Below are 137693 nucleotides of genomic sequence, written 5' to 3' on the forward strand. Positions count from 1 at the left end.
AAATTAGGGTATATCCGATCACTCTTTCCATGCCTTTACATCACATATGCATGTGGCAATAGGTTAGTGTATATAAACTGAGAGCAAAAAAATGGAGGAACATTTGAAAATCCCTAAAATACCCTCACTTCATACACAAAAGCAATGAATAACTGTCTAAAAAAACAAGGTTAAAACGTAATAACGTAATAATGTGGTTTAACCGTGACCGCACAAAATAGAAGAGCATAGGAAGGGCACCATTTTAGGAGGGCAGACAATCTGCCTCCTTTGACTGCAACCCCTTTTTTCCTTTTATCCATTTCCCCCTTTTTCCACTTTTACCCCCTTTTTTCCACAAAATAGAAGGGCATGGGAAGGACACCATTTCAATATTTCAATGCAGTGTCGATGGGGATAATACTGCAGCAGAAGAGACAGAAACGCATACTCAATTTACAAATGCTGACATGATCTTGCAGAAAGGTTTACGAACTTGCTTAAGAAACGAAAACAATTATTTGTGCATTCTAACTTATAACTCACGCCTCCTCCCATTCAAGTGGCTCAATTTTCTGCTTGTATTTTGCTTTGTCAGCTATGTTTCTGCTTCTTTCTATGTCCTTGATCGTAAGCGTAAATCCTTCAACTTTTGTGATGCACCTAACATTTTTGGTCGAGTAGGAGAAGAAATGCTGACATGATCTTGCAGAAAGGTTTACGAACTTGCTTAAGAAACGAAAACAATTATTTGTGCATTCTAACTTATAACTCACGCCTCCTCCGATTCAAGTGGCTCAATTTTCTGCTTGTATTTTGCTTTGTCTGCTATGTTTCTGCTTCTTTCTATGTCCTTGATCGTAAGCGTAAATCCTTCAACTTTTGTGATGCACCTAACATTTTTGGTCGAGTAGGAGAAGAACCTTCTGATTGATACCCAATCTTGGAGAAGTTCTTCTCCATAAAAATCACCTTTCTGAAAGCACTCATCACCAACAGTATTACCAGTGCTTGAAGAACCCCTTCCATCATCACTTGTAGTTGTGTAGGTCCTCACTGTCCCTTGCGTGATGAATAACATCTTATAAAATGGCTCCCCCTCTCGAACAATAAAGGTATCCGCCTTATAAATCACGGGCTTAAGATACTTGCAGAATACTTCAAACTCTTTCTCACTCACATTTTGAAGCATCGAAACCTAGAGGAAGACGCGTATCCATATGAGAAATATAAAGAGCAAGTCCAACAAAAATGTATTGCCTAGATACAAATGCTTACTTTTTTTAATACAAAAGCTTACTTTGTTTAGTGTATTTAGGCAGAGATGGCGCTTGATATCCATTAAATCTTTCCGGGGAAGAATATTGTGGATATTTATGATATCGATATCTTCATCCGCGTTCAATTTGTGTAATGCACATGTCATGATCTTCTCCTTCCAATCCAACGGGAGGTCATTCTCATCGAACCACGATGCTATCTGTGGACTTCTCTTCTTCATTTCCCTCAACTTTCTGTTCTCCTTTGATAATGCAGCTGTCAACTGGACATACATCTGTTCCACAGCATGTAGGCTTTAGTACACTAAAATTAATAAATTAACTATCTTTGCCAACTTCAAAGATTCTGTTCAATTTGAATGCTTAACAAAGTAGACTGGCAAACGGATCGGGTTTATTGGATTTAAATCGGGTTTGACCCGACCCATTAGGCTAACACATTTAAAAGTACCCAAATGCAAAGTTTACAAGTCTTGCAATTGGCCGTATATATATAATAAACCTTACCAGAGAGTAATCAATAGAAATTATCATTTCATGTGCATTGCATCTGATTCACCTGTATAACGCTTTCTGCATAGCATACTACTACGGTTAAGCCTAATCTTTCTAAACCTGTTTAAAACCTGTTATGGATTCTCTTAATAAAAACATTAATAATTTTGCATACGGAAAAAAATATAGGGAGTCGCTAATGTGGAACAAATATTCAAGGGGGACTGGCATAATATAGGCTCAATTGTTGACCCAAAATGACCCGTTAATTAACGAGTGATTAACAGGTTCACCCGTTACCACCCAAACCGTTAAACATTCATCCAAATACTAATTTTAACGGGTGGGTCGGGTCGGGCTTAAAATGCCAGGTCTAATAGTCACTACCAACCTGCAAAATCGCATTGAGATATATCAGAACTAATAGCAGGCCTGTAACAGAAACAAAAACCGCAAAGAGGTTTTCCCATATATAGTTGCTAGTCTGGAGATTTTGCCCAAAAGAACTGCAGAAAAAGAAACAGAAAACCCTAAATTCAATGAGCTCAAGCAAATCTTATCACTTCTCTTTAGATAATAATAATAGCAATAATGAAGAATGAACCTTATATTTCGTAAGCCCCACCAAAAACAGTGCAAGAATTTCTGTGGAAAATCTGTTGAGCTCAAGATACCAGATCGAATGGCATCAAGAAATATACCGAAATCAAAAAACGTTGCAGCAGGTGGATTTGCGGTTGCAGGGCGGCATAGATTATTCAGAAGCGTGACATTTCTGAATGTATCCTTGTCCCTGCAATTAAAACCTTCAAGTTCACAAGCATTTTCACTTCGACAAGCATATTGCCAGCAATCTATCTCCCGTTGAAGCGAAAAAAAGTACCAAAAAGCTCCGAAAACCTAAAGGGATATTGACGTTAGAAGTTACATGAAAAATTACAAACGTTCTACCATATTTTTGGCAGAAAATGACGTTAATAAACTTATGGAATGATTAAAATAAACTAATTAAGGAATAAGGAATAAGACTTACTTGACTAGCAAGGATGCAGGTAAAGAAGGTGAAAGAAGTTCTAATCCAGAAATTGAAAACACCGTCAATCCATATTTTGGGAGTGTGTTTGGTTATATTCTTCTCGAGAATCTTCCTAAAATCATTAAAGCGTACGACCTGGGTCATGTAATGCAGCACAAGAAGAAAGTTGAGAAACATCCTTGTAGACCTCGAGCCCCTTATTATTTCTGCGTAAAAGAGAATAACCACCTGCACTCAAGCAATAGCAGATTCTCAAACCAACAATTAAATGACGACGATGAATCGATTAGGAACATTTGTCCTAGTTTGTAGTAATTGATATAGCTCGGAAGGGGAAAGGTTGATCTCTTACGTATGGAATAGGAGAAATAGCCAAAATACTAATTAAATTGCATCGCCCCAGAGTTTCCTTAGCTGATCCCCTCCTCCCCACCGCGATACCAACCTCAGGTGTCCCAACCTTATGTACAGGTACAAGCCCACCGATAATGGCAGAAAGGTAACACATGTCAGCGAGCAATCGAAAAGTAAAAGCCACTGCTGCCAATTTTTTGTCCACTGTAACACACATCATGTCTTTATTCACTACAGGAGTGTATAAGAATAAAGGATCCACTAAGACAGCAAACGCCCACACTAGTACAATCACAGAATTCCGAACTTGAAGAAATTCCGCATTCGGACCAAAGATTTCGCAAAATAACAGTGGGAGCTTTTTAGTCGGTCTATTTCTTCCATAATCGATATTGGCACAACTCTCCCCTGTAGTTGCTGCAGGATTCAGAATTGGACTACGGAAGAGAACAAAAGAAATAACAATTGCACCAATCAGGAACAAAAACACATTAAAACTTCACTAATCAACCAGAGCAGTAAGCATAATATATTTCAATATGCCGCAGTTCGATCTATTTGCGTCTCTGGTTTGCCAAACTAACCTCGGAATTCCAGTTCTCTCTTCCTCGCTGGGATTCATGATGTATAAGTTATAACCCAAAGGAGCTTTCTCGACCTATACCTCAAATTTCTGCTGATACAGTCAGTACCTGCAAGTATGGAACAGAATATTTCATGAAAAATTACCGACAACTTCCTGAAGCCCGGCACCGAAGCCTTCAACATCAGTAGTAATACCTCAAATCTGCGCCGCCTCAGATTGGGAAGGGTGGAAATTTGCAAGGAAGAGTCCCGTTTTAGAGAACGCAAAGTAGAGAGAGAGTTTCGCCGAAATTTCCAGCGCCTAAAGTAAGGTTCGGCGAAAACTGATGCGTATGGTGAATTCCCGTTTTGCCCCTTTCTCATTTCTCTTCCGTTCGTGTTTACTCCTAAGGTGCGGTTTGTGGAATTTTTTAAGATCTAGTTTGGTATTACTCTGCTTTGAAAAAAAATTATTTTTATTGTGCTGTGAGAGTAAATATATGTGAAATAAAGTAACAAAATATTTGGTAAATTTTTTTGTAAAAGTGCTTTTGAAAAAAAAAACAGTATTATAATGTTTGGTAAACTTTTATATAAAACTGATGTGAAAAGAAATCGATTTTTCAAAGCTGGGTTTTGCAATTTCTTGTTTTTAGCTTTTTTTCACCCAAAATTGTGAAAAAAAATTAAAGCTGAATGTTTACCAAACACAAAAAAGCTCTCAGCTTTTTTTTTTATGCCAGTTTTTTTTTTTCAGAATCACCTCAGTACCAAATAGGGATTGTCACATCCCGGCCCAGGACGGATCACTTCCCGGGCCGACTCCACCATCGTAGCACGATATTGTCCGCTTTGGGCTTACCATTCCCTCACGGTTTTGTTTTTGGGAACTCACGAGCAACTTCCCAATGGGTCACCCATCATGGGATTGCTCTAACCCCCTTCTCGCTTTACTTCGGAATTCCTACGGAACCCGAAGCCAATGAGCTCCCAAAAGGCATCGTGCTAGGTAGGGATGAGAATATACATTTAAGGATCACTCCTCTGGGCGATGTGGGATATTACAATCCACCCCTCTTAGGGGCCCGACGTCCTCGTCGGCACACACGCGACCATGGTTAGGCTCTGATACCAAATTGTCACATCCCGGCCCGGGGGGACCACTTCCCGGGCCCGCTCCACCACCGTAGCACGATATTGTCCGCTTTGGGCCCCGACCACATCCTCACGGTTTTGTTTCTAGGAACTCACACGAGAACTTCCCGATGGGTCACCCATCCTGGGAATGCTCTCGCGCGCTACTCGCTTAACTTCGGAGTTCCCATGGAACCCGAAGCCAATGAGCTCCCAAAAGGCCTCGTGCTAGGTAAGGATGGGAATATACATTTAAGGATCACTCCCCTGGGCGATGTGGGATGTTACAGGGATGGGCAAAATACCCGCAATTATGGGTAACCGTTTAGATAAATAAACGGTTTTGGGTATAACCGTTTATTCATGAAATTTAAATGGGTGGTTATGGGTATTAACCGCGGTTATAAACGGATAACCGTTTATCCATTTATTTTATATATGTAATGTTGAATATTTTAAAAATAAAATTATATATATATATATGCGGCTGTTTGACAGGGGATGAGAAGTTGTGTTATTAACCCAATAATCACATCTCTTCAATTTGAATGTTACATCTTTTGATTGTTGCTGAAAAGACATGATTCACGGTCAACAAGTGTATTTCTTCTTCTAACCATATTCTCTATCGGCAAAACTTAAATCAATGCTATTGACTATGGTGCATGGTTTATATAACTAATTATAATACAATGTAGCTGATTATATATATATATGTTAATACTTTATATTATGGGTGAAATAATCCAAGAATACCATATTCTAAATAGTTTTCTTAACCAAATAATGCTTGGCAAATATTATATTACCTTCATTAGTAATAGTTAAAAATATCGCCCGTGAACTATTATTTCAATTATTGGAATAGTATAAGGACTTAAAAAATTAAAATACAGAAATGTATGATAAATGTTACTTATAACAGTGTTTAATTGTCAAAAAAAAGAAAATTATGACAATTTTTTTAAAATTTTTAAGTTGTTAAAAACATGTAGACGGATGAAAAAGGGTTAATGGTAAAAAAAAAATATAAACGGGTTAAAAAGGGTAAACGGGGTAAACGGTTATTAAACGGTTACGGTTACGGGTATGGTTAACCGTTTATAAACGGTTATGGGTATGAGTATAATCGTTTAGGCAATTACCCAACGGCTAAACGATTATGCGAGTATGAGCATAAACAGTTATGGGTAACTAACCGCGGTTACCCGCCCACCATAACCATTACCTATCCCTAGTACGAAAACCAGGCATGCTCTTTCCAATTACATTAATCCAGTTTATTATTATTATTTCAACCTGGCAACTATTTCCTAGAAATCACGCAATCTCCCACTTTTGAATTAAAATTTAAAATCGAAAAAATTTAGGTTTTAATCCATAAACTATTTTTTGCTCTAACATTCAATTTTTAGCTCGAAATTAATTGTACCAACATTTTAACATAAAAATATTTTGATTTCGATAAATATTGAAAAATCATTAAACCAACACAATGAAAATTGCTGAACACTATAAAAGAATATAAAACACATGAAATAATATTTTTTTAATTATTTTAGTCGTTGGATTTAAATTTTGACTGTTAGATCTGATCTGATTAGATCTTAACCGTTGAATTCAATAAATTTATAAATACAAAACTAATAAATAATACATATATATGGTGGGCTAGCACATTAACGCATGATTAATTATGAGTTAAATTTGCCCCAAAAAATAAATTTTGAGTTAAAACTCATATTTAGCTTGTCATAGACCAAGTAGTATAAAAATAATAAAGCTTTTGATGCTGTCATGCACTAAATCACTGACTAAATTGTCTTTGAAATTCAAAATATTTTTTAATCATTTTTTTTCTTTCCCCGTTTTTTTTTTCTTTCTTGCTTTTTCTTTCTTTTTCTTTTTCTTTTTCTTTCGACACGTCATCCTCTCCTTTCCCCCACCCCCTTTTTTTTTTCTTTTGTTTTTTTCAGTAATGGATACCCACACCCTTTAACTACTCCACGCCTTACCCACACCCTAGCCACTTGGCTAGCCCCAGTGGCTTACCTTTCCACCTCACCTTCCATTTTCTTCTCTTTTTCCTTTTTTTCTTTTCCTTTCATTTTCTTCACTGTTGTGACTCCAAATTATTTGGACAGTTGAATCGGACGAATTGAAGAAGATCAATGGACAAAAATTAATAAAGATGTTCGAGAAGGATAACCACTGTGTAGCGCCTAGGTGCCACCTAAGCAGCCGCCTAGGCCAATTTTTAAAACACTGTTTATAGTTCACATCACTGTTGCTCGCAAGATGAACATCTTTCTGGTAGATTTATCATACGTGAAAACACCGTTTTCCCATAATTCTTTTAGCTCATTGACCAACGGCTGCAAATAAACATCAATAAATGTATCCGGATCTTCGGTTATCAACATAGTCATCATGATATATTTTTTTCTAAGTGAATTTGAGGCAGTAAAATATACGGAATTGTGAAGATTGGCCAAGTGCTGTGATTTTAGTTTAGAACCCTGAACAGATTAAACCTATCTGACACAACTCCCAATCTGATGTTCCGTGGCTCTCGCGCAAAATCATGGTACATCTTATCAGACTATTTCCATGCCTTTACATCACATATGCGTGTGACAATAGGTTAGTATATATAAACTGAGAGCAAAAAAAATGGTGGAACATTTCAAAATCCCTAAAATACCCTCACTTTATACACAAAAGCAATGAATAACTGTCTAAGAAAACAGGGTTAAAACATAATAATGTGAACAACTGCTGTATCACATTCATTCCATCTATCGAACATTTAGATGAATGAAAAAATAGTTATTTTGCCTCGTGCAATTGAACTTGAAGTGAGTGAATTATCTCCTCTTTATATCAAGTGTTAGACGCCATTTAATATTACAATCTAATTGTATTCCTCTTCATTTGTAAATGAGAGGTTATAGAACCACATTATTGCTAGCCCATTGTGAGAGGTTAGCCCACTTTCATAACCCTTAATGTAGATAATATCATTTGTTAAAAAAAATAAAAATTCAAGTATTAAGCTCAGTCGAGTCAAGTAAATCCACAATTAGTAACATCAAACAAGCTCTTTTGCCCTTGATTTGAGCGATTACCAAGTATCCATCTCCCGTTGTTCCCATTTACCCTTGGTTCTTTACTCCTTTATCGTTCATCCTCCCTCTTTCGTTGTCCATGGCCCAGTGCCCTGTTTGCCCCTTTCCTCCTAACCCCTCTACGTATGCTTTCTTTGACGGAGGTAGATTGTTTGCCCTCTTATTATGTGTCTTCTCCATCCCCTCTTATTTGTACGGTTACGGTTAAGCAACGTCAATATTTTATATTCTTATTACTTTTTGTCTTATTATCTCTCTAAAAAAATTTAATATAAAATGTTGACGTAGCTTAACCGTGACCACACAAAATAAAAGGGCATAGGAAAGGCATTATTTTAGGAGGGCAGACATTCTACATCCTTCTTTGACTGCAACCCCTTTTTCCTTTTTATCCATTTCCCCCTTCTTCCACTTTTACCCCATTTTTCCTTCCTTCCACCTTTCCCTTTGTTTCCATCCTCCTCTTCACTTTTTTCTGGTTTCCCCTTTCTTACCAACAAACTTCAACAAAAACATAATCTTTATACAAAAAAGGACGCCTTGCGTGAAGGATGAGAAGCAACCGGAGTCTTACGTTTTTCGGGAGACAGCGAGGGCACTGCTTCACTTCTCCGGAGGATATGTGCGTTTCGTGGTCTAATCTGGATATTCCTTTTCTCCGCACACAGTAAAGCAGCATCTACAACTGATTACAAGAAAATAGCATACTTGAGAAATGCCATGGTTTATTATTGCTACCTTAGACCAACTCCAACAATGGCTTATAACCTAAAATTCCTCTTCCCCCAAAACCCACTCCAACCCATGTGCTAGACAAAACGTAAAACCCAAAGCTCAAAAGAAGGCCAGATACCGGCCCTTTTTTAGGCCAAAAGTCATTATGGGCCCTACCTGTTGTGAGTGAAACACGGGCTGTGAAGCCCAGATGCTTGAGCCACTCGCCCAACGCGCAGCAACGCGCCAGCCAGATTCCCACGGGGACCCCACCCACGTGGGCGTGTCTCCTGCTGTCAGTAGCCTACCGGCTACTTTTTTTGATCGAACGACCATATTTAAATGGGACGTTGGTTAATCCAACGGTCCAGGTTCAAATTATTATTTCTTTTAGTTTTATATTTATATATTTATGGAATCCAACGGCTTAGATCAAATATAATGAAATTTAATGGTAAAAAAAAAAAAAAAATCTAACGGTCCAAATTTAAATCCAACAGCTAAAATAATTTTTAAAAATTATTTAACTTAAAATTCAATCAAAATCAGAAAGGTTTTACGAATTTGCTTAAGAATTGAAAACAATTTGTACTTTCAATTCTCTCCCATTTCTCCTATGCCTTTTTTCATGTCCTCGATCGTAAGCGTAAATCCTTCAACTTTTGTGCTGCACCAAACATTTTTGGTCGAGTGAGAGATGGTCCTTCCAGTTGATTCACAAGCTTGGAGAAGTTCTTGTCCACAAAAATCACCTTTCTGAAAGTCATCACCAAGAGTATTGCCAGTGCTTGAAGAACCCCGTCCATCAGCAACTGAAGTTGTGTAGGTCCTCACTTCTCCTTGCGTGATGAATAAAATCTTATCAAATTGTTCCCCCTCTCGAGTAATAAAGGTGCTCGCCTTATAAATCACCGGCTTAAGATACTCGCAGAATACTTCAAATTGTGCCTCACTCACATTTTGAAGCATCGGAACCTAGAGGAAGACGCATATATATGAGAAATATATAAAGAGCAAGACCACGAGTTAATTTTATTTTATTTTATTTTAATACGAAAGCTTACTTTGTTTAGTGTATTTAGGCAGAGACGGCGCTTGATATCCATTAAATCTTTCCGGGGTAGAATGTTGTGGATATTTATGATATTGATAACTTCATCCGCTCTCAATTTGTTGCCTAATGCAGATGTCACGATCTTCTCTTTCAAAGCCAAAGGGAGGTCATTCTCCTTTAACCAATCTTCTATCAGTGGACTTATCTTCTTCTTCATTTCGGTCAACTTTCCATTCTTCCTTGATAATTCAATTATCCCCTGGATATACATCAGTTCCACAGCATGTAGGTTTTAGTATACTAAAATAATAAATTAGCTTTCTTTGCCAACTTGAAAGATTTTGTTTAGTTGGAATTTTTATTCGAAAACTTGGTAGTCAGTACCAACCTGCGCAACAGTAAAGATATATAGAGAAGCTAATACCCAGCCGAGAAGACAAACAGAAAGAGCAAAGAGGGTTTCCCATGCATTACTGCTAGTCTGGAGATTAGTCCCCTTAGAACTGCAAAAAAGAAACAGAAAACCCTAAATTAAATGAGCTCAAGCATATCTTATTTCTCTTCAGATAATAACAATAGCAGTAATGAAAAACGAACCTTAGATTTTGTAAGCCCCACAAAAAACAGTGCAAGAATTTCCGTGGAAAATCTGTTGAGCTCAAAATACCAGATTGAATGGCATCAAGAAATATACCGAAATTAAACGACGTTTCAGTTGGTGGATTTGCAGGGCGGCATATATTATTCAGAAGCGTGACATTTCCGAAAGTATCCTCGTCCTTACAATTAAAACCTCCAAGTTCACAACCATTTTCACTTCGACAAGCATATTGCCAGCAAACTGTTTCCAGTTGAATTGCAAAAAAGTACCAAAAAGCTCCGAATACCTAAAGGGATTTTGACGGTAGAAGTTACATGAAAAATTACAAACGTTCTACAATACTTTTGGCAAAAAATGACGTTAATAAACTTATGGAATGGTTAAAATAAACTAATTAAGGAATAAGGAATAAGACTTACCACACAAGCATGGAAGGACTTAAACAATATGAAAGCACTTCTAACCCCGAGTTTGAAAACAGTTTGAGTCCATATTTCAGGAGCGTCTTTGGTTATATCCTTCTCGAGTTTCTGACTAAACCAATTAAATTGTATAAACCGGACTATGTATTGCGGCACAACAAGAAAGTTCAGAAACATCTTTGAGTGCCTTAGCATTTTTGCGAAAAAGGGAATAACGACCTGCAAAAACCAACAATTAAATGACGATTTTGAATCAATTAGGAATATATGTCCCAGTTTGTAGTAATTGATATAGTTCGGAAGGGGAAAGGTTGATCACTTACGTATGGAATAGGAGCAACAGCGAAAATATTAACAATTAAATTGCATCGCCCCAGAGTTTCCTTAGCCGATCCCCTCCTCCCCACATTTGGACCGGCCTGAGGTGTCGCAACCTCACGTGTAGGTACCAGCTGAACGATAATGGCAGAAAGGAGATAGAAGTCTGTGAGGAATCGCAAACTAAGAGCCACTACCGCCAACTTGTCAATCTTGATACACTTCATGTCTTTGTCGACTGTAGGAGTGAATAAGAATAAGGGTTCCGCTGAGACAGCAAAACACAACAGTAGTACAAACACAGCATTCCTAACTCCATTCGGACCAAAGATTTCGCGACATGACACTGGTCTATTTCTTCCATAATCGATATTGGCAGAACCCACCTGCAGACTACCGAACAGAACACAAGAAACTTGAATTATAACACTTCCTTCACAATTGGCAGAACTATAGTAAGAACAAGAAATAAGAAAACAGATAAGAGTTTCATGATTACATTGGGTTTGAAAACCCTAGATACAAAAGGATTACAACCAGAAAAATAAGAAAACAGATTACAACTGGGTTTCAAAAAAAAAAAAAAAAAAAAAGAAAACAGATTACAACCATACGTTCAAAAATACAACAGAAGAACAAATACTAAACAGCCCTAAAAACAAGGAACATCTGGAACGATAAGAGTTTGAACGAAGTCAAACTCCATAAGTTTCGGCAATAAGCTTAGCATGCTGATCTTGTCTAACAATACCTACTTCTCAATCCTATTTTTTCGCCTGCAATCATGTATAAGTGCCTAGATTTACGAAACAAACCTCGAATTTCCAACTCTCTCTACCTCAGGGCGATTCATGTGTAACCGGAAAGGAGATTTCCCGAAGTATTTCATGAACAATTACCAACTACTGCGTTGGGGTCCATTAATATAGAACAGAGGCGGTTCGTAAAATCACACGCGGGCCAGGAAGGTTCGTAGAAATACCAGAAAAATGGTTTGAAAGGTCCACGGATATTTGTTGAGACATTTCAAGTTTAATATTCTTATTTACTTCTGCAATTAAATGGGTTTAAAAAATGTCAAGAATTCATCCTAAAACATACATAATTTTACGGAAATACTATTACGTGACAATATTTTCTCTGTTAAGTTTTCATGCATGAAGAAGTGGCTTGTGATTTTGGGGAATAAGAAGAAACGACTTAATTCCTTAATTTTTTACTATTAAATGATTTTCTCTCTCCTGATTAATTGATAAGTAATTATTAATTGTTAATCGTTAACCATGATTCTCTTATGGGACACGTGTCAATCTTTAGAAATGGTGGTAAGCATATCTTAGAGTTTACCGTGGTGAGCATACCTTAGAGTGTAGGATGGTGAGTAAAAATGCTTATGAATTATTTCTGGATTAACTTTAAAGACTAAACTGAATTAGCTTGATATGAACTAAATAGTATAAGAATAATACAATACTTAATGCAGTGTTGAACTGATTCCACACGTCCCTTTCTTCTTCTCTCTACCAGTCCCGTCTACCTGACCTTTTTCTTTCTTTTTAATAATAAATTGTTTTTTCGGTTTAGAGTAAGGTTTAGTAGTCCCTTACCTTCCATTTTGCTTCCTTTCCTTTTCTTTTCACACTTTCTCCTCTCTAAAAAACAGTGTTTTTGATGATATAATAGGAATTCTTAAGACTCGAATTATCTGTAATAACTCTTTGAGCTAATTTTTTAGGTGATCCCACCCCTTATTTTGCCAAGAAAAAAACTTTCATTACCCTTTTTTTCTCTTTTTTTTCCTTTTTACTTTTCTTTACTGCTGTGACTCCCCTAAATTATAAAAAATTTGACAAAAATGGCCCATTTTTGTCTTAATTGTACCAATATATGCCATTTTAAAATAGGAAAGTTTATGAAAAGTTTTTTAAAAAAAATTATTTTAATGAAAAATGAAAAATACAAGTGTAATAAATAGTATCAAAAAAAATATAAAAAATAATTTTTCGTTAAAGGTAAACAGTACATTCTTTTAAAATCGCATATATTTGATGTAAAGGTTGTTTTAAGCATTGGGAGTGTTGACGATCTTTGCAGATGACTAGCGTCACTTTGACCATATTTCTGATGCAGGTTCTCAGCTAGACCTGTATCTTGAAGTAAATTTCTGCTGATAGAGTTGGTACCTGCAAGGATGGAACCAAATATTTCATGAAAAATTACCGACTCCATTCCTCAAGGCCCGCACCGAAGCGTTCAACAACAGTAATACCTCAAATCTGCAGCGTGGAAATTTACAAAGGAAGACGCTTTTTAGAGAACGCAAAGTAAGAGAAGCTTCGCCGAAATTTCCTCCGCCGAAAGTAAGCCTTGGCGAAATTATTTTAATCATATTTTTTTTTCTTTTCCCGTTTTCATTTTTCTTTCTTTTTCTTTTTCTTTCCACAAGTCATCCTCTCATTTCCCCCACCCCCTTTTTTCTTTTTCTTTTCTTTTTTTGAGTAATGGATAGCCACACCCTCAACTACAAGAGATTTTTCGGTGGACGGAAACACGAAGCGGTACACCACTTGTTATTATACAAATGGTGAGATATATGTGTTAAAAATTTAATAACTTCAAAAAATACAATTTTTTACCTGAGAGTGATCAATAGAAATTATCATTTCATGTGCATTGCATCTGATTCACCTGTATAACGCTTTCTGCATACTACTACGGTTAAGCCTAATCTTTCTAAACTTGCTTAAAACCTGTTATGGTTTCTCTTAATAAAAACATTAATAATTTTGCATACGGAAAAAAATATAGGGAGTCGCTAATGGGGAACAAATATTCAAGGGGTACTGGCATAATATAGGCTCAATTGTCGACCCAAATGATCCGTTAATTAACGAGTGATTAACGGGTTCACCAATTACCACCCAAACTGTTAAACATTCACCCAAATACTAATTTTAATGGGTGGGTCGGGTCGGGCTTAAAATGCCAGGTTTAATATTACAAAGACCCAGTAGTCACTACCAACAGCTGCAAATAAACATCAATAAACGTATCCGGATCTTCAGTTATCAACATAGTCATCATGATATATTTTTTTCTAAGTGAATTTAAGGCAGCAAATTATATGGAACTGTGAAGATTGGCCAAGTGCTGTGATTTTAGTTTAGAACCCTTAACAGATTAAACATGTATGACACAACTCCCAATCTGATATTCAGAGGCTCTCGTGCAAAATCAGAGTACATCCGATCAGACTATTTACATGCCTTTACATCACATATGTGTGTGGTATTCTAGTATATATAAACTGAGAGCAAAAAAAATGGTGGAACATTTGAAAATCCCTAAAATACCCTCACTTCATACACAAAAGCAATGAATTACTGTCTAAGAAAACAGGGTTAAAATGTAATAATGTGAACAACTGCTGTATCACATTCACTCCATCTATCAAACATTTAGATGAATTAAAAAATAGATATTTTGCCTCGTGCAATTGAACTTGAAGCGAGTGGATTTTCTCCTCTTTATATCAAGTGTTAGGCGTCATTTAATATTATAGTCTAATAGTATTCCTCTTCATTTGTAAGTGAGAGGTTATAGAACCATATTATTGCTAGCCCATTCTGAGGGGCTAGCCCACTTTCATAACCCTTAATGTAGATAATATCATTTGTTCAAAAAAAAAAAATCAAGTATTAAGCTCAGTCGTGTCAAGTAAATCCATAATTAGTAACGTCAAACAAGCTCTTTTGCCCTTGATTTGAGTGATTCCCAAGTATCCATCTCCCGTTCTTCCCATTTACCCTTGGTTCTTTACTCCTTCATCCTTCATCCTCCCTCTTTCGTTTTCCACAGCCCAGTGGTCTGTTTGCCCCTTTCCTCCTAACCCCTCTGCATATGCTTTCTTTGACAGAGGCAGATTGTCTGCCCTCCTGTTATGTGCCCTCCCCATCCTCTCATATTTGTGCAGTTATGGTTAAGCAAGGTCAATATTTTATATTCTTATTACTTTTTGTCTTATTATCTCTATAAAAAAAATTAATATAAAATGTTGACGTGATTTAACCGTGATTGTATAAAATAGAAGAGTATAGGAAGGGCATCATTTTAGGAAGGCAGACAATTTGCCTCCTTTGACTGCAACCCTTTTTCCTTTTTATCCATTTCCCCCTTCTTCCACTTTTACCCCCTCTTTCCTTCCTTTCACCTTTCCCCCTGTTTCCATCCTCCTCTACCCCCTTTTTCGCTTTCCCCTTCCTGAGATCATCTCCAATGGTTGGGTTAAAAGTCAAAATTTTTAGCCCAGAAAATTTAGCTTTTAGCCCAAGAACAGTTTTTCTGCTCCAACCGTTCTAGTATAAAATTTTAGCTCGAGATTATTAAAGAATGAACTTAGGCTATTTTTTTTGTTAAATTAATTTTTTTAAAATAAATATGCAGATTATCGTAAATTAATTTTATGAACATTTTAATCTAAAAAAATTTAAATTCCAATAAATATTGGGTGAAGTCCACTTCGATTTATGGGCTAAATTTTAGGAGGAATTTGACATTAATTTAGCATTTTACCCAAAATTTCCCCTTGGGTTGGAGTGGGTTTGGAGGAAAATTTTGAAGGATAATTTAACTTTTAACCCACCATTGAAATTGGTCTTACACCTCCACGTTCCTCAATCCGGACTGGCTTCATCCTTCATCGACTTCGCAATCAGCTCCCACTTATCTTCGCCTCAATTTATGTAATTATGTTGTGTTAGTAATTAATAAAGTAACCTTTGTCAAAAAAAAAAAAAAATTCAAACCATTTTGTTTTTGGTTTTCACATTGTTTGGTTGTGTTTATTTTGATTCCCTGGGGCAAGAGCCAATAACTTGAACGATTTTACCAACTTCAACAAAAACATAATCTTTATACAAAAAAAGGACGCCTTGCGTGAAAGATGAGACGCAGTACTTTCGTGTTACAACATCCAGCACAAAGAGCAAACTATGTGTCCTATTCGTGTAAAAAATGGAAAGTTATCTTCGTATGTTCATTGGTCCATTCGGTTCATATATTGATCACAGGCTTCACCAGCCAAGAACCCTCATGATTAGTGACAAAGAAAAACGACGAATAAAAAGCAGATAACCTACAAAGACAAAGTCGACACCCCAATTTCAATTCTTCTGTGAAATTTACCCTCTTTGTGTAAAGGACAGCGATTTTCATACTCTCGTTTTCTCCTCCTGCATTTTTGTTTCTATGCATTGGTTCTTCTTTACTCATTCAATCCAACGGCTTGAGTAAAAAAAAAGGAAGGTGTGCAGGCGGAGAAAGAGGAGTGCGGAAATCACACGAATCCCTATGCAAATCAGTTTAAAGTTCTACAAAACTCAATGATCATAGTAAAGCTCCAGAAAAACAAAAATTCAAATCTTATTTTCTCAACAGATAAAAATCAAAGAAGACTAAGTGAACAATAAATATTGTGGAAACCTCACCTGAAAAGCCTTGGAAATTATATCATCGTGAAGGGAAACATGGTTTCTGCAATTACAACAGCTGTACAAACTAGGCCCTACCAAATCCGCCATTAACAAATAAATCCACAGCTCCAACCTCTAAACACCTCCCACTGCTCGGCAACCAGAGAAATGCAAAAGAAACAGAGAAAACTTTCACACAGGAGAGAAAAAATCTGTTAAAATTAAAACACGAAAATATGGATTAAGAGAAAGATTATCAATTTAATTACCTACAACAACATCAACAGTGACCCAGAAGCCTGCAAGCAAAGATAGATTATCAACCGAATTAGCGTGCAAGATCCAAAAGTAAAATATTAAATTTAAAAATTTGAATAATTGGGTTTTGAAAGAGACAGGATTTGCAATTAAGGGTAAGCAAAAAGAACATTTAGAAGAATAAGATTAACAAACCCAGATTAAAAAATGATTAAACAAGTGATTAGGAAAGGGAAAGTTGGAGTCTTTGAAGTGAAATTCATGGGGTACGACATAATTTAAAAAACATAGACCCATTAATTAATTCGGAATTAAAATCGGAAGGGATGAGGATCTGACCTGTTTAGCCAGTCACTAATTGTGATTAAAAAATGATTAAAATTTTTTATGAGAGCAGAGAGAGTTGGGAAATTGCTTTGTTCTTTACTTTTAGAAATTAATCAATTGATTGCTAGCAGTTAGCAGTACAATCAAAGTCGGGAAATTGATAGAGAAATTGCATTAAATTAAAAGAAAAAGAAAAGCACTAAACTTTTAACAGCGGACTGAGACTTGAGAGCACTCCCACCGTAGCATATTGCTCGGGGGACCGGCTCCAGAACAAAGGCCCGAGGGCCGGTGGAAGGCGTCCAGCGTGACGCAGGCCGGGGGGCGGGGGAGGCCCGAGGGCCAGGCCCGTGAGGAATTGACAGGCCTTGAGCCCGGGGTGGGAGTGACGCCATGCTGACGCCAGGGTGGCGTCAGCGTATTATTTAATTTTTTTTGTGTCAGGCGCGTGCACCCCACCCGCGCGTGGGGGCGCGTCCTGACACTTTAATCAGAAAAAAAAAAGTTTTGTCTGTTACCGTTGGGAAGCCACGTGGCTTCCCACGGTACGTTAGATCCTAACGGTCACTTAATGTGGACCGTTAGATCTCAACGGTAAAAAAATATAAAACTGTCAGATTTAATATCCACCGTTCGATCTGAGATCAACGGTGGATATTAAAATGCTTTATAAATTAAAAAATAAATGAAAAAATAGTTTAAAAAATATGAAAAGTTACCGTTGTGACACGTGGCACAATCTGGAGCGTTGGAATTCAAATTTTTTTATATCCAACGGCAGAGATTAATTAATTGAATAAAAATTCAAAAAAAAGTGTAAAAAATTCAAAAAAATATCTGAAAAATCTGAAAAAAATTGTAAAAAAAATTGTTTTTACTTTTCTATAAATACCTTCTCATTATCATCTACCTTCACAACAATTTCATATTTTCTCAACTACTTTCAATCACATTCCTTTCTTTGTCTCAAAGTTTGAATCCATTTTTTTCAACAAAATGACCACTGGTGCAGGTACGAATTGGTCGCTTATTGAAGATGTTGCGTTGTGTACTAGCTGGGTTGAAGTTACTCATAGTTCGCTTACGGGTAATGAGATGCAGTTGCGAGAAATGTGGAGTCTTATTCATACCAATTATCTTGAGAAAATTGGTGGGAAAAGAACCAAAGAATCGATGTCGTCCAGTCGTTGGAAATTACTTAGCCAATCGTTTAGTACGTGGAGAGACGCTTTGGCACAAGCTAGTAATAATATTCGAAGTGGGGAAAATTACTCGGATATGGTAACAAGATATTATTATTTATTGTTTGTATTCTTTATTTGTTACGTACAAAATTTATTATTTATTGTTACTTATTTGTTACATTATAATTATGTTGTTTGTTACATTATAATTATGTTATTGTTACTTATTTGTTACATTTATTTGTTACATTATAATTATGTTGTTTGTATTATTTATTTGTTACTTATTTTCATTAAAATTAATGTATATATATATATATTTGTTAATTATTTTCATTATTTACTAAACTTGAAGCCTTCTTACTTATTTTCATTATCTTTGTTACTTATATATATATATATATGTATATATTTGCTAGTTACTTATTTTCATTATAATTATTTATTTGTATTATTTATTTGTTACTTATTTTTATTGTGTAGGAACTTCAAGCACAAGCTTGGTATGCTGCCAAAACCAAAAGCAAAAATAAATCATTCAACCGGTGGGAATGTTGGAATATTGTCAAAGATTGTCCTAAATTTAGAGTTGTGCCAGTTGGTCCAGAAGTGCACATGAACAGCACCCCTCTACACTCTACACCCGATCATGTTCATGAAGATGATGCAGAAGAAGTGCCCGAAACGCCCCTCCCTGAACAAGCGTCGGGTTCGACCCGTTTTCCAATTAGGCCTCAAGGTAAGAAGGCTACAAAGAGAAAAGGGAGTGCTTCCAAGAACGATTATGCAAAGTTCATGGAAGAACTTACTCGCCAAGGTGAATTGACTTTGGTGAGGGAACTGGCGAAAGATGAGGCTGATAAGGCTGATAAGGCATCAAAAGCAGCAGCTGTTGAGAGAGAATTTTATGCTAATGAGAGAGAAAGAGAGCTACTTAGGCAAGAAAGGGAACATGTTAGAGAAGAAAGACGAGCTCAACAAGATCGTGAGATTATGAACATGTCTTTAGAAGGGAAGTCTCCAAATTCTAAATTTTTTTGGAAGTTAGAGAAAGCGGACGTGGTGCGAAGGAGGTGTGCAAGAGAAACAATAGCAAGCCAAGGTGGTTCTAGCACCGCAAGAGAAGATCATCCTAGCAGCACAAATTGGTTAAGTGATGATGAATAGAGTACTTTTTGTAATCGGAGCCCATAATTTTCCAATCACTTTGGGTTGTAATTTATTATTTATTGTTTGTATTATTTATGTTGTTTCCATGTTCATGAATATTTATTCAAATTAATTTGGTAAGTTATTTATGTTGTTAAAAGTCCATTAAAAGTCCATCGTTCTAATTAAAAGTCCTTTACATAGATTACATATACTAAGAATTACATAAACATACTAAGAATTACATATACTAAGAATTACATAAACATAAACATAAAAAAATTACATAAACATACCAAATAATAAAACACACCAAATAAAATAACATAAACATACCAAATTCAAAATAACACACTAAAATGAACTTAATTATCTTCAGCTTGTTTCAATGCCCACTGGTGCTCTATCAAGTCAATTTGTCGGGCATTGTGGATGTCTGGCATTTGAAATGCAGTATATCGTTGAATGAGCCTTTCATTGTAACGTCCATCCCTTTGTAATGGCTCATGTTGCACGGGGTCATCGGTGGCGTCATGAGCACAATATATACGTGTTCTTGAATTGTTCATCGGGTCTGGCTCATATTCATCAACAGCTTCATAATCGTACTCATCTTCCACAATCATGTTGTGAAGAATGATGCACGTCATCATGATGGATCGAAGCGACTCTACATCAAACAATCTGGCAGCACCCCTGACGATCGCCCAGCGAGCTTGGAGGATACCAAAACAACGCTCCACATCCTTCCTGCACCCCTCTTGACAGCTTGCAAAGTGTTTTTCCTTCGCACTCCGCGGACGTGGCACTGTTTTGACAAATGTTGACCAGCGCGGGTAGATGCCGTCAGCTAGGTAGTATAGCCCGTCGTACATACGTCCGTTGACCTCATATGTAACTTTTGGTGCCTTTCCTTGCAGGACATCGTTGAACACTGGGGATTGGGCAAGGACGTTGATGTCATTTTGAGCTCCTGGGACCCCGAAAAAGGCGTGCCAAATCCATGTATCAAAAGATGCCACCGCCTCCAGAATGATACTTTTTGCCCCTTTTCTGTCCCCGTAAGCGCCTTGCCATGCACTTGGACAGTTTTTCCACGTCCAGTGCATACAATCAATGCTTCCAATCATCCTAGGAAAGCCACGCATATCTGCCTTCTTCAACAGCCGCTCCAAGTCCATGTGTGTGGGTTTGCGGAGGTACTCAGCGGTGTAGATAGATTCGATTGCTCCGCAAAACCTCATCAGGGACTCAAGAATGGTTGATTGCCCCATCCTCGTTATCTCATCCACTTGGTCTGCAGATGCTCCATATGCAAGCATCCGCAAGGCAGCAGTAATTTTTTGCTCCGGCAGTAGACCCATAGCACCAAAAGCATCTTTTTTTTGCACAAAATAAGAATCATGGTTGCAAACAGCAATCATGATTTTGTTGAACAAATGTCGTTCCATTCTAAAACGACGTCTAAAGTACATATCAGGGAATGCACTATTAGGAACAAAATAATCATCCAAGAGTTCCATACCTCGTCGTTGCCTGCTTCTATCAAGGTTTCCGGAACGCCTGGGCCTGCAGATCTGAGCCGCAGCTTGGATGACTCGACGGGAATGTGAGGCTCTGCCCCTTCTTACGTCGTCATCTCTCATTTGACGCTCCTCATCTTCTTCCCTCTCATTTCTTACCCCCTGGTGATTGAACATTGATTCTGATTGGTTAAACAAGTCTTCCTCTTCCTGATTCAATTCCCACATCATCCTTGAGGAAGAAGAAGAAGACATTGAAAGAAAGAAACAGAAACTATGAATATTGAAACTGATTTTTGTGAATAAGGAAGCAGAAATTATGAATAATGATAGAGATCTTGAGAATTTTGGTGTGAGATTTGTGAAGATGGATGGTGGATTATATAGAGGATTCAGAAAGGATTAGGTTCTGCATAATGCCACGTGGCATGCCGTCATTCGTTAAAAATTTGAAGGAAATCTATCATCCAAGATTGTTAACAGATTATGACACGTGGCATGCCGTCATTCGTTTAAAATCTGATGGAAATCTATCCTCAAAGATTGTGAACCGATTATGACACGTGGCGCGACGTGATTGGTTAATAATCTTATCAGAAATCCATATTATAATTATTTATTTTGTATTATTTAATAATACTTAGGATAATGACACGTGGCGCACCGACAACGATTAAAAATCTTATCCGATATTACATTTAAAATTATTTTGTATTAATTTTATAAATAAAAAAAATACTAATATTTTATTGCCTATTGCCAGGGCTATAGAAGTGTAACGGTGGAGATGCAAAATCTATTGCCAGGGCTACTTACTGTTCATTAAGGGCAATTACTGTTCATTAGGTGGATTGAATAGTGTATTGCCAGGGGGGAGGGCTCCAACGCTGGAGTTGCTCTGAGGGTTGAGGCTCATGTAAAAACTCTATGAGAGAGAGACATAGAGAGAGGGAGAGAAAGTTTTCTGCAATATTTTGAGTAGGATGGACTTGGTTCAATCACAGGGAGCAGAGTTACGCGCGCTCCGACAGAGTGGCTTAACACGCGCAAGCTTAGCGGTGTTGTGCTACTGTTAACATAGTAGGACAAGGACGTCACAAGGTAGCCCCTAGTTGGATTTGGATGCTTGCCGATCCCTCCCTCTCTTGGGATTCTAAATCGTACGGTTATAATTTTTTTTTTTTTATATTTTCCATGCAAAATAGTGATGTTTTATTTTTAAAAACACAAAAAATATTTAATTAAGACCGAACGATCCATATTAGTTGATCTCTAAGATCCTCATGGGATTCGGCAAGGATCCAAATCTCCCCTAGTTTATCCCAATGGACAACGATTGTCTACCCTCCACTTCCGGTGTCATTCTCGTGCCCTCCTATTTTTGTGGTCACGATTAAACCATGTCACCATTTTATATTACTATTCATTTTTATCTTATTATCTTTATAAAAAAATAATATAAAATGTTGACGTGGTTTAACCGTGACCACACAAAACAGGAGGGCACCGGAAGTGAAGAACGGACAATCCTTGTCCTATCCCAAGTGTGTCAACTGCTATTCCAGGGGCGGGAGAATTATATAAAATAAGTGGTGCTATCTACACATCTGTTTTTAACTTCTAGTTAACTTTTTTATTAATTTTAATTTATTTAATTGGACGGCCAATAATTAAAAGCAATCTAGAAATGATAAAATATGATGTATGAATAGTATTATGATGTGAAAGATGAACATTAAGACGATAATGTCTCAAATTACAAAAATTGTATTGTGTCTGGGAATTTATGTTTGATCGAGAACTTAATGGAAAAAAAAAATAAATAAAGTAGTTTTTTAATGTTTGGAGTATTACTATCCTGACATTTCCGTCTATATTATTCTTTTTGTGTGTCAATAATTTAACCATTGTTTTAACTAGTCAACAATATAACACAGTACATTTTGCAGGAAATGTTGAAAATACATTTTGATGGTAACAAGACAAATTGATATAAAAAACTACCGTTTGTTACATAGTTGCACTACTCCAAAGATGTTTTTTTTTAAGAGAGGATCCTCGCATGAATCTGTTTGCGAGGGTTCTGAAAATCTTTTAATCATATTCATTTATCGTATATCGTGCAACTAATTTTTTTAGATATTATTTATATTTAATTTTAAATAAAAAAATTTATAATAATTTATGACTGCATGATATACTGTGAAAGTATGTGATCAGAGGATTCCCGATATTCTCACACAAATAATCGGACAATAATGCCCCTGGGTTTTTTTTAGCCTTGTATCTAGAGACGTTCGCGGAAAGCAAAGCATAAAAATAGATTATTATCATCAAGTGGAGTTTTGAATTCGGTATGCACGGGTCAAAACTCAATTACCCACATGCGGGAAGCAAATAAGAGAAGTTGGAAAGCAAGGAACTCTAATAACGAATGGGGGATTTCATTAAAAAAAAACTAACGGAAAAATATTTGAAAATTTTAAGTTTAAGTAAAAGGATAAAAAAGTATTATAAGTAAATAGTACCATTAGTGACTTTTTAGAGTACTAAAAATGTCATTTTCATTAAACTAAAAATGTCATTTTCATTAAAATGGAACAGCACCCATGTTTCGTTAAAACTCTTTTTCATTAACCGAAGTCCATATATTACCAGAAAATCTCCCCTTTCCAACTTTAAGATTTTCCTTTTCCTTTTGATGCATTCTTTATCATTTCTCTTATTTTACAGATATAAAACATCACCTTATTCTTATTGATAAATCATCCACTGCATAAAGCATATGAAATATAACACACATTAGTTTCTGCGCAACATATGCAGAGAACCAACAAGAAGAAGCACATATTATCCACAAATGATCGTAGACCTTCGAAAATCGAATTATTGTCGGTAGTAGGTAATGCGCTGTGATGGGGGTGACACAGCGGAAGTTATAGAGCAAAGGGATCACGACCCCGATCTTGTCATGCATCGTGGTGGATTATTAGTACTGCTTAGAAATCTTTGCCCTCTCGATTATGAACATCCCTTGCTTGTACATCTGTGTCGGCTCATAAGCTCGAAGGTACTTCCAACCTAAGACCTCACCGCAGTTGCTGCAATAGATGTCAGCAACTGAGAAAACACCAGATATGAGCTTCCTGTCCTCCTTTTGTCCCACAATGATGTTCATTGCATGAGAGAACAAATATGCCGGCCCAGTTTTCCCCTAAACAACGAAATCCGAAAATCGAATTGTAAGTTCTTCTAGGCCATAAAAGTGCTTCATGGAGAAGCACCATCACGAAGCACTCCCAACTGCTTATTTCAAGAAGCACTGGAATTATAGATAAATTAAGCAAGATCCTAATAGGCCCGGAGAGAAAACAACATAGATCAAGCACCATTTCATAACATTGCTGATTTTAATTAGTTCTCAAACCTAAATATTAATGAAAATAAGAGAATATAATATATTTTTCGTGTTTCAGTTTTCACCACAAATTTCTTGGAGATGAGGTCGTCACGAAGAGCAAGAGGATTACGGCAACTTCTGCAGCTGAAGAAGGGGTTGCCGCCCGATTCCGCCATTAAACTGAAAGATTTCAACACCAAGTAAATAACAATCAGATCCTGTTGAAGTGTATAGATATATACATATACAGATGGAGGATAAAAATGGAAAAAAGAAGAATTGAAATCTTCATACATGGAGGAGAGTCAAGAAACTATGCTCCCAAGATTGAAGAATCACAAGGAGAGAGGGAGGCATTTTTGTAGAGTTTGGAGAGTTGACTGGAAATAGTATTGGAGACTTGGAGTCTGGAAAATGCGGATGAGGTTGATGAAAAGTCAAAGGCTAGTAATGATGAAAAGTACTCAAAATAATATGATTCGGTGGAATAATGGAAATCATATCATCTACGTCGAGACGGAAAGTACTTGACAAGTTGGTAACAAAGAATTGTTAGACAAGTAGGTAAGAAATAATTGTTAGAAAAGTGGTTAACCAAGTCAATAATATCAATATTATGCTGAAAATGTATAGATAACACGTTAAAATTTTTTGAGTATGATGGCAACAACAATACTAGTGAGAGACGTAATGACGCGTAATTATACATTACAAGCAATTACTTTGATACATAGCAAATGTTCTTCCAACCACCGATTGTTTTCGTCACCATAAGAGTTCGTTTGATGGTTTGAATGAGAATGAGCCTAAAGAATAAGATTTGATTGTCAAAAACATGTAAGACATAACTTGTAACCCATGTATAATGATAGATTAGATAATCTACCATATTGGAGATTCATAACCTATCATGTTCAGTCTTCTCTATTCCATATTTTGACATAACAACGAAGAAATAAGCTCAAACTCATTTTACATTTTAATTTGTCACAACCTATTTCAACTAGTCTACCACACAGCCGTAAAAGACACAACCAATTAATAACTTAGCAGGCACTACATGGACTCCTCTACTTTCCTTCATATAGTTAATAGCAACAATACTTACCTCTACTTTACTTTACTTCATGGCTAATAGCAACAATACTTGTGTTGGTATTAAGTCCTAATAATTGAGACAAAAGCAACACCAAAATATACAAAGAACTAGCATACAATACCACCTACTTTGACAGAATATCACTTGCGTAAATCATGAGAGAATATTTCACTTACGCGACTCATCAAATAAGATTTGTTTAGTCATTGATTGTACCATTGGTTTTAACATTTTTAAGAATATATAAAATAAAATAAAAGGAACCAGACAAGGGGGAATCGAGGAGTGGAGGGGTTCGAAGATCCTCAGTTAACTAAGAGCTCGTTTAGATGTAATTTTAAAATGATTGAAAACGTTTTTGTTAAAAATATTTTTAGAACTAATTCTGAGTAGATCCTAAAAATGCACTTAAAGTGTTTCATGAGAGAAGTACAAACAGGTACTTCTTGCAGAAAGCACTTCAAGTACTTTTAAAACTTAAAAACATTTCCTCTGTAAACATTTTCATTAATTTTCTCTATAAGCACTTCAAGCTATAATTTATTATCTAATCTAACAAATCAATAATTTGAGGAAAAAATAAAAAAAAATTGTCCGCACTCCGGTCTCCTATCATCTCACTCTTGCTCTCATTCTCTACTGAGAAAAACCAGAAGCGTTCATCTTCCTCTGCTCTTCCTTTCTCTCCACTCTTCATATCTCTCGCCGTGGAGCCCACAAACCAAGCAGCTAGTGACGGTCGACAAGCCTCAAACATGGCGGACGCGTATTGGAGGTACAGCGATGGTCGACAACCGCCGGCCTCGGCGATGAATTCAGTCGTCGGAAAGCGTCCTCGCTCCGAATACGGTATGTTAAATTCCTCCAATTTCCGTTCTTTTTTGGGTTTCCTCTCTCCTTTTTGCGTTTGTTTGGGGCTTGATGAAATTAGGGTTCTTGGGATTTTAGTTTGACTACACCCCACCTTAGTCTCTTACTGGCTGCTCTGAAAGCAGAATTGTTCAAGTACAAATACAAAATGCAAAATCTACGATAAGAAATGTGAATAAAAAATGGGAATTTCAATTTTCAGCTGACTTCCAAGTAGTCGAACTAGGTTTTCACTGGGCCGAGGGATTGAAATTTGGGATCTTTTGCTCTATAATGTATGTGGTTTAATCATTATTTGATGTAGTACGTGGTTAAGTTATTAAGGCATTTTTATGATTTTCGGATATGTATAATTGTTGCTTCTACTGGTTATTTCTGAGATATAATTGCCTAGATTATATGATAAATTTGCATTCTTGTTAGATTTCTGTGCTCTATTTGGTGTTATTTACTGCGATTTTTAGTGTAAACCTTGTCCAAAGCATTCATATGAGAGTTAAAATGAGTATTACTAATCTCGTTATGCACATTTTTTTGAAGATTTTTTGATCTGTTTTACTGCATTTATGAGGAGTGGTAGTCTATATATTTTGGACACCCGCTTGTTGGTAATATCAGCAAGCTACGTGCTGGCTGGTCCCGGCTCCTAGATCATATTCGTTAGCAGTTTATGTTAAAAGTGTCAACATCCCTGGAGGCTGTTAATAATTATTTCATCTCTAATAAATGCCCAGTTTGATTCAAGGATCAGCCTTTTATGCCGAGTTCTGTAAGCCTTGATAGGTGTACAGATTGTATTATACATGAGTTTTTTAATTGAAATTATTTGAAGATATGCTACTATGTAGGATCACTACAGTTACTATATAAACTACTAAGGTGCTAGGATTAAATGCGAAAGGAAAATTCAAGTGGTCATGTTAGCATATGCAATATATTGAGATGTCGTTTGGTTGTCAGCAGTTTAACTTATTATTCTCTTGTTTATAATTATATGCCTTCAAATATTGTTTCTTTATTCTCCTTTGGTATCCTTAAGTACATCCTTAATCTTTTAGATGCCCAGGGTGGTCACGACCTCCCTAACTATTATCCCCAAGAAGATGATAGAGGTTCTATCCGAGGAATTAGAGATACCGACTCCATAAATGCGTCGTATGATCGTTACCTGCGCAGTGCGGTACCTACTTTTCTCTTTCCGGAACTCTCACAATTTTTTACCATATGTTTTAAGTTTTGTGGGCTAATGTTACAAGTAATGTTTCAGCAAATTTCATCATATAGCGGAGGGCAGTCTGCTAGAAACATGAGTGGGGGACCACCTGGTCGTGCTGTTGATGATCCACGCATGATGGGAATTGGGAGTGTTGACCCAGGGGAACCTGTTAAAGATAGGGTCTTAGGAATGGGAAGTGGACGGCCTGACGCTCCCCTTCCTCCTGGTGCTACCAGTACGCTATTTGTGGAGGGATTGCCTCCCAACTGTACTAGACGTGAAGTAGCTCGTATCCTTTAATTTTTTTAGGGGTTGCAGTTGTATTTCCCTTTTTATCATTATTTGCACTTTACCTTTTTAGAATTTTCCCTTCACTTGGTTTCATAGATATCTTTCGCCCTTTCGTTGGCTACAAGGAAGTGAGACTTGTGAGCAAGGAATCAAGACATGTAAGTTTATCTTTCGCAAGGGATAGATTTAATTGTTAGTGATTGATGGATTCACAAATAATTAACCTGTGCAGCCTGGAGGAGATCCGCTGATACTTTGTTTTGTTGATTTTTTGAGTCCGGCCCATGCAGCGACTGCTATGGATGCATTGCAAGGTAAGCTTAATTTTTTATTAATTTGTTGAAATTATAGCACCATAGTTTTGTTGCTTTTTCTTATGCCATTATTGGAGGAGATGCATTTCCTAAAAAAAAATTCTCCACTTCACAAGAAGATGGATTGGCAAATGATAAAAAGGATTTGCATCAATAGTTTGGATTGATGTTTGGCAGTTCTATGTAATTAACCAAAAGAAATAAAGGAAAGGCCAATACGTTACCAAATTTTACAAATGTATAGTAGAATAGAATGGGCAGACAAGATTGCTTTGCTTCAATTCATATGGAAACTTTGTATACAGGATTTGTGACTTTAAACCCCTTTTAACTTCCAAAGCTACTTTCAACCACTTCAAAGATTCCCAAACCCTTAGTTTTGTGGCATTTATTTCTGTTTAAAGTGAGATAATTCACTATTCAAGGTGTGGGACTTCGTTTTTTAAAGATGACAGTGATTTTTGGGCCACTTCTATGGATTTACGAGGTGAGCACAGATTACCTGCTGCCCATAGGTCTTGGTTTCACCCGTGACTTTAAGTTAGAAGTTGTATGGTCAGCAAAGTCATCCAGTACCAGTATACCACAAACCAAACTTGTTAAATTGTTCCAAACACTGGAAGGGATGGCCTTCATGGTTCATTTGTTATCTTCCAAGATTCTATGAATGCCTTGAATCTGGTTGGTTTCTCGGGACTGTGATTTTTCCCTCAATTAGTCAAGTAAGACAGCGAGACTGGTGAGAATTTTTGTTTGGTCACACTCGTAATTCCAGTCTTTGAGTAGTGCTGGGGACAATGGTGCTCTCAGTATGGTTATGTCATGTTTTAGCCTACACTATCGTCTTTTGTTCTGTTAGTGAAATCTCCTTATAAGGTTTCCCTAGCGGTATTGTATACTTTATGTCAAGAGAGGAAGCGCATGACCTTCATTTTTGGAATGAGGGGAGACCCATTTTTACCATTCTGTCAATCTAGGGAGTGTGGCGAACCCAGGTTTGCAACTTAGGTGTGTTGAAAAGTGATGGGTGTTAAATATTTAAGATAACGGTTTAACGTCTTTATATCATCTATCTGCTGATGCCCTCAATCGGCGTTGAGAACGTACCCAGTTGTTACAGCGTAAATGGTCAAGCTCGATTTTGCAGGTTATAAATTCGATGAGCATGACCGTGACTCAGTCAACTTAAGGTTGCAATTCGCTCGCTATCCTGGTGCGAGGTCAGGTGGTGGGCACCGAGGGAAGCGTTGAATTATGCGGTTTTTCAGGTGATTAACCCAATTTTCGATCGGTACAACCGTTTATTGTTCATGGCCGTTAGGTGCTGAGTTAAAACTAAAAAAATCACGCTAAACCGTCGAACGACTCTTCTCTGTAGGACTTGCTTGATTTGGGAGGTTGTGATAATGAGGGGCGATACAACAAACTTGCAGTTTCGAGAATTAAAGGCGCATAGTTAGGACCAACTCGCTTGGGTGGTTCCCGCTAATTCTAGAGTGCTTTTCTGTTTAGACAACTGCAGACTTTATTTCTTTTATTTTGATTTGAACTGTTCCGTTCGATTACCAGTATGATTACTTACGGATATTTTGCTATATGCGTTTGCTAGAAAATGTAAACTTAAATAATTTAAACATGTTGAAGTCTCTTTGCGTTTGCATATGCTCTGGGATTAGGGTCTAGATTTGATATTTATTCGGCGATGAAGTGTGTTATCTGTTGTAGGTTTCGTTTTATATTGAAACTAACTGGCTTTTGTGGTAACTGTTGCAGGTCTCATTTTATATTGAAAATAACTGGCTTTTTCTGTGTTGCTCATTTTTTCTCAAAGATTTCATGAATTTTGTTCGTCAGAGTAGTCGGTGAACACTATGTACCAAATTATTACCGTGTGGAAGCATTCTTGCTTTTGATCTTCGAGTCTTTTGACTGCGTTTGGGTTGAATTGTAGATGGATCTAATCGTAGCATGATTTGATTGTGATCTGCTAGAGTCTACCCTAGATATCGGAACGATTTGGCGTGAGGGATGTCTTTGGATTTCACTGTCCTAGACTGTTGGGGGAATCTGGCAGCTACTGTTAAGGGGCTGGCTAAGGTTCTGCACTTATGCTGAATTAGGAGCATATTAGGGCTTGATTCTTTTACTAACTTCATACTCTCCTCTCTTTTTTTCTTCCCCTTTTTTCGCGGGGCGATATTCTAGTAATCTAAGGGGAAGGGGTGTCGAAGTTTGGTGCAAGTTGGGCACACTGCCCTGGGTTTCATACTCTTTAACTCTGTAGGGTGAGAGTCAATGACTCAATGGCATGGTAGAACGCTTCCCTTTCAGACTAGACACTCACCAGTCGGAAATCATGGTTTCATATTTGATGAGAGGTTGTATGTTCTTGCTTCCGGTCATTCACGTAAACCATAAACAATGTCGTTGCCCTGCCCCCGCAAGGTCCTATCTTGTCGTAAGCTATAAACGTCGAAGACAAAGAAAAGCACAACAATCGCGATCTCTTTCCACAGATTCATTCAGCTTTGCTTTTGCTTTACCGCTGCGGCAAGCGGACTGCGGTGACTGTTCAAAGGGGACGGTTGTGGTAATGGTGTCGTCATCAAGCTTATCAGGCATGGATATTTTGACTTCCCCCCACCCAAATGTTACAAGTGATGGACTTTGTCCCAAATTCTGTATGGGTTGACACACATACAATACATGCAATTTTCGTTGAGTACGCTGACAAATTCAATAGTCCTCGGTCGCTCGGTTTAAGTTGTTTGATCAGATCTAACGGTTAAATGTGTTAAATGGGTGGGTCTATATCATGGTAGGGTTTAGTCTCACTGCCGCACTCAAAACTTTTTGTTTGTTTCCAACTTTTGTTTCAATAAACCAACATTTATCAATTGAATTGGAAGCAAGATACAAACAAACATGGCGTAGCTCAATAATTGGGAACGAATTCTAAATTTGTAAACGGCACGTTTAGGGTTCAATTTCAAGCGCTGATGAATGACATTATATGGTTAGAATGATGTTAAAATGCTAGGTGGCCTAAAGAATACTGAAATGCTTTTATGAATCTTCTCGGCTTCCGAAAAAGTGGATTGTCGTGACAAAGTCTCTGACTAGTCTTTTTATAAGAAAAAAAATGGAAGCAAGATATGGTGACTTTTGGAAGTCACGTAAAAGGAATTTGTAAAATCAAATTTACAAAATTTTACCTGCTTAATTAAAAAGGTGAATTAAAAAAATTATCTTCAGAGGGCATATCTACAAATATTGATCGATTGATGTTAAAAATAAAAAATACTGATCGAAAAGTAGTGGACGCATGATATTTTGATGATTTCCAACTTCCTCCGAAAATGCGTGGGGTTGATTGGCTCATAAGTTGACCTGTCTTCCGCAGCAATGCTGTGCTGTTTTATGGAGAGATTCACACCGATTTGTGTTCGAAGCTTCTAGATCAAAAGATTCGAACAACTCAATTTAATCTTACGGATCTCTTTAATCAATCCTACCGATTCACCTTATAAAAATTCAAAAACTTAAACCGATCCGGTTCTCTCTCTTTGTGCTGATCGGCCCAGATCTCTTTGTCCGCAAGCTCTGAACAAAGAAATCTGGAGTTGATCTCATTCCCTGATTTATGGACCACGCCACTTTTACATAATCCGAGATGGACCAAAAAATGACAACTCGACAAATATAAATAATAACAATAAATTAATTTTATTTTGTGAGATCGAATGTAACTTAATCAAATCGCAAGGTGTTTTTGTGTCTTCAGTTGGTTAAGGATATTTTTCCTCTCATTCGACACTGGTGCCCGAGGTTTTTTAATATTGCTTGTATAGATACACGGAATGCTAGAAGATCCTAGTCTTTGAAGCGTTCACATTCAATTACTACAGTGTATATTCTACCCCTTCTGGTATAATTGTTTGGACCCAAAATTACACACGGCCCAAACGATCGAGGCTATTAAGTGAACAAAGTTCTAAGCTATTAGGTGACTGAGTCAAGATAATTTTAGTTATTGTTAAGGAATAATATTGTGATTTTTATCATAATAATTATCTCTTAATAATATATTGAATTATCTAGAGCACAGCTGGATGATGAAGTCGTGGTGATCTGATACGATGCCATGTGAATTAATACTAATGCAATCTCGTAGATAGATAACATGACTATCATGAATGGAGTTAGAGTGTGGCAGACTATCTTCCATGCATTTATACAAATACAATGGAGATAGAATTTGATCAAAGTTAGATGGCTTAGATAAGGATGATCTGATAACCATTGTTGGTTGGTCAACAAGGTGGAGGAAATTGGGTTACTCATCCAGCACGGGGTAACTTGCCTAGATAATTAGCCAATAAGGGTGCTGTTTATTTTATGAAACCATGCACGTGGAAATATGGGATAAAAGATGACATATTTATCCAGTTGTGATTTCATCTGATGGTGCGGTAATTCATATTGGGATAAAAGATGGTTGTGATTTATCATCAACGATGGTTGGATGTTCACGGCTTGGATTCTACAACACGTCTAAGAGTTTGAGTTGTAATTGAATTCTACAAATACCATCAGGCTGCGAGCAGAGACTTCACTATAAATACAAGAGGTCGTGCAACATGGAAGGGACCTCCAATTCAATACACAACTGCCCTGCGCAAAACCTCTCAAACATCTTGAGATTTTTTTATTTTCTTTTTTCCGCCGACACATCTTCAGTTTGGATAAACAGCACTGTGAAGGCAACCGGCGAACATCTTCAGTTTGGATAAACAGCATTGTTGCCGTAGAATCAGCCGTTCCCGAAGCACCTTCAGTTTGGATAAACAGCATTGCGTCGAGGCTGACTGGTTATCTATCCAAGTCTCGGTCGAGAAGGATTTTCAAATCCTTATTGGCAGAGGTCATCTCATTAGCCTTCTCGGTGAAGTGAGGTGTTACCAGGTTACTACATTCGGCACCTTGAGAGCCGAATTTGATATTGAACTTCGTAGAACTAGCAGCCTTGTCTTCAGGCTCGAGAATCCAAAGGCCGAGATTTGTTCCTTCCTCGGCCGCAGTCGCAAGATAAAGAAGTCAGCAACGCGCTCAACGCAACATCAACAAATTTTACTCCTCGGACGCCCCGCATTCAACCGAAGGACGTAGTTAGCTTATTAGTTACTTGGCCTGCGCGCCACGTAGGCTTTGTAATTTTTAGGGTCAACAATAATATACACATATATTTCTCCAGTTATGATTCTAAGTAGGGTAGTGTTATTCACATAGCCCTTTTTACCTCTCAAATATTATTGTTAATTTTTATCTATTGATTTTCTTCAATTCATTTGATCCGATGGAAGGAATTAAGAGGGGTGTTTGAGAAGTAAAATGAGTGTGTGGATATATCCAAACAAACCCTAGCTATATCCAAACAAACCCTAGCTACACTACTAGTCCTACTCCTCACTCTCACTCTCACTCTTCTTTTTTAGTTTTTTCGTTTTATTTCGATATGATATACATGTTTGAAGAACATTTAGATAAATATTCCTCTAGCGTTTGCAGAGGATCTTTATTTTAGTTACCCTTTATTTCTAACACAAGAATTGAAAACCGAAAATTGAAATGGTTATCAAACAGGCAAACAGGTCACGGATTATGGAAAAACATGAACGGACTTCTATATCTGATCTCAAACATCAGAATCCGACTTTTCGCAGGTATTCATAAACGAAAAATGCCATATGTGCTGAAGTTCCATACTTCAGATTCAACTCATTAACCCGAAAAATCATTTCCAAATCCTTGATAGATTTTCCATGCAAACTGGGAACTTGAGTACTCAGTAATTTTATAATCGGAGCGATGGCTTCCACTTCATCGAGCACTTTGCCGCCATGCTGTATTCCTTGGTCATCAAGCAATGTCAAAAGCGCATCGAGAGAAGCTTCACATGCTCCAAAATCTTCCTACCCAAGCAATCTCACAAGGGGTTCCACAGCATTGGCCTTTACTTTGCAGAATGAAGATTCTACTGTACAGATGCCTTGGTGTGCAGGGCAGCCAAGTTCCGGTGCATAGAAGCAGCCCTGGAAAACCGCACGCTTCTTGATCGGCTTGCTCAAGCTTTTGGAGCTTTCTGATAGCTGTTTAAACGAAATGGCAGTGTACTGTTTTGTCAAAGAAGTTCCAGAAGTTAGTAGCTCCACCAGCACTGGTATAATACCGGCTTCAGCTACTTTTCTCTGCCATACCTGATTTGTCGGAACTGTGAAATTAATGGCGAAGAGCTCCAACAGCATTCTCGGTTACCCGCCTTCTGCACAAGGCATCTCTGTTCCCATCAGTTAGACAATTGCAGATGATTTCAACTGCATGCCTCAGCATCTAGAAGCCACCGCGCCATCTACGCGTCCTTTGGAAGATTAGCAATGATCCCCATTGCAGCAGCTATCTCCTCCACAACATTAGAACTTTTTACAATCCTTAGCAAGGTCTCGACGCACCTTTGACTATGTGCTCCAAGAATGTTCTGTCATTGCCGTCTTCAGTCATGGCATTTGCCCTCACAGTAGGGCTATCATTTTCGCATAATTGAACCAATACTACTTGGACAGCAGAGAGCTTTGAATCACGTGAAACATCCTATTGGCTGTTAGTATTTTTAGAACCACATGCCGAAAGAACAACAACCTTGCGCGAGAACTAATTGTGTTAACTGTCTCAAAGATTGGCACATTGCATGGAAGGTTTTGAGAATGCTTGTTTGTGTGTCATTTCCGGTTAAAGATAGAGGCTTTTAGATTCTAGGGTTTCAATAAGATTGTTTTTATTTTTAATTTGAATTGTTTTCAAAATTTACTATAAGTCCTTATTTTTAAAACTTATCATATTTAAGTGGGTAATGTTAGAGAGATTAAATTTGGAGACAAAATTCTGAAAACTAAAGGACATGTAAGTTGATGATTAGTTTTATTAATTAAGCGTTGATAAACGTGCTCACTCTTAATTGTAACACATCATTTATTTTTCAAATTTAGTTTTTAAGTAATTATAACACATTTATTATTTATAAACTTATCATCCGAAATTCTTCACCTATCCACAATTAATTAATTAATTTTTTTTTTTTTGTGCTCCAATCATATTAATAGAAAAAAATTTATTCAAAATTCAAATTCTTATTATTAAAAAATTCAACAACAAAACAAAAACAATTTATACATAACTTTCGCTACCATATTTTATTCGTAGGTACGGAAATATCAGTACATAAGTTTCGGTACATAACTTTAGGTATCTTATTTTACTCATAGGTACAAAAGTATCGGTATGTAGATTTCGGTACGAATGTATCAGTATATAACTTTCAATACGAATGTACCGATAGGTAACTATGCAGCTTCTGGAGTGGCGTTCGCTGTGGCAAGGTGCATAATAGTCTCAGCTACCTGCTCGCGCAAGGTTGGCGATAATGAGCTGTGACAATACAAAAGTTCAAACAGCGGTCCAGTTACACCTTCTCTAATCATCTGCAGGCCATTTTGTGGTAAGTTGGAGAGATGAAGAAGAGCTTTGACTCCAACTTTCCTCTTTTCAATATCACCTTCTGAAAGGAGTTCAAGAAGCTGTCCTAGTGCCCTGTCTTTTACAATGGACAGTTCGTTGTGGTCTGTCAATTCAATTTCCGACAAAGTTCTAGCCATAAGAATTTTGACTCTTCTGGTCCTGCATCAAATTTGGTCTCCCCCTTGGTTTCGTTGGATTAAGCATACCACTGATGATATGGTTTAAAAAAATCCTGGTCCTACTACTTGTGGAGGAGTTTCAATAATTGTCATGGTAGATTTCTTGATGATTTATGTCAAGGTATTGATTATCACAATTATTTTTTCCGGAGTTATTTGTTGTTATTATTGGTAAATTATTTGCACATATATTTATAACAAAATGTGTTCAATATATGTAATCATCATGCATAATAATAGATCACTTATTTGTCTAGAAATAAAAGCGGCAAGAGTCCGTCTCTAAGGAGCTCAAAATGTTTTATTTGGATGTAAAACATATATGTATCCCTCATGAGGTTTGGCTTTCTCTGGATTCTTGTGCTCTACTTAGTACGTACAAGAATAATATTTGTATCTGAAAATGCCCCATAAACTTATACATTTTTTGGGTCAAATTGTAGAGATCGTTCCTAAAACAAAGTCTAAAGTGGACAAATTACAAACTACGAAGCCCTAGAAAGAAATGGTATGGAAAAAGAAGGCGCCGCTTGTATAAATAAAGCATGTATTATTAGGTCCTAGAATGACTAAGATTATAATTTTAATTGGATACATATATATTAATCATATATCAAAGAATCGCCCAGTTTCATACGCTTATATAATTTCTTGGTCTCATAAAAGCTTAACTATATTCTAAACAAGTTATTTAATTGAAGAAAATGATCGTTTGATAGTCATTTCATTTTTAATTTTTTTTTTTGGAACTTATTTAGAAACTTTTTTTGGTTTTTAAAAATTGAAAGCTATTTTGATGAATTTTCAAAATATGGCTTGATACTGCTGGTAAATATCATACATATACATTTACCTAATTCTGCAAAATACTGCTGGTAATTAAGCTTGATCAGTATTAGCACCTCTGTGTGTTTACTGCAAATTGAGGTTAGAAAGAAACTAGTATAATGCATATCCAACAACTCTTTACAATATGGTGAAATTAAACTGAGATAATCAGGAAAATTAAGCAGAGGTGTGTGTTTTTGAAACCAATTAATGTAAAATTAAATGTGGTTATATTTGAAATAAAAACAATATCCACATTTCCAGAAAACCAGACGTGTAAGTACGTAGATAAAAACATAATTACAGAAAAAAAAACTGAAATGAAAAGAAATATTGCTAAAGTACTGGAAAATTAGATAGATAGAGCTATATATATATATATATATATATATATAGAGAGAGAGAGAGAGAGAGAGAGAGAGAGAGAGAGAGAGAGAGAGAAAGAGAGAGAGAGTATGAAGCCCTAGTCATCGAACCTCAGTGATGGTGCGGCCTTTGCTTAATAAACTCAAACGACCACGCTAGGTATATGCAAAGAAGCATACAAGAGTGATATTGGTTCGGCTCGTCTCAAAGAGTGCGTAGTACTAGTCTTTGTTGTGAATCGTGACGATTTATGATCGAAGATAAGCTAGTTATCAGAGATATGAGCCAGAACCAATATCACACCATGTCTACTTTTGCAGAAACAAGTATTAAGGCTCGTACTAGTACACGCTTAAGCGCTTTTGATATACTGAATTGGAGCTTCCACCTCTATATATAAGAGGAAGTAGGAGCTTAGCTTGCTGGTTATCTTGATTAGTTAGGTAAGCTACAGATGGTTCCTGTAAGGGAGGACAAAATAGGATAAGGAAGGAACATTTTTCATAAACCTATCTTTAGGAATCCCACTAACACTATAATCCCTTTCATCGCCTCTCTCATCAGCTTTTTTATTTAATAAAACTCCATCAGCAGTAGCATAACATAATGGAGGCACGTGATTAATCAAGATCACCAATATTACATGCCAGGGCATCAATGTCGTTCGACTTGGACGTCATTGTGGTGGAGTAAGTATACGAAACACAGACACGTAACATTAATTATAAATTATAATATTTCACTCAAATTAATGTTGGTATATATGCCATGGGTCCAGCCCCTACTAAAGATGGTTTGAAATCTCTAGAAGTCTATAGAAAGCAAATGATGCATTGGAGAATACTACATTCAAAGGAATGCAATGGTTGGTTCATATAATCAAACATGGGAACTCTATGTGGTGCATGAATTACTACATATGGAGTTCCAAGACTACTGCATTGGATGGTGCATGAATGTTGATAATGGTGGAATTAATTCTTGGACTCACTAGGATGTTCCATCCATGCATGTAAAAGAGATGACATTCACCATTGTGGATCATCCAAAGCAAGCGTACCACCCCAAGAGAGAGAGTGAGAGTTCCAAGAGTTGTTCCACTCCAAGGTTGAGAATGAGTGTTTCACCACAAATTGTGTGAGTAAGGTTTAGACTGTTACACTTTCTTGTATTCATCAAGCCTTGTCTTTGGCTTGGTAATATTGTTCTTATTGTACCCATTGTTTTGATATGGTGGAAGATCGATCGCTGCCTTGTCGACATAAGTAGAAAATGTTGCACCGTATAAATCCTTGGGGTCTATCTTTTTACCTTACTTTGTGTTTTTCTCTATCCTATAGTACCGTCAATGCTAACAATTATAACACATAAATTTATTTATTTGTTGATATATACTTTAAAAGTACAACATATTAATTATTTCCATCTACCTTTATTATATCAACTAAAATTATACACTGCCTGACTTGTATTTTCCTTATCCATAAAAATTCCTCAGTGCACACACCACTCTTTCTTAATTCTATACGGGAATTACAAATCTAAGCCATGAAATCTAAGAGCTAAAAGAAGAGAGAAAATATATAGTTTTACTTCTTCAAGAAAGGGAACAACTTTGGAAATCTCTTGCCACTCTTTTTCTTTCGCTACTTTTGAATTCAAATCCCTTCATTTGGGGTCAAAAAGAGGACTTGCTAGTTAATTAAACATGCATGATAGTCCTTGAAACATACGAGGAAAGTCTTCCAACAGAATAAAGCTGAGAGATAGTGAGCACTTATACTTTTGCCCTAACTAGCTAATTTAATAGGGTTTGTTTTTCTTACAAAATTAAGATGGAACCGGATCCTCTATGGACTCAAAGGAATTAAGTCATCAAATGATCCAGATCAATGAAATTTGATCCAACGGCTACAATTATTATAACTTTTAGAGAGGCCTCCTATTTATAACCATTAGATTAAATTTCAATGGTCCGGATCATTTGATCCTTGAACTCAATTTCTTTGAGTCCGGAGGGAATCCGGTTCCAATTAAGATAGTTTAAGCAGCTGCGCAACAGCTAGCCGCCGAGTCACTGTAGAGTTCTAGATTTATTCGTACGGTCCTAATATGTTTATGATTACTTTGAAACAGTGGTCCTTAATTTTCATGTCACATGTTTAATTGATAAACAATATGGTTTTCGTACATTCTTCTTTTTTCTTCTTTTTTTTGTTTTTTTTTTTTTTTTGTTTTTTAATTCAATGCTCTCTTTATTTTTGACATTGAGATTCAATAAAGCAAAGAAAAATTATGGGAAGAAATAGAAATAGGGATGTGCAAAAAGAAGAAAGTAGGTGCATATAAAACATTTTCTTTGATTAATTATTTATTTTATAATGCATGCTATGATATGTATTTAGATTTTATGCATGATATTCATGTAGCTATTTGGTCATCTATTATATTATGCAACATCTAGTCCAAAGTCATTACAATTATATAAAGATAAAAGGAGTGGTCACGGTATTTTTTTTCCACATAGAGTTCTCTAATATCTGTCATGGTAATTTTACAGTTAAGATCATTATATATAGCATGAGCTTGAACTGATATTAGGGTTGCAGTAGAGACACAGTAGAAGTGGGGATCATGAACGGTCATCTTTGAAAATGACTTTTGGAATATCAGAAGTTGTGAGAAAAATTTCTCGTCTATCTGACTTTTGGAAATCGTAAAAGCTGAAACTTTGTTTTACCGTATGATATGATCCGATAATTAGTATCCGAACGAGAGAATATATTATGTATTATAGACACAAAATATTCCACCAATTCATCCATTTGATTTGAAGCCAGTGCTGAAGAATATATATGCTAGTTGAGTTAACTACTTCATTGCGCGTATATGGCACTTCTTGTAAGAGAATAAAATCTTCCATTGCATTGCATGCATGAACTAGTTCTTTTGGTTCAAGAAATTGATAGTAGATAATTGGCTTGCAACAACATTATCCCAGCAGAATAATTTGCACCAAACCGCTGTAATCTGTGTAGCAATCCGAATATTATTCCTCCACCATCATTATCATCCATAATGCGTTTGTTTTCAAACCCTCAGGAAGAGGAGAATCTCTTGGGTAGTAACTTTCATGCTACATTATTCGTACGTTAAAAAAACAAACGAATAGGAGAATCTCTTGGGTAAACAAAGTTTTGTAAAATAAATAACATGGAAGTTGATGATTGAATTATTACTTAAATGTTGATAAATGTACTCATTTCCTATTGGTGACACGTAATTTGATTTGCATATTTTGTCTACAAATTTAGTTTCCCAAGCATTATCCGAAAATCTCTAACAAGAATCTAAGAATGGGTCTATTCTAGAAGTGGCAAATTAACTCATTAGCTTGTTAATGGGTACCGCTAAGACCCATTTAATTTGATATCCCCATAATATCGAGGTGAGATTTGCAGTGACAATAATATAAGGTGAAATCAAACTAAATGAGTCATAATGGGTACCCATTAACAACCCAATAGTTGATTTACCACCTTTAGTCGATCCCCACTTTATTACAGTCAGATGATGTTTTTTTTACTTATATATAAAATGTCTTGAATTTAATGTTTCTATGTGGCAAGTTCAATACTAAATTATGAATTGACAAATCCCAACCCTAATATCGTTTTATCAAGAAAAAAAGAAAAGGAAAAAGGCTCCCATCCAAAACGCATCGCAATAACGGCCCGATGGGTCTATGCCCGTCCAGGATACCCAACGGGTCCCCAGATCCAAGCCCAATTCTAGTGGTCCAGCTTAAATTCTTCGCTTTAAGCCCAATTTTTATTTCGGCCCAGGCCTGACATATTTGATCCGTTTCACAACCAAAAAAAGAAAAGAAAATTAATGAAAAAGGTTTGAAAACTTTGAATTTTAACGATAAAGATAAAATAAAGGGTAAAATAAATAGTACCAAAATTAACATTTTAATGTAAAAATATGACTTTTCGTTAAAGTTTTCGTTAAAATCCAAAAAAAAAAAAAAAAAGAGAAAAAATGGGGGTGCGTCTGTCTTCTCTCTCCCTCCCTCCTCCCCTCTCCTCTCCTCTCCTCTCTGTAAAAAAATGTGGAATTTGAGATGGCAGGCGTGGTTTTTGAGGTCAAGTGTTTGAGATCTTGGAGGGTGGAAAAACGACGCCGAATCATTACGCCATGGACAAAGCAACTCGCACAGTGTTTTACGAGGCACGGCTTCACATTACGAGGCCCTACACTCCCAATTACCCTCCTCAACAGGTTCTTAATGTTCTTGAATTTCAAGTTAATCAACCCCATGTTTTGCTTAATCACTCAATTAATCAAAGTTGTTAACTTTCTTTCGTTTCCGATTTATTCACGGAGTTTAGGCAAACAATGGCAGCAGAGGGAGCTTTCGATCACTGCTTTCCCTTCCAGGTTCACTTTTTTTCTCTCTCTCAATATTTATTTATTTTGTTTTTTGTTTTTTTGGATGAATTATGGTGTTTGAGAGCGTGATCATGTCGCTGGAAGCCGAATTGATTGAATTTGTGTTCCCTGTTGATCCATGAAGGTGCGAACCAGCTCAGGGATAAATGGAGCGAGTACAAACAGCCACGAAAATTGAGAAAGCTGGCATCTTTGTTTATCTCTCCGAGAGGCGAGCGTGTGGCTGTTGCTTCCGGAAATCAGATAACGATTTTGCAGAAGGAGGACGAATACTCAAAGCCGTGCGGCACTTTTACAAGTAAGATAAGTTGTATTTCATTGATTTTGTTGACCTTGCATTTGTGGAAGCATCAGCTAATGTTATCTTGCTGCATCATATTTTGAATGTTCCAAATTAAAGTTACAGCCTTGAAGTTATCGGCGTCAGGCGGGCATTCTTGTTGTTTTTGAATGATATGTTTGGATTATAAACTTGTTTCCCTCCAAAGTTGAGGTCTTTACTAATAAACTTGATTACCTGCATTATATTTGGTTGCTGTGCCCTTTTTCCAATGTACCCTGTAATGGTCAGCTGATATATTTGAAATATTAATACCCAGTTAGTAGCGGTAGGCAAAAATGGTTTTTCTTTACTGAACACTTATATGTACGTTCATTGTGAACTAGCCATATCGGTCACATTGTAGTTTCGTTGTAGACCATGAGACCTCTAACCATAGTAGTCCACCGTATACAGTGAGTCCTAAATTGGCGCCAAAGAGAATTAATTAAGGAACATGTCTTTTCAGAAAATCATGACGAGGAATTTGTAGGATTACCATATTAATACTGGTCAATGAGGTTTGAAGTTGGTATACTTTTGTGGTACACATATTGTATTGATTCCTATTGTTTCTTCATTGTGACGTATGTGAGATATGTATGCTTTAGAAATTTGGATTTTCTTCGTTATATCCAAATTTGAATGTTACATTAGTTCTGTTTTTTCATTAAGATAGTTTCTAATGAATCTAATCTGTGCTCTGTCCATCAGGTGGAAGCCTTACTTCGTTTACAATAGGAACTTGGTCAGAAAGTCATGATGTTCTTGGAGTTGTTGATGACACTGATACACTACATTTTATCAAAGCAAACGGTGATGAAATAACAGGGATTGCAAGGAGGGATTTAAAAGTATCTTTACCAGTAATAAGCCTGATTGTGCAAGACGATTCTGACGTACAGAAATCTTGTCTGTAAGTGGTTTTTTTCCCTGTCCATAGCCCGTGAAAAAATGATGCTTACAAGAACATGTCTTGATTATCTGGTTTGAGGTTCATGTGTTGAAGTTAATGAAATATTTTCAGGTGTAGCTTTATTGTGGTCACCTCTGATGGTTCCCTTCACCATATTGAGATCAGTCAGGATCCAATTTCCTCTATATATTCTGCACGCACCTCACATAATGGGTTAACTGCAAAGGGGCAGCTCTCTTGCAATGTTTTCTGCGTTGACTACCACCCAGAGCTTTCTTTGCTTGCTGGTGTCATACTAACCTCAGGTTGCAACTCTCTCATGATTCCTACTTCTACTTTCCATTTAGCTTATACATGTTTATACATGAAGATATTCATTTATACAGGCCCTTATGTGGTTAATATCATTTCTCGAATATGGCAAGTTTTAGATTATTATCTTAAACAAATCTACCGCATTAGTTTTGCATGAATCTGGATGATCAAGTAACTTTTGTTGATGGCCTTATTTTTAATGGGAGCTCTTATGTTTTTGGAAGAATGGAAGAACACTCTAGATCTTGTTGTTGGTTGAATATTTGCATATCATGTATTTTTTTTTGTGCCGATTTTCAGAGTTCATTGCTAATTATTTCATATGCAAAAAAGATACTGACAGTTATCAATTAGTTTATCAATTACTTATTAATTAAGTATTCTTTTTCTTCCAGGATCTTGTTATCTTTCTCTCTGGCGTAGAAGTAGGATTGTTGATTTGGAACAGCTTGTTACCATTCAGTTTGAGGGTTTTTATTCGAAACCAAAAGGAATTCAGCTAGTATATCCAAAGGTGCTAATCTCTCCACAGGCCAAATTTGTTGGTACTTTAGATGTCACAGGATGTTTGCACGTATTTAAGCTGGATAAAGAATGCTCTTCACTTTCCAATTTTATATGCGGAGAGAGATGCGGGTCAGAAGTGACCAATAATTTGTCAAGTGGAGAAGGGGAATATTTAAGTGACATTGTGGATTTTACTTGGTGGTCTGACCACATCCTTACTTTTGCAAAAAGGTGTGGCGTTGTTACCATGCTTGACATCCTTAGTGGCTTGAAAATTCAGGAAAATGGAACTGTATATTCTAAGCCGGTTATAGACAGAATAAATCTGTTTCAAGGAAACCTGTTTCTTTTGGAGACTCTGTCATCTGAAGAGAGATCTGACTCAAAGAAAACTAATGCTTCACATAGTATGGAGCATATTGTGGTGGACAGCCTTGACCAAATTTACATTTCTTCATTGAACTGGAGCCTTGTATCATTTTCTGAAAGATCCATCAGGGAGATGTATAATATTTTGATTAGAAATGAAAAGTATCAGGCTGCCTTGGATTTTGCTGATTGTCATGGGTTGGATAAGGATGAAGTTGTAAAGTCCCAGTGGTTGCAGTCAAGCCAAGGAACAAAGGAAATAAGTACCTTTCTATCAAAAATTAAGGACAAAACTTTTTTACTCTCCGAATGTGTTGACAAAGTTGGACCTACAGAAGATGCTGTGAGGACCTTACTTGCATATGGGCTGAACCTAACTAACCAGTATGGGTTTTCTGAATCAGAAAATGATGAATGTAGCCAAATTTGGGATTTCCGTATGGCTAGACTTCAGTTATTACAATTCAGAGACCAGTTGGAGACCTTTCTTGGGATAAACATGGGCAGGTATTGTAATCATCCGAAACTATTTTTTCATCATAGCGAAACATTAACCTACAGTTGAATGACATAGTTTTACGCAGGTTTTCTGTGCAGGAATATAGCAAATTTCGAGCCATGCCTATAAGTGAAGCTGCTGTTATGCTCGCTGAAAGTGGGAAGATTGGGGCCTTAAATCTCCTGTTCAAGCGTCATCCTTATTCACTGGGTTCTTGCGTTTTGAAGATTTTAGCTGCTATCCCCGAAACAGTTCCTGTACAAACATACGGGCAGCTTCTTCCAGGGAGGTCTCCCCCTACAAATGTAGCTGTGAGGGAAGAAGATTGGGTTGAATGTGAGAAAACGATAAGTTTTAAAAAGAGATCACCCAAGGACCATGAAATTGGTATCCAAATCCAGACCGAACCTCTACTGAAGCAGTGCTTAGCATCAGTTTGGCCATCAACTAGTGAACTTTCAATGTGGTACAAGAAGAGAGCTAGAGATATTGATAGTTGTAGTGGACAGCTAGATAATTGCATTTGCTTGCTTGATTTTGCTAATCGCAAAGGTCTACACGAGTTGCAGAGGTTTCATGAGGATGTCTCATACTTGTACCAACTTATTTATTCTGATGACAGTAGTCCGGAAATAAATTCCAGCTTGAGTCTTGTCATGTGGGAAAAGTTCTCTGACTATGAGAAGTTCAGATTGATGCTTAAAGGAGTTAAAAAAGAAAATATGATTGGAAGACTACATAATATGGCAATTCCATTTATGAAAGATAGGTCACAGGATCAGGCGGCTGATAACCATCCTACAACAGAGCATAACAAGGCTGAATCATTTCTGGTTAGATGGCTGAAGGAAACTGCTTCCGAGAACAAATTGGACATCTGCTTGCAGGTAATAGAGGAAGGGTGCAGCGATTTTCAGAGTAACAGCCTATTCAAGGATGAGGTTGAAGCAATAGACTCTGCTCTGCAGTGCATTTATTTGTGCACATCTACTGATAGGTGGAGTACAATGGCAACCATATTATCAAAGCTTCCACAAATGCAAGGTAATTGCTTCTTTGGCATTGTGGTTCGTGTGATAGTCAATGATATATGTTTTTTTGTTTTTGTTTAAGAATGTTTACCTATCTTTCTCACTGAACAGGTAGTGAAATATATATTGATGGACTTGAGAGAAGATTGAAATTGGCAGAAGGCCACATTGAAGTAGGGAGGCTCCTTTCATTTTATCAGGTCTGTATTCTTTCATGAAAGGGAAGTGTTTCTCGTGGTATTAGGGTATTGATGTTTTGCATTTAATCAATTTTTCCGTGGTTTCAGGTGCCAAAGCCCCTGAACTTTTTCCTAGAGTCTCATGAAGATGGAAAAGGTGTAAAGCAAATTCTTCGTCTTACCCTTTCAAAATTTATACGTCGACAGCCTGGTCGATCAGATACTGATTGGGCAAGCATGTGGCGTGATATGCAATGCATTAGGGAAAAGGCATTTCCTTTTCTGGACCTGGAGCATATGTTGATGGAATTTTGCCGAGGACTGCTGAAAGCGGGGGAGTTTTCTCTTGCGAGGAATTATCTGAAGGGTACAAGTTCAGTTGCTTTAGCATCAGAGAAGGCTGAAAATCTTGTCATACATTCTGCAAGGGAGTATTTATTTTCAGCTTCAAGTCTTTCTTCTCCTGAAGTAAGTATCAAGATGCCTGATGTTTGCTGATGATTAATGATATTTAAGCACGCAACGATACATTTAAACATTTTGATATGGTAGCACATCAGTACTTACTATTGTATTACTTAATCAGTGTACAACTTTTTTCAGATCTGGAAGGCTAAGGAATGCCTCAATTTATTTCCAAGCAGTGGAAATGTCAGAATAGAGTCTGATATTATTGAGGCACTTACAGTTACACTTCCCAGCCTTGGAGTGACTCTCTTACCCATGCAATTCACGCAAATAAAAGATCCAATGGAGGTAATCAAAATGGCAATCACATGCAAAAGTGGTGCATTTTTACATGGTGATGAACTCATTGAGATTGCGAAACTTCTTGGATTGAGCTCTCCAGACCACATATCTTCTGTTCAGGAAGCTATTGCCAGAGAAGCTGCAGTTGCTGGTGATCTCCAATTGGCTCTGGACCTATGTCTTGTTTTGGCTAAGAAAGGGCATGGTCACATTTGGGACTTATGTGCTGCAATAGCAAGGGGTCCTGCACTTGAAAACATGGATATGAATTCTCGAAAGCAGCTACTGTGTTTTGCTTTAAGCAATTGCGATGAGGAATCCGTGAGTGAGTTGCTCCGTGCATGGAAGGATCTTGATTTGCAAGGTCAATGTGAGACATTAATGATGTTGTCAGGGACAAAATGTCCAGATTTCTCAATTCAAGGCTCCTCGGTTATTACCGGTCCAGTCCATGCTATTCAAGATATAATCAACCTAAAAGGTTGCTTAGAAATGGTTGAGGGAGCTGGTTGCGACGATCAAGAAGTCTATCTTGATAACATAAAAACTGTACTTTCTGCTGTTGCTAAAAACTTGCCTGTTAATGGAACGAACTGGGAATCTGTTTTGAGAGAAAATGGAAATTTTTTGACATTTTCTGCCCTGCAACTTCCATGGCTGCTTGAGCTAAGTAGGAATAGAGAACACAGTAAGAAGTCGAGTGGTAACTTGGTTCCTGGAAAGCAATATGTCAGTGTAAGAACACAGGCTCTAGTGACCATTCTGTCCTGGTTGGCGAGAAATGGTTTTGCTCCTACCGACAATGTGGTTGCGTCTCTGGCAAAATCAATAATTGAACCACCTGTTACTGAAGAGGAAGACATAGTGGGTTGCTCCTTTCTGTTGAATCTGTTGGATGCTGTGAGTGGGGTTGAAGTGATAGAGGAGCAGCTTAGAACAAGGAAGGATTACCAAGAAGTTTCTAGCATCATGAATGTGGGGATGACATATAGCTTGTTGTATAGTTCAGCATTTGAGTGTGAAGATCCTACGCAAAGAAGGGAGCTGCTACTAAGGAAGTTTAAAGAAAAACGCACAGGTAATCTGCTACACATATTTACAATTTGCTATGCTATCATCTTAAAGCTCCAAGCAGTGGAAATGTGAAAATAGAGTAATATTATTGATGCATGTACATTTTTACAATGATAAGGAGTTCATGGTTTCTTATGTTGTTTTATTGGATTCCGGTGAAATAGGCAAATTTGACAAGGTGCAGTCTACCTTTTGGAGGGAATGGAAATTAAAATTAGAAGACCAAAAGCGTGTTGCAGATCGTTGTAGAGCATTAGAGAAAATAATCCCTGGTGTTGACACAGTACGCTTTTTGTCTCAGGACTTTAATTATATTAAGAGTGTTATGCTTCCCTTGATTGATTCAGTCAAGTTAGAGAAGAAGCACATTTTGAAGGATGTTTTAACATTAGCTGATGAATACAGCTTGAACCGTTCACAGGTAGGCAGCTTTGTAGGCTTACATCTCTGAATTCTATAACATAGAGATGACTTTTTCCCCCATTTAGTGATAGTGATCTATTGTTTCCTTGCAGGTCTTTTTGTGTTATTTGAGTTCTGTCCTTGTTTCTGAGGTTTGGACCAATGATGATATAACTTGTGAAATTTCGGAATTTAAAGGTGAAATAGTTGGCTATGCTGTGGAAACCATCAAAGCTGTTTCATTTATTGTATACCCTGCAATTGATGGATACCATAAAGTGCGGCTTGCTTACGTCTTTGGTCTGCTTTCTGGCTGCTACTTGCAACTGGAAGAAAACAGAAAAAAATTACCAATTATACACCCTGATCAAGTGCATTTATCTGGTTTTGGATTATCTCGTTTTTACAAGTTAATGGAACAAGAGTGCAGAAGAGTCTCCTTTATTGCGAACCTTAACTTCAAAAATATTGCTGGATTAGGTGGTTTGAACTTTAAGTGCGTAAGGCATGAAGTGTACATGCATGTATATGATAGTAGCTTGGAAGCCTTGGCAAAGATGGTAGAGACACTTGCCAGTATATATCCCAACCCAGTGTCGGAGGGTCTGATAACATGGCAGGATATCTACAAACATTATATTTTGAGTTTGTTGGCAACTTTGGAAACCAAAGCTGGAACTGATTCGGTCGCGAAAAGCACTGAAAACCTTCAAATCTTAGTATGTCAACTTGAGCAGAGCTATGAATGTTGCAGAAAGTATATGAGACCCTTGGCACATTTAGATTCTTTGAACATTATGAAGCGGTATTTCACAATAATCATACCGTTTTTGGGTTCTTATGGGACTCTACCAGATAACTCAGCATGGCAAGAGTGTCTAATAATTGTCTTGAACTTTTGGATAAGATTGATTGAGGAGATGAAGGAAATTGCATCCCATGAGGATGTCGGAGAAAATCTCAGGCTCAATCTAGATTGCTTAGCATGTTGTCTAAAGGTTTTCATGAGGCTGGTAATAGAAGACACTGTCTCACCGAGTCAAGGCTGGGCTACAATTGTCAGCTTTGTCAATCATGGTTTAATTGGTGACTCTCCTTCTGAACCTTGTATGTTCTGTAGAGCTGTGATTTTTTCTGGTTGTGGGTTTGGATCTGTGTCTGAAGTATTTTCCCAAGCGGTATTAGGGGGTCCAACGGGTTCCACTTTGGCCGGAGACACTGAAATCCAGGAACTTCCCCTTCTCTACTTATATATTTTGGACAGCATTTTGCAGGATGTGGTTACCCATGGATCCCAGGAATATGAGAAATTATATCAGCTACTATCCTCCTTGAGTAAATTAGAAGATGATTTACAAGATTTAGATAGGGTGAGGCATCTAGTTTGGAAAAGAATGGCTAAGTTCTCTGAAAACCTGCAGCTGCCGGGTTCAGTTCGAGTTTATACTTTAGAGCTTATGCAATACCTCACAGGTAAAAGTATCAAGGGTTTGTCTGCTAGGATTATCCCATGGGAAGGATGGGACGCGGTGCACTTTGCAAGTCAAAATAGTGAGACTGTTAATCAGGGGTCGGCAGATCATAATGATACATCTAACAGGTTTACAAGTACATTAGTTGCCCTCAAATCGACACAGCTTGTGGCAACCATATCACCCACCATGGAAGTTACCCCTGATGATCTCTCAAATCAAGAGACCGCTGTTTCTTGCTTTCTGAAGCTGTGTGATGCTGCACAAACATATTCTCATGTTGATTCTTTGCTAGCCATGTTAGGGGAGTGGGAAGGATTTTTCTCGGTGAGGGAAGATAAGAAAGCCTCTTTAGAAGCTCCTGAGGCTGGAAATGATTGGGATGATAAGTGGGACGATTGCTGGGAGAGTTTTCAGGAGACAGAATCTCCTGTGAAGGAGAAGGAAACATCCTTTTCCGTTCACCCTTTGCATGCATGTTGGTTGGAGATTTTCAAAAAACTTGCAACGCTCTCCCAATTTAAAGATGTTGTCAGACTAATTGATCATTCCCTACCGAAATCAAATGGGATATTGCTTGATGAAGATGGGGCAAGGAGCTTGAGCCAGATTCTTCTTGAAAGAGATTGTTTCGTGGCTTTAAAGCTGGTGCTTTTACTGCCTTTTGAATCACTACAGTTGCGGTGTTTGGCTGCTGTTGAAGACAAGTTGAAGCAAGAAGGCATCTCTGACTCGATTGGCGGTGACCATGAGTTATTATTGCTGGTATTATCCTCCGGGGTTTTACCCACTATCATCTCCAATTCTTCGTACGGAAACACTCTCTCTTATATCTGCTATTTGGTCGGGAACATATCCCACAAGTTTCAAGCAGCCCAAGTGCAAAACGAGAGATGGCCGTTGCTTTTTAGAAGAATGCTCTTCCCCTGTTTTATATCAGAGCTTGTGAAGGCAGATCAGCAACTTCTAGCCGGACTCATGGTTACGAAATTTATGCACACAAATGCATCGCTTGGTCTTGTTAATGTTGCGGAGGCAAGTCTCAGTCGGTTTTTGGAGGTGCAGCTCCATGTACTACACGACCCGCTTGATGAGACACATTCACCGGAAACATTGAACAATACTGTTTCTTGTTTGAGAGGCGAGTTGGAAAACCTGATCCGGACCGCATTGTCAGTGCTTCCAACTCAAGTCAGATGAACAGGTACGATGAACTTTTCATACTTTCTTGCGTTACCTGTTTTTTTTTCCCAGTCAGAATCGTAATGGTTTAGCGTTAAGAGCAGGAGTTGTATGTTTAGATCCTTGTTAGGCAGTGTTTGAAAATGTAGCTCGGGATGTAGACTATACACCGTATGTATTGTTTTACGATAGGAATACAGATGATGTACAGGGTGAGGGTCCGTACTGATCCTGCCGGGATCGGAGATGTAATTTATGTGTCCGTATAAATCTTACAGATGATCTCCAAGACTCAAGGGTCGGAGTGTAATATTATCTCCATATAAAACTAAATTGAAGGCATGAGTTTTGTAGTTTTTTTTTTTTGTATAAATTCGAAAAATCGACAAAAACTGTGTGAAAGGTAGATCATTGAGTTTCTGCAAAATTTGTGTGTTTTCCTTTCAAAAATAAAAATGTATACAAATTTCTCTGATGAAATCCTGCGGCTTGGATTGAGCCTCCATCGTCACCTTATCTGAAGTTGAATTGAAAAAACCAATGATCCCAATCGCGATTTCAAAAAATAGTGAAGGGATTCTCATTGTACAGGAATAAGGTTTTGATCATCTTAATTTCTTCAGGATTTAAGCCTGGCTTCAACTATTATGAACCCACTAAACTGTTATATTTCAAACGTTTTTGTGTTTTTTTACTTATAATCTAACGACTGTAATCAAACGAGATCAAATCTAATGATAAAAAAAAGATTTGATGGTCAAAAAATTACATCTAACGTCCAAAATTATTTGTATGATTTTAAAGTACTTATCGGAATTTGAATATTTTTTAGATTAAAATGTTCATAAAAATAAATTAGGATAATCTACATAAATTTTCTTTTCAAAAAAGTTACCGAAAAAATAAAAATTAAGCTAAAATCATTATTTAATGGCTTTTTAATCAAAATGGTCTCTGAAATTTGAAATCAATAGAATTGGTCCTGAGATTGTTTATCATCAATCATTTTGATCCTTTGGTGAAAAACCTCCATTAAATAAGAATAAAATAACTAGAATACCCTTAATTTTTGTCAAATCATTTTGGCCTATTGTTTAATAAAATGATGGTATATTTGTTATTTTGATCCTTATTTAACATAATTTTGCACGGAAAAACCAAAATGATTGATGGTGGACATTCTCAATGACCACTTCCATTGATTGCAAATCTCAGAGACCATTTTGGCTAAAAAGTCTTATTTAATAATTTCGGACTAAAGTTTTAAGTCATAAGGACAGGAAGAACAAAATAGTTTATGGGTTATGACTTAAAATTTTCTGACTTAAATTTTTAAGCTTTGTCCCCAAGGGCTAGAGATGGCCTAGATAAATTTCATGGTGCGGTGAAAATGGCACGAGAACAGCATTTTTTTTTTTTTTAGAAGATTTTTGTAAAATTTGGATAATAGATCAAAAGTTGTGAACTCACGATTTTTGGGAAAAATGTGACTTGAATTCTCGCAGGATCTTTTTTGTGTTTGGAGACGGTCTTACCATTTATGGAGTATATTTAATTTTTAAACCGAAAAACTGACTGTTGGGTTTACATAAATCAAAAGCTGCAGTCCAATTTTGTAGAAGACAAAAACTAAGATACAACAACAACAAAGCCTTTTTCTACCAAGTAAGATTGACTGTATGAATCCTATAACGTCATTGCGGTCGATTCTGAAGACAAAAACTTAAATGATAAAACAAAATTGCATTTAGCTAATCGTAATTCGTAGGTACACTTAACACTTCAATGTTAATGAAGAAAAATATGAGAGAGGCTATTTGGATACTGTAAAAGAATAACAACAACGGCATTACAAGAAGAGATGATTTTCCTTCCCCGAAATTTCGCAATAAACTTTCAACCGGATCTTCTTCGTTACCCATCTTTGCTGGGCAGACCACTGTTTTCCTCACACATTCCGCATCCCTAACGTTTCGAAATTGAATATACCCTTAGTTAACGGGAACTTTACTAGTATGTTGAACGGATTTGAACGGATGAGGTCGTTCTCCTTAACCTCTCAAAAGTCCGGTGTCTGTCAGCTCAGCATTGATTATATGTTTAACGGCTCTGCCTCGCTGTCCCTCTCCTTCATTGATGCCCGATCTTCACTCTCTGTTGACAGAATCAAATAGTTCCGACCATAAGAACAAAAAATATAAAGGAGGCTTGTCTAGGATTAGGCTATGGATGGAGCGAAAAAATGACTTACTGGGCTTGTCTGAAATCGCCATGAGGCGCCTCTGCAAGAGACATGCTATGAAGAGGAAGATCGAGCACATACCAAACATAACAGTCATTGGAAACGCATCAACCTGCAAAATACAAACGAAACCAACTGGTTGGTTACAGAAGAGGTGGACTGAGCACACTTACATGACAACATCATGTTCCTAAGATATACTCTGATAAACGACCAAGAACTGTAACATACATTATACAGCACAACGCAGACAAAAATGTTGAGAGGAATGCGGAAGAAGTTCATGATCGTGCTCCTGGCCTCCTCGGGGATGTACTGCGATCTCATCTTCATAATGGATGGCCAGAACAGTCCTACGCAAGCCTCAAAGGCACAGAATCCGAGAAGCTGGATGCAACCAGCAAAAGAGATGCTCCCTCCTTTCACATTGGAAGGTGCTACCAAGAACTGTTGGAAATTAGCAAAGTTAGGGGACGGCACGACAACATAGAATAAATAAGAAAACAATACACCGGAATCCCAACATACACCGGTCACAATGGGAAGCAGGAGAGAGGCAGCTGAGACGGCAAAGACAATCTGCATATAGCTCTCTACTCTAGGTGTTTGGCGAGCCATCAACCGGGATGCAAGGGAGCTTCCAAGCATTGAAGACAACATGAAAGTGGCAAAAATAAAACCATGTGGAATGTCCTCGTCATTGGGGCTCAGAGCAGGAGTCCATAGGAACACAAAGGTATACATCGAACCTTCAAACAGAGACTGTATGGCACCCAGTAATGCGATTTTCTCATCTGAACCACGTAAAAAAGATAATAATAAATGAGACGGCGAATATAACTTATAGAACACAGGTGAAAAGACCATGAGGTTGTAAACGGAATGACAAGAATGGTTGGAGTTATGCAGGGGCAAACACCACAGCCGACCATTAAACATACACAATTTATCATCCAAAAATATGAGCTTAAGTTTATAGTATACCAGAAGCAATGGCAACAGCAGCACCCCGGAACTGCGTAAACAAGTCCTTGCTCTCTGAAGGATCTCCATAATTCTCTGTCCATGTGCATAAAATTACAAACATTCCAATTGTCAGAAAGCACGAAGCAGCATCGAAGGGTGCCACAGGCCCAAGAGCCAGTGCATCGACCAGCGTATTTCCAAGCAACCCAGCCAAGATAGCAACAACACCATTGCCAAGAAATATTGCCTTAGAGAATGTAATTGACAGCCATTGTTGTTCAAAACCTCTCTGCACAGTCAAGAGGAAGATCACATCTAAGATTTATTGATACAAGGGGTTAAAAGTTCAAAATCAATCAAATTTTCACAGTTCACGCCCCCAACCAAGGGAAACAGCGCCTAGTCAAACTCAATGCCTATGTGTAACAAATAATGAAGTCCAAACAAAATACAAAGGCAACAAATTTTGCGCCTCAAGCAAGCATTTTTCTTTCTGATATAAGCTAATGAGCATGATAGTAGTACCCTTTTGGTGAAGTGATCATCCACTAAAACCACACATCTAGAGTGGATCTGTGAGCAAACGATTTTAAAAAACAACGAAGGGCAGAGCAATGACGCGTTACCTTGTTGTGTTCTGCAACAAGCCATGATTCAAATGCTGAAAATAGAAGTGATGTGGCAATGCCACCCAAAATACGCCCCAACATCAAAACTTTGTACTGAGGAGAATGCTTGGTGATGCAGCTCAGTATGTAAGTTATACAATAAGTGATGCACGCCCTCTTTCGGCCCCTGAATTCACAACAACATCAGCTAAAAATTATCGAACAATCATGGAACCATTTAACAGATATTAGAGCGAAAACTCACTGTTTGTCTGCCAGAGATCCAACAATTGTTCCAAACAACATGGAGGAGCCAAAACCAGCAATGAAAAGCTGTCCGATGTCGCCTTTTCCATATCCATACGTAGTGTACAGGTAGTAGACATAAGGACCCTGCAACCAGTCCCCAGCTATTGCCATATAACCATTAATTTGTCAGTAATTTAAACCAATTGTTCATTCAATTAGAGAAGTTCCTATATAATTAACTCAATCCACTCAAATTACAACCAAGTGCAGCTCAGATCCAACTTCCTATTCACCAATTCAGAAGAAACCAAAAGAAAATAGTTAAAATCAAAGCAATGCCAGCATATTTTTCAATCAGAAAAACGATGAACAAATCCCAATATTCTTCTAAAAACCATGAACAAGTCAATCAAAACTATCAGAAAACATATTGAACACGCAGATCTCGCAAATGGGTGCTTAAATTTCCACTTAGAAACTCAATAAAACTCACTAATCGCATCAGATCGGATCAAAATTCACGAAACCAAGGCACATACATTTGAAAACGAACATACACGCATTGAGAGAAATGATAATTTGGGTGAGATCTAGTGGGCTTACCCATCATGAGAGAGTAAACGAAAAGGTAATTGTTCTTGAAGACGTTGAAAGTTGACGGGGTGTTGATTCGGTCTTTGTTGCTCTTGCTGAGCTCCGCCGCGGCCACCACCACCGCTAGTATCCCGAACACCATGTAGTAGAAAACCTCCATTGTTACTCACTGCACTCTAGAGAGAGAAAGGGAGAGCAGAGAGAGAGAGGAGAGGAGTGAAAATTTAATGTACGTGTAGAGAGATATGGTTAATATAGCAAAAGAGGAAGAAGACGATTGAGCTCTGATCCTCTGCATCCGTCTTCTGTTTCTACAATCTGTAACGATGCATCGCACGGCTGTACGTTTACTGAAGTGTTTTGAATTTGGAAACAGATGGGGAGAAGAGTGCTAGTGCAGGACAATCCTGAGGATGAGGTAGCAGGAGAAACGCACTGCACGCAGTATTGTAATTTAAGATGTTCCACTTGGAGTGAAGTGACACGTGGCGACATCAGATTCATGACGTAGAGTTTGTTGGTGTCGGTGGGTTTTTTTGAGGGAGGTGGATTGTATACCCTCCTATTTCTATACTCTTTTTTATTTGTGTGGTCACGGTTAAACAACGTTAATATTTTATATTCTTATTACTTTTTGTTTTATTATTTCTATAAAAAATTAATATAAAATGTTGACGTGACTTTACATTGATCACACATTACAGGGGCATGGGGAGAGTATGAAAATGGGAAGGTAGACAATCCACCTCTTTTTTCAAGGGGGACAGATTCTTTGCCCTCCCACTTCCCGTGCCTCTTATTTTGTGTGGTCACGGTTAAATCACGTCAACATTTTATATTGTTTTTTATAGAGAATAAGATAAAAAGGAATAGTAATATAAAATGTTGACGTGGCTTAACCGTGACCACACAAACAGGAGGGCATGGGAGGGCACGGGAAGTGGGAGGGTAGAGAATCTGCCTCCTTTTTTGAGCGAGAATTCTCGCCGGGTCCTTTTTACGAAGTTTTCGGAGATCTTCAAATCACATCCGTCCATCGTACATCGTGCAATCAGAAATCATTATAATTTTTTATTATTTAAAATCGAATATAGACTGTACCCGAAGAAAATTGGTCGCACGATGTACGATCAATGGATGTAATTGGAGGATCCCCGAGATATTTACAAAGAGCATTCGACGAGGTTTTAGGTTCGATTCTCACTAAAAGCGAATTTGAACCACATTATTTGCCAGTCTATTTCAAGGCTTAATCGACTCACTATCCACCCTCTTAGTTTAGATAATATCATTTGTTATCACTAATTCATAAACTATATTATTTCTAACCCATTGTGAGATTTAATCGACTCACTCCCCATCCCCTTAGTCTAAATAATTTCGAAAGTGAAAATACATAGATTGAGGTGTTATCACTAATCTTGTATAATACCTCATTTAGAATTAATAAGAAATGGGATTCCTCCAACTTAACAGCATATCTTCCGTTACTCTGCATCATGTACTCACATGCAAATCCATAACCCATCCCTTTCAATCAGTTTTCGGCTTTACTTTAAATAAGTAGACATGCCGTGTACGAGTAGTATGGATATTTACATGTGATCTAATATTCTAGTTGATAAAGTGTTGGATTTCTATCCATGCGTCTTAAATTTAAAACTCATTTTCCGTTGTAATAATTTCGAGCCCTCTCCGTCCACTTAATAATTATAAAATTTTATAAAATAGTATTGATATGACAAAGAACAAGAACAAAGGTAGATAGGAGGCAGGTTCAAAGGAGATCATCTGGTGCTAAGCCACGACAGTACACCTTTTTAGAGGCGGAAAATACTTAGAGGCATTTCAGTCTCCTACAACTACGATCATGCGATTTACACGCGAAATGAATCAAATTCAGAATGAACCGTGATGTAAATTTAGAATTTGCTCCTATTGAGTCACCGGATGGTGATTTAAGAGCATTGATTTTTAGGAAAACGAACAAAAAGTCTAAAAAAAAAAAAAAAAACTTTAGTTTTAATGAAAAATGACAAATAAAGGTATAATGAATAATATCAAGAAAATGTAAAAATATGATTTTTCGCTAAAAGTAAACAGTATCGGGAGTGTTTCATTAAAACTTTCATTATTTTTTCGTGTGGGTTATATCATATAGGCACGGTCCTACAACATGACATAAGGGGAGGAGGTGAGGATGAAAGAAATTGAAACAGCAATAAACCCTCGGAAATATCAAATATCCACCACAAACTCAGATTTTGGGAAGAGAAAGAGATAAAATCCCATTATATCATTATCCATGCCCTACGTCACTCAACAAATAAGCACTCATAACATCCCAAAACACACCATTTCCATTTGTTTTGAATTATTGAATTATTGATCCAGATTATTTAGATTATATAGCTGCTGATTTCTCGGGGTTTTGGAGGATTTCTTGGGGCTTTTGGAGGCCATAAATATATTTGGAATTAATGGCTTCTCTGACTTCGATCACGCTGAACCCATCTTATTCTTCGCCGTTGGGATCATTGGCTTCCAAGCATTGCCAGCATAACCAGAATTCCTGCTGGCTTACAGCCGTCGGATCAGTCAGATCTTCATCATCATCCACAAGGCAACGGTTTTCGTCGCAGGGCCTCAGAATCCGTAGTGCCGCAACAAAACAAGCTAAAACGCCAGGTACAACTATAAAACCTGTATTTACGTATAACAGACTAGTTTAGAATATCGCTTTGTCAAAAAAAAAAAAAAAACGATTATAATTGAAGTCAAATTAATCCAGCCTCACTTGGTTTCTTGATTCTCTTGTTTTGGAGAGGTTAGCCGAAGAAGAATGGAAGACTAAGAGGGAACTTCTCCTACAGAAAAAGGTAAGTACACTTGTTCTCCTCTGAAACGGATAGGAGTTCAATCAAAGAACGCAACATGTGAATAATCTGCTCTGATACCATGTTAGAACGTTAGCATTGAACAATCAACGATGCCAAAATTTTGAAAAAAAAATGTGCAGGTGAGGAGTGTGGATGTGAAAGAAGCTCTGAGGCTCCAAAAAGAAAACAACTTCGTGATTCTTGACGTGCGGCCTGAAGCGGAATTCAAAGAGGTTCGGTTAAGTTTTCTTCGTCGTGATTGCATTTGTCACCCTTACCGGCGTCATGCCAATCTCTGCAGGAAGTTTGAGCTGGCTAAGTAAGTACCGGAAAATGAATGTTTGCGGTGAATGCAGGCTCATCCGCCGGGCGCGATTAACGTGCAAATATACAGGCTTATAAAGGAGTGGACAGCGTGGGACATTGCCCGCCGTGCTGCTTTCGCGTTTTTCGGCATCTTTGCCGGCACAGAAGAGAACCCTGACTTCATATCGAGTATGTATTAAGTATAAGCTAGCTTGCTTTGTCAATAGACAACTTTTACAGGTGCAGAAACACCAAATAATAACAATGTTGTGGTATATGGTAACAGGTGTGGGATCGCAGCTTGATAAGAAGGCAAAGATAATAGTGGCTTGCGCCTCCGGTGGTACGATGAGACCTACCCAAAATCTCCCAGAAGGTCAACAGTCAAGGTGATTCAGTTTAGTTTCTTCTTCCTTGAGATTTCATTTCGTTGCAGAGTTGATCACTTACGCCAGTCTCCTTGCAGATCCCTGATAGCAGCCTACTTGCTCGTCCTCAACGGTTATACGAATGTCTTCCACTTAGAAGGCGGACTTTACGAGTGGTTCAAAGAGGGGCTACCATCGGTTGCAGAAGAAGAAGAAGAAGAAGAGTGAAGTACCGGTGGCGGTATGAAAGAAAGATGCTTCAAAGGAGCGTGTTTTGTTCATAAGTGAGTGTGTGTGCGCGCGCGCTTGCCATTTATTCCTTAGTATAACTAACAACTTGTGAATTCGGAATCAAATTGAATGTTCTTGTAATGATGCTAAACATAACAACGACCGGATAATTTCCGCCCATCTTCATCATTTCTCATTTTCGATCAATTGAAATGCAGAATTCCATCAAAGATATAACAATAACAGAAAGCAGGCTTAAAGTTCAAACTTAATTTCTCCAATGGTAATTCACAAAGTAAATTGGAGAAACTTCACAAAGTTAAGATACAGGATGATTGTTACATGATGTATCATCACTGCAACCGGAGATCTTGTCCTTCCACCGCGCCCATGTACATGCGACAATCCTGTATCAAAGTTGCAACTCAGCCAGAATACCAAGTCATTGAAGCACAATAAGGTCGAAATTTTTTAAGCTTTACAAGGTGCCACGAGAAATTTTATCTTCTATTCCACGTCAAATGGATCAAATGGAGATAGCATGCGAAATGAGTGATCATGACGTCTCTTCAAGCCTGTATATAGTGATTTCTTGCTGCTTGAAATACCGTCGGTCCTCTTCATCAACCAGAACAAGATTCAAATAATACTTCACGCTGAATTTGTTATTGATGTTGCGGTGTGTTGGTGTGAGTTCATAAGGGCTAAGAAACAATCTAATGGGAATTGATTCACCTGAAAAAGGTAAGCATATGCACGTAAACCATTCATCTATGGACAGTTGAAGAATTGCAGCAAGCTTAGACGTTAGTCATATTAAGAAAGCAAAAGAGTTAAAGAACATACCTCTTACTGGAGCACCATCCATCAACTCAAACTTAGCAAGTGTCTCTGTCTCAACATGAGTATTGGGCCCCGACCCTGTTGACTCTCGACGCCTGATCTCCAGATCCATATTCTTTATTTTGATTCTTACAAGAAGGAAATATATCTTGCCGATAATAACATCTTTCAGATGGTACCTGTATATCAAGTATCAACACACCAATAATTAACGCCAAATTGTTCTCTTTTGTTTTAACTTTCTCAACATAACATAGTTCTGATTTATTACATCCTAGGCACAAAGTTCTCTTTGTACAAACCCGCTCTATACCAGTGAGCTCAGGCGATGGTTGTGGAGCAATGAAACTTAGCATTTGAAAATAGCCAATGTTTCCAGATTTCATCTCATGCATGTAAACCACTAACAATACACATACAACCCTGGTCAGATATATTTCAACTTACTTGCTCTTGTTGTACTCAAACTCAATGTGCAGACAATCCTCGATTCCCACTTCCATCTGCAAAGGGAACAAAACTATAAGAAAGATCCATTGAGGGAGGACTAACAATGGGCTGGTTGTTGCATCACACTAGAGAGATGCAACATAAGATGGAATTAAGCTAATGGATGAACAGAAACTTTTTTGTTGCAGTACATATCTGGTACTCACTTTGATGCTATTGTTAATAGATGGAGGCGGGGAATAGTTGCGAACCTGAAGCACAGAACAACATCAATATAAGCTGTGAGAATGCTACATGACTAATGATTGTGAATGGTAATGATAATCACTTATATGTGAAACCCTGTGAGTAGTAAATTGTGAGCAGGTTTTGAAAGCATAGACAATAGAAGGCGAGGAGCGGAATGAACAATATTGCTAAAAAATCCTGATTTCCAAGAAAACAAGAGAAAAGAGAGAGATTACCACAAAATCCTGGTATTCCACTATGCTACTACCATAACCACGACTAATTGTGACTTTCAGAACATACCTAGGAAGAGCAAATTTACAATATGTCAGCATGAATTATGAACATGATGTTCACGCAAAATCTAAAAGCTGCCAATAGATATTTACTTCAATTAACAAAAAAATAATGAAAATACAAGTAACAATGATCGTTTTAAGACTTACCTAAGTCTCACATTCACCCCATTGTAAGTCTCATATGGCATCTCAACTGTAGAAAACTCAAAAGGATATGTTTTCCTTTCATATATATCTCCAGGAACATCAAGTTCACGAACTGTTAACAAGAGCAACAAGTTTAAAGACAATTACAAGGAAAACATCACCCTTTTTTCTTTCTTCAGTAAAATGATAAATAGACAGACTGATGATGGATAAAATATGAAAATTTGGAGCATCATAATGATTAATCCCTATCTTTCTTTATTTCTAATGTAAAGGGTTGGCAGTTATAAACAAGGAATCAAAATCAGTAGTTTGAAAAACTGAGTAGAAACTGTACAAAGCTAATGAAATGAAGCGAGAGCATACTCACCAAGGGAAGTAAAGTCATAAAAGTTGCCTCTGTCAAAGTACATCTCTGCAACATAAATAAAGTCTATAAGAGTGCTCAGGTAAGAAATAAAAATCCTAAGAAATGCTATTATTTTCACATTAAACCTCCATCATTCCACATCATACAAATATAACACAGGAAACTAGCAAGTAGCAACAAAAAATAAAATAACAAAACAATACCGATTTGACCAAGGAGCTCAACTTTAACTCCATTGTGTTCGACCTTCTTCCCTTGAATTGGTTCTATATTAATCTGAAATTGACAACAAAGAAAGGAAATATCTCTAAGAGGTGATCTTTATAGTCTAAACTACTCAAAATCAATTTCCTAAAGATTTAACCTTTGTGTACTATAATGCTTATCATTCAAAACGATGCAATCAAACAATATACCTTCCCAGAAATGTTTTCTTGACTTTGAAAAAGTGGGACCAATACTGCTTGGCCACTTTCCTTCTTTAAGGGGACCTAGAGAAACAGACCAGAGATGAGGGAAAAATGTTAAGCTGATTTTCCAATCTCGTATAGTTTTGATTTGAGATTTGCATTTAATAAAGCCATGGATAAATGATCTGTTGGAAGTAACAAGGAGCACGAGCTATCATCAATAATATGTTCTTTAACGATCCTGAAGGGAAAAATATCTCAATTTCTTCTTTAAACATGGATTACCTGCTTCCGAGTTTTGGCATCAGAAAACGTGATTGAAATGTTGCAGGATGGTTTGAATGCTCCAATTAAGTAATTCTGCGACAAATTGGAAGTGTGCCAAATTAATACCACAAAGAATTCCTCATGATTATAACGAGATTGAACAATGACCCCAGCAACCGTAGCTGTTCATGTTCATGAAACCTTACCATGTTGATCAGGATAAAATGCCCAGTTCCTAATAGCTCACTCAAGAGACCTGAAAAATTCAATGTGGAAAATTCATGTCTCAATACACATTATAAAGCATTCCCTCTCGCTAATTGTGTATAATTTACCAAATACCAAAAGTTTTCCTCAATACCCTAAAAATTCACCTAGAATAAATGTCAAAACTAATAATAGTCAACTTCAGACACACATAGCTTGCACTTACAAAGGTGCAAAATTTATCTGTTTATGCACAACGAACATTATTCTAAGCTCGCAAATCACAATTTCCTCACTTAATCCTACAATTTAAAATGCTAAAAACCCAATGCACGAATCGTACCAAAAACAGCTAAAATGCACAACCACCCACCATTTCCAAGCTCAAAATTTGTGCCCTAATTCTCACAGATAAAAAGGATTTCCCAATTTAACTGCATAGATACCTAATCGGCTCTAAATAGGAATAAAATGGGGAACAATTGAGCAAATTCAATCGATGATCAGCTTCAATCAGAGAAAAGTTGTAAATTTACAGGAAAGATTTTGAATATGGAGTTGGAGATTTATGAATTTCACGTACCTTATTGACGACGTAGTGAGAGATCGGCGAGCGCTGCGAATTGGGGATTTAGGGCTGACGGAGAAGAAGAGCGAAACTACTCCTCCTTGATCGACAGTTGGGAACAAGACTCGAAAGTGTATTGTTTCCTTCTTCAAACCGTCCTCGTTCTCACGTGCGAGCACGTGACCGAAGCTTCGATTTTCCTTCTTTGTTTTTTTCATTTATTTTTTGTTTGGAGGCAAGGCTTGAAATATTTTGATTTTCTTTATAAAGCTGAACCAAACTAATATAGGATGTTACTCACTCTGGATCAAATAATTTTAAACTGTTTACGTAAATCGCGCAACTCAAAGTAAATTTCTCACCCACACAATCGTGTTGTCCCTTACCCTTTTCTATTAGGGGTGGGTTCAAAAAACCGAAAACCGAACATAATCGAAACCAAAATAATCGAATCGAACAAAAAAACCAAACAAAACCGAATTCTTTTGGTTCGGTTTCGATTTCAGTGGTCTAGAAACCGAACCAGACCGAATTAATTAAATTAATATTTTTTATTTTTTTAATTTAATTATCTATTTTGAGTATTATTTTCTAGGATATTTTAACGAAAAGTCCGCACTACTGTTCACTTTAACAAAAAACCACATTTTTACACTAAAAAGTTAAACCTGGTACTATTCACTTTACTTTTTATTTTGTTCTTATCGTTAAAACTCAAAGTTTTTAAGTCATTTTCATTAGTTTTCCTTATTTTCTAAACCCAGTTTGTAAGCTCAAATGTACTAAGCTCAATGTGTTGCCAAACTTTGAGTGCAAAATATTAAAAAAATAAAGCTTTTAGAAACTCTAAACCCTAACCTATTATTTCTCCCCCTTCTTTTCTTTCACCCTAGTTGGAATGCTTATGTTATGATTGTGTTGGAGATGTTAAAATTTCGATTCAATTTCGATTTTGACAAAAAATTAAACCGATTTGAACCAAACGCAGCCCTACTTCCCATCTCTCTCGTCTTAGAAAGCCTCCGTGCAATATTTGCTTTCCCGATATATTGAGAACTCTAATTTTGCTTAGAAGAAAAAAGATAGATGAGTAGAGGCCTGAAGCTTCATGTCTTGTCGATTATTTCAATATAATAACATATAGATGTAACAGAAAAGAATTCAAGGGCTTCGTGATCTATTTTAACTTTCGTATAAGTTTTCATTCGATTAAAAAAATCTTACAGCGTGTGGAAACTTTCAAATTGCTTGGAAGATAGCCGATTACAAATCAAAAATTCGTCTTACTATCAGTTACATACAATATATGTTTATCTCTTTTGTCACATGATTAGTTCCGTTACAAAAATTCTAAACATACAACTACCAAACTTTAGCCTTCACCCTTAGAGCAATTCCAGTGTTGCAAAGGCCCCCCTAGGGCAACTCACTATTGAATAGCCTCCAATGAACAGTAATTATCTTTTGCATCTCTATCCCTAATTGAATAGCCATGACAATAGATAATAAAATATTAGTATTTTTTATTTTATAAAATAATAAAAAATAATTTTATTTGTAATTTTGGATAGGATTTTTAATCGGTCTAGTTGTACCACGTGTCATTTAGTTATGCGATTTTTTTAGACTATGATTTAGTTATGTAATTTTTTTTTATATAGCAGAATTTGAAAGATAGATTAATGGATGGTTATGAAATTCAATAAACAAAAACAATATAGGAGTTGAGATTGACTTTGTACCCAAAAGGTTGAGCTTATATCACCTATCATTTTCCTTGGGTGAACTCGTTGGAATGAAAACATATATATATATATATATGTCTATGTGTGTGTCATTAGATTTCCAAGTTCCACCTGTCATACATGCAAGACGGCTATACTTGTGAATAAGCCACCTAACATGCATTTGGTTCCAGGAAGTTCCCTCACTTCGCAAACTCTCTCTCTCTCTAGTACAGTGGCAAACTAGCCACCATCACCACCATTTCCTTGAGTAATTTAACCTCAAAACCTTATATGTCGAATCTATGGAACATGTGGAACGCGAATGTGGTCTTGCATGCACCATCGGTGCACTGTGAGACATAGTGTCGTCGAAGCAGGCAATCCAAGCTTCCAAACCCAATCTTGGCGACAAACTCCGATGAGAAACCGTTGAATTCAAAGTCGGAGAGAAAGAAGAAGAAGGCGCACGGGAGGTGGAGTGGTCGAAGGTCGAGGATCGAGTGCGACACGGTGGCAGTGGAGACAAAGCTGGGGAATGAAACGGCCGAATTGATTTTTTTTTATTTTAATTTTATAAATTTTTTATTAGTTTTTTTATTTTTAATTTTAATTTTTTTCGGATTTTTTATATTTTATATTTTTATTAATTTTTTAACGTGACTGATGTCCCCAAGACGTGAGCCTTGCATCACTGGGCCCTCGGGCTCTCGGGCCATTGACTCATGTTGGGCCTCTCCCTCAGGCCCCCTCCTGCGCAATCGCCAACATGGGTTGGAGAAATTTTTAGTTGTGACCGGAACACGGATGCTACACCACGTGTTTTTATTTAAGTGGTAGAAATTTTTAATTTTTAAGTTATTAATCTTTTAACACACATATCTCACCATTTATATAGGAACACATGATGTATTACCTCATATGACAATTACACTGAAAAATCTCTCCATAGGTTGGACTTGATCACTAGGGCGATTTGCCCCTGTTCTTGTGTTGGTCCATCGGGCTACTCTTCCCGCTGAACTTGCTCTTCAGGAAAACCTCACTTAACAAAAAGTCATAACTCTGATTTGTCAAAATAGTAGGCGCATAAAAAAAAATAAGGACCATTGTCCATAAAACGGGTCGACAACACGAGCTTAACCAAGTCAAATCGAAATTTTCACGTTTCCTCATTGTTTGAATTAAGAAAACAATATTACAGAAAAAAAAAAAAAAAATTGTATTCATCGTCCTAATGTTATTTTACAAGAATTATACATGGCTACTTAAATAATGAGTACGAGTTCATACTCAAAATTGTTCGTTGTCAATTTATAGAATTTCGTATTTATATTAAAACCATTCGTAGTATAAATCACTTTATAAATATCGTTTCTGCAAAAAAATCAATTATAATTAAAATCGTTTAGTCATCAAATTGTATAAAAAATAGATCAACAAAATTAGTAAAAGCAATATAAACCGTCAATATACTGGTTAGAATAGATTGACTATAAACATACTTAGTTTTAATTCATTTTACAGACCTTAATAATGTGATTTATAATATGAACGGCTCTTATCAGTAAGCACAAAATTCTGTGATTCGAACACGGTGAATTTTGAGAGTTCTTACTTATTTTTTAGTAGCTAATCTTTGTTCATTTTACAACCGGACTAAATAACTGAATTTCAAAAAATATATAACACTATGAAATTACAATTTCACCCTTTCATGCCGCAAACCATCCAACTTCTCCGCGGAACTCGAATCCAACGGCGGCTCTTCCTTCCTCCGACTCCCCATTCTCAAAAGACCGTACAATTTCCTGAACTCCCTCACCGTGTGAATACTTTCCTGGCAAAAAACGGCGCTGGGTTCGCCCGACTCGTCGACGGACCGACCTGACGAACTATTTGACAACGTTTGCCCGACTTTGTTCGCTCCCTTCATACTATCCACATTCGTCTGCAACGCCGAGATAACCGACTTCAAAGCCCGACTCGGCGAGCTCCGATTCGAAATCATAATCTCGCCGATCGCCGCTGGGCTCAGACTCGCTCCTCCGTGGAAAATCTCCTCCACCTGCTGGAATAGCTTGTGTTCCTTGAGCCCGAGGTAAGTGCTGGCCAAGCTCTTGAAAGCGGAAAAATCGCAGAGTGGAAAATGGATGTGGACATCGACCCGACCCGGCCTCAAAACCAACTGGTCCACCTGATCCTTACCGTTCATCGTGAAAACCAAGACGCGCTCCTCACCGCACGACGACACTATCCCGTCCAAAAAATTCAACAGCCCGGACAAGCTCACAGCCGTGGATTTCTCCGCCAAGAAACGGTCCAGATCCTCCACCACGATCAGCGACTTCGGCGTCGTTTGGAGGAGAAGCATTTTCAAATCGGAGTCATCGGCGACTTTGGACATGTCGACGTCGTACACGTCGTAGCCTAAGAACCTCGCCATGGCGGCGACGAAGCTGGTTTTTCCGGTGCCGGAGGGGCCGTAGAGCAAAAAGCTCCGCTTCCAAACTCGGCCTAGTCGGTGATAATACTGCTTCGATTTCGAGAAATTCTCAAGATCGGAGCGGACTTTATTCTTCAGCTCGGCGTCCATCACGACGGTGTCGAAGGTGGCGGGGTGCATGAACGGAACCGATCGCCACCGTTCGTTTTCACACGAGAGGTTCATGTACAGCTTGATATCTCTGTTCCGCTGCTCGATTTCATCGGCGACGGTAAGAATGTGTTGGAAGTACTGGCGGAACACGCGGCGCTTGTCGGACCGATTGATTTTCAAAACAAAGGACCGGATTCCGTCGGACTGGGATTTCTGAATAGTCCAAGAGAGCTTGGCGCTGAGGAAGGTGTCGTGGACGGCGGAGTTGTTGGCGTCGTGCCGGAAGACGATGTCATTGGATTTGGCGCCGGTGAAGAGGTTGGTGAAATCGGAATCCTCGATGGAAGGGAGGGAGTCGAGGTAGACGGAGATCTTGCCGTAGAGCTGGTTCTCCTGGAAGTGCTCGTTGAACTGCGGGATTTTGTAAAACTGGTAGACTCTGAACCGGTCCGCCAAGGATTGCCATAATTTTGTCAATTTGTGAACCAGAGATGTTTTGGACATGAACCGCAGAACCAGAACCAAAGAAACAGCAAACAGCAAGAAATAGAAAAATGCCATGAATCCGCCCATGATAAACGAACAATTAACCCGAAATCGAGCTAGCTAGCCCACCACGGTAAGGATTGTAGCACCCAACGTGCTAGCAGTAGTCGTTGAAGAGCCTCCGATGCTTAAGTTAGTTACGTATGGAGTACTTAAACAAATTGACGGAGATTCTAGCTTAGATTTTGCATTGATAATAACGCAATGACTTCGTGGACGAAGGTGGATGGCATGTTACTAACTAAAGAGCCTTCGATGCTCAAATCAGCTGAATGCGAGGCTAAATTTGGTGTGATGAAATCAAAGAGAGAGAGGAGTGGAGGTGATGGGTGGAGATTGAGAATGATATTTGGAGGAGGAATTTAATGGGTTTGGGTTGGGGGAACAATGTATGGAGACGGCTTGAGCCGGCAAATTAAAGTTGGGTGAGTTGGGTCAATAAAAAGAGCAACAGCGGGCGTGTACGTAGAGAAGGAGAAGAAATGTGGATTGTATTGTTTGTCTTTGGCTGTGAAACGATGACCAACGACCAGGGGCTCATTCTCTCTAATATTTTATTTAATTATTTTAGAGGACTATTCACATGTGCCCCCATTTTATTCAATTTCATTAAATTGACCAAACCCAACCAATTTATTGGCACTTGATTTTTGACCAACGACGTTGAATTTTAATGGAATCTTTTTGTTTTTTTTTTAAATTGATTGAAGGCACTTTTCCACGAGTATGAAGTAATAAAATATTTTTTCATAATTCACTTGTCATTTTATTAAAGATTTGTTCAAAATCATTTTTAACAAAGATGCTTTCAGCCATTTCAAAAATATTTCTAGACGAGCCCTTAGCTTTTTAGATTTATCACTTTCATACCATGTCGGAATTTTTTTTATTACACCCTTACACTGAGAAGTAAGAATGATTTTAAAATATGTGACCATTTTTAATTGATTTGAAATAATGTTACAATGACGCAAATTAAGTATTATGGGCTTGGGTGGTGTTGCTAATGACCTTAGAAATGGTCAAGACTCCAAGACACATTTAAAACACATGACAATGCATAGTCATGCTGAAAAATCTACAAGATTATGCTCGCGGGTCGTGCATTAGGTATAGATAGTGACAAAATATATTGAACTAATCCGCTCAATTAGTGCTGCTAACACTGCTAGTCATAATCAAGACATAGTTAAAACACATAACATAAGTAATTAACTTGAAATACCGCAACAAAATGTATTCTCTCCGTTCACGGATTAGAACTAGTGAAGAAGTCTAATCAATTAATGGTTTCGGGCCGTGGTAGGGTGCTGTGCTGCGTAGCTATTAACCGGGGGAATAGTCAGAGCGAGCAGGCACACGGTGGGATGCTGTGCAGCCTTTGATGAATCTGCTCGTTATATTCGTGACTTTATATAAATGACAAAGGAAACCATCGGAAAAGAAAACACACACATTATTGCAAGCTTGATTACTATATATATGACTTTACTTGAACCAGCTGCTGCATGCTGATGTAAAACTGACCTTTCATGGCTTCCTTTTTCGTAGGGCGACTTGCGTGAAATGTGTATTCACCGTTACTATAGTATTTTAGTTTAATAATGCACTGTTATGTATAAAAAAACTTATATGTCATTTTTGTACGGGCCTCCGTAATGATAATGAAGTTGTTTAATGTAAATACTTATTCCTCTTGCGTGTAAATAATACTTGACTACTCAAAGAATGAGATTACAAGTACGAGTTCCTACCTAAAGTTGTTTGTTGCTGATTCATAGAATTTTATGTTTATGATCAAAACCATTCATAATATAAATCACTTTACAAAGGACATTTAGTCATAAAATTGCATAAAAAAAGATGAATGAATTTGGCAACAGCATTATGAACTGTCTATGTATTTGTTACAATAAATTAACTAGATAATCTTCATTTTTGCAGAGATCTAAATGATTCATAATATGAGCGTTTCTATTCATAAATACAAAACTATGTGATTCAAACATAAAAAAAAAAATTTGAGTATAGAAATTCACGCTCATTCTTGAGTTGTCAAGCATCGTTCCTCGTGTGTGAGCTATGTTTTCTATGTCCCACAGTGAGCACGTAGTCAAAGAATGGTTTTGCTCACCAACTGCGACCTGTTAATTATTGTTTAATCTTCATTTATCTAGCTTCAAACAGGATATTCACTTTCAACATGTAATGTTAATTAATAAATTAGTTGTCAAACATACGGTGCTTACTTACGTGAGTGCAGGGAAATAACTAATGCAATTATGCAATAATGCAATGGGTTTATTTATTTAATTATCAGATTACCACTAATTATATCGAAACTGTCTCAACTTAATCACATGCACAACACACTAGATGCTTAGTTTTTATCAAAATGCATCGGTACAATTTAAGTGAAACCATTCAATACAAGTTGTCATATATTTTGTCAAATATCTGACGTGAGATTACATTCGTCGACAAATTGTATATAAGTAATATATTGTGTCAAACCTTTGACGCGAGATTGCATTCTTTAACAAATTGTGTCGTACAATAATTAGGAGAGCCAAAACCACTAGCTAATGTCATGTTTGTTTTGTGGACGCTAATGTACTAAACTAGTATCATAAAATTATTGGAATCCAAAGGAAATTAACAAATTATTGATTCGGACGTCTTACTTTGCTGACATTTGTGGCTCGTTTCGTAGGGCGGTTTTCCTTAGATATCGTCAGTCAATTTCCTTGAAATAATTTTTCACCATTTATAACAAACACAGTACTTATAAATTATTTCGCTAGATAGAATATAAATACCTTAAGGTGCTCTTAATAAAAATACGTTGCGTCTTTAAGACGTTTTGATGAACTACAATTACTTCTAAATTATTCTACCACATATAATCAGAAGCGCTTATGATTGTCAAGAACGGCTAAAACCGCGTTCTTCCTTTATTATACCACCTTATCAAGCTGTTGCAGCTTTCTGGCGGAAAAATTGTGGGCCTTGGATTTAGAGTAAAAGCATGAGAGGGACTCTCAGGGAACGCACGCAAACTTGAAAGGGGTAATGATTCGCCCTTATATGAAACCAACTGCCCTACTTCCAGCTGTCCTTGGTGATGGTCCTAATCATTCTGGTAGCTCAGGCAACTTGCTCACCATGTGAGAAATACACTGTTAATCGCCACGCAAGGCCACTAACACGAGTTTAGTAGTATATCTCTTCATCTGTAAGTTAAATCCCTTCCTTTTAGTACATCATTGTTGTAAGTATAGTTGCCCTCCCGTTAATCTTGATAGTGGATAAGGCGCCCTACTAGTCCGAGTAACTTAATGCTCAAGCGACCTCACATATCGAATGATGGTGCACAAAGTAGTATATCGTTGCTTTGTTTATGAATCCGATGAGCATGACTGGTCAGGATCCACCGAGCACACGACTAAACCTAGCATTTCCCTACGAGAGTTAGTTTAGGGTTGAAGGTACCCTTGCTGAACAGTTGAGCATATATGGCTTGAGAGAAGTTGGAACAAGAGCAAACCAAAATTTGGAAGGCAAATGTCGAATGTCAAACAAAACCACCCACTCTCAACAACGTTTACAGAGTAAGAAAGGTTTATAACAAGACAATGGTCCGAACGTCGATACAAAACAGCTCCTTCATATCCAATAATCTACGTCGCTTGCTAAATCACAATATGATCTTAGGCACCATTCAAAAAGATGGAACTACGTGAATACTAAGAACATATGTATTGTAAACCTAATCGAAGATAATCGAGGAGGCTCCTACTGCCACAAGTCTGACGGCGTTGAATATAACATGTCACCGGCAGGAGAAACACTGGGGTGTTGCCGGGGGAATACCCTGTGTGAATATTAGCACTCATCCCGTTATGTATAAGAGTTCCATACACACATGGGGATATACCCGTTGAAGCCCAAGATTCCCCCCACCTGTGGAGACTTGTGGCTGGAGTGGAGGTAGGGATTTCAAGGGTCCTGTGCATCGGGTTGAATATTCAAGATTTTGGAAACCACGTTTTTTGTAAGCTCAGTAATTGCAGCTTGAACTGGATAATCACCAGTCTCGCTATCCCTCGACCACCCTGGTGATGATTGTGATGAGAACAACCCAGTATAGTCATTTGCAGCAACCTTTGTATGTTTGGAAGTTGCGAGAACATTCTCCAAATCTAACTGGGTTAATGGCCTTGGTGCCTGAAGAAAGCAGCAGAGACCAACACTCTCAGTACAAACAAAACCCGCAAGCCTATTAACTAGAGCTGAAACTGCAAAGATAAACAAGGAAAATGCCACATATACTCACAGAAGATTTCTTTCCGGTCTTTTCTTCATTTAGTAGGTCTCTGATAGGACAATATGCTGCTTTCTTGCAAAGCTCAAGTAGATCCGAACCTGTGTAACCCTCAGACAAGACGGCTAAACGATCATAATCAATATTCTCTTCAACCCTCTCACCCTTCAAAATCACCTTTAGTATCTGAGCCCTCTCCCTTTTATCGGGCATCCCAATCTCAAAGGCCTGAGAAAGACGCCGAAGTATTGCTTCATCAAGTTCTGACGGACGATTAGTAGCAGCAAGAACCATAACTCGAGCGTTCTCTGCATGAACAACATAAAATATCAAACCAAATGCCTTATCCAAGGAATAATTGTCTAGCATTTCACTGATGACTGACCGCAAATGCTTTCTTTTCCTAAGGAAAAGAAGAACAAAATTCCTATTTAGAGAGGAGAAAAAAAACTTACGATCTGTAGTAAAGCCATCCCATAAAGCCATGAACTCAGTTTTCATGTTTGTCAATGCCTCGTGATCTGTAGTTCGGCGCTGACCCAAGAAACTATCAACCTCATCAATAAAGATGATAGCAGGCTGGAGTTTATAAGCCAAGCTAAACACAGCAGCAACTGCAGAAGACAAATTAACATGCTAAGCACAGTTGATATGAAAACTACAAAAACTTCAAAATCCTTGTAGGACACTAGCATAATTGCAACTCTTGAGGTAAAAGCAACAAATATGCATGACCTTTTCCTTGAAAGAAAAATAAGAGTTCACCCTTCTCAATCAACTAGTAAGATCGCAAAATAATTGCTTTTATACACCAGGCCATTTTGATTCCCAGTGGCATAAGTATCGAATTAGTTTGCTTACTTGATTTATTAGGAACAAGACCTAAAAAAGTCCTAACTCCTAAAGGCATGGATATAGTTGCTTCATGGGTAGTTGAGTAAGTCGTGAGACGCATAAAAGTATGAAAGCTATCACATCAAAGCTTACATGAAGTTATCTCTCGTATAAAAAAGGGCCTATATTCATCTAGCACACTCCCTTCCCTTCCTATACTTCACAATCGTACAGTGCTAACAAATATATCGCCAAAATAGAGAAGTAAAAGATATTGTATGATCCAGAACCATAGAAAAAGAATCAGAGAGGAAAGATACTGGTTATAAAACATGCATAATCTACTTGAGAAGAGACAGTAGAAGATCCTATTTGAATATTTGCACATCAGATTTGATATCACTCACCGAGCTTTTGTGCATCACCAAACCATTTGCTCATCAGATTTGATATCCTGAGATTGATGAAAACAGCTCCAGACTCCTTTGCAATAGCTTTGGCAAGCATAGTCTTTCCAGTACCCGGCGGTCCATACAGCAAGACACCTTTTTGTGGACCAAGGAGCTTCCCGTGGGAAAATAAATCAGGCCTCCGTAGTGGAAGGATCACTAGTTCATACAAGGCTTCCTTTATAGCATCTAGTCCTCCAATAGATCCAAATTCTACTTCAATGTGGTCGGGGTTTATAACATCGCCGGCTATAACATCCTGATTACGAATACTATATCAGCATTACTCTATCCAATTTTATTGGATAAGTCACGAAATCAAAAAGTATCATTCCAATTTTATTGGATGTCCCTGTAGTAATTCAAATAATTTCACTCACATACGAAGTATTAACAAAAAATCAAACCGATTGCACCATAATGCAGGAAGGAAAACAGCAAAAACGCCTATATTTCAAGGAAACTGCACCAAAAACCCTCTAAAACCCAACAAAATAAACATCAAAATTCATCACCTCTCAAAGTACCACCTCAAAATCCACATATTACAAAAACCCAGATCACTATTATCCAAAAAAAAAATTGATTATTTCCAAAAATGAAATAAAATCCACGAAACAGCAAGTTAAGGACAACCCAGAAGCCGGAAATGGCGTCTCTTTACCTCATAAGTGTTGGTGTTAATAAGCGGTCGGCCGAGTCGCTTGGCGATTTCCTTCTTGTGCTCCATCGCCTTCTTAGACGTTTCCCGGTTCGGATCAAGATACCGGAGCCCCACGAACAAAACCAAGCTACTCAACGCCGCGCTCGCCGCGTACAGTACCAGTTCCTGCAGGAACTTGGTCTCCCTCTCCCGTGAACCCCCCATTTGAAATTGTACTGCAGAATTCACAAAGTCGAATTAATTCCCAATTTCCAGAGCCCCTTTGCAAATTATAGCAAATTAGGAATTGGATTTAAGGAACAGGGGTGTGGATTGGAAGAAAGGTTTCTACTTTTTATTTGGGTATTTCTTGCTCTGCGTGGCAAACAAGCTGGGAATATCGTTTGTGGCCGTTGGCTTTTCGTGGGAGTTTCAAGTACGGGCCGATGAGATTTGGGTTCGCGTTTTGGAGGTGTAATAAATGTCTTATGGGTTGGCCCATGACTCTTCGTATTTTTTTGGACAAGACGATGTTTTAAACTATATTATGTGGGAGAAGGTGAGTGTGAATTTGGGTGCACTGACTTGATTAACTGATCTAACCAATATTTACGGACTCTCTTTATTAAGTCAAATAAAATCGAGAGGTACTTTACGTATAATAAGTTGTGTAAAAGGCTTGTAAATTTGATCAAGAGATTTGGAGATGCAATTTGCAGCATGTTCATAAAGGGCGCAATTTTACAGCTGACGTGTTAGTCAAGTTGGATTTAAATAGCGAGGTAGACGTTCAATAGCTTACGGAGCCTCCTGTTAGTACAAATTCTTTATTATAACTGCTCTGAAGTCGCTAAAGCTAGACTAATTTGTTTCTTAGTTTCTTTTCTCTTTTTATAAATAGGAAGAACAAAATGGGAATGTGACACTGCTAGATTTTGCGAAAATGAACGTACATATATAAATAACTTGAACATGAAGATTCCTGCTTTCCAAAATTCCAAGTAGAATTCAAGTAGCAGACGAAACAAAACGGAATTTCATTAAGTATTTGGTTAAAATTTGAATGGTTGCTAAAAAAATAGATCCAATTCCAAAGAATCCAAACTATCATCTATCAAACATTTCCAAATGAGACATCAAAATAACCACAAGATGCAGTGCGGTTGGCAAATGCCACCTTATGTTGGGAGATTCCCTGATGCCTTTCCAGCAGGGGTTCAAAACCAATTGAGAGCACTTACCAGAGGCAAGCCGAATCTCGAGCGGAGATTAGTCCCACCCTTCGAGTTTGGAGACACTTTGTGGTCTTTACCAAAAAAAAAAAAAAAGAGATGTCAAATATAACATGTCAAAATTTATTTGATTGATGATATAACAAATTGAATATGGATGTTAAATTAAAGTGAGGTAGAGAATAAGGAGTCAAATGTGTGACATCCCACATCACCAAGGGGAGTGATCCTTAAATATATATTCCCATCCCTACCTAGCACGAGGCCTTTTGGGAGCTCACTGGCTTCGAGTTCCATAGGAACTCCAAAATTAAGCGAGTAGCGCGCGAGAGCATTCCCAGAATGGGTTACCCATCGAGAAGTTCTCGTGTGAGTTCCCAGAAACAAAACCGTGAAGGCATGGTCGGGGCCCAAAGCGGATAATATCGTGCTACAGTGGTGGAGTGGGCCTGGGAAGTGATCCGCCCCGGGCGGGGATGTGACAATTTGGTATCAGAGTCTAACCCTGGTCACGTGTGTGCCGACGAAGACATCGGGCCCTTAAGGGGGGTGGATTGTGACATCCCACATCACCCAGGGGAGTGATCCTTAAATGTATATTCTCATCCCTACCTAGCACGAGGCCTTTTGGGAGCTCACTGGCTTCGGGTTCCATAGGAACTCCGAAGTTAAGCGAGTAGCGCGCGAGAGCATTCCCAGGATGGGTGACCCATCGGGAAGTTCTCGTGTGAGTTCCCAGAAACAAAACTGTGAATGTGTGGTTGGGGCCCAAAGCGGACAATATCGTGCTACGGTGGTGAAGTGGGCCCGGGAAGTGATCCGCCCCGGGCCGGGATGTAACAAAATGACTCAACTACCACGTCATGTATTACATCTCCATTGAAAAACAACGTCAAATTTCCGGATCATACAATTTGAAAAATTGTATTTTTATCAATCGTAGTTGATTGTCGATAGATGAGTGAAATAAATTTATAATCAAATTAGTAAGTTAAAAATCAAAGAAAAAGAAAGAATGTGCCTCGTTAGCCATGCTCTTTGCGCCATTAACAATCATAATATTATATGGTGTTACCCCGTAGGTTTACAAGTTGTTTACCAATATTAGTTGAATCTCTAAGCAACTTTTCAATGGCTATGAATTTTTTTTGTTCCAAAAGCACCTAAAGTGATTCTTGCAATAAGCATCAATTATGTATTTATTTCAAGAAACACTTTAAGTGTTTTTTCAGAATTTACTTACATTTTTACTAAGAATTAGTTCCAAAAATATTTTTATTTTCAATCATTTTAAAAGTATATTCAAACGAGCTTTTAATCAATGCAGATAAATTGACTAGACTAATGGTTGTAAATTGATTGAAAATAATAAACTATTTTTGGTAAATGACAACCCACCCCGTCCAAGGAGCTGCACCCGCCCGCTATCGGGTTTTGTGGTCCTCTGCATCATGTAGTTGTTGACCTCACCTTTTAAGTCTTTTTGTTTTGTATTTTTTCATACTATGACATTTGAGTGCGAAGAATTGCGCTGAGACACGAAATCAATATTCCCTTATCTCGAATTACGGCCTTTCGTTCTTCGGATCTCTTTCATCCTCATCATTGGATTAAGTGATTCAGATTTTTGAAATTTCATTCAACGATTCAAAATTATTATAGTTATTAAAAAATCAAAACAGATATACCGTTGAATGAAATTTCAAATATCGGAATCACTTAATCCAATGACCTTAATAAAAAAGATCTGAAAAGAATCTACTTCCGTTCACATAAATACTAAACGCACAAGACAGAAATCTTAGCAAACGAGCCGATATCGTTGGCATTTCATTTCTCTTTTTATTTATTAATTTGTGGGGAGTATAAGAAAAGCTCAGTCTTTTCCCAACCGAGTGCGCCGTGTTTGAGTCACACTCGTAAAAGCAGTCGTTAAGGAAAAACAGCTTCTTCTTTGTTTTTCGGTTTGAGTGGGGTGGATCGAAAGTTGATGTCATGTACTACAAAAGCATGTTTAGTACTTCATTGCAGTACATGCAGAGACGACGACTTTTCCTCTGAGTTTCTGCTTCTGCTTTTTCCAATCGAATTATAAATATTTTTGGCGTGTGGCAGCCACTAGCCACTCCTCAAATTCTCGGCACAAACAACAGCGTGGCAGTGGATTCGTGGGGCTTTTTCTTTCTTTCCGTTTTCTCTGTAAAGTTTTGATCTTTTTGGTGGGTTCTTGCGAGTCAACCCTCTCTCTCAATGCAATAAGCAATCTGGACGATATCAGATTGCAGATTGAGAAAAGGGTTCGTCTGCGGATACGCCATTTGTAAATTTCTGAAATTTCCAGCTCTCGATCGAAGAACAAGAAGAGAAAGTTGAGGTAATATCGTTGATGGGTTTTTGTGTTCTTCTGTGTTTATTTCATTTCAGCTATCAGATTAGTTCTTTGATTTTTTGACTGAAATGGTCTTGAGAAAACATGTTCGTATCATCAAATTTTCTAAATTCTACTCTCTCTCTCTCTTTCTCTCTCTCTCTCTCTCCCTTTCATTTGACTCTATCTGATCAGCGAAGGGTTTTTAGACCAAATGGGGAACACAAATGGCGAAAACGGAGAGATTGAGACGTTTGAGACAGTTAATGGACATGGGATTGAAGAGAATGGATGTGAGCCACAGGAGGATTTGAACAGAATAGTCCCATGGAGAAGGCAGATTACAGTCCGGGGACTCGTAGCCAGCGTAGTTATTGGGGTAATTTACAGTGTTATAGTGATGAAGTTGAACCTCACCACTGGTTTGGTTCCCAATCTCAATGTTTCGGCTGCACTTCTCGCTTTCGTGTTCATCCGGTCATGGACTAAGCTGCTTCAAAAGGCTGGAGTTGTATCAACTCCCTTCACCAGGCAGGAGAATACAATAATTCAAACTTGTGCAGTTGCGTGTTATAGCATTGCTGTTGGAGGTCAGAAAAATTTCTGCTTTTGTTATTTTTTTCATGTTGATGATTCGGTTTCATAATATTCATATGGGGTTTTGCTGAAATATGTGGCATTGCAGGTGGTTTTGGTTCGTATCTGTTGGGTCTAAACCGAAAGACTTACGAGCAAGTTGGGGTTGATACTGAGGGGAACACTCCCGGGAGCACCAAGGAACCAGCGATTGGTTGGATGACTGGTTTTCTATTTGTTAGTAGTTTTGTTGGGCTGCTGGCTTTGGTTCCTCTCAGAAAGGTAAGTTCTTTCGTCCTGTCTAACTTTCGATAGCAGAAAAAGGTTTGTTTGAGGGAGTGAAAAGGTAAATTGGGTTATGTTTCTGAACTGCTAAATTATTGAGAAAGAGGTTGAGATTGCTTGTGTGTTTGAAATTGACAAAGTTATTGATTCCGAAAGGGGTTTAGAAATGCAGTTTGGGTTGTTTTGCAGATCATGATAATAGACTATAAATTAGCATACCCGAGCGGAACTGCTACTGCTGTCCTTATTAACGGGTTCCATACTCCAAAGGGTGACAAGATGGCTAAGTAGGCATCCGTTTATATGACTTAATCTTCGGTTTAAGACTAAATAGGACTTGAGTTTGAAAGAACTCTTAACATGTTGAGGTTCTTCTCGCAGACAGCAGGTTCACGGGTTCATGAAATTCTTTTCAGTTAGTTTCTTGTGGGGTTTCTTTCAGTGGTTTTATTCTGGAGGGGAGCAATGCGGATTCGCTCAGTTTCCAACATTTGGATTGACCGCTTGGAGAAATTCGTGCGTGCTTTGTGTCTTTCATTTTCCTTCTGCTTGTCATGATTGATCCTTCTCTCGTCATTGATTGCATAAATTGAATTTTGCAGATTTTACTTTGATTTCAGTATGACTTATATAGGAGCAGGAATGATCTGTTCTCATCTCGTGAACTTATCTTTGCTTCTCGGCGCCATACTCTCTTGGGGAGTAATGTGGCCATTGATAAGGGGTCTTAAGGGAGAGTGGTTTCCTGCAACTTTATCAGAAAGTAGTATGAAGAGTCTAAACGGTTACAAGGTGTGGACTAGACATTCAATTCCATTTCTTAACCAGATTCTTACTGATTTTGTCATAGAGATTTTTGGATTCAAGTATTAGGCAATTGAGTTTCGGGTATCTTCGTTTTGCTACAGGTTTTCATTTCCATTTCCCTGATACTAGGAGACGGGCTGTACAATTTTCTCAAGATACTATATTTTACTGGCTCAAACATCCACATGAAAATGATGAACAAGAACCTTAAAACAGGTAGTGCGCGACTTTGCATGGTTTATGCTTCGTGTTCTAAATGAAACAATTTGAGTAACATCTTGCATGGTTTATGCTTCGTGTGCGAAATGAAACAATTTGAGTAACATCAATAAACTATCTCTCTCATGCAGCTTCAAATGACAAGAATGTGACTGTTGATGATCTTCGACGAAATGAAGTCTTCATAAGAGATAACATTCCTGTTTGGGTAGCTTGCGTAGGGTACACCTTGTTCTCTGTCATCTCCATCATTATCATCCCGCTTATGTTTCCTCAACTGAAATGGTATTATGTAGTCGTAGCCTACCTAATTGCCCCCTCTCTAAGCTTCTGCAATGCTTATGGTGCGGGTCTAACTGACATGAACATGGCTTATAACTACGGGAAAGTGGCTCTCTTTGTGCTTGCTGCCGTAGCTGGGAAAAACGATGGTGTTGTTGCTGGACTTGTAGGCTGTGGTCTGATCAAATCAATAGTTTCTATCTCCTCCGATCTGATGCACGACTTAAAGACTGCTCATCTCACTCTCACGTCTCCTCGATCAATGATTTTAAGCCAGGCTATTGGAACGGCCATAGGCTGTGTGGTAGCTCCTCTTACATTTTTCCTCTTCTACAAGGCCTTTAACATTGGGGATCCAGACGGTGAATACAAAGCCCCTTACGCCATCATATACAGAAACATGGCAATTCTCGGCGTTGAAGGCTTCTCTGCCCTGCCCCAGCATTGCTTGCAGCTGTGTTATGGTTTTTTCTCATTTGCCATAGCAACTAATCTGCTGAGAGATCTTGCTCCTACGAAAATCGGGAAATACGTTCCGCTTCCAATGGCAATGGCTGTCCCATTCCTCGTTGGAGCGTACTTTGCAATTGATATGTGCATGGGGAGTTTGGTTGTGTTCGTCTGGCACAAGCTGAAAAACAACAAGGCAAGTTTAATGGTTCCGGCAGTCGCTTCCGGTTTGATATGTGGAGACGGGTTGTGGATTCTCCCTTCGTCGATTCTTGCATTGGCCAAGGTTCAACCTCCCATCTGCATGAACTTCTTGGCAAATAAGTAGAGCTGAGTTTGCACCGTAGACTCGTAGTTGTGTTTTTCAAGTACAGTAGCAGTAGGTAATTTCTGCAGGTGCAGGTTCAGCACAGTATAGGGGAATTAATGATAAGAGTTTAGTTTCCTGATATGTAATTTCAGGTAATACATAAAGTAATGTAGCATTAGCATAGTAGATGACGGTACACTGTCTTGATCAGCTGGCTTAACCCGCATTTGCCATATTGTATCTGCATTTTCCCTTATGAGATTGCACCTTCTTCTTCATCCTTACGTCGTAGACTACTACAGTATCCACCTAGATATATACGGGGTTATCTTCTTCATATTTATCTCTTTTATACCTTGGTCCGAATGATCCTATATATTGAGTCTTCGTCTTATAACTTTACCATGACTCGTCGAAAGCAAGGGTTGATAACATTGTATTGGTCAACTAGCTTAACCCGCGTTTACTGTATCGCTTACGGTTTTCTGTCTTTGTGCCGATTGTGACGATAAGGTTGGAGCCGGTGAAAGATGCATGGTTTAAGAAGTTCACACATGAGATACAAGACATATCCATTCTTGGACCACCACCACCGATGTGTGTCAATGACTGATAGAGCTGATATTGTTTTCTGCTTGGTTTGCCAGCACCCCCAAAGGTGAAAACTTAAGTTCAACTTTTCGACTTTTTAGTGCTTTCTGTAAGCAATTATAAGGATTATAATTTTAGTGCTTTCTAGATAAGCACTAAGCAAATTTTAGTGCTTTCTAGATAAGCATTATATGGCTGGTTTGGAAGTACTTTTAAAATGACTGAAAATACTTTTAGAGAAAATATTTTTAGGTTCCAAAAGCACTTGAAGTGCTTTTTATTCATACTTGTTTAACATAACTTTTTGAACAACCAGAGATCTTCTAAAAAAGCTGCTTCATACTAACTCAGTTCCAAGATTCATTTGTCTTTTTACTAAGGATTAATTCTAAAAACTTTTGCACCAAAAGCGATTTCAATCATTTTAAAAACACTTTTAACAGAAGCGCTTTCAGCAAAAGTGAATAAGTAAAATTATATCCTACAAAACCATATCCAAACAGGCTGAAGACTAGGCCTTTGATGCCTGGTGGCTGTGAGCCAACTCCAAGTCGGGAGCTGGTTTCAACCTTCTTTGGCCACCCTCGTGTGTTTTTCTAGCATAAAAAATCGTGTATTTAAATAAGGACAACTAATAAAAATTGTTTCAAAACTTTAAGTTTTAACCAAAAGTCACATAATAACTTTTATTTAATGATAAAGACAAGAGATAAAAAAACAAAAAAAACAAAAACTTATTCAACCCAAAGCGCGTGTGCACACAAGCAGTGCAAAAGCAAGCATCTACCAATTCAACAAACGCAAAAGCAACACACATTACTTTTTTAATATTTCATTGGGAAGGAAAAGGTTCAAAGAAAGAGAGATTGTGAGGGTAGAGAGAAGAGAATGCCAACCAAATCCATTCAAACTAACATCAACAAACCCCAAAAACAATTTAGAGAGAGAGAGACCGTGAGGGTAGAGAGAAGATAATGCCAACCAAATCCATTCAAACTGACATCAATAAACCCCAAAAAATTTTAGAGGAAGAGAGAAATTTGAGGAAAAAAAAAATATTGCTGACATCAATACATGACTACCACTTAGCCCTACACGTGGTAGCATTTCATCATCACCCCATGTTCAAATTATGGAATTCTTTATTAATTTTAACCCTAACCAACTAAAACCTAAAAATAAAAAAAAAATTAGATTATGATCCTCAATGAAAGCACATTAGCTTTTCTAATCTTTCATTTATGTTTTTGTTGTTAATTTTGTATTGAATAAATTAAAGGAAAATCAAATAAATTGTTCGAAGAAATGTTAAAGAACAAATAGGAATGTGAAATTCATTATTCTAACTCTGTCAGAATATAAATATTATTGACAGTGATCTATATGATAATGAGAAGAGAGCTTCAAATTTTGAACCTTTTAGTGTTCAGTTTATAAAATAGTCAATGTTCAGTTTAAAAAACAGTGATAGTGCTAGTGTTCGATTTTAAGAAATAGTCAGTATTTAGTTTACGAAATAGCTAGTTTTTGGTTTAAGAAATAGTCAATGTTTAGTTTACGAAATAGTGACAGTACTAATTTCCAAAATAGTGATAATACTAGTGTTTGGTTTAAGAAATAGTCAGTGCTTAATTTACGAAATAGTGATAGTACTATTACTTGGTGTTAATAAACAGTGATAGTACTAGTGTTAGGTTTAAGAAATAATTAGTGTTTAGTTTACAAGGTGTTCGGTTTAAGAAATAGTTAGTGTTTAGTTCACAAAATAGTAATAATACTAGCATTCAGTTTAAGAAATAGTTATTGTTCAGTTTACGAAATAGTCAATGTTCAGTTTAAGAAGTAGTGACAGTATTAATGTCCCGTTTAAGAAATAGTCAATGGTTAGTTTAAGAAATATTGTTTAGTTTAAGAAGTTGTCAATGTTTAATATAAGAAATAGTGTTCAGTTTAAGAAGTAGTCAATGTTCAGTTTAAGAAATAGTGTTCAAATTTAAGAAGCAATCAATGTTCTGTTTAAGAAATAGTGACAATATTAATGTTTAAAAAACTGAATACTGAAAATTTTCTTTATTTTTGATCTTATAATATTATTACTTAGTTTGTTCTAAAAAAATTGAAAGGATAGTCAAATAAACAAATAATAAAATAAAAAATAAATTGTTTATGGAGTGAGGTGAAAAAAAAAAACAAATAAATTTGATGTGGATGGTTGAGGTGAAAGGATAGAAAAAATTTGATGGGAATATGCGAAGGAAGGAAAGAGATAAAGAGGTTCAACGTTTGAGTGAGAGAGAGTGTGTATGTGTGTAATGTGATGCGTGGTTTTACGCGTCAGTATTTGTTTTATTAAAGTTTAAGCTCTTTGTATTAAATAAAGGTAGTTAATAACTTTTGATTAATTAAAAGTTTCGAAAAACCTCTTTCATTGAACTTTTCATTTAAATAATATCACACATTAATTAAAAGTTGTCACGTGGACATAAGTATTAGAAATGTTCATACCAAAAATTGAAAAATTAAAAACGTTTGGGAATTTGCTTCCGTGTGATTTTTAGTTTTCGTTGGTAGGCGGAAAGCGGTGGGCGCGGGTTTTTCGGTGCCGTTCGCGACGAGACATGTTTACCCTTTTAAAAATTATATAAGTTCTTGATAATAAGTGCGTAATTGTCCTGAATTCGAAGGGCGTTTTGGGAATCCACAGGATCTCGTCCGTATACGGCTCCCTAAATCAAATTGCTGACTTCCTACTCTGAGAAAACAAAGCAGCAATTCTTCAACTCGCAGTCGCAGAGCCTACTCTCTCTCGCAGGTGAGTCCCAATTCTTCATCAATCTTTGTTCTTCAATTCACGGTCTCTCTCTTGTTAATTTTTCGTATTTGTTTTTGAATTTGTGTTCAATCCTTCATGGGTTTTGATCGGTATTTCAGAATTTTGTTTTCTGTGATTGGTGGAAGCTGTTTTTGTTGAAATTTCGAGGCTTTGGTGCATAAATTTTTGTGGGTTTTAATTGGTTTTTCAAAATTTTAGTTTTTGGGATTGGTAGAAGCTGTTTTTTGATGAAATTTCTCGGATTTGGTGCACAATTTATGTGGGTTTTAACGTTTTTGGTGATTTGTGCATGGACCATGGTGGCAGTGAAAGATGGCTTCAGATCCAAAAGTTCACGTATTTGAAGAGGTAGCGAAGCACAACAAAACCAAAGATTGCTGGCTGATTGTTGCCGGGAAGGTCAGATCTTTATCTTGATTGGATATTTGCTTCTTGTACTGTAAAATTCGGTTCCCAGTTGATTGATTGATTGATTTATCCTTTGTTTGGTTGCTGAGAAAATCTAGGAATATGAGAAAATTGCCCCCTACACAGAATTTGACTATTAGATTTTTGCATGTCAATGTGGTCGTGTTCGTCACGGTGCCACTCCTCAGTGGTCGCCTTGTTTCAGTTCCTTGATATGATTTTGGTTTATTCAATCCAATGACTAGAAAAAGGCAAATGCGTAGGGAAGAGCAAAATCGCTTCCCTGTGTTTCAAGGTGTTATTTGTACAAATCATAAACCAAGATTGTATGGAGTTTAGATCTCATGCTTAAAACTAAATCTGCTAGCTGCGGCAAAAACTCTGATAGTTAGAATAGGCTGATTTACCGATGGTTTGGAATATCAATTTTCAGGTGTATGATGTGACACCATTCATGGATGATCATCCCGGAGGCGATGAAGTTCTTCTATCTGCAACTGGTAAGGCATTCGTTTAATACTAATATCCTTTTTCTCAACCTGCAAGGCAGTAGGGTTTATGAGACTAATTTTGTTTGAAAACTGTAGGGAAAGATGCAACAAATGATTTCGAAGATGTTGGTCACAGTGATTCAGCCAGAGAGATGATGGAGAAGTACTACATTGGTGAGGTTGATCAGTCAACTGTCCCATTGAAACGGACTTACATTCCACCACCACAAGGTCGATACAATCCTGACAAGACATCCGAATTTGTTATCAAGATTTTACAGTTTCTGGTTCCGCTTTTAATCTTGGGGTTGGCCTTCGTTGTCCGTCACTATACCAAGAAAGATTAGAGTCTTTCTATTTCAGTATATCCGCTTGTAAGGATTAGTTATTCATCAAGATTTTGCAATTGCTCGTTTCAGTTATGTTGTTCTTGGTTTCCGTCATTGTTCATCCGAGGGTCGGTCCGTCGGTTGGTTTCTAGCGTCTTTTTGGTTATAAGGTGATTGACAGATTGTACAATGGTTGATCTTAAATTAAAGGATTGTTCTTCTTGTTATTATTTCCATATGAATTCCTGTTCATTATTTGTTGCTGATTTCACAAAGGCAATTGTTGTGTGTTGCATTTGAGACCAGTGTGTGCTGGTGTCAATGTCGCAGGTTTTGTTTATGACGTTTTACCTTTTCAGTGGATTCGTTCTATCGTGTGGTCCTGGACGCTGCGGGAAATTGTGGGAATATTAGCCATTTTAGAGATCGCGTATTGATAAAACTCCAGGACCGCATGATAAAACGAATCCATAGAAAAACTCCGGTATTTCTCCTCTCTAAACCCCTCATCTCCATATCAATTATTGAATTTTACGCTCGGGGTCACACTTGCACACCGCTTAATGACTACTCTATTACGGTTCGGAGGGCAATCGTGAAACTCGTGTGGTGAAGGGCGTTCCGTGCAGGGTTGTGGTAAGAAAAAAGTGGCACTCGTTTGGCCAAGTGATTGGTGTGCTAATCCTTTGGTTTAATTGCTTTTGAGTAGAGAAAACAGAGTAATGTGGCGGTGCTTGGACCCTGGTGTTTCAACAATGGAGATGAGGTTCATGGTAAAAAAATCACAATGTTGAGAGAAATAGAGAGTTTTAGTCCAAGGGTAATTAAGTGAACATAAATTTTGGTTAGTTTTATAAGAATTAAAAAAACTAGGTTACATTTAAATACAGGGTAAATTACATTTTACCCATCAGGTTTGAGGTCGATTGCAACCTCGTGCATCTTTAAAACATTTCAATTTCATACATTTATTTATTATTTTATTTCAATTTCATACAATTGTTAAAAAAATTGTTAAGTTAACCGTTAAATGATTACGTGGCAAATATGAAGTCCCCGTTTGTGCTAATGTGGCTGCTAAATTTGTGTCACGTGGCTAAACACTTAATAAAAAATTTAAAATATTAAAATAATTAATTAAAGAAAAGTATAAAAAAAAAAAAAAAAAACACAGAAAACCCTCCCCACCCGAGCACCCCGTTCTCCCATCCCCCATCACCTCCCCCTTGCCCACCCAAGCCACCCCTTCTCCCGTCACCAACCCCGTCCCCCAAACCTTCACCTCCTCCTCAACTCGAACCTATACCTTGGTCTGGCGAAAAGACCAATTCAACTAACCCACGTTGGCAGGGTGGAATTATCTCCATCTTTCATCAAAAGACGTAAATAAACAGGGATAACCTTTAGCAAGGCTCCTCAACTTTGAAGGGCAGTTTAGGAGGAACAAGGCGACCTATAACTCGTGGGCGTGGTTATATTTTTCCAAAAAGAAACCAAAAAAAAATTATTTCTTTTTGATAAGCAACAAACAGTGTTATTTCTAAATTGGACGATTTGGGAACACATGGAATACTCATACAGGAGTTTTACCTGCAAACCATGGAATCACGCGGTAAAACAGAGAAGAATACAACGCAGATAAATCTAAATAATTAATCTTTTCAACGTTTGACACCACCACTTTTAAGCAGGCTTGAAGAAAGTGGTAAAATTGATCAGCACTGCCTCCGATAGTCTGATTGGAGTGAGCTCCCGACGTGCTTATTTTGGATGCTCCGAATAACCGAATTCCGGGAAACAACCATGATAACGAACTATGCTACCGATACATGCAGTCATGAGAAAGATGTCTCTATCTTGTCATGGAGGTTTACCACCAAGTCATGTGCATCGTCGAGGAGCTTCCATATATCAAGTTGCCCGGACATGCTGTTGCACTCCCGGATAATCTCATCCATGCTGCTATACTTTTCGATTATCAGTTTCCTCTTCTGCAATACGGAAGCTGCGATTGCAAAAAGTAACAAATCGTCTGTTGGTGGGGCTCGTTGCCTTATCCTGCTCCACGCAGATTTTCCGATCCCTGCCCTAATGGCTGCTTGATCCGCCCACATTACCTCCCATAGGCATACTGTCTGTTCGAATGTCAACTCTCTCCTAAATAGCACAACCACCATCCGATAAACAAAAAAGCAATCCTCCGCCTGGAGCTTCTCCAAGTGCCTGTATAGGTGGGAGTCCTTACATTTGATAATCTTAGAAACGATACTCAACTGCTTTCGGATCCCTACCTCATCAAGCCTAAAATTATGTCGAGCCTTCTTCATGAAACCGACAAAACACCAGAAAGCCTCATGATCCTCTGTTATTACAGCAGCTATAGGAGAAAGCAGGTCACTCATACCCTGGCAGTAACCAATTTCGGGATCATAGAGTGCATATGCTTCAAGAATAGCAACTAGTCTAGCAGCATGGAAAATTCTGCAAGGCTCCAAGTGACTGTAATCTTTCAACCCAACAGCCTCAGCAGAACGTGATGCCCTATCGTGTGACACTTCAGCTTGAGATGGGGAGTGCGGAATCCAATCCGAATTAGTTCGTATTGCGTCAAGGCGTATGATCCGCTGCCATGTGGCAAAATCCTCTCTGTTTAGTTTTGATTGGACTTCCGTCCTCAAGGGAGAAGATTCATCCTTGGAAGTCACATCAGGATCATTTTCTTCCCTCCCTTCACATGAGGGGAAAGCCTGAATCACCTCAGGTTCTTCAGAGGAGTCCGAGTCAAATGAGTCAGAGTCTTTGGCATCCGCATTTGTGTTTTCTCTTGAACCATCATCATCTCCATCCAACAACGTACTAGAAGGGTCATCTGAGTATTCAGCATCTGGTATCTTATCTTCACTAGAAAGGGATTCCCTGGCGCTAACCACATCCTCAGAGCTGGGAGAATCTGTATCATGGGTGAATCTACAACCATCCCCATTCAACTTAGAGCTATCATTTTCACGCTTTGTGAGTCGGCGGCACTGTCTGCGGAGTTTCTCATATTCCTTTCTGCAACAAAATATTCAAACAATGTACCATAAATTTAGCAAGGCCAATGGATAAGAAACAGAGAATTACTAAACTGGATAGAATTTATTCAACTTATGCAACATAAAGCTACAAAAGAAACTATATGGACTTGGCATTAGTACCTTTTCTGAGATCTTACTACATCTCTTTCTTCTTTTGAACTGTTTAATTCATAGCTGTTGAGACAGAGAAATCCAGTCAACATATGTACGAATGGTTTCATCACTTCCCGAAAACAACATTTTAATGTATATGCAGAACAGGAATCAGTATAGTGGTCAGATTTTATTTCAAAAACTCATGCCATCAACTCAGAAGGAATCGCATTACACTTCTTATGTGGAGGAAAAAAAAAAAAATACTTTCTTGAAACTTTAACTCCACATTGACTACACAACGAAGTGTTCGAAAGCACAAAATGTCAGGTCTAAGCCTAAAATGAGCTGCTCCTAACCCAGAACCAGACCTAAATAAAAGCTCATGTATCTAGCAGTCATTATGTTTGATTTGGACCTAATGAGACATCTAGAAGCAATAATCTAGACGAATAGGAGGGAAAGAGCATAAAATCCTCTGCTAGGAACGATACACCAAAACACCTGATGGTGAAGCCAAAATATCACATAGCGAGGTCTATCTCAGAGATGCAAGGTATTAATGCAGCAATATTTTAGTTAAAAACTTAAAAGAGGTGTTGGACATGCTTACACTCCAAGGAGGAATGGCCAAACTTCTGCCCTAATACTTGGATCAACACCCTGCATTCAAAAAAATTTAAGATGAATAACGTCAATGATGGAAGCATGAAATGAATACATAAAAAAATTAGACGTTAGACCATTCTGAACACAAAAAGTATAATACGAATATGACGGCGACTCACCCCACTGCGAACTTTCTTCACCAACTTAACTCCACCATCTCGAAGCTTTCCATCAGGCGTAAAGAAAAGCCTCCAATGCTGAGGTGAAAGGGCATGTTTTCTTTTCCTGCGGGACCAAGGCGACTTAAGACGAACCCTGAAAATAAAACAATACGCGCAATTAGTAATGGTAAGATTAAGGAAGCATCAGCTGTATGAAAAATATTAATGCCTAAATGAACGAAAATGTTAGGCCAATAAAAACATCCTAAAAGTTGAACCCTTCATATAAAAGAAACAGTCTTGCCATAAGTGAGCAGAATAATGGATCATTTCAAAAGTCTGGATAATCTACGGACGCTGCCTCGAAGGGCCAAGTCTAAGCAAATCAACTTGCTAGCGAAAATTCTCAACAGGGATTAAAATGCCGATTAATGCAATAGCTTTGCAGCTTAAACAATTGACTTTGAATATCCAAAACATTTCAATCCATCTATCTGTTGAGAAGATTAGTAAAACCTAATTCGTTATGACTTATTAAACCACTGCATTGTTGCTCAGTTGCAGCTTAAAATACAAACTTCAAACACTTATCATATTAAAACATAAAAATCCTAATTTGACTGGACCCATGAGACAAAAACAACACAAATCTTCTAGAAGCAAATCGATACGCAAATGAAACCACCAATGTGGCTTGCCCAACACATCGAACCCACAATTTTTTAAGCAACTGAAAGAGTATCAATTTCCAAGGAGGACCAAAATGCGAATGAAGAAGGTGACCCGAAAGAACGAATTGACGAGAAAACGCCATTAAAGCAGTGGAACTGAGCTAAAATTGGTACTAAAAACATGAACTTGAAGCTCCCCGAGATCGGGATCTAAGAGCGGAAACTAAAAAGAAAAGCTTTGGTGAAAGAGAGAGAGAGAGACTCACCGATCAGAGGATGAACAATGAGCTGGTGAAGAAGATGACACGACTAACAGAACCGAACGCAAATAAATCCACGAAGACGACGACGAAGACGAAGAAGGAGATGAATTCGAACTCGAAGGCGACGACGAAGTGTGAGTTCGTCGTAGAGCTCTCATCTATCAGTGAATTTTTGTCCTAGGGTTTGCGTTTTTCAGAAATTCCAGAGCTTTTTTGAGAAATTTCAGAGCCTTTTTTTTTTATTTCTTTACCTAGTGGCAGTGCAGAACACGGCCACGACCACCGCGAGCCCAGCCAAGGCCGTGACGCCGACGGTCACGTACGACGGCGCCGCCGACCATAACCCGCCTCCGCCGGAGATGAAGGCGTTTCCGGAGCCGGAGGCGATCATGTGAGTAAGGGTCGTAAATGACAGAAATGCCCTTGTGATCTGCTGCAGCTGCTGCTTCTTGTGGGAGAGCAAGGACAGGGGGAGGTTGGGATGAATTGGGGATTTTAAATTTAATAATTTTACCCCCAACTGAAAAACTGCAAGTGTGGATGAATGAATGGATGAATGAAATATTGAATTGGGAAAGGCAACTGCTTTGGTTTGGATTTTTGCTTTGTTTTACTTTGGAAGTCTTTTTCTCTCTCTCTCTCTCTCTCTCTCTCTAGAGTGTGAGTCTATCTCTCTCTAGAGTCTAGAGAGTAGGAGAGTAGACACCATTTTTATAAGGAGTGAGAAAGAGAGTTAAGTGGAAGAGTTGAGAAAAAACAAAGTGTGTGAAAATCCTAACCACAATCCCTAATTTTTTTATGAGAAATGCCAATCGCCTCGTTCAAAAATATGATTTTTCGTAAATTCGCTCTGATGTATATTTTGATATAATATTTTATAATATTGACATGAAAAATAACATTGAACTGTGAATTAATAGAAAAAGTATGAATAATCTCAATTTAAATAAGTCTCCTAGCATTTCTCATTTTTCATTAGCTTACAAATTCTAGGTCAAGCATTTCCTTTTGTTTTTTTTTCTGAGGGTAGGTCAAGCGTTTCCTAATTTGTGTTCAACATTAGGTATTGTATACTAATCAAGCATTTCTATTTGTTAATTGTATTAGGTCTCTTGTCACTTTATTATATTTAGGGATTATATGACTAATTAACCTAATCATGTGAGATGGAGAATTAGGCAATTGGATGCATGATATGATATTACTCCTTTGTTAATTAAGAGGAAATGATTTATGCGTCTCGGTTATCTTCTTTTATACTTGTCTATTTTCTCATTCTCATTTGACTTATTTAATTTAATAACTAAATGATATGAGTACATTAAGAATATCATTTCTTGTATTAATTGTTTGTTTGGACTACTTCTTTAATGATTATAAGGGTTTTCATGACCAGTAAAAACACTTGTAACTGCGTTATGTACAAATGTTTCTAATTTATAAAAGCATTTTTAGTAGAAGCACTTTGATTTTTTTTATGAATTTTAGCGTGTTTCTAATAAAAACACCTATAACAAAAATGCTTATGAGAGAATTATCAAGAAGAAAATATGTTTTGTAAGTACACTACCATAACCTCCACTGTATCAGCATGACCACCACAACTTGTACCTCCGACGCCATCATATTATGCATCGCCATAACCCTACCACCATGGTCATCACCACCTCCACCGTCCCACCATTGCGGCCATCACCATTGCCACCATTACCATCATCTCACACAACTATCGCCGCCACCACCACCACAACCACATTCTCCATTTCATTACCCTGACCATAGCCACCACCACCACCTCCATCATCCCTACCTCTCAACCACCATTTTCAAAACCATCCCTCATAACCATTGTTCACACAATCATCCTCTACCACCATCATAGCCGTCGTCGTCAGCACCACCACCATTGCCCTATACCCTACTACTGCCACCACATATATCCCACCACTACTAACACCTTTATTCTCACCACTACTACCACTACTCCAACTACCATTTCTACCAATACCACTCTTGTCTCAACCACACTATCCTTACTACCAATGCCACCATTACTACCAAACATAAAATTTATATACGTATATACTTTTTTTTTTTTACATTAAGTACCATACGCATTTTCAATGTTTTCATTTTCTAAAATCATTCTCAAACTAAACTACTAAACATATTCTCAAATCATAAAAAATATAAAATCCTATTTGTCTTTTTCATTTTACGAAACAATTTTTTAAAATCGTTTTATGAAACGTTACCAGACCGACCTTAAAAATCTTTCCCTCTTCGGATGAAAGAAAATTGAAAACCAGAGCTTTTATGTAGAGTCACAATCAAGAGAAGCAAAATATTTTTTTTGGGTCAAATTTTAGGGATCTGTGAAGTTTGGTAGGTTTATAACCACAGCCGCATGCCTGATTTTAGTTGGGGGAAAATATCTTCTTCAGATCTCTTTAATCAAGGTTACCGGATCAAGTAATCTAAATATTTGAAATTTCATCAAATGGTCAAAAATTATTATAGTTTTTAAGAAATCAAAACAGATGTCTCGTTAGATAAAATTTCAAAAATCTAAATCAATTAATCCAATAATTTTGGTGAAAGATATCCAGAAATGATCTATTTTCCTCTTCGGATGAAAGAAAATTGAAAACCAGAGCTTTTATGTAGAGTCACAATCAAGAGAAGCAAAAAAAAAATTTTGGTCAAATTTTAGGGATCTGTGAAGTTTGGTAGGTTTATAACCACAGCCGCATGCTTGATTTTTGTTAGGGGAAGATATTCTTTTCTTCTTTTTCATCAAGATCATCGAATTAAGTAATTTAGATATTTAAAATTTCATCAAATGATAAAAAAAATATTATAGTTTTTAAGGAATTAAAATAAAAACGAACCGTTAAATAAAATTTCAAAAATCCAATCATTTGATTCGGTAACTTTGATGAAAGAAATCCGAAGATGATTTATTTCCTTTAGGTGGCAAGTTCACCAACTCCACTGTTATTTCTCATTGAGTGCTTGCTTCTTACCTTCTCCTCCTCCATAATTATACTAATACAACTACTCCCTTTAATTACTTGACCTCCTCAGCAATCAGCATGCTTAACTTATTATAACCGCCCCCATTCTAAAACAAATAATTAATTAATTAACTAACTTCGTGAGATGTTAATAATGTTATCATACTTCAGAGTATTGAAAATTCTACCATTTAAAGTTTTTATATCCAATCAAATGATTGTCAAAGAAAATTAAATATACGTTGAATTGGATCTACATACTGTAACCGGCAACATATCCTCTTCACGAGCATCGTAGAATTTTCACTAACTTCAGCACAATTGCTTTTTCAATGAACTGTTTTAGATAAACATATTAAAAAAAGGATCAAACCCAGTTTGACTAGGTCGATTACGCATGATCAATCTACTTAAATTAACGATAAAGAAATGGTGGTGTGGCACTTTACTTAATTAGTCATCATGTCATGCACACTTAGATAGAGAGTGCTCAAAATCTGCCCTATTAATTTTGTTGTTTGTGCAAACTTTGACAAATTGTTAAACCAACAAGAAAAGTGCTTATAGTCAACAAAATCGGGCAAAGTGCTTTTGACATGGTAATGATAATAAAATCTGTCCTTTTTCTTTTTCTAACCTTTGTATTATTATTGCTATTTTTCTTTTTCTTTTACCTTTTTTACCACAGTTGTTCCTTTTCTTTTTACTTTTCTGTTGTGATCATATACAGGTTGCATAAGAAGTAAAGAGAAATGTTAACCGGAGATTTTTTTCAGAAATGTGACTCTCTATCAAATTTTTATCACTTTATGTTATTAATTTAATATTTTATAATATTCATACAAAAATTAACATTAAACTGTGAGATGTAAGAAATTCATAAAGAGTTTCACGAATCTTGTAACATTTCTCGAAAAACATATGCAAAATGATGATCTTATGCAGGGGAACAGGGCCCCTTGTATGTTTACCCTTCTATCACCTATCATTATTATGAAAGAGATTGTAGACAATGATGTCGAGCCGCGAAGCGATGAAGTTTTTTTAGTTTCAATCGACGTGTCGCTTGATGAGAGAGATAATAATATAAAGAGATCTTCGAATCACAGTAAACCCTTCAAAGTGAGGCCATGGGACAACCAATTCATTCCTGCTGATGTAGAATATGCAGGTTTCATCAATCTGCTGTTCTTAAAGCATGCATCCTCCTTTAACACATTTAATTAAAGGGCGTGAGATGAACTATGATGACCCATTCTCAAAAGTTGTTTTGGCATAAACTTAATAAGCAAACCTAATGAGGTCATTACCCAATTCATTAAGCACAATGGTTCCACTATCATTCATTTTCCTCTCCACTATCACTGACCTTTTTCCTTTTTTCTTTTTGTTTAATGAAGTTTGTCCATGAGATTTGAACTCATAAACTAAATCAGCTCAAATTTTATTATCAATAACATCTTAGCACTATCATTGGTAGTCGGTATTACGTACCATTTTCAAAGAGAAAAACTTCGATAGAATAGCGTCACCAGTTAGTTGATCATGCCGCTTTCATATGGGATGCACATAATTTCATTAAAAATCGTACCTACATAGAATTACATGATATCCAAATATGGTGACTCGTTTTTCTTATAAAAATGACTGACTATCCAGCTGGTCAGACTTCGTGTCTGAAGATTTTTTTCTCCTCCTTTACAACCCTTTCAACAACTAATATACATAATCACAATGGTTTATATTTGAAATTGTGATCTTCTTGGTTTTTGGGTCAATGAACTTGTTTTGTGTTAGTAGATCCCAACCCCAAAGCCATACGTAGTGAGGTTCATTTCATTTGGCCACATTGACATGAACATGAGCAGATGATGTGCTTCTTGTTTAATAAAATATAATTATCTTCTTGGGCCAAATGCATCTCTCCGTTGCTTGAAAGATTGATTGGGAATTTGGGAGTAGATAAAGACGAAATCTTTGAGGACTTGAATGCAAAGTTTAGAAACCCAAGTCACTTTTTGGTTGGATGGAAGTGGAAAGATATAAAAGTTTACAACTTCATCGATGTTATTAATTATGTCACTTATCTAAATGAACACCATACAATGTATGTAATCGATTAAACTAAACAGATTAAGCAAGTGGATGATTGTCTGCAAGAACAAGGTCACGTGCTCAAAGTTAGTCATTGGTTTCATAATTTTTACAGATTTGCTCAAAGATAATGAAAGATTTGACGTAAAACTCAGTTCAGTGATATTTTATCATTCATACAGTCGACTCCAAATGTTATTAAGCAGGTAAATAACCCGCTAATACTTTCATTGATAAAAGATTCTTTCTTAAGGGTGTGGTTCTTGTTAATAGTCTTCATTCTTGACATGGTAATGATAATAAAGTCTTTCATTTAAGCGCGACGAGAATAAAATTTTTATTAGTTCAAAAATAAAAAACGTTATAGCTCATTTTCATGAGAGGAACTTTAATAAGATTGTTTGATTACAGGAGCTTTCACAACGAGTGAGATTAAAACAAAACGAGAGACCAAACTTATTCGACCATGCAGTCGCTTGGCGGAAGCCAAGAACACAAACCAAATGGTGTCTGAGGCAAGTTGCTTTATCGCCAACAACATGTAATAGCAAATACATCAGATGCAAGTGCAACGAATTGCAAAGCCAACGACATTCTGCTCCTACAGCTTGGAAGCCGCACCCTGGTCTAAGAACCAAGTTAACTCGTCTTCAGCCGCAAGCAACTGAACAGGCAAAGTATCAGGATGCTGGCTGTTTCCCAGTGCTCTCTGCACGGCATCAGCTTTATTATCGCCTGCCACCACCATTGCATTATATGCAGCAGAGTTGATCACTGGGAAGGTAAATGTAATCCTCTCTGGAGGCGGTTTTGGTGAGTCCTCGATGTGAGTCACCCATTTTGTCTTCTCGTTGCAACGCGGATGACCAGGGAATAGAGAAGCAAGATGTCCATCTGGACCCATACCCAGAAGTATGAGATCAAACTTCGGAAATCCAGTAACTTTTGAAGTGGCAATCACATTGCGCTGAACCAAATGTTTAAGACAGGTTTCGTAATCTTCTGCTGCTCCCTCAGCTGAAAGAGCATCATTAATGGCATAAACCTGGCCAGGGGGAATCGGTACCTGCCAAAATCCAAAATTTAGCAAGATTAAGTTGACAAATTAACGATTTTGTGCCATTGGAGGGCTTAGATTGCTTAGATCAGAATCACACATCAAATATTTACTCTACACATCGTTAAAAGTGTACATTTCTTTCTTCATCCCATGACCAACTAGTTATTAGTTTCAATTTCCTGATGTACTAACTAAAACCGAACCATGTTTTACCACAGAACATGCACAATATCATCTCCTTAAATCCAACCACTATTTGGTAACATCAACGCTTTTTTTTTCCCAACCAGAACCATCATCTCATGATCGAACCCTTACAGACAAAAGCGAGACCAATTTCCAGCTTTCATATCTTGATTTGTTAATTGATACACACTGTGACAAAGAAGCCATACCACTCACCAATATCTCAATCATATATAAACTGAATTACAAACATCAGTCTTCTGATCCTTCATTCACATACATTCTTTCTTTGTTTGGTTGACAAATTTATTACTTCTTCCTATAACCAACCACCTATTCGCTTCAATTAACTGACGTACTCACTCATTAACTCACATCATTTTTGACACAAACTATGCACAATATCGTGCCCTCAAATCCAACTACTATTCGGTAAAACATCAAGAGAAAGCATAAAAAATACTCATAAAAATTGTACCTTAGAGAGTAAAACATCAAGAGCAAGTTTATAGTTACTGTCGGGGTGATCCTTTTTCACCACTCTCTCATCCACCCAGAACACATGCCATCTTCCCCACTCCACTGTATCGTTATATGGTGCTTCCGTTAATTTCCTGTAAATCCAAACATACAAAATACTCATAAAAATACAATACAATAAAAAAGCAGTAAAGAAAACAATCAAACTTGCTATTGAACAACCAAAAATGCTTCTAAAACAGGCAAAAAAATTAATAGCGCTTATGGGGCGTGGCAGAAATGTTTACAATATAAACAGACCCAAAAGCACATACTTCTCGAGTAAGCACTTGAATTAACAAAAAATTCTGCATATTTATGAAAGAATCACGTCTAGCAGAAGTGCTTAGAACATAAGCAGGCCCAAAAGCAAATACTTTTCGAGTAAGCACGTGAATTTATAACCATTTCTACATGAATCACTCCTAGCAGAGGTGCTTACAGCCAAGCCAGACCCAAAAGCACATACTTTTTCCGGTAAGAACTTGAAATAACAAAAAATTGCGCATGTTTATGATAAAACTTCCAGCATAAGTGCTTCTAGCAGAAGCAGACCCAACAGCACATACTTTTCGAGTAAACACTTGAATTATTAAACATTTCTACATGTTTATAATAAAAGCACTTCTAGCAGAAGTGATTGATTATACCTAAGCAGACCCAAACCAATCCGAAATTATTAAAAAAAAACAAGATGCTTGAGGGGGATTGTTTCTGACCTGAGCGCGTAAATGAGAGAGCCGCCGGACAAAGCGACGGTGAAAGCTCCCCTCTCCTTCACAAACTTAGCCGACAGGTCGGCGGTGTACTTCGCCAGACGCACCGCCACTTCCTCCGCTGTCTGAAACTTCTCCACCTTCTTCTGACACTGACCCGCCATCTCTGCTGCCGCCGATGATGCCGATGATGCGGAAATTGGGTTCTTGAAATTCGAGCGAACGGGTTTAACCGAGAGGGATAGAGATCTTGGTGCCGATCGGAGTGAGATTATCGCCGGCGCGCGAGATGTACGCGATGAGGAGAGAGTCGTGCCGAGTGAGAGGGAAAGACGGGTCGGGGAGCGTACGGAGGCCATGCGCAGTGCGCACCCGGGCTTACTTTAGGTATTGGCTGCGGAAAAAACCGACCGGGCCACAAAAGTCAAACGGTGAGTGAAGTTCGGTTGCGGTGGACTGCAGTTGGAGGGAGTTGGTCAGTGACTGTTAACTGACTTGGGCGGAGAACCCAATGGACTTGTAGATATGAATTAGGCCCGTTTGATAACTATTTTTCTTTTAAATTGCGTCCATATTTTTATAATATGAACCAACTCGTGCGGTGCAAGATATTTGTAATTCAGTTGGTTATGTGTTGATTCCTTCATTTAAAACTTGATAAAAATTTTAGTTTAAAAAACACTCAATTTATTATTCACGTGGATATGAGTTAGCATCTACTTAAAAATTTAAAATTGCATTGGTAGAAAGCTCTTCAACTTTCATACAATTTATAAGCACTTATAAGGATGTCGAGTATGACACAACTTCACCTTTTCTTACTTGTCGAAGACACAACTTCATCCAAAAAGCGTTTTTTAGTTCGAAAAACATTTTCTATTAAACAGTGTCAAATACAAATACTTAAACTGTGTCAACAATACTTTCTTTAACATATAAACACATTTTGATAAACTCAAAAGCGCTTTTGGTAGCAAAAATACTTTTATCCTGAATTGTGAGGTAAACACATTTTTCCGCTCATGATCACTTTTCGCCAAATTGAAAGAAAAGCTCTTTTTGGTCGCTTAAAAGTTATGTTTGAACAAATTTTGGACAGCTAAGAGTGTTTTATGACGAAAAAAATATCACTCCTAATTACATTTGGCAGAAAAACTTATAAGCATTTTTGAGTCGTAAAAGGATAAGCGTTTTCAGTCTAAAGCAATATCAAACAAGTTTCGTAAACATGCTAAACCCGACAACCAGACTCTGTCTGCTGCAAGTTGCTTTTCTGACGCTGACGGTTAAACAACCGCAGTGGTACGAGGGAACGGAGAGCATTAGAATATATAGTTGCTTTACCACTACTGAAAAATACATCACTGAGGACCTAAAAGGTCACCAGTTCTTATTGCCACCACAGAGGACCAAAAAGGTCACGAGTTCTTACTACTAGCAAGAAAAGCAAGCAGCAAATCACAGTGATTTCTGCCTACATTATTGAACACAAACACATTAACATCGACATGTAAATAGGAAATACATTGGATGCAAGTGCAACGTATCGACATTCTGCTCCTACAGCTTGGAAGCTGCATCCTGATCTAAAAACCAAGTTACCTCGTCTTCAGCTGCAAGCAACTGAGCAGGCAAAGTATCAGGATGCTGAATATTTCCAAGTGCTTTCTGCACGGCATCAGCTGTGTCATTGCCTGTCACCACCATTGCATTGTATGCAGCAGAGTTGATCACCGGAAAAGTAAAAGTAATTCTCTGTGGAGGTGGCTTTGGGGAGTCCATAATGTGAGTCACCCATTTCGTCTTCTCGTTGCAAAGCGCATGACCAGGGAATAGAGAAGCAAGATGTCCATCTGGACCCATACCCAGAAGTATGAGATCAAACTTTGGAAATCCAGTAGCTTTTGAAGTGGCAATCACATTGCGCTGAACCAAATGTTTAAGACAGGTTTCGTAATCTTCTGCTGCTGCCTCAGCCGAAAGTGCATCATTAATGGCGTAAACCTGACCAGGGGGAATCGGTACCTGCCAAAATCCAAAATTTAGTAAGATTAAGCTGATGAATTAACGAACCTGTGCCATTAGGCCCTTGGAGGGCTTAGAATGCTTTAGATCATAGTCACGCATCAAATGTTTACTCTACACAGAGTTAAACGAGTACATTTCTTTCTTCATCTCATAACCATCATCATTGCCATATCGAACCCTAAAAACAGAAGCACGGCCCGAAATTCCCAAATTTCAGATTGTCCATTGATTACAGTGATACAAAGAGCCATATCACTCACCAACCTCATTAACATATAAATCAAATTACTATGAATCTTCACAAGGAGCAAGCAAAACAATAAGAGCAACTAAAATTAAAAATCGATCACATAAAAATCACAGCTTTGACACACAACATTGCAAAATTTAGTGCTTTGACACAGCATTCAGAAGAAAGTATAAAAAATTGTACCTTACAGAGTAAACCATCATAAGCAAGTTTATAGTTACTGTCGGGGTGATCCTTCTTCACCACTCTCTCGTCCAGCCAGAACACATGCCATTTCCCCCACTCCACCGTATCCTTATATGGCTCTTCCGCTAATTTCCTGTAAATCCAAACATACAAAATACCCACAACAATACAAGAAAAGAAAAAAGCAGTAAACAAAACAATCAAACTTGCTACTGCTCGAGTAAGTACTTGAATTAATAGCATGTTTATGATAAAAAATTTCTTCTAGCAGAAGTGCTTAGAACATAAGCAGACGCAAAAGCACTTACTTTTCGAGTAAGCACGTGAATTAATAAACATTTCTACATGTATACCATAAAATCACTCCTAGCAGAAGTGTTTACAGCAGAAGCAGACCCAAAAGCCCGTACTTTTCCAGTAAGCACTTGAATTAACAAAATTGTTTATGATAAAATCACTTCTAGCAGAAGTGCTTACAACATAAGCAGACCCACCAGCACATACTTTCTAGTAAAAATTTGAATTACTAAGCATTTCTACATGCTCATGATACATCTCTAACAGAAGTGCTTATACCTAACCAAAGAAGACCCAAACCAAACCGAAATTATTAAAAAGAAAATGCTTGAGGGGGTATGTTTCTGACCTGAGCGAGTAAATGAGAGAGCCGCCGGACAAGACGACGGTGAAAACTCCCCTCTCCTTCACAAACTTGGCCGACAGGTCGGCGGTGTACTTCGCCAGACGCACCGCCACTTCCTCCTCCGTCTGAAACTTCTCCACCTTCTTCTCACACTGGCCCGCCATCTCTGCTTACGCCGATGATGCGGAAATTGGGTTCTTGAAATTCGAGCGAACGGGTTTAATCGAGGGGATAGAGATCTTGGTGCCGATCGGATTGAGATTATTCCCGGCGCTCGAGATGTATGCGATGAAGACAGAGTTGTGCGGAGTGAGAGTGAGAGGGAAAGCCGGGTCCGCGGGAATACATGGAGGCCATAATAAGTGCGCAGCCAGGCTTACTTTAGGTAGCGGCTTAGAAAATGGCCGACAGGTGTTGAAATTATCCGAGAGACAATAACATCGATATTATCCTTAATTTGTTAATTATCACCTGTATAGTCTGATAAGTTTGGGATTTTACCATAAAATATCTTAGTATTGGTTGGAGTGTGGTTAGAATATTTAAACTTTTTTTTCATAGATATGTATGGTAGCTATAAGATATTTCAACACATCTCTCATGAGACTATAGATTGGGATATGTGACCCATTAATTGGGTTTCAGGCGTGATGAGATATTTTAACACATCCCTCATGGCCTATAGATTGGGATATTTCAACACATCCCTCACGACGAGTTATAGATTGGGATATGTGACCCACTAATTGGGTTCCAGGCGTGATGAGATATTTCAACACATCCCTCCCGGGCTATAGATTGGGATATCTCATCACGCTTGAGACCCAATTAGTAGGTTACATGTGGAAGGTCCACACATTGAAAGCCACGTAGAGCCAATGAGACACCCTACATGCGGGGCCAAGGACCCATCCATCACGTGGCAGTACGGCACCCGCTCTATGGCTTTGATACCATGTCGAAATCATCACAGAGACAGGTCAAAAGTCCACTTGCAACAATATATTGTACTGAACTTGTTAATTACCACTTGCACAGTCCAGCAGGTGTGAGACTTCATCACAAAAATCCTCAATATTAGTTGAAGTAGTGTTGAATATTTAAACTCTTCTTTTATCACAGACACGATGGATATAGGATATTTCAACAACAGGAACCCAAACAACAAAAGGAGAGTGAAGGATGTGTAGTCGGTCGGAATTGATCAGTACTGTGTGTTGGAGTTTTTGATAAAAATCTCATTTTAACTCATTGTCGCACGTTGATGACTATCAAAATTCTCTCGCACTTTATAACATTATGTCCAAGTGATAGAGATGGACGGGAACAAACTCCTAGTATAAGCAACAGTAGAGCAAACCAGTTTTGCTGCTGCCAGGAGCGAGACACACACAGAGACGGGGAGAGAAGAAAGAAAGCCGGAGAATATGCAGATCTTTGTGAACCCTAACAGGGAAGACTATCACCCTCGAGCTGGAGTCTAGCGACACCATCGACAACGTCAAAGGCCAAGATCCAGGATTTAGGGTAGGAAAATTGTACCCATTACTGAAAAATACATCGACCAAAAAGGTCACCACTTATTTACTAGCAAGAAATACTGAAAGATACATGACAGAGGACCAAAGTGGTCACCTCTTCTTAGTTACTAGCATAGCAAGAAAAGCAAGCAGTGAATCACATTGATTTCTGCCTACATTATTGAACACAAACACGTTAACATCGACATGTACACGGTAAATACACTGGACGCAAGTGCAACGAGTTGCAAAGCCATCGACATTCTGCTGCTACAGCTTCGAATCTAGGAACCAAATTACCTCCTCTTCAGCTGCAAGCAAGTGAGCAGGCAAAGTGTAAGGAGGCAAACTATTTCCAAGTGCTATTTGCACGGCATCCGCTAGATCGTCACTCGTCACCACCATTGCATTATATGCAGCAGAGTTGATCACTGGGAAGGTAAAAGTAATCCTCTGTGGAGGTGGCTTTGGCGAGTCCTTAATGTAAGTCACCCATTTCGTCTTCTCCTTGCAAAGCGGGTGAGCAGGGAACAGAGAAGCAAGACGTCCACATGGACCCATGCCGAGAAGCATGAGATCAAACCTTGGAAATCCAGTAGCTTTTGAAGTGGCAATCACATTGCGCTGAACCAAATGTTTAACACGGGCTTCGTAATCTTCTGCAGCTCCCTCAGCCGGAAGTGCATCGTTAATGGCATAAATCTAGCCAGGGGGAATCGGCAAATATCCATTGGTTATGGATAACCTTGGTTATCCGCTCATTTAAATTTGACGATTACGGTTATGGGTAACCGTTTAGATAAATAAACAGTTATGGGTATAACCGTTTATCCGTGAAATTTAAATGGATGGTTATGGGTATTACCCGCGGTTATAAACAGGTACTCATGTAACTATTTATTTTAATATATGTAAATAAAAAATGAAAAAAAAATTAGTTTCTAACTAGGTTTAGTATTTCGAGATATATTTGGTTATAAAGGGCCATATATATATATTTATGCCTTACTTGAGAGAAAAATATAGTTGATAGAATGGGCTAATGTTTAATATATGTGATTGAATGTGCTAAAACATTAGAGGGTTCGACAATTTTGTTTTGGAGTCTTTTGGAGCTTTGACCAATTCAAGATAATGATTACCTTGAGCATTTAGAAACATGTTATTATTAGATGATGCGTACCTATATATATTATTAGAGTTGTTAGAGATTGAAGTGAAATAGGAGCCATGTATTATTTTGTTTATTTTCTTCACTAGTATCAGATAAGAGAAATGAACGTAGATAGGGACAAAAGAGGAAAACATGATTATTACTTTATGCTTTTCATTTTTTTGTACTACCTATACGATACAAGCATACGTCTCTTTTAATGCATGTAAAAGGCTTACACATCAAAACAATAAAAACCAAACTTCTACTATTTAAGCAATATAATTTTGACTTTCATTTTTCCACTTTCCACCCTTAACCATATGTAGTTGTTTTCTTTATGTGGGCATTCACACCAATTTCACAACAGAAATCATTACTTGAGTATTTATAGTCTCAACAACTATTAATGTTAGTGAGAAACAATTCAAGAATTAATTACAAAAAACAAAAAGGCACAACTTTGTATTACTTGTAGGGCAAGTAACCCCATTATTTGTCTTAAAAAAGGCACAAGGTACGGAGAAATATCATCACAGTAATTCCCAAGCCTATATTTTCTCTTTATGCAGCTCAACACCTCTCTCTCTCTCCTTCAGTTAAATTTAGGCCACAACGCATTGTTAAACACACTCCTGACACTAAGTTAAGGAACTGAATGCTTGTTTACTACAAAGTCGTTCACAATATTCATCTAGCAATCCAAGTAATCTATAAAACATGATTTCAATTTCAATATTTTTTCAGTAATGATTGCATGAAACATTCATCATGAAGTATGAACTCTAATTTTACGTTTTTTTTTTTTTTTTCAAATTATATATTCAGCTTAAATTTATTGTTATTATAATTGTGGTGAATTGAATATGCGTGAATAAGAGAAGAAAAAAAAATAGGATTTTTCAAACCCTACACGCATGGGAGCCGCAGCCTGAAGCCGTACTGCCCGAGCCACTAAGTCGTTCATGCTCCAAAACTCTAAGGTCCAAAACAAAGCTGTTTTGTATCACATTTCTTACGGACCTAGGCTGCTTGCAGTCGACCCACAACCCAATTGGGCATACGCACCAAACCGTCCCACTTGTTTTTTTTTTTTTTTTTTTGTTTGGGCCTTGTTTTTTTTTTGCTCGCATGAAATAACAAGCCCATGGGTTAGGCCTTATTTTTCACTTTTCCTTCTTAGCCCAATAATTGGATATATAATCTGTTAACTCATTTACTTCTCCTTTGTTGCCCAGCAACCCAACAACCACTCTTTTGGGCCTGCAAGCCACGACAGCCCCATATTTTGGGTCGTCACTCATTCTTTTCACACATAGATCCTGAAGCTATTCCCGTTCACTATATATGTATATTGTGTTTGTTTGCAGGTATCATGAACGTAGAGTTCGTACTTAAACTCGAACTAAGTGTCATAGAAATTCGAAGTTTCATAAAACAATACACCCGTAAAAATCTAGAGTTCTTGTAGGTGATTTGTTAGGATTACATGTAGATGATGCTTTTAAAAACAACTGTAAAATTTAGTTTGTGCAAATTATTTTATTGTCCATAATTTTATTTTGTGATAGAAGACAAAAATGTTTTTTCACCCTCTTATAGTTGACAAAAAGAGTTTCATTAATATGTGGTTTAAATTAACTTCTTCCTTACAAATCTGTTATGTGTAAATAAACTAGCTTGAAATAGGTCCAATTTTGTGGAAAGAGATCATCTCTGGATCCCTTCCACCAAATACACCTAATCAATCAATCCAGACCCTTGAAATTTAATTCAATGGCTACAAACAGGATGCCCCTTTAAAAGTTATAATAACTTTAGCCGTTGGACTAAATTTCAAGGGTTCGAATTAGGGATTAGGTGGATTTGGTGGAAGAGATCCAGAAATGATCCCTTTCCCAATTTTATGGCCTAACAATTAGATTAGTCCAATTTTTAGTATTTTTTTATTTAGGTCCATGAATAGGACTCCATGTGTCAGCACTTTTTGTTGTTAGGTTGATACTTTGCATTGTGATTACTATTTTACTCTACTATAGCTATTTAATGGAAAAAGAAAAAAAAAAGAAAAAAAATAGAAAATGATACGATCGGTACTTTGTTACCTGTTCTTCTTGAGAATAATCGCTAGAAAAATAGCGACTGATAACAAAAAAAGTCGCTATCTTCATACCGATCCATCCCTTTTCAATTTTTTTTTCAATTTTTTATTTTGTTAATGTTTCTTTTATTTCTCTTACCATAACAACAAACTATCATATTTGTGTTTTTCAAAATATATTTTTTCCGTGCAAAATATATTATAATTCATTTTTAAACACTTGTAATCAATGATTTAAAACCTAAATTTAAAGATATTTTTTTATTTTCTCACTTTAAGAATCAATAAAAAATAGTTTCAGGACCTAATAATCAGTAGGATCATATCCAAAGGTTTTGCAATATTTTCCTTAACTCCAGTGCAGAATATTTCTTAAAACTAAAAATTTCAAATTTTTTTTTTCACAAAAAATTGTGTGCTATAAACCAAAGTTAGAGTCATTCTATTCTCACCACATATTTCCTAAAATTAATTTAGGACATTTCCAAAATTTTGGACACTTATAAATCTCTTGGGGGGCCTCTCTATTAGTTATATTATTTTTCTATTTTTTTTTTTCAACTCAGGTACCCTATTAGTCGGCCTAAATCCAGATTTCAGTTGATCTTTTACAATCTAAACCATTTATCATATAAGTACTTTTACAATCTAAACTACATGTCATATAAGTACTTGTACAAGCTAAACTATCTATCATATTATAATATTAGTCGGCATAAACTTAGATTTCAACTGATTTTTTATAATCTAAACTACCTATTATATAAGTACTTTTACAGTCTGAACTACTTGTCATATAAGTACTTGTACAAGCTAAACTACCTATCGTATTGTAACTACCTATCATGGTGGAATAAGTAATTTTACATGATTCTAACAGTAAGATGTAGTCCTCCATCTTGGTAATGTTAAAAGCCCCCGAAGCTAACACAATCAATTTCAAAAGCCTCTTGAGCAATTACTCATGTAAGACAATCAATGTATAATGCTTGCGAATCATGTAGACTAGAATCATGTAACAAATACCAGTAAAAATGAAGTTTATTGTTGTAAACAACTCAATGAAAACATGTAAAATTACTTGTAGTTCTCATAGCTTCATGCGAATTCAAATTCAAATTTGGATATTAATCTGCAGAATTGCGAGGAAAATTCTAAACATGAGTCGGATAGAGTTTTTGATGAAACGACGAGATTTGATGAGTAATTTTTTTTTTAATAAAACGATATATTTTACACTAAAAAAATATGAGAGTTTTTTTATGAAATGATGAGATTTGATGTGTAACTTAAAGTTCCATGTTAATTCTGAAAGAGTCATAATAAAATATTCAACGACAGTCGGTGCAATTTTGTTTTCAAATTATGAACACTTTAATTGCTCTACTTATTAGACCCTACCTATGACTGTGCAATACATTAGACTCATATCAAAACATAAGGATCAGAAATCAGGATCATCTCCTGAGCAAAGGGTGAGGATCCTCCTGACCAAGCCCATCGGGCCATTAAAATTTTATTAAATGGCTACAAACAGGGGGTCCCTCTAAAAATTATAATAATTGTAACTATTAGATAAAATTTCAACGGCCCGATAGGCTTGGTCAGGAGGATCTTCACTACCTGCCAAAATCCAAAATTTAGCAAGAGTAAGCTGACACACAACGTAGCAAAATTTAGTGCTTTGACACAACATTCAGAAGAAAGCATAAAACTTGTACCTTAGAGAGGAAACCATCAAAACCAAGTTTATAGTTACTGTTGGGGTGAGTCTTTTTCATCACTCTTTCATCCACCCAGAACACATGCCATTTCCCCCATTACACCGTATTCTTATACGGCGGTTCCGCTAATTTCCTGTAAATCCAAACATACAAATTGATTAAATACCCCAAAAATGCAATAAAATAAAAAAGCAGTAAACAAACAATCAAACTTGCTATTGGACATCCAAAACGCTTCTAAACAGGTAAAAAAATAATAATAATAATAACAGCGCTTATGGGTCATTGGAGAAATGCTTACAATATAAGCAGACCCAAAAGCACATACTTCTCTAGTAAGCACTTGAATTAATAATTTTTTTGCATGTTAATGATAAAATCTCTTTTAGAGAAGTGCTTAGAAGATAAAAAAATGTTACATAGAGATGAAATCTATATGCATTGGTAGATCTTATCTTTATTAAAAAGATTATATAAATGAAAATACAAATATATTATAAGTGTGACAAATACGTACTTTTCGAGTAATCACGTGAATTAATGAACATTTCTGCATGTATACGATAAAATCACTCCTAGCAGAAGTTCTTATACGTAAGCAGACACAAACCAATCCGAAATTATTAAATAAAATAAAATAAAATAAAAAAATGCTCGGCACCCCGGGCCTCCGGGGGTTTTGTGTCTGACATGAGCCCCCGGGGGGGTTTGTTTCTGACATGAGCGTGTCAATGAGAGTGCCGCCGGACAAAACGACTGTGAAAGCTCCCATCTCCCTCACAAACTTGGCCGACAGGTCGGCGGTGTACTGCGCCAGACAGCCACTTCCTCATCCGTCTCAAAAATCTCCACCTTCTTCTGAAACTGAACCGCCATCTCTGCTGACTCCGATGATGCGGAAATCGGGTTCTTGAAACTCAAGCGAACGGGTTTAATCGAGAGGGATAGAGATCTTGGGGCTTATCGAAGTGAAATTATTCCCAGCGCGCGAGATGTATGCGATGAGAAGAGAGTTGTGCGGAGTGAGAGGGAAAGACAGTCGGGGGATATATGGAGGCCATGACCGACAGGAACCCAAGAGTCGAACGGTGAGTGAAGACAGTGCAATCTGTGGGAATTGATTAGTACTGTGCAGTCGGTTACGGTAGACTGTGCAGTCGCGCGGTGGGAATTGATCAGTAGTGCTAACTGACTTGGGCGGTAAACCATGGACTTGGAGCAATTCAAAACCCTAATTTCTGATCGATCTACTTACGTGGGTTTGTACTTGTAGCAACTACATATACTGGAAATGTACATAAATTGTAAAAGTATGAGTATGATTCTTACAAGTCTTGGGATAATTGATATTATAAAGAAGTCTAAATCATGTTGACAAGAGTTAATCCAATCATATTGGTATATTGAGGATTCTTATGTTTGCTCGTTTATAGGACTCATACTGATATAAGGAATGCAGTCTTGTATTCCTTGTGGGATTGTTATAGGGCGATACAAGAGATCCATGTCTTGTAGTATAAAACCACAAGCCTCTGCTCTCACAAAGCACACTCTTATTGTTCCAATTACCTATAACTTGGAGAGCATTGAGTTTTGCAGGAGGTTGTGTGCAAGTTTTCATGGCTTCTTCATCCATGAACATGTCTGCAGGTATGTGTTGGTATAATTGCTGCAATTCTTACACTTATATTACATACATAATTTAAGGATTGTGATTTAGTTGATTAATCCTTGTGTTCTTGGCTAGTGTATTAATCTTTCAAGTCTAGTTTATTCTTACATAAATTACTTGCATGCATGGATTGTATGTCATGGATGAAAAGTGGAAGTGACTGGGAGTTTGAAGAAGAATAATCTTAAGATATATGATGAAACCTTGGAATTTTTAAGTGCTTCGCAAGTAAACAGTTCAATTTTAGAGATTGAGAGCTCGTTTGGATGTGCTTTTAAAATGACTGAAAGTACTTTAAAAAAAATATTTTTGATATCATTTCACATGTCTCATCTTGTCGCCATTGAGCTTAATATAAAGATATATTCATTGATTCGTCTCTGAATTTGCAAGACACTGTTAAATCACTCTCTGAACTTTAATTTTGGTCGATTTCCCCTATGAACTCTAATAATTAGCCACATTCCACCCTATCATTTAAATTTTCATAATTCCATCCAATCTGCCACTTAATGTCACACTTGATATCTACGTGATCGCCTGTGAAAGGCAAACCGTACGACGACAACACAACGAAATGACCACCTACGCTATCATGGGCTTCGCCTCCAAGCTCTTCCACTCTTTTCCGACCTCAAATACGAATGCTAATGGGTCTCAAACCTCGACCTGACTCATCTCTAAAACTGGGTACAAATCCTTCTCAAATAGGGACAACCACTTCTACAATCGTTTTTGGTCGTCAACTGAACACTTACCACTTCGTAGCGCAGCTCTCTAGCGGCGGAGAAAGTCCTAGTTTCCAGCCTGCATTGCGCCCCACAAAGCTCATCACAATAACCACCCACCTAGCTCCCTACACCGCAACATCGATGTCGACGTCGATGATGTGTTCAAGTGGCAACAGGGATTGTACGACATGTTGTCGGGGGTGCTATTCACTGCCGATAAGGAGATATGGAAAAGGATCTGACGATGGTCATTTTCTTGGATCCCTGTGATCGTGATCATTCATCGTACATTGTGCGGTCAATTTTCGTTAGGTACTATTTGTATTTAATTTTAATTTTAAAATTTTAAAATGATTTTTGACCGCATGATGTACGATGAATGGTTACGATCATGGAATCCGTAGGATTCTCAGGACCGGATCATTTTCCCAAAAGGAACAACCGCTGGCAGCAAGCTTGTGCTTCTCTGAATGTCGCATTGAGGGTGACTGGAGCTTCAAACCTGTTAATGCTCAAGATTTCCAAGTTAACAAATTAAAATACTAAACTTTTAGTGGGTTGAGATATGGATTGAAAGGAAATTGACTCAAAGATTTAAGTGATTCACTCCTCAAAGCTAGGCTAAATTGTTGCTCAGATTATATTGATTTTAAGACTAAAAATTGCGCTTGACTAATATATGAACTCTCTCATAAAAGCATATGCGGCTTTCAGTCTAAGCAGTGAGAGATTTTTTAGTGTGATTGGTATACGGGATGGTACATCATGTGTCACTATACAAAAGGTGGGATATGTGTGTTAAAAAGTTAATAATTTAAAAAAAAAAAATCACCACTTATAAAAAAATACGTGGTGTACCACTCATATTCTGGTCATAATGAAAAATTTCTCTTAAGCAGCATCAAATAGGTTTTACAAACATGCTTTTACTCTGTTTGGGCTGAGGCCCACTCATTTTGCATTAAAAAACACAAGCCCATTTCTATCTTCATTTTTTGGTGGGAAGCCCATTAACGAGCAAAACCCTAGATAAACAACCGTAGAGCAAAACAGCTTTGCTGCCGCCGAGAGCGAGACACACAGAGACAGAGGGAGAAGATGCAGATCTTCGTGAAAACCCTAACAGGGAAGACTATCACCCTCGAGGTGGAGTCTAGCGACACCATCGACAACGTCAAGGCCAAGATTCAGGACAAGGAAGGTAACACCATCCTCCCATAATCTAATCTCTCACATTTTTCTGATGATCAAGTTTCGTGCTCGAATTCAAAGTAGTACGATTCAACGGTGATGATTTCTCCCGGTAATTGTTTTGTTTTTGTTTAGGTATTCCACCGGACCAGCAGAGGCTCATTTTTGCCGGGAAGCAGCTCGAGGATGGCCGTACTCTCGCCGACTACAACATCCAGAAAGGTTAGCATTGCCTTATCCCTTGTTTGGTTGCTCAGAAAATTTTAGGATATGTTTGGTTGTGAAGAATTGAATTTAATCTTAGAATGTAAATTTATTGATATATACACTATAAATTTGGAAAATGAGTTTTCAATATATGTTTCCGGTTCCTATGTGATTATGTTTGGATCATTTTACCTTGAGAAGTTTAGTATCCAATTTGTATTAGCTTTACTCAAAGCGAAATGAGCTAACGGAAGACTTGATGCAAAGCGCTTTAGGATTTTACGGCCGATCCAACTTAGTGGGATAAGGCTTGGTTATTGTTGTTGTTGTTTTACTCGAGGCGAAATATTTTCCTCTTTCTATGTGATTATGTTTGGAGATATTTCACCGTCAGAAGTTTATTACCCAATTTATAGTAGCTTTAGTTGAAGGGCTCGGGGCCAGGTTTGGACCTGCTGATGGCCTGGTTTACTCATGTTGCTGGCGATTTGTTGTGTCTTTATACTTGTGTATAGGTGCTTTCTGTTTGTTTATGTTTCGCTGATTGAAAGTTTATTTTGATTATTTTTCTCAGAATCAACTCTGCATTTGGTTCTGAGGCTTCGTGGTGGGATTATTGAGCCGTCTCTCATGGCATTAGCTAGGAAGTACAACCAGGAAAAGATGATCTGCCGCAAGTAAGTTCCAACTGATTAAGCTTTTCTTATTTCTTTCGAGACATAATCGATGTGTTCATTTGGATAAGGGTTTGTATTCTAAAAAAGAGAATGCAGATGAGTATTTAATTTATGCTTAAGCCCAAGCCATTCAATCCGACTATGATTGAGCGTCTAACATTCTTTAGTTTGAGAGCTATTTTACTAGTCTTTGACTCTCATTGTATCTCAAGTATATAAATGCTTGTGAGCAGGTGTTATGCACGCCTGCACCCCCGTGCCGTTAACTGCAGGAAGAAGAAGTGTGGACACAGCAACCAGGTATTTCATGTAGCTGAGTGATGTCTGTTTGATCGTACTACCAACCGTTACTTTTTAAGGTTTTGTTCTTTATTCGTGTCATCTTTTATTAATGCAGCTGAGGCCAAAGAAGAAGATCAAGTAAACTGGGAATCGAGACAGCGGAATGTGGCATCTTTTTGGATCATTTAGGTCTTGGACATTTTATTTTAAAACTTTGTTAGCGTCAAGCAGGGTATTGTTATAAAGTTTAGCATCAACATTTTTCAACTTGCTTTGGAATTTTTCTGTGATGTTGCGTAATCTTGGCGTCGTTTAAGCTTCTTACTATGAGAAATGGCATTCAAAGGCAATCGCTTTTCTTCCATTTCTTCATTACCACATTCTGAAACGGATAAACCAAATTTACAAGTCGTGCGATGATTTGATGGGTTCGTTTCTTCTGTTCGATCAGAATTCGCATCACCTTGTCTGGAAAATGTTTTGGATCATCTTCCGACGCAGCATCTTCTAACTGAAGTAACTCCAGTCATCAACTCAGGCGCCAACCGAGAGCACTCAGATTTTCTTCCGATCATTTAGGTCTCGAAAATTCATATTTGAATGCACGCCCATAACGCTACGTTTTGCAAAGCATTGTAATTTGCAGTTGCCCAATGTAACTGTCCTATTCCAGTTTGTTCAATCTGCATCCGATCGATCGAGGCACTGAAAGCACAATAGGGGAAGGCCAAAATTAAAATTATGAGCCTGAATTGACAGCTGTGGGATTTGAACCCATGCCCTTTGGACCAAAGCCTAAATCTGGGGTTTTAGAGCAAGTCCATCCTTAAAAAAATGTGCCAGCATCCAACCTATTTAATCCACTCAGTGAACAGTGATAGATCCCAATGAACAATAATAGGCCAAATGCATCTCCATCCTTAACAAAAAATAGCCTAGTCAATTTTATTTTATAAAATGAGAAGAGAGCTTAGTTTCCTTCACTAAGATAAACACACCCCCCTCACCCCCATCTCTCTCTAATTTCTTCCATCAAAACCTATAAAAGAACGTCTTTCTCGATTTCAATTTCTCAACTTCTCATTTTCTTTCCTGATTATTGTCGAAACCCTAGATTATTGAAAGCTCAGAAATTGTGGGCAAATGAGGTTGTGCAGGTCTGATTGAGGACGATCATAGACCAATTGCGTTGAAGGTTGTGGAAAGAGCTGGCGTCGGCATCGACAACGTGGATCTGGTTGCGGCGATTGAGTTCGGGTGCTTGGTGGTGAACGCCCTCACGACCAACACCGTTACGACCGCCGAGCATAGGATTGATCATGTCAGATGGCTCGGCTTTTGGGTCTGTCGATTCTAGGCTGGTATCTTGCCTGGCTTGGGCTGGGTGTAAGCCTATTAGGTTGGGGTGAAGTGATTTGGTTGGGGGCCGGCCTGTTTTGGGTGCTGGGTGCCGAGCAATCGACTCCCAGTGGAACTGCTCTTAGACCACTCGGCCAAACTATCATGTTTTCTCGTTGTCACATCAAACTAATGTTAACAAAAACCAATTCTAATTCATCGACTTCTTTTCTTTTATTCTTTAATACTGAGAGCAGTTCCATCCGTTAAGAAGGACAAAGGGCAAGGTAGTTAAGTTGGCCTTACCATTCACTATAAATAGTACTTGCCTTTGTGCGCTTCAATCTGTTAGGCAAGGGCAAGTCAATTACTATTCACCAGTATAGCTTTTTGTTCTTTAGGTTGTTTTGTTGGCCTTATCCTCCACGTGTTATATTCATTTTAGATTTCCGATAGTTCCCTTCATAACTTTCTACGCATTCACTTGCATGTGATCCCTAAGGCTAAATAGCCAAAATGGTCATTGAGATTTGCATAGCACATCACTTTGGTCCCTGAGATTGAAAATCAATATAAATGGTCCCTATGATTGTCCACCATCCATTATTTTGGTCATTCCGTTAAAAACTCCGTTAAGTGTCCTCTTGGTCGAAAGTTTGGGCAATTTTCAAAGCTTTATAACTCAATCGTTTCTTAACCAAATTCGACCCATAATATATCAAAATGAAGATAAGAAAGTGTAGAACAAGATTATACCTATTTGGAAGCCTAATGGTTGACGGAGATGGCCCGAAAATAGCCTGAAAGGTGACTGGTCTGAGGGAAAATTGGAAAACTCGCTGGAAACTGGGTAAAATTTAAACGTTCATAACTACTTCAATACTCAACGAAATCGGGTGATTCAAGAATGAAAATCATACTTCTCGATGAGAAGAAGAGAATGATAACTTTATTGATGGCTAAGTCGCCGTGGTTTGGCCCAAAAACGGTTCGAAAGTGGCTAACTCGAGACCAAGACAGCCATTTTCGAGCCATTTTCTGACCAAACCACGGCGATTTAACCGTTGAGAAAGGTACCATTATCTTCGTTTCGTCAAGAAGTATGATTTTCATTTTTTAAATCACTCGATTTTGATGAGCATTGAAGAAGTTATGAATGTTTAAAGTTTACCTAGTTTCCGGCGAGTTTTCCAGTTTTCCCTCGGACCGTCACCTTCCATGTTATTTTCCGGCCATCTACGGAAACCATTGGGCTTCCAAATATATATAATCTTGTTCTATACTTTCCTATCTTCATTTTGATATATTATAGGTCAAATTTGGTTAAGAAATGATTGAGTTACGAAGCTTTGAAAATTGCCCAAAATTCCGGCCAAGAGCTCCGGGACACTTAACGGAGTTTTTAACGGAAGAACCAAAATAATGGATGGTGGACAATCTCAGGGACCAGTTCTATTGATTTTTAATCTCATGGATCAAAGTGATGTGTTATGCAAATCTCAATGACCATTTTGGCTAAAAAGCCTGATCCGTAATGGAATAACCCAGTTTCAGGAATTTGATTAACTAGGGGAGGTGTTAATCCAATTCCCTTTCCTTACTTTTTTCCATTCCGAAGTTCTTCGATTCCTCATTATTATCACTGAGAAGTAAACGAAGCATGGTGATAATGGATAAGTAACTGATTAGTTTTGGTGCAACCTGAATCATACAAACAATGAATTAGAGTCTCACTGATTTGTTACTTTTTTCATGCAATCTCTCATGAGTCATGACCCTGCAACGCACACAAACACACATACACTAATGCATGGAGGGCACAAAGACATCCATCGATCGCTTAAATTTTACTTCTTCCCAGTTATGCTCTCCAAACAACTGCCTGCTGTCATATTCTTTGCTCTCAAGGAATGCGAGAGCAAACAATACTAGTCTCAGCAGAACAATTAGTGGACCGGATTATGCAATAGCTCTACAGATGTAAGCTCAAGAACGATGTTAACTGGCTTACGCTTATCAAGCTGCTGAATAATCCGGTCTGCTTACTGTTCTACATCAAACTCAGCAGAAGATGTAAGTTGAAGCTGTCCACACTTCACTTATGCTTTAGTTTAGAAGGATCAATACATTGATTATAGTAAAAATCTTCACACTAATTAAATATCACACCAAACTTTTATCTGCAGGGTGTTGGGGGAAGGGGGGTGTTGAAAATTTCAAGCCCAGAAATTTAACCAGTGTAAATTACAACGTGATGGATCAAACAGAATGCTGCCTGAATCCAGCCTATGCAATTCTTGAGGTGTCGCAGAGGCATCCAATGGACCTATCTTCGGAAGCTCATCATGTCTTTCATCTCCATACTCCCCACCAAAATCATTGCTTGTATGTGAATCTATGACTCCTCTCTGCTCCAATTCCTCTTCTAGTCTTACTTGAGCAGTCGTCTCACAATTCCCATCTTTGTAACTCGATCCATCCACCGTCTGATTCACGAGAGAATCTTCGGTAGGGGCGCCATCTCGAGATGTTCCCACAAGATCATTCAACTTCTGCAACTGCTCAAAATAACCAAAAAAAATGTTTAATGTTGACGACCAAGCTAGAAATTTAGAATGCGATTTCATGAACAACGTCTGGCTCTTTACACATAAATGCAAATCACAATCTGACAGAACAACTTATGCATGCATGTCAAACCGTGATTTTATGTATAAACATGATCGTTCTCACATGAGAGGAGCCAAGTATTTTCCTGATTTTCGAATTATGAGAAACTGAATAAGTTTATTTACTTTACCTGCATAAGCAAGGACTGCTTCTCCTCCTTCAAAGATTCAAACCGAGATGCTAACATGTCATAATCTTCTCTGAGACTTCTCAAGTCTCGCTCCATCTGTTTCGACTTCCATCTAGCTCTTCTGTTCTGAAACCATATGGCAACCTGGCGAGGCTGCAGTCCAAGCTCTCTTGCCAATTGCACCTTCCTCCTCGGCTCGAGCTTCGAGTCTGCTTCGAATATAGACTCCAACAAACTGATTTGTTCGTCGCTAAACCGCCTCGTGTTTGTGCCCTTGTTCTTCTTCCTTTTCGTCGCGAACTGCGGCTCTAGGCCGCTCACATAATCCAAGTTTTCTTCTTCATAGCACTCCTCTTTCCTCCTTTCCATGACACTGGTTCTCGGTTTTCAGTCCGATCTTGGACTTGATTGATATCGACTGGAAATGTTCTCGACAATTGTTGAAGTATTAAGTAACGTTAAATTTATATGTGGATGTGGCTTAGGAATCTTAGTAACGATGTGAGCTTCTAGCATATATAGTAAGGGTTGAAGAGTCTATCTTCTCACTCACGCGGTTGCTTTCTGATAATTGGAAGCTGTTGATTGATAGGTTATCGTAGGCTAAACCAATGGTGTTAGCTAGCGTAAGCCACCCTTCATTTCATAATTTCTTGCCTTGTGGACCTCTCTAATTCGAGAAATTTTTCAGTATGCCGAGAACACAGTTTGATATACAAAGTATCATAATACAAGTGATTAGATTTTTTTTTTTAAGTATCCAATCACTTGGTGTATCAGACTGTGTTTTCGGAAAATTGAAAGTTTCCTCCTGTTCACTCTTATCTTTCTTTCTTTCCCGTCTCTAGAAATACCAGTGTATGTATGTTTCTTGCAAAGCACACAATTTTGGCTTGTGTTTTGTGCTTTTTTTGGGTGGAAATAATGAGAAAAAGTAGATGCATTACACAATCTACAGGGTTTGAAAAGAAGAAACTTGAACTTGGGTTGCTTGTTTAGGTGTCGATTTGTAGTCCGTTGATGCATGTCCCAATTACCATTCACGTACCATATATACTTTTTGCTTTTTGACAATGAACACCCAATAATACAAACACTAGTGTTTCGATTAATTTTTCAATTCAATTATGATAAAATCTTGTCCGTCACCTGGGATATTATTTACAACGGATGAAACTGCATATTCTCTCAACTGCGATATTATTTAATTTATCTAAATCTTAGACATAAAAAAATTGACACTCGCAAAAACGTACATCAAAAGACTAATATATAGAAGATTTGTAATTTAACGGTGCATATTTCATCTTTCATTATTTTTTTATATACTTTTTGACAATTAGAAACACCCAACAATTCAAATACTCATGCCTTTTTCTTGACTCTTGAGTGCAACATATATTTACAACTTGGTAAAATCTTATCGTCATGTGTACAACTAATGACATGGCAAAACCTCTCGACCATAAAATTTATTAACTCGTATATTATTCATATTAAAAAACTAAAAGTAATGTGACTAACTATGACTTGCATGATGAAACATACTATACAAATACTTCACTTTCAAAAATATCTAACATGTCTCTAGAAAATTGATGGTCGCACATATGGCAAGTTTTGGTTAATATTCAATTGTGTCATGAGTTGTATATGGTCGTGTAAGATAGGTTGATGGCAACTTTAGATGAAGATAAAATTGCGTCGCCTAGTACCGACAAACGAAACGATCGATTTCAATTCACTTGTCAAGTTAAATCAAAAGGAGAAAGCAAAGGCCAATGCTTTTTCAATAAAAGCCAATCATATCAGTGGGGCTTTCTGCACTGATGTCTCTCACTCCTCCATTTTGTTTGGTTTCTAGTGCTTAGTTTTATCCTACTCAATCGATGCGTCCATTTTCTATATGGCTAGGTCCAGTGTCTTTCAGGCTTCCATGGTTGGTGTGGTGTCCTCTTTGGACTCCCATGAGGTGAGACGTGCTCACTCCTCTCAAATTCATGCATGCCTTTTGGGATTAGGTCACACTTGCACGCCACGGGAGCACTTTATCTTTTACAATGTGGCAAGAAATAAAAGAGTCATGTTAGAATGGTTAAGCATTTTCGGAATGATTTGGGAAGTGTACTGGCAAAGTTTTTATGGACATAATGTTCAACAATACTTTTACGCCATGTTTGAGACTACTTTTTAAAGGATTAAAAGTTTTATCTGATAATTGAAATTTCTGTTGACTTAGCTTGGGGAAAATATTTAAAATACTTTTGAAATATAGAAGCACAACTGGAGAATCACCTATTAGATCCTATTTCATAAAGCATTTGAATTTAATAAAATTTCAATGTGTTTCTAATAAAAACACTTCTACCAAAGCGTTTTAAATATAAGCAATTTCATATCAGCTCTTAGAAGGGTCTCATTTAATAAAAAGCGTTATGATTCAAGAAAGTTACTCATAAAAGCGGTTACAAGCAAGTGTTTTCTAGTAACTTCATAAACGGCCTAAAGTGAACTTCCGTTTTCACTAGGTTTCCAGTTTGGAACCAAAGTAAAAATGGATTAGCTCGATCATGATAGAACTTATGTATTGATTCTTAAGCAAAATTCTGGTTTCGATGAAAAGAACCCATTGATGAATAACTAATCAAAAACTCAGCAGAAACCAAAACTGTCCTCCATCTTGGCCTTACTGGTGGCTTCATTTATGTCGTCTGAGTATGGAGCAAGCTGGGACAAAAACATTGTTGTCCAAGTCCAGGATACTTGGCTGCATTTCATGCCAGGACTGGAGAACTCAGGATAAGCATAACATGGATTAGCATTTCTTGTCGTCCAGGTAAGTCTGGTGTACATGTCATGTGGATAGCCTGACCAAATTCATACTGTTTTTCAAATATCGTTAATTGGTCTTTGGTGTTTAGGTGCTTTGTGAGGACACGTTTCAGCAAGCGATTCGCGCCAAATGTCAGTCTCTCTGCCGTCGACAACAAGCAGGCAAAACTTTGGGGGCCAAAAAATCTGTAACTTGTGTGGCTCTCGAACCATTAAGAAGAAGGCATCGGATTGCTGTCGTTGTTGCATGATTTCAACATCAATAGTTCACCTTTCCTTAATTAAATGTAGATTGTGTAAGAATGTGAAGGTAAAAGACCACCACATTGGTGAAAGGAGAGATTTTGCACAGACTTATAAGAGGTTGGGTTACTCCCCATATTGCCAATTAGTTGTATAGTGGAGTCTCAACCTTTTTCCAATTGACGATTAACTAATTTGATCCATTACCTTGTCCCTCAAGTTAAAAATAGCCTTAGGGTTTGTAAACCATTTGTTCTATTTCACCAAATGAAAGAAGAAGAAAAAACAATTACTTCAATTACCTTAACAAGAAACATGGAGGCACGTGTATATCATCTTGATCCAACGGTAGGCGAAGTTCCTAATTGATCACCATAAGAAAATAAACTTATTAGACATCTTTGTTAATATTTCTCTAACCTAAATATTATAAGCATGTTATCTCAAATAAAAGTACATATACAAAGCATTAGCATCTATAAACCGGATGGATTTTCAGAACTTGAAGACGATGACAATTTTCTAGTACTTCCAGCAATCCATCATACTGGAGGATCCCCCATGAGCAACCTATTTCCAAACAGGTTAGGCATTTCGGCACTGGCATAACAGCTGCAACTCCAACATATGGATTCTGCACAGGTTATTTGTTCGAATAATTAATATTTTTTAGGAGTAATTTGCTTAAGGTCACATAATATTTTCAATAATTAAGATTGGGTCATCTAACACCACTCAGTACCATGGTCTAGTGATATTCCTCTTTACTTGTAAGTGAAAGATTTTATATTCAAATCTCGTGGATGATGAATTCGATATCAATTTAGATTGCCCATTGTAGGACTTAACCGAACTCCCCTCCCCCTATTGTAAATATATCGTTGTACTAAAAATATATATATATATATATACATATATATATAAAATAAAAAATTAGGTCATCTCTGACACTTTAGCGACAAAGATATAGGATACTAGAACAAAAACAAAAAATGTAATGACATATAATTACCTCGGAAAATATAAGATTTTGAAGACAGGAGGAGAGTTTTGTAGTACTTTCTTCAGTTCGTTAGGAAAGAAACCCAGATTTTCAAAAATCGTATCGAACTTGATTAGGTTCTTGAACACAGGAATCGAATCTAAGAGTTTTCTTCACCATATGGAAACTGCAAAATTTAGTATAACAACGTAGGGTAATTTCAACTTTACTGTCCTCATGTTTCGTAAAACAAATAACTTCGATCACCTTTAGATGCGATAAAATACATCTATCTTAACAACATGCTCAACATTCCCTATTGATAGATCAAATTCCTGATTGATAGATCAACATTCCCGATTGATATAGATCAGATATTTTTAGGTTCCCGTAACAACATGCGATAAGAGGTCATCATGGAAAGAGATTCAAATATTTTAATCGATATTTTGAATCATAAAGCTCAAGTTCCATGGCGTGTTCCATCAGTCGGTTCTACAAGACATTTTAAACCATTGAGAGAAACGAACATGATTGCAAATGGTTTTGCTATATTACGACGTTATTACGACCATTCATGTGTGTATGGTTCACTAATTTTCCTCTTATTTCCATAATACAATTTGCTATATATGGTTAAAGATTTGTAGATGATGTTGATTGTAATATGTCTGTTTCTAAAAGAAAACCTAGCTATTGCACAACGTGAGAATAACCAATATTATAAGCGTGTGTGTGTGTGTGTGTGTGTACATACATATGTACCCCCTGAATTTTCAGAACTTGAAGACGAGGAGAGCTTTGTAGTGCTTTCAGCACTTCGTTACAATTTCGTCTTCCTCTTCCCCACATGTATCCCACTTTCAAACAGGTCAGCTTCTCAAACATTGGCATATCATCAACATTTCGATCTATTGCTTCCTGCAAAGGCTTATTAATCAAGAATAAAATCAACGAAGAAATCTTAATTAGCAACAGTATAAGGACTAAATAATAGTAGTAGAACGAAAAATGCAATTATATTGCATGTAATTACCGAGCTCAATTGAAGATATTTAAGACAAGGAGAGTTTTATAGTATTTTCCGGACTCCTTTAGAATTGATAAAACTCTGAAGGCACATATGGTTTAGGAATTGGAACACGGGAATCGCATCCAAAAGGTTTTCTTCAATATCTCCTGGGACCTAAAAATGTAAATTTGACATAAAACATCGGTGATACATATTAAAATTGAGAAACAGAATATTTCAAACATGCATCTTCGATCGACAACATATGAAGCAACGAATTTCAAAAGAAACTACTGTAGAAGATTGCATACGTTAAGATCGAGTTTTTTTTTTTACATTAGAGAGACATCCAAGAAGCATATAAATTCGATAGGTAGCAACTTTATCACCTATTACATAACACTCAATGCATGCCTCCTCAAGTGATGATTGATTGTACAAGTAATGCTCATTTTTTAATCTACCAGATCATATGTATAATGTTTGAACCATGACTCGACAACCATGATCGGAGTTTCCAAAAGGGATCTGCTACCCACATACCTATTTTTACTTCTCACACACCCCTTGTTAATTTCTGTCTTTTGATCCTCTTCAATTCCTCTGATCCGACGACCAAAATTAAGAAGGGTGTGTGAGAAGTAAAAAGGATGTGTGGATATCACACCCATTTCCAAAATAATCTTAATGTATAGTCAATCTCAAAAAGTTTTGGTGCACGAATATTGAAAATCCTGACGTTCGGCAAGAACAGGCATTTTGACAAGCATAAATCTTCAAGGACTGGACAGCTAGAAAATAATTGATTGGTCAAGTGTTCATCCGAGAATTTAACAAGCTTGAGCACCAAGGTTGAGGCTGGAAAAACATATTGTAGGGGACGTTGGAAGACACTAGGCATGCATAGATCTAAATGCACAAGTGATTCGCAAGAAAACAAGCAGCAAAGCAACGCAAGTAATTCTGCATCCAGTATTTTGTTTCCTTTCTGTAAATGTTTTCATCAATGTAGATAGATAAATCCTGCACATTCCGCATCACTACACCTTTGATCCAACGCATAATGACAGAGGCCATAGCTTCTTAATCGTAGTGTTGATATATAATTATAACATGGAAGCTTTTTACGAAATGTCGAAGAAAAATTGCCCCATCCACAGAATCTGAAAACTCTTCTATCTTCCGATCTCGGTTGAAGGGTGACACGCCCCAATTCCGATATCCCCGAATATCAGGGTAGACACATGCTGGCCGACACCTGAGGATGACGAAATCATTAGAAACATGCTAATTACCATTAAGAATACGTAATTAAAACGGATTATACCAAAACAGAATCGTGTTCAGAGCATACAACTACTCAAGAATAATAGGAAAGAATTATTATAAAAAGGTAAGAACAAAGAAATGATACCTATATTGAGAAGACTTGAGAATACCTATGATGTAGAGTCCTGACACTGAGATCATGTACCTCGATCCTAACTCTTGAGGGGGCGCAAAAACAGAAAAGGTGAGTAGACCAAAGTTTATAATAATAATACTAATAATAGGAAAACATTTTATTTCCGAACATAGTAACCCCCTGTTTTAAAAACATATATATAATACTACGTATAATTTTTATAAAAACTCTAGCATGTAATGTAAAACATTCATAAAACATCTGTAAATCATGATCGTGATGTACTCAACTAGGGTTATCATAGTTGCCCAAAGGCAATACCTATCCATCACCCGAAGGTGAAACTTATGAGGTGGTTGCTTGAGGACTTAGAATGATGGTTGCTTGAGGGTGTGCTCGCCGGAGTTATAAGGTGGTTGTGGTGGTGGTTAATGGTTGCACGGGGAGAGAGAAACAAGAGCTGAGAGGGTGGTTTTATGTGTTTGTTTTGGCTGCACAGAGAAGGAGGAATGAGAGCTGGGTTGAGGGAATGAGAGGTCTGCCACGTGGTAACCCGTGAGTGGTCCAAGGGTGGGATAAAAATCACCACTTGTAAAATTACCACAATGCTCTTACATTCAAAAATTCATAAAAGCTTCGTAATAACTTTGAATTCGATTCCGATCGCGCCAACACGTCCGTATCGATGAATGCTATGGGAATAAAATATAAGAACAATTCTAACATGTCCACAGGCGAAGGTCAACATTTCCATCATTAGGAGTATTTTAGTAATTTCAATCAATTAAAACGAAATTTTAGAAATGGATCGTTATAAAGGGGAATTTACGCAAGTCCATGATGGGGTGGACGTATCTCCACCTTTTTGATAATATGCTCGTTCTAACTGCTTCTTTAGGGTTGAAATAGGATATGATGAGTTGAAGAATGTCGTCAGGTAAATCACTCAAGCTTCTGTTGCTGCTGCTAAGCTTTCCTGTTTCCAGATTATTCATCTTCGGTTATTCAACAATATTAGCTCACCTAATTTTTTTCAAAAAAAAAAAGAACAAAATTGAGTCACTTACGATATAGAAATTAACCCAGAAAGTGAAACCCTAGCAGGAGAGAGGAACTTACAATTTAGAATTTAACCCAGAAAGAGCTTACAGTTTAGAAATTTCAAGTCAAAGACGCAGCTGAAGAATTCCAAATTATTAATTTAGAAATAGTGAACAAGCAGCCAGCAGGACACTCCACTCTCCCGTCGCTCCAATGTCTCCAGTCTCTCCGATCTCCAGGAAACAGAAATGAGAGCAGAGAGGGAGGTGGTTCTACAATTATATATGCGCCTTTTTCACGGGCTTTCCATATGGGCATTTTAAATCTGGCATTTTTGTTAGATTTCTCGGTCCTTTTTTGTTCTATTTTTTCAATTAATATTACGATTTAATGAGATTCTCTTATTTGTAAATCTGCATTTCTATCTAAGTCAAAATTTTTATTTAATTCGACTTCTATGAATGATGAGTTGGATATACGACTCAATAATCAATTTTAGAATCCGTTCAAAAATTATTTTTTAAGTTGCTTTTTCGTTCATTAAGTGTCTCTAATAAAAACGCTTCTCTTAGAAGGAGAAGCAAACCCATTTTACCTTTAATCAAGACGCAAATTGGAGTTTGGTATTCACTTTTTCACACCTTTTGGACAAGTTGAAGAACTTTCAACTTCTAAAAAACTATTTAATTTGTTCGATCACCAATGATACCATAATCACAAGAAAACTGAGTACAAACTTTTGAGCTTCAAGCATCTCATATGCACAGTTATGGATATGCCATCCCATAATCTCCATAAAAATTAACTTCGACCACCTTTAATTGTGACAAGAAACATGGAGATACATGGGCCTTATCATCGTTTATACTAAAATTCCTTGATGGTGAATTCCATATTTACCATATATTGGAGTTGTGGTAGACGATAAACACATCTGTTAAGACGGTTGAGGTTTTCTTAATGGTGAAATATGTTTGTACCATATTTGACCAATCCCGAAACTATCAAGCATCAGTCAACGTCATACCTTCAAGGACCCACTGAGGGGTTCATATTGAGGCACCCCTGCTGAAGCACAAGAGTTTCCCTCCAACTAGGAGGCCAATCATAGCACGACATATGTCAACGTCAAAATAAAGCTCACAGAGTTCCACATCAACCGCGGACAAAAGCTGGAGACTCTCCTCAACTATAAAAGAAGACCATTCTCCTACAATTAATCCCTAATGTCATTATTGTACTTAAACTAATCATTAGAACCCACTAATGATCATTATACTTAAACTTATGAATTTGTGTAAACCCTCCACTATTAATGAGAACTCATCTACCCAGTGGATGTAGCCAGACTTAGGGTGAACCACGTACATCTTATGTTTGCTTCTCTATCTCTATCTCTTTACATATTTATCCTCACTAGTGACTCGGAGAAACCGAACGAAGGTCACAAACTTGACATTTTACGTTGTTCCAAAGTCTTCACTGATTTTGTGCATCAACAAATTCCATATTACTATTGGAGTTGGCTTCAAGTATTTTGGTTAGTTTTCCTGTGTAATTCATCACTCTAGGTAAAAAAAATATAATAACTAAAGAATTTAAAGATGATATAGTCGTAATAAGATGAAGATTTAATTTTAATGGTTGACTCAATTTTTTTAATACAAATAATATATTTATATTAAAAAGAAGAAATTTAGAATAAACTATGATAATTTACTTCAAATCCGCTTGACGAAGAGTAACATTTAATATCTCTCACTTATGAAATAAACAGAAGTGTGCCCACCCAATTCATATATATGTATTACAGTATTCGTTACATGTGAGTGTGTGCCTAGTTATGAACACATGGTGTTACCCCAATTGCCCAACCTTACAGCTGGTTCCAGAAACCAACACAGTTGACTAGTATCGGGCCCACGCACCTACTCTCTCGATGTGCAGCCCTTCGTTTCTTTTTCTTTTCCTTCTCGTAAAGTAAACCAAATGATTATACTTGTTAATAATCATGTATTTATTATGATTTCATTTCATTCAAGAAGTAAAAGTACTCTCTCCCCTCTTGTTTCATTTGGAAAAACGCGATCCGAATGAAAGAAGAACACCGGCCGTATAAGAGATGATGATGATCGGTCGAAGTTTATATATTACAAAGGAAGCTTGTCTTTTTGAGAGGAATGTTGTCTGGTACGAGGCTAGTTAAGTCGGCAATTCCTCGGACCAGGCTTCATTCCCCTCAACTAATGCTTCCATCTAATTTGCCAAGCATCTCTCTTCGTAAATTATTAGTTCGCGAATATCGTCAAGATCTCGATCCCCTGCAGAGATGATCGATGGATCTTCAGGTAGGTTAATTTTAACTAATCCCAAGATTTTTTCTGGTTATTTTATGTTGATCATCCAACAGATTGATTTAATGATGATGCGGGCTTAGTTTGATCGTACTTCACGACTACAGGTATGAAAGAAGAGAAAAAATCTATCATTTGCGTTTGACTCATTTCAAGTTTTTCAACATTAATACTGTGTGTGTGAATTTCTGTCAGCCTTCCTTTTTGTTCATCATTGGATAGATCTTTTCTCATGATGGGCACAACCCTAATTAGTGTTTCCAATCTGTGTGCTTTTCTTTGGCCTTAGCTAGGGTTAAACCTCCCTAGGTTTTTTCTTTTCTTTTTTAAGACCAATCAAAATTAGGGTTTTCATCTATTGGATAATCTGGATCCGTTATCTAATTACAAAATTAATAACGGTTATATCTGAATAATTGCTTTCGTTGTATAGTGGTCGTGGACGGCGGGTGAAGTTGCAGAGCTGTCTGTATTCACGGTATCAGTATATGATAAAATCGATCTCCACCCTTCTCAGCAGCTTTACTTACTGATCTCACTATATTATTTATTCCACTTAATAATGTATTGATATATACTCTTAGTGGAAGACTTAGGGATTCGAATTTCGAATCCTCTGCGTCGATATGGAATTTCCGTGAAGATACATCGGCACCGATCAGAGTGCGGACATATATTCTGTAGTATTGATTCCTCTTTATTGTGATCAGTTTGCTTTTGTAAAAGAGGTATTTCTTTCATCTTTTGAACAAATATTTCTTTACAATGCATGTCATCTATCTTCCTGATATAGTTGTATGTGCGCGCGCGCGCGCGTGTATCTGTGTATGGAAATCTGGGAGAGGTTGTGTTAGATCAACTAAAAATAATTTCAGTTAGAAAGAAGGCTAGAGAAAACACATTTCTTTACCAGAAAATATAGCTTCGTTAGGTTATTTTTATTTCAGTTTCTTCAACTTATTTACAGCATGATCTCCTCATTGCACAATTATATTGGTGATCGCCAATCAACCATTTATAGACTTCCACAGTTCAAATTGTGGCTAGTTTTTTTTCCTTATGGTCTGTTTGACTCATATTCCAATATCCCATCCTGTTTATTTCGAACCTTCATTGTTAGGTTGGCAAGACTATATATTGTGCACTAATCACAACAAAAAGCTACTAATATATGGCCATTGATCTTAGTTGTAAGCTCGGCAAAAGGCTTATCAATGAATGATCGGGGTGGTAAAAAGTCTATCAGTGGCCATTGATAGACCTTTTCACCATCTCATTTTATGAAACTAATGTCAGTTGCTATGGTATAGTTTCTTGTAGTGAAGGTTAGTTATAGTAACAACTAGCAAGTAGCCACTAAAATCTAATTCATTCCCTTCAATTTTTCAGAATATACCAAGTCGGTTTACGTGTTTCTTTTTCTAGGATGTAACTATTTAAAACAAGGTGATGTTATTTGGACACGCATGAAACTGACACACTTCTTAGAGCAAGTAGTACTTATAATAATAAAGTTCACCTCTATCGGAAACTGGAGAAAGTGTTGTCAAATGTATCAATTATGTGTATTTCAATAGTTTTATGTTTTGTTTGACAAAAAATATATGGTTTTATTGTTTCCAATAACGTGTGCATGAGTATGCATTGAGCACTAACACTCGCCTCTTCTCTTCTAATAAACTACCACTTCCCTTCTAATAAACTACTTCATGCACATTTCTCAGTTTCTCATATATAAAAGGTTGGTAAGCTCGTTAGCTAGTAGTACTGTCTAAGGTCTGGGCCAGGCCACAACCGCGCACCTAGTAAATATATATTTGACAATTGTGAGTAGTGGGGCGCAGGTGTGTGCAATGTGCGAGACAAAGTTAAAAAGAAAAAGACTTTATATCTTCTGGGTGGAAGCCTGGAAGGGAAAGTACTGATGATCACTGGAAGTGTAGGTTTTTTATAGTGCCGCCTGCAGTCAAGTCGATGAGGCATCACGCCTTAAGGCACTTTTTATTTAGTTTTTGGGATCGCCAAAAGCAACTTTTTTCTGGTTTTAGTTGTGCAAAGATATATAAATCTCAATAGCGATTCTTTAAGAATGCCTGCACTAGCTGTGGGTTGTATGCACCAACCGACCAAATTCTGCAGTGCAGTAGTTGCTCTCTCTTTTATTGGGAGCTGGGATTAGTTTTTGCATTGATCAAGCATGTACTGCATGTGAAACACAAAATGTGTACATACTAAGAATGTATATGTAACGTCTGGGCCACAACTGCATGATTATAGGAAAATGTACATATGAATCTAATTCACTTCCTGAACCACCAGCGGTTGACTATAGGCATTTAGTCCTTACTGTTTCTGACAACAGTGCTTACGTCTATGACACCACCACTGGTACCGGTTAGTAAAGTAGCTTTTCCCAACATGCCATAGTGCCTCCCAGTGGGTAGGAGCAGATCGAGTCCGTATCGCCACGGAGCAACTGACTTTCTTTCCTCCCAGATTGGCTTTCTTGCCTGAAATGACTTTCCGAAGGAAAGAGGACTTAGCGCTTGGAACTCCTAGCTCAACTAGCGTTTCGTGCTGGTAGAAGGACTAATTCAGTCTATTGGGGCCTAGAGGAGCTATAGACTCTAGTTAGTCAGTTTCCTGGTGACTCCTTTGTCTTCGAGGAAGGGAAGATAATGACATAGAAACAACATCGTATTCTTGGATAGGAAATTGCCCATATACATAATAGGGTGAGTAGTGGGTGGCACTTGCAGGTGCGCAATGTGCGAAACAAAGCAATTAAAAAAAAGACTTCATATTGTCATAAGTTACAGAAAGCGATTGCTGGAAATGTAGGTTTTATATATATTGCCACACCTACAGACTGCAGTCAAGTGATGAGTCGATGAAGCATCATGCCTTAATGCACTTTTTATTTCCATTATTCGGCCAAATGTAATCGATGAACATAACTCAATTAATATATTGCACTAATTTTGGATCGCCAAAAGAAAATTTTTGGGTTTTATTTCTGCAGTGCACTAGTTGCTTTACTCTCAGGACTTGCTACATTACAAGTACTTAGTAATATCACCATATATACTCCTTAAATATCATTACAGCAAATTTAACCCTTAAATTGTGATCAGAAAATTTAAAAAAAAAAAAAAGTGTTCAATTGTGATTATACCAAATACTTGTAAGTATTGGAACATAATTCACAATTTACTAAAAAAATATATACAATAATAAGGGCGTAAACATTTAACGGAGGAGTTTCCAATTATTGATGTATGGTTGCGATTATTTTACATCTAGACTTCTAGTCCTACAAATGTACAAAATTAGCTGATAGCTGTACTTATTTAATTGCAAGCATCATTTATCTTTTTGTGCATATAAATCTTATTTGGCATGAAATTACCCAATGGTGGAGTGGTATATGCTTAAGACAATCCATCTAAGTTGTCATGCAGATCATACTCAACTGTGTTAATCCAATTACAATCGGCAAAAAACAGATAAAAATCCTAGAATATCTGGTTTTGAGCTGTATCTTCTTAATTAACAATTTTTAAATTCTTAAAAATAGAATTAATCTCAAAACATTTTAAAAATAAATAATAAAAACAATGTCTATAATAAATTCCAAAAAAATAAAAAATAAAGATGTACAGCTCATATCTAAGTCTTATTATGCAAACACAAAATAATAAAGGTGCAAATTAAATTCCAAAACTCCTAAATTCTAACCGTAAAAGGCCGAAATGGAAGGAGACATCTCATTGCACCACATTTCTCCTCCTCCCTTGATTCTCCCTCCTCTCTCTAACTAAAGTTTCTAGACCCCAAATCATCGATCGCTCTTCCTTCGTTGCAGGCTGTCAAGCCTGTTTCCCGCCGGTAGGGAAATCGGGGAGAGAAATAAGTCTCAACCCTTCTCTCCCCAAATACTCCTCCGACGTAACCCTTGCCCACCCCCCAATGCCCTCTTCCTCCTCAGTTTTTCCATATTACACCTTTACTTCCTCCAATATTGTTCCCAAGTACTATATCCTATATCTGTTCACTATTTCCATTCCATGCATAATCTCCAGTCCCACCACCTTCCGCCGCGTCTCTCACCGCCAAGGCCAGCAGCCTTATTGCCGCCCTTACTTTTGTACAACGATATTGATCACATCTCCTCTTGTTTTACCGTAGTCGTGGTTAGATAGCAATATATCGATATCGATACAAAAAAAAAGTACATATATTCATAACCATCAGTATATTCGATATCGATATATACAAAAAGGAGAATAAACAAAAGGAGGGTTTGTCTTCCATATATCCATCCTTCATCGAGATCATCAGAGCGATCGAGAGAGATAGAATATTATTCATTGATTAACTAATTAATTAATTTGTTTACAAATTAATTAATTAGTTAATCAATCCAATTGATATTTCGCTCGATGTTCTTCATTCCTTCAACGCCATTCCTCGACTCCGCCTTCGACGTTGCCACCTTACTATTCATCTCCGCCCTCATCGTCCTTTCCCTCCTCTCCATCTCCTTCATCTTCAACCTCTGCTTAAAGTCCCGCACCGCCCTCCACCTTCGGCACTTCAACTCCCTCTGGACCGTCCGATTCCTCCTCGTCATATTCATCATCTTCTGGTCCCTCAACGAGCTCCTCCGAATCCCCACCTTCCGCCGCACCTACCTCTACCCTTTCCTCTCAGTCCTCGCCTCCTTCGAGGAGCCCCAGTTTTGCAAAATCCACGTGGCGCTCTCGTTAGGGTTATTCGAGCCTGCCTTCCTCGTCACCTTGCTCTTCCTTGTCGACGCCTCCATTGAAAAGAAGACCCCCAATGTCTCCTGGGCCATCGCATTCGTCCTCGCCACGTGTCTCCCCATGCTTCTGGTGCAAGTCCTCTTCCTGTTCTTCCACCCGTTCCACAAGCTCCACCTGCCGCTGCCGGAGATTTTTGTACGGAACTATGTCGTCCAGAAGGTCGAGTACGGCAGCAGCATGGTTTCATGCACATACCCTTTGTTGAACACCATCATGTTCGCCGCGTTCGGTGGCGCGTACTCGATGTGGTTCTTGTTTTCGTGCTGGAGGGTTTTGTCGTTGGTGATCAACAAGGGGCTGAGGTTGAGGATTTACACCCTTGCCGCCACGGTATTGGTGCCACTACCGCTGCAGATTATTCTCATGGGGATGACCGTGTTGTGGAAGCCGGACCACCCGGCGTTCACCGCCCTCTCATTCGCTGCGTTTTTGTCGACGCTAATTTGTGCAGCCGTGGGGCAGGGCATTTTGGTCATTAAGCCCATCGCGGACTCGTTAGCTGCCGGAGCAGATCGCTGCCGCTTGGTTCGGAAGCGGAAGCCGGCGGAGGGGGTGCAGATAATTGTGTCGGCTGATTAGGAAAACCACTAATTATTGGACGTGAATACAACACAATACATTCGATGATGACGATGAGGAAGATTACTTGATGTTCTAGTTAGAATTATGAGGGCCCTTTCGGTCACTTCACCATTCAAGAAACCTTGTTTTCTTTTTTGGGTAAGTACACAGATATGGAAGAATTCAGAAGAGGAAAATGAGAACCTGGATATTATTCGTACGCATGAATGTTTGATGTTTTCCTTTCTTCTCCTTCTAGATTTGGTATAGAATTTTCTTTTTTACTTTTTCTTTAATTTTGGCTAAATTAATTACAAATTGTGATGATGAAAAATGAGAAAAAAAATCATGTCTTGTCACACATTACTTCTCAAGTCTTCAAGTGTCTATTGTTCCTATGCCAATGTTCTACTATACACATTTTGTTTATTACATATGTAAAATATATATTCAAGCAACTGCATGTTTATGTTATGGGGATGATTGGATGGAAGGATTTAAATAGTTCATTTGATGATTTTTAGCGCTAGTGAATCACACAGTGGTGAACGGAGAGTCTGAAATACCTCTATAAGCCTTCCCAGCCTCCAAAAAGGATAGACTGCCATGACGAAGCATTTCATCCCTCACCTAGCCACCATCATGTATTCAAGAGCGTTAGAAATCAAACATATGATGTAATACGGGGCTGAGAATTTTTTTTTCTAATGAACCAGAGATGTTTTACTTGTAACGAAATTTTTTTTTGCTGTGTAATTATAATAGTCTTGTACTTAATTGCTTTCCATATATCATGAATTCCAGTTCAAGTCCATAGAAATGCTCTTCATTAGACTGGTGGCCTGGTTATGCGCTTAGATTGGACTTCCCCATGTCTGTCTTTTACTGCTAAACCCAAATCTTAACCACCGTCGTGAGTCTCGTGACCAGCAAATTGCACAATTTCATTTGATCCATGTTCATATTTTTAATCTAAATTATACTTTTTGTTTTATGTTATTTTTCCGGGACAATTTTGGTTTTGTATAGTGTTGGAACCAAATCTGAAAATCATGGTCAGACATTGAGTTTAATGTTCAACTTGAAGTGCAGATTTAGACCACACAGCAAAAGCAAAAAACTGAGTACGATTACCTTCCCTTCAAATTCTTCTTCCCTTTCTTCCCTTCCTATTTGAACGGTCATGATTAAGTCAGATCAACATTTTGTGTTGACATTTTTAAAAAAGAAAGTAAGAGAGAAGGAGACTCCAGAAAAAAATGTTGAGTTACAATTAGAATGTGTTGTACAACAATAATACAAGGTCTTTTGTTATAAATCAATTAATCAACACTTTGATACCACATAAATTTTTTTTTTTTAAATGAATCAGCTGGTGAAGTCATGGCAGTTCACTATTTTATTTTGGATGTCAAACTATTATATCAGTTAATCAACATTTTGTTGCCACATGAGAAAATTCGAACCTACATCTTCTCAGCTAACAAACATTTAATTAGGTCACATCGGCGTAACTTCAAAGGACCACCCACTTAAAGAACAAAAAGTCGAAAACCAAATTGGTTGGCTGTTATAATCAAAGGTAGACAGCACTAAATTTTGAAACGTACTCGTTGGTGGAAAAGGAAATGAATTAAAATTGATCGTAGCCACGAAGAAGTTTCATTTACCTCTCATTCCTAAAATTCCAATAAGACAATTAACACTAAGATGCGATTATTTTCTCCACAAACTACATATATTTAGGAATTGTAAATTGACTAACCAACCATTTGTTCAACAGTATTTTTCTTGTTGATGTTGTAAGATGTCGTAAGTTCGAGAATCCATCTCCTCTTTTGGTCAAAATAAGAAAATGTAAACTCAGTCATAAAATAGAATTAATGAACAAGGGGTATTATTTGCTTGAGAGATTTTTCAATATACCCAGAATACATACCATAACACAGTGGCAAAGCCAGAAATCGAAGCTAGGAGGGGCCACTAAGCCATAAGAAAGAAATTGAAAGAAAAAAATAATATAACTAATGGGAGAAAAAGGTTCATTTTTTTGTAGTAAAGTGAATAATTTTAATAAAAAAGAGAGTAATAAAGTCACAATTTTTTTTATTTATTTGAGATAATTATATCGTAAGTACTGAACTTCTTTATAAGTTCCTATAATGAAGTTGAACAAAAATTCATAATCATGGCTCAAAACTACAAATTTGAAAATTATCTTTGAAGATGAATTCTTCCTCTATTCCATATATACGTGGTTTCACTGTAAAACAATACTCTATCATGCAAAATAGTGAACTAACTAAAGGAAGGCTAGTTGATATATGCCTTTGGTTTGATAACTATACTATTGGAAAACATATTTATTTTATCAATTAGAAAAACACAATAAAGTTAGCTGGAAGCAAACACACATAAGTCGAAGAATGCAGAATATCCAACTAAAAGCACATAAACAAAAAGTACAAAATGAAAAATTCCAGGGTAGGCCATGACCTCTCCTGGTCCTCAAGTGGCTTTGCCACTACGATAAGACATATGTTATTATACAAGTGGAAGGAAAGTTTTTTTTTTCCCCATCAAGTGTCCCTCCACTTGTATATAACATATGGTGTATGTGATCGTGCTCTGGACTCACTAAAAAAGTTCTCGACTTGTTGAATATTAAACTTGCCATATTATTGGAGGGATTAGGATAAATGTTTGTGTGGAAAGTTGGAGAGCCAAAGAAAAATCAAAAGAAAAAGGAGGGAACAAAAATGGAAATTAGATGCTCGACATAATCAGTAATCACCTCCCCTTTTGGTTGAGTCTTTTGACTTAAAAAAACAGCTAAACCGTTCCCATTTTTGTGGGTCATGATCAAACGGCTATATCTGGAAAGATCTTCCTAGAATTTAGAATCCCATGCATCTCCAGATCTCTTGATCAAATGGTCTAGGAATGCCCATCACAAAACTTGTGCATCAATCAACCGCAGGATTTGGTTGATTAATCCTAAATTCAAGTGATTAAACTAAACTTTGCACTTAAGAGGACCAAGATATGAGGAGCACATGCATCTCTGTGAGCAATGTAACACGGTAGAAAATGGGCATGCATGATACCTGTTACGTCACAAGGATTTTGCAGTAATATCTGCCACAGAATCCGGCCCTAAATTTGAGCTGAGCAAGGCATGGCTCCCAAGTGGGGTTTAGTAGAAGCACGTAAAAAGTCAAGGACATTTTGGGTAGCATGCTTGAAACCTTTGAATTTAGCAACCAGATCATGTCATCTATCCGACTTTGTACTACTTAACGCATACCAAAACAAAGTGGCCCTAGGGCTGCAGATTATGAGCAATTTGCATGCGGCATCTCGTAAAGAGCAAGGAGAAGAAATTCTATATCGCAAACAATTTACTACAATAATATTTTAAGATAGTCTCGATTAAATTCAAATAAAGTTGTAGGTAGCAAAATTGAAAAATTGGAAGAGAATACAGGGGACAGTTGATGTGATCTGGTTGCCATATTCAAAGATTTCCCGCATGCTATCCAAAATGCCACGACTTTTTAAGCGCTCCTAGTATACCAGCAATTGTACTTAATCATTGTTTTATAGTAAAAATAATAGGTAATTAACAATATTTTATTAAGATAAACAAAATGTTAGTTGATAATTATTTCCAAAGAACTGCAGCACAAGTAATAGCGAAGGAAAATTAATGAAAAATGTTTGAAAACTATGATTTTTCGTTAAAATAAACAGTACTATAAATTTTTCGTTAAAGTTCCTAGCAGGTGAAGAAACAAATATTTAAACCGAAAAATTAAATAAAATTAAGATGATGACGTGATGCTCCCTCATCTATAGTATTGGTCCAATCCAGTTGGACTTGGACATGTTCGAAGCATGTTACTGGACGGCTTCATATGGTGTGTGAAGCGCGTGACACCTCATTGTCGGGTCGCATTTTCCAATCATATGGACCCCATAAAACTGCTGACGAGGACGAGAAGCGTCGGCCACTTGTTGTCCATGTGGATTTGATGGCTAAAGCTGCTTTGCAAGATTTCAATTCTTTCCTCTATTTTTACTTTTTATGAGAGGCGAATTCCCTTGCTTTATTTGTTGACGTGGAATCTCAAATGTGTGAATTGACACCCAAAAAATAAAATAAAATAAAATGTGTGTTAAGACTATCCCGTTTATGGAAGAGGATCCTCTCCTGAGCTCAAGATGAGAATCCTTCTGATCATGAAATTCGGATTGTTCAAATTTAATTCAACTGTTACAATTATTATAACTTTTAAAGGATTCTCTGTTTGAAATCGTTGGATTAATTTTGAACGGTCTGGATTTCGTGGTCAAGAGAGGATCCTCTTCCCCCGTTTATAGCTGGATTTCTATGGTACCAATGGTTGCTTTATTGAATTTGTTTTATTAATAAACTTGTGAGTTGACTTTGATTGTATTTTTAAATGTAAATTCAAACTCAAGTATAAAAATTATTCATCATTTCCATAATTAATTAATTTCATAAACATTCCTTCTAAACGTTATAAAATTATCCCTTATCAATACTATTTTGCTAACGTATTAATTAATTAATTCTACCTTATTTGTTTTGATTGGATCAATAATTACATACCTTATTAGTTTTTGGAATGAAAGAAACCAATTTGCAATTTTTTTTTTGAAAATAAGTTTAAAAGGGAGGGGGGTTGCCAGAAAACTAGGACTCGTTCGAAAATGTTTTTAAACTAGCTGAAAGCGTTTTTATTGAAAATGCTTCTGAAACCAATTTTTAGTAAAATAATAAAATGACAAGTGAATTCTAGAAAAACACTTTATTGTTTTATGCAAGAAGCACATACCTGGTGCTTGTTGCAATAAACAATTTATTTATTTTTTGAACCTAAAAATATTTTCTTTAAATTTTTTAATTATTTTAAAAGTAATTCTTAACAAGGCCCTAATTTGCAATTGTTAATTACATATTCCAAATATTTGGAACGCAAATTAGTTAATTGCATATCAGAGACTTTTTACCGACACAGAATTCTGGTAATTACCATAAAAAAATGAAATAAAATGAAATAAATAGTAATTATCAGGCGCGTTTTGTAAAACCTTCCTGCAAGTTGTAAGCCTCCAGACTTCTACAGCGTATACGACTTTGATTTTATATCTTTTCCCACCCTCTAACCCTCTCCTTTCTGTATAAGGTAAGCAAACCCTATCTGCTCCTACGACAGCTACTATATAAACACCAAACCCCTCCCTCTCCAAAAACCTCTCTCAGCTTCTCCTTTTTCTCCATCGATATTTATGTTGGTTGTTGAATCCGATCATATATCATGAGCAATATTCCGAGATCGTTAACCGACTCCGCCCTAACCCAGTTCAACCTTACCATCTCCGCTTCCGATCCGTGGCCGTTTTCTTTCGTCTTCTTATAACCCTAACTCAACAACTTCAAGTTTCTCCACTGTTTTCTTGCTCTCTAGGGTTTTCTGATTTTCGGGTTTTTCGAGTTTTCGAAAAGATGGGATTTATCGCCGCCGACAGGCCCAGCAAGCACAACCACCTGAACTTCCACCTCCACTTCCCCCACCTTCTCCACCACCACCACGACAAGAACAGCAAGGAGCTCAAAGATATTCCGAAAGGCTGTATGGCGGTGATGGTGGGCCAGGGGGAGGACCAGCAGAGGTTTGTTATTCCGGTGGTCTACGTCAACCACCCGCTCTTCATGCAGCTGCTGAAGGAGGCGGAGAAGGAGTACGGATTCGATCACAAGGGTCCGATCAGTATTCCTTGCCACGTGGAGGAGTTTCGCACCGTTCAAGGCATGATCGATAGGGAGACTTCGTTCCACGGCCATCATCATCATCATCACCACCACCATCACCATCACAACCACCACCATCACCATTATGCCTGGTGTTTTAGGGTTTGATTTATTAATTGTGAAGATTATTAAGTAGATATAGATTTCTTCATTTCAGTTTATTAATTGTGAGCGAGGCATTGGATTCTTTTCTAATTCGTTGGGACCTCAAATATTATTAATTTGTTTGGATTTCTTGTATGATGTCTTATGGATTAGTGGATGATTTTTCATGATAAAAAATCGATGGATCATCATCGTCATCTTATGTATGATTTTTGGGAATATTCGTTTGGAGACGTAATCTTTTTCTTTATTCTTGTTGTTAATGTGAAATGAATATATAAAAGTGGGAAGGAAGTTGCTGGTTGCTGGTTGCTGGTTGTTGGAGATAAGAAATTACACAAACGTATAATACTCGGTTCAAAACATCAAGGGTGTGTGCCTTTGGAGAGATTTTTA

At 37.5% G+C, this 137693-nt stretch overlaps 20 protein-coding genes and 1 pseudogene across 29 annotated transcripts; 8 read left to right on the forward strand and 13 right to left on the reverse strand.

Moving 5' to 3' along the window:
* Window positions 1-414: 414 nt before the first annotated feature.
* On the reverse strand, window positions 415-4069 carry LOC125471122 (cyclic nucleotide-gated ion channel 1-like). 4 transcript variants are annotated; one of them, XM_048571159.1, is made up of 9 exons: window positions 3925-4069; window positions 3729-3836; window positions 3143-3581; window positions 2788-3018; window positions 2359-2654; window positions 2146-2260; window positions 1280-1534; window positions 885-1177; window positions 415-654 (listed from the first exon to the last, which is right to left on the reverse strand). In XM_048571159.1, exons 2-9 carry the CDS (start codon window positions 3764-3766, stop codon window positions 522-524), a joined length of 1800 nt encoding a protein of 599 aa, XP_048427116.1. In that variant the 5' UTR covers window positions 3767-3836; window positions 3925-4069; the 3' UTR covers window positions 415-521. The 4 variants fall into 4 exon arrangements, with proteins under 4 accessions (XP_048427116.1, XP_048427115.1, XP_048427117.1 ...); XM_048571158.1 differs by having other exon boundaries at window positions 415-1177; XM_048571160.1 differs by having other exon boundaries at window positions 415-1177; window positions 3143-3552; window positions 3925-3957.
* A 5121-nt stretch (window positions 4070-9190) lies between these two features.
* On the reverse strand, window positions 9191-12051 carry LOC103943518 (cyclic nucleotide-gated ion channel 1). The gene is made up of 7 exons (XM_048571052.1): window positions 11895-12051; window positions 11085-11472; window positions 10759-10980; window positions 10336-10625; window positions 10127-10241; window positions 9749-9997; window positions 9191-9659 (listed from the first exon to the last, which is right to left on the reverse strand). Exons 1-7 carry the CDS (start codon window positions 11966-11968, stop codon window positions 9279-9281), a joined length of 1719 nt encoding a protein of 572 aa, XP_048427009.1. The 5' UTR covers window positions 11969-12051; the 3' UTR covers window positions 9191-9278.
* Window positions 12052-23725: 11674 nt separating this feature from the next.
* Window positions 23726-24836, reverse strand: LOC103943386 (protein yippee-like At4g27740). Its single transcript, XM_009353682.3, has 3 exons — window positions 24686-24836; window positions 24475-24571; window positions 23726-24205 (listed from the first exon to the last, which is right to left on the reverse strand). The coding sequence occupies exons 2-3, from the start codon at window positions 24565-24567 to the stop codon at window positions 23981-23983; spliced, it is 318 nt and encodes a 105-aa protein (XP_009351957.1). The 5' UTR covers window positions 24568-24571; window positions 24686-24836; the 3' UTR covers window positions 23726-23980.
* A 1221-nt stretch (window positions 24837-26057) lies between these two features.
* On the forward strand, window positions 26058-30096 carry LOC103943385 (RNA-binding protein 2). 2 transcript variants are annotated; one of them, XM_009353680.3, is made up of 7 exons: window positions 26061-26339; window positions 27419-27540; window positions 27628-27865; window positions 27964-28025; window positions 28100-28181; window positions 29329-29449; window positions 29560-29841. In XM_009353680.3, the coding sequence occupies exons 1-6, from the start codon at window positions 26246-26248 to the stop codon at window positions 29430-29432; spliced, it is 702 nt and encodes a 233-aa protein (XP_009351955.2). In that variant the 5' UTR covers window positions 26061-26245; the 3' UTR covers window positions 29433-29449; window positions 29560-29841. The 2 variants fall into 2 exon arrangements, with proteins under 2 accessions (XP_009351956.2, XP_009351955.2); XM_009353681.3 differs by lacking the exons at window positions 29329-29449; window positions 29560-29841 and adding an exon at window positions 29955-30096 and having other exon boundaries at window positions 26058-26339.
* A 3787-nt stretch (window positions 30097-33883) lies between these two features.
* LOC103943517 lies at window positions 33884-36356 on the reverse strand (annotated as a pseudogene).
* A 4805-nt stretch (window positions 36357-41161) lies between these two features.
* LOC103943384 (MAG2-interacting protein 2) lies at window positions 41162-50949 on the forward strand. 2 transcript variants are annotated; one of them, XM_048571162.1, is made up of 12 exons: window positions 41162-41410; window positions 41521-41569; window positions 41706-41879; window positions 42615-42816; window positions 42928-43121; window positions 43527-44514; window positions 44592-45550; window positions 45649-45737; window positions 45825-46184; window positions 46320-47544; window positions 47705-47961; window positions 48056-50949. In XM_048571162.1, exons 1-12 carry the CDS (start codon window positions 41327-41329, stop codon window positions 50612-50614), a joined length of 7140 nt encoding a protein of 2379 aa, XP_048427119.1. In that variant the 5' UTR covers window positions 41162-41326; the 3' UTR covers window positions 50615-50949. The 2 variants fall into 2 exon arrangements, with proteins under 2 accessions (XP_048427119.1, XP_018502019.2); XM_018646503.2 differs by having other exon boundaries at window positions 46320-47543; window positions 47695-47961.
* A 1370-nt stretch (window positions 50950-52319) lies between these two features.
* On the reverse strand, window positions 52320-55442 carry LOC103943383 (molybdate-anion transporter). Its single transcript, XM_009353676.3, has 8 exons — window positions 55265-55442; window positions 54678-54822; window positions 54431-54599; window positions 53823-54093; window positions 53367-53632; window positions 53070-53285; window positions 52848-52950; window positions 52320-52750 (listed from the first exon to the last, which is right to left on the reverse strand). The coding sequence occupies exons 1-8, from the start codon at window positions 55413-55415 to the stop codon at window positions 52689-52691; spliced, it is 1383 nt and encodes a 460-aa protein (XP_009351951.1). The 5' UTR covers window positions 55416-55442; the 3' UTR covers window positions 52320-52688.
* Window positions 55443-57712: 2270 nt separating this feature from the next.
* LOC103943380 (rhodanese-like domain-containing protein 14, chloroplastic) lies at window positions 57713-59228 on the forward strand. Its single transcript, XM_048571145.1, has 6 exons — window positions 57713-57943; window positions 58088-58134; window positions 58275-58367; window positions 58491-58629; window positions 58727-58829; window positions 58907-59228. Exons 1-6 carry the CDS (start codon window positions 57736-57738, stop codon window positions 59034-59036), a joined length of 720 nt encoding a protein of 239 aa, XP_048427102.1. The 5' UTR covers window positions 57713-57735; the 3' UTR covers window positions 59037-59228.
* On the reverse strand, window positions 59181-62987 carry LOC103943382 (vacuolar protein sorting-associated protein 26A). The gene is made up of 12 exons (XM_009353675.3): window positions 62844-62987; window positions 62260-62309; window positions 62072-62146; window positions 61793-61867; window positions 61580-61652; window positions 61377-61421; window positions 61007-61118; window positions 60797-60863; window positions 60539-60583; window positions 60330-60385; window positions 59886-60061; window positions 59181-59774 (listed from the first exon to the last, which is right to left on the reverse strand). Exons 2-12 carry the CDS (start codon window positions 62260-62262, stop codon window positions 59596-59598), a joined length of 906 nt encoding a protein of 301 aa, XP_009351950.1. The 5' UTR covers window positions 62263-62309; window positions 62844-62987; the 3' UTR covers window positions 59181-59595.
* A 3014-nt stretch (window positions 62988-66001) lies between these two features.
* LOC103943379 (AAA-ATPase At2g46620-like) lies at window positions 66002-68157 on the reverse strand. Its single transcript, XM_009353672.3, has one exon. The coding sequence runs from the start codon at window positions 67722-67724 to the stop codon at window positions 66252-66254; it is 1473 nt and encodes a 490-aa protein (XP_009351947.2). The 5' UTR covers window positions 67725-68157; the 3' UTR covers window positions 66002-66251.
* A 3112-nt stretch (window positions 68158-71269) lies between these two features.
* LOC103943374 (outer mitochondrial transmembrane helix translocase) lies at window positions 71270-74172 on the reverse strand. The gene is made up of 5 exons (XM_018646500.2): window positions 73969-74172; window positions 73263-73563; window positions 72477-72635; window positions 72034-72329; window positions 71270-71924 (listed from the first exon to the last, which is right to left on the reverse strand). Exons 1-5 carry the CDS (start codon window positions 74170-74172, stop codon window positions 71697-71699), a joined length of 1188 nt encoding a protein of 395 aa, XP_018502016.1. The 3' UTR covers window positions 71270-71696.
* A 2850-nt stretch (window positions 74173-77022) lies between these two features.
* On the forward strand, window positions 77023-80754 carry LOC103943375 (metal-nicotianamine transporter YSL3). 3 transcript variants are annotated; one of them, XM_048571131.1, is made up of 8 exons: window positions 77023-77553; window positions 77743-78137; window positions 78233-78405; window positions 78598-78695; window positions 78790-78924; window positions 79029-79200; window positions 79317-79431; window positions 79566-80754. In XM_048571131.1, the coding sequence occupies exons 2-8, from the start codon at window positions 77762-77764 to the stop codon at window positions 80492-80494; spliced, it is 1998 nt and encodes a 665-aa protein (XP_048427088.1). In that variant the 5' UTR covers window positions 77023-77553; window positions 77743-77761; the 3' UTR covers window positions 80495-80754. The 3 variants fall into 3 exon arrangements, with proteins under 3 accessions (XP_048427088.1, XP_048427087.1, XP_009351940.2); XM_048571130.1 differs by having other exon boundaries at window positions 77030-77553; window positions 77748-78137; window positions 79011-79200; XM_009353665.3 differs by having other exon boundaries at window positions 77033-77553; window positions 79011-79200.
* A 2977-nt stretch (window positions 80755-83731) lies between these two features.
* LOC103943376 (cytochrome b5) lies at window positions 83732-85358 on the forward strand. The gene is made up of 4 exons (XM_048571133.1): window positions 83732-83879; window positions 84207-84299; window positions 84742-84808; window positions 84896-85358. The coding sequence occupies exons 2-4, from the start codon at window positions 84213-84215 to the stop codon at window positions 85144-85146; spliced, it is 405 nt and encodes a 134-aa protein (XP_048427090.1). The 5' UTR covers window positions 83732-83879; window positions 84207-84212; the 3' UTR covers window positions 85147-85358.
* Window positions 85359-86605: 1247 nt separating this feature from the next.
* On the reverse strand, window positions 86606-90688 carry LOC103943377 (rab GTPase-activating protein 22). 3 transcript variants are annotated; one of them, XM_009353670.3, is made up of 6 exons: window positions 90254-90688; window positions 90006-90155; window positions 89087-89222; window positions 88912-88961; window positions 88326-88379; window positions 86606-88182 (listed from the first exon to the last, which is right to left on the reverse strand). In XM_009353670.3, exons 1-6 carry the CDS (start codon window positions 90391-90393, stop codon window positions 86964-86966), a joined length of 1749 nt encoding a protein of 582 aa, XP_009351945.2. In that variant the 5' UTR covers window positions 90394-90688; the 3' UTR covers window positions 86606-86963. The 3 variants fall into 3 exon arrangements, with proteins under 3 accessions (XP_009351945.2, XP_009351944.2, XP_009351943.2); XM_009353669.3 differs by lacking the exon at window positions 90006-90155; XM_009353668.3 differs by having other exon boundaries at window positions 90006-90396.
* Window positions 90689-95425: 4737 nt separating this feature from the next.
* On the reverse strand, window positions 95426-98009 carry LOC103943515 (probable 6-phosphogluconolactonase 4, chloroplastic). Its single transcript, XM_048571207.1, has 3 exons — window positions 97598-98009; window positions 96838-96973; window positions 95426-96179 (listed from the first exon to the last, which is right to left on the reverse strand). The coding sequence occupies exons 1-3, from the start codon at window positions 97951-97953 to the stop codon at window positions 95715-95717; spliced, it is 957 nt and encodes a 318-aa protein (XP_048427164.1). The 5' UTR covers window positions 97954-98009; the 3' UTR covers window positions 95426-95714.
* A 907-nt stretch (window positions 98010-98916) lies between these two features.
* On the reverse strand, window positions 98917-101061 carry LOC103943378 (probable 6-phosphogluconolactonase 4, chloroplastic). Its single transcript, XM_009353671.3, has 3 exons — window positions 100705-101061; window positions 100056-100191; window positions 98917-99619 (listed from the first exon to the last, which is right to left on the reverse strand). Exons 1-3 carry the CDS (start codon window positions 100863-100865, stop codon window positions 99155-99157), a joined length of 762 nt encoding a protein of 253 aa, XP_009351946.2. The 5' UTR covers window positions 100866-101061; the 3' UTR covers window positions 98917-99154.
* Window positions 101062-102491: 1430 nt separating this feature from the next.
* Window positions 102492-108090, reverse strand: LOC103943514 (probable 6-phosphogluconolactonase 4, chloroplastic). Its single transcript, XM_048571025.1, is given in 4 exon segments — window positions 102492-102943; window positions 107196-107332; window positions 107919-108018; window positions 108021-108090. Coding segments are annotated over 4 exon segments (744 nt in total). The 5' UTR covers window positions 108076-108090.
* Window positions 108091-110642: 2552 nt separating this feature from the next.
* On the forward strand, window positions 110643-112323 carry LOC103943371 (ubiquitin-60S ribosomal protein L40). The gene is made up of 5 exons (XM_009353662.2): window positions 110643-110803; window positions 110929-111015; window positions 111575-111677; window positions 111911-111977; window positions 112075-112323. The coding sequence occupies exons 1-5, from the start codon at window positions 110701-110703 to the stop codon at window positions 112099-112101; spliced, it is 387 nt and encodes a 128-aa protein (XP_009351937.1). The 5' UTR covers window positions 110643-110700; the 3' UTR covers window positions 112102-112323.
* A 3079-nt stretch (window positions 112324-115402) lies between these two features.
* On the reverse strand, window positions 115403-116651 carry LOC103943373 (homeobox-leucine zipper protein ATHB-7). The gene is made up of 2 exons (XM_009353663.3): window positions 116098-116651; window positions 115403-115855 (listed from the first exon to the last, which is right to left on the reverse strand). The coding sequence occupies exons 1-2, from the start codon at window positions 116464-116466 to the stop codon at window positions 115514-115516; spliced, it is 711 nt and encodes a 236-aa protein (XP_009351938.1). The 5' UTR covers window positions 116467-116651; the 3' UTR covers window positions 115403-115513.
* Window positions 116652-130408: 13757 nt separating this feature from the next.
* On the forward strand, window positions 130409-131371 carry LOC103943513. Its single transcript, XM_009353823.1, has one exon. The coding sequence runs from the start codon at window positions 130409-130411 to the stop codon at window positions 131369-131371; it is 963 nt and encodes a 320-aa protein (XP_009352098.1).
* Window positions 131372-136642: 5271 nt separating this feature from the next.
* Window positions 136643-137547, forward strand: LOC103943370 (auxin-responsive protein SAUR32-like). The gene has a single exon (XM_009353661.3). It carries the CDS (start codon window positions 136887-136889, stop codon window positions 137298-137300), a length of 414 nt encoding a protein of 137 aa, XP_009351936.1. The 5' UTR covers window positions 136643-136886; the 3' UTR covers window positions 137301-137547.
* The last annotated feature ends 146 nt before the right edge of the window (window positions 137548-137693 follow it).

The sequence above is a fragment of a genome, unplaced genomic scaffold (assembly GCF_019419815.1).
Source record: "Pyrus x bretschneideri cultivar Hongxiangsu unplaced genomic scaffold, Pyrus_bretschneideri_v1 Contig57, whole genome shotgun sequence".
In the NCBI taxonomy this organism is placed as follows: domain Eukaryota; kingdom Viridiplantae; phylum Streptophyta; class Magnoliopsida; order Rosales; family Rosaceae; genus Pyrus; species Pyrus x bretschneideri.

Excerpts from the sequence above, each read along its gene's own strand:
- LOC103943386 (XM_009353682.3), bottom strand. The coding sequence starts at position 24,567 with ATGGCGGAATCGGGCGGCAACCCCTTCTTCAGCTGCAGAAGTTGCCGT. Across the intron at positions 24,206-24,474 it reads TCATCTCCAAGAAATTTGTG|GGGAAAACTGGGCCGGCATA; the intron begins GTGAAAACTGAA and ends TTCGTTGTTTAG.
- LOC103943383 (XM_009353676.3), bottom strand. The coding sequence starts at position 55,415 with ATGGAGGTTTTCTACTACATGGTGTTCGGGATACTAGCGGTGGTGGTG. Across the intron at positions 54,823-55,264 it reads CGTTTACTCTCTCATGATGG|CTGGGGACTGGTTGCAGGGT; the intron begins GTAAGCCCACTA and ends ATATGGCAATAG. Across the intron at positions 54,094-54,430 it reads TTGTTGCAGAACACAACAAG|AGAGGTTTTGAACAACAATG; the intron begins GTAACGCGTCAT and ends TTGACTGTGCAG.
- LOC103943385 (XM_009353680.3), top strand. The coding sequence starts at position 26,246 with ATGGCGGACGCGTATTGGAGGTACAGCGATGGTCGACAACCGCCGGCC. Across the intron at positions 27,866-27,963 it reads TACTAGACGTGAAGTAGCTC|ATATCTTTCGCCCTTTCGTT; the intron begins GTATCCTTTAAT and ends TTGGTTTCATAG. Across the intron at positions 28,026-28,099 it reads TGAGCAAGGAATCAAGACAT|CCTGGAGGAGATCCGCTGAT; the intron begins GTAAGTTTATCT and ends TAACCTGTGCAG.
- LOC103943380 (XM_048571145.1), top strand. The coding sequence starts at position 57,736 with ATGGCTTCTCTGACTTCGATCACGCTGAACCCATCTTATTCTTCGCCG. Across the intron at positions 58,135-58,274 it reads AACTTCTCCTACAGAAAAAG|GTGAGGAGTGTGGATGTGAA; the intron begins GTAAGTACACTT and ends AAAAATGTGCAG. Across the intron at positions 58,368-58,490 it reads CTGAAGCGGAATTCAAAGAG|GCTCATCCGCCGGGCGCGAT; the intron begins GTTCGGTTAAGT and ends CGGTGAATGCAG.
- LOC125471122 (XM_048571159.1), bottom strand. The coding sequence starts at position 3,766 with ATGAATCCCAGCGAGGAAGAGAGAACTGGAATTCCGAG. Across the intron at positions 3,582-3,728 it reads GAGAGAACTGGAATTCCGAG|TCCAATTCTGAATCCTGCAG; the intron begins GTTAGTTTGGCA and ends TCTCTTCCGTAG. Across the intron at positions 3,019-3,142 it reads CTATTTCTCCTATTCCATAC|GTGGTTATTCTCTTTTACGC; the intron begins GTAAGAGATCAA and ends GCTTGAGTGCAG.
- LOC103943377 (XM_009353670.3), bottom strand. The coding sequence starts at position 90,393 with ATGATCGCCTCCGGCTCCGGAAACGCCTTCATCTCCGGCGGAGGCGGG. Across the intron at positions 90,156-90,253 it reads GTGTTCTGCACTGCCACTAG|AGCTCTACGACGAACTCACA; the intron begins GTAAAGAAATAA and ends CTGATAGATGAG. Across the intron at positions 88,183-88,325 it reads GTAGTAAGATCTCAGAAAAG|AAAGGAATATGAGAAACTCC; the intron begins GTACTAATGCCA and ends ATTTTGTTGCAG.
- LOC103943373 (XM_009353663.3), bottom strand. The coding sequence starts at position 116,466 with ATGGAAAGGAGGAAAGAGGAGTGCTATGAAGAAGAAAACTTGGATTAT. Across the intron at positions 115,856-116,097 it reads AGCAGTCCTTGCTTATGCAG|TTGCAGAAGTTGAATGATCT; the intron begins GTAAAGTAAATA and ends TATTTTGAGCAG.
- LOC103943379 (XM_009353672.3), bottom strand. The coding sequence starts at position 67,724 with ATGGGCGGATTCATGGCATTTTTCTATTTCTTGCTGTTTGCTGTTTCT.
- LOC103943371 (XM_009353662.2), top strand. The coding sequence starts at position 110,701 with ATGCAGATCTTCGTGAAAACCCTAACAGGGAAGACTATCACCCTCGAG. Across the intron at positions 111,016-111,574 it reads CGACTACAACATCCAGAAAG|AATCAACTCTGCATTTGGTT; the intron begins GTTAGCATTGCC and ends TATTTTTCTCAG. Across the intron at positions 111,978-112,074 it reads AGTGTGGACACAGCAACCAG|CTGAGGCCAAAGAAGAAGAT; the intron begins GTATTTCATGTA and ends TTATTAATGCAG.
- LOC103943375 (XM_048571130.1), top strand. The coding sequence starts at position 77,762 with ATGGGGAACACAAATGGCGAAAACGGAGAGATTGAGACGTTTGAGACA. Across the intron at positions 78,138-78,232 it reads TTATAGCATTGCTGTTGGAG|GTGGTTTTGGTTCGTATCTG; the intron begins GTCAGAAAAATT and ends GTGGCATTGCAG. Across the intron at positions 78,696-78,789 it reads AAGGGTGACAAGATGGCTAA|ACAGCAGGTTCACGGGTTCA; the intron begins GTAGGCATCCGT and ends TTCTTCTCGCAG.
- LOC103943518 (XM_048571052.1), bottom strand. The coding sequence starts at position 11,968 with ATGAAATACTTCGGGAAATCTCCTTTCCGGTTACACATGAATCGCCCT. Across the intron at positions 10,981-11,084 it reads CTGTTGCTCCTATTCCATAC|GTCGTTATTCCCTTTTTCGC; the intron begins GTAAGTGATCAA and ends TGGTTTTTGCAG. Across the intron at positions 9,660-9,748 it reads GCCTAAATACACTAAACAAA|GTTCCGATGCTTCAAAATGT; the intron begins GTAAGCTTTCGT and ends GTCTTCCTCTAG.
- LOC103943382 (XM_009353675.3), bottom strand. Across the intron at positions 61,422-61,579 it reads TGAGCTCCTTGGTCAAATCG|AGATGTACTTTGACAGAGGC; the intron begins GTATTGTTTTGT and ends TTTATGTTGCAG. Across the intron at positions 61,119-61,376 it reads TTATGACTTTACTTCCCTTG|TTCGTGAACTTGATGTTCCT; the intron begins GTGAGTATGCTC and ends TCTTGTTAACAG.
- LOC103943374 (XM_018646500.2), bottom strand. The coding sequence starts at position 74,172 with ATGGGGGGTTCACGGGAGAGGGAGACCAAGTTCCTGCAGGAACTGGTA. Across the intron at positions 73,564-73,968 it reads TTAACACCAACACTTATGAG|GATGTTATAGCCGGCGATGT; the intron begins GTAAAGAGACGC and ends ATTCGTAATCAG. Across the intron at positions 72,636-73,262 it reads TGGTGATGCACAAAAGCTCG|TTGCTGCTGTGTTTAGCTTG; the intron begins GTGAGTGATATC and ends TGTCTTCTGCAG.
- LOC103943384 (XM_018646503.2), top strand. The coding sequence starts at position 41,327 with ATGGACAAAGCAACTCGCACAGTGTTTTACGAGGCACGGCTTCACATT. Across the intron at positions 41,570-41,705 it reads ATCACTGCTTTCCCTTCCAG|GTGCGAACCAGCTCAGGGAT; the intron begins GTTCACTTTTTT and ends TGATCCATGAAG. Across the intron at positions 41,880-42,614 it reads GCCGTGCGGCACTTTTACAA|GTGGAAGCCTTACTTCGTTT; the intron begins GTAAGATAAGTT and ends TCTGTCCATCAG.
- LOC103943378 (XM_009353671.3), bottom strand. The coding sequence starts at position 100,865 with ATGGCGGGCCAGTGTGAGAAGAAGGTGGAGAAGTTTCAGACGGAGGAG. Across the intron at positions 100,192-100,704 it reads TCTCTCATTTACTCGCTCAG|GAAATTAGCGGAAGAGCCAT; the intron begins GTCAGAAACATA and ends TTGGATTTACAG. Across the intron at positions 99,620-100,055 it reads ATGATGGTTTACTCTGTAAG|GTACCGATTCCCCCTGGTCA; the intron begins GTACAATTTTTT and ends GGATTTTGGCAG.
- LOC103943376 (XM_048571133.1), top strand. The coding sequence starts at position 84,213 with ATGGCTTCAGATCCAAAAGTTCACGTATTTGAAGAGGTAGCGAAGCAC. Across the intron at positions 84,300-84,741 it reads GGCTGATTGTTGCCGGGAAG|GTGTATGATGTGACACCATT; the intron begins GTCAGATCTTTA and ends ATCAATTTTCAG. Across the intron at positions 84,809-84,895 it reads AGTTCTTCTATCTGCAACTG|GGAAAGATGCAACAAATGAT; the intron begins GTAAGGCATTCG and ends TGAAAACTGTAG.
- LOC103943513 (XM_009353823.1), top strand. The coding sequence starts at position 130,409 with ATGTTCTTCATTCCTTCAACGCCATTCCTCGACTCCGCCTTCGACGTT.
- LOC103943370 (XM_009353661.3), top strand. The coding sequence starts at position 136,887 with ATGGGATTTATCGCCGCCGACAGGCCCAGCAAGCACAACCACCTGAAC.
- LOC103943515 (XM_048571207.1), bottom strand. The coding sequence starts at position 97,953 with ATGGCCTCCGTACGCTCCCCGACCCGTCTTTCCCTCTCACTCGGCACG. Across the intron at positions 96,974-97,597 it reads TCTCTCATTTACGCGCTCAG|GAAATTAACGGAAGCACCAT; the intron begins GTCAGAAACAAT and ends TTGGATTTACAG. Across the intron at positions 96,180-96,837 it reads TTGATGTTTTACTCTCTAAG|GTACCGATTCCCCCTGGCCA; the intron begins GTACAATTTTTA and ends GGATTTTGGCAG.